Here is a 135,931-nt window from a genome sequence, read left to right as displayed (position 1 = left end):
TATATATAAATTCCGAGCCGTATAGCTGACGATCTAAATAGTCTAGACGAAACCCAAATCGGCAGATATTGAATTTCTGCACATCTACATTAGCCAACGCTTAGCGTGGTTGAGATAAAAGTAACTAACCTATTGTATATATTTTCTTCATTCTACTTTGACCCGATGAGTATTTACCCATCTAGATTCAACTGCATGGTTACCTTACACCGCACACACACTTTTATGACACAAGTCTCCAACGTACATATTTTTGAGGACAGGCAATTTGAAGTGCGGGATCATGGCTAGCTTTTTCATAAGCGTAACCCTTACTTTCAATCAAAATGTGCGCCATTGTAATCCATGACCTTCTGCCATTTGTATGCTATTCAAGCCTATGAAGTCTCGAAACGCAATTCAGAGATTGTTAGAATATTTGTATAAGTATTTCAGTATGACATAATAAAGGTGCACAGGTCGAAAAAGCGAGGTAAACATAGGTCCCATAATTGTGTGCGGCTACGAAACGTAATCGACGGAGTAACGAATAGCAGCAAAATGGATCTTGAACTCTACTCTGAAGCTATGCAGCCTGTCTTGAATCAGGTTACGTAACAGACGTAGAGCAACCTACAAGCCGTACTAATACGACAGTGAAAATTAGCGCGATACCATTTACTTAGCAGTTAGAAATTTTGCTCATCAAATTGTAGCTACATTACAATTTAGTCTTTAGAAATGATGAGGTCGCGACGATCGCTCTCGTCAACAGGTCACCTTTTGTAATCCAGGTAGTCCTTTTGGTGCATGGTGCCAGCGTTCGATATACTCAACATCAAGGCAGGAAACTTAGATACCCAAGCAAGAGCAGGGTTAGCAGTTTCAAAACAAGAAACCGCAGTCTTTCGAATAGTCAATGTCCATTTGCTTCGACAGGAAGCCTCGGAAACCGATTACGAACAAATAACTGAAACACTGAAATGAGTCTTCGGACATCTATTCACACGTTATCCTAGTGATATCCAATGCCGAAGTAACCGAGGTCAAAACCTGACATTCGATTACTATAGCGCGCAAATTAATTACAGATGTGAGACAGCTGACATTAAGGGTATAGAACTCGACAAATCTAAAATGTCTTCCGTGAGTGCTGTCTGGTCAAACCAAAATGCTGCTGACGTATGAACGCTTGTGATAAGACGTCGGGAAGAAAACTTTGAGATGACTCTTCAGCATCTAGAGCAGCTCACGAAAGCTTTAGAGGACATGGTAAAGGCCTGTACCGAGACCCGAGGTTGACCTTCACCAAAAAATAGGTAACAATGAAAAATCATTCCAAGATACGGTTGTTGGCTTTTAGGCTCAAGCGTATTTTCATGAATCAACACGAAGAACTCCCGGAAGACGCAACAAAGATCAACATAAGCAAACAAATTTGATCACAAATATTATAAACGCTACCATGCTTGCCAGCCTCAGGAACGCGTTGTGGTTTAGGGTCGGATCCAGGCATAGACACTCGTTTCGCGCTAGGAACCAGTCCTCTGATAAATGTTCCACCGTGATACCGGGCCTAAAACTTGAAACATAGACGTAGTATGATCGGGACCGGTAGTGAAAAACATCTAGGTACGATTCTGTCGATAGAACACGACAACTTTATTTTTAAGTTGTCGTGTTCTATCGACAGAATATCCAATCGAATTTGACCATTAAAAGTGAACGAACATGGAAAAAGCTTAGCCCCTCAAAATTACACTTCACTTATTTTGTATGCAGCAAATAGAGTTGCCCTAACACGTCGAACTTCAAACGTAAGTTTCGCACAATTTTTTCACGCAAAAAATTCGGCTCGAGTATCGCAAGACTACCGATTTACATAAAACTGACCTTTCGCCAAACATTACTCAAAAATAAATGGTACAGTGTAATACAGACGTTAACAAAGTACTATTTAAACATATTTCAGCTTTTCCTGTAACGTTAAAAAGCTATGTAACCCTAACTAGCATAGTGATGAAATACTGAATAATATGGATGCACTTTGTCTCGAAGAAAAAATATTCCATTTCCAGGTTTTAGAAACACTTCATAAAGGATAGCTAACTATTGTGAAAATGAAACAATTAGCGCGCTGGTACTTGTACTGGCTGGCTGGCTGGCTGGCTACCAATAACGTCGTAGAATGTGTTTATTATGTGCTAAAACAATAGAGAAGCCTACTGAGGCATAGACCTAAGAAACCGTGTAGGGGCATATCTATCGTTGCCGGTCTATTCAGTAGAATCTATTGCCTGTGGGCTATAGATACGCCCATTTATTAACGATCCGAAAAAGATCCCTGATTTTCAGAATATAGAAACAGACTGATACTTATTTCGATATTCAGTTTACGTCATTCAATTGTATCTGCAACGGCTTCAGCTTAGAGAAAAATACGCATAGACCCTTGTTTCACCTTGGAAGTAACAGCTGAGTCACTCACCTTCGGAAAGATTTTCAGAAAACGTCGTAGTTGAAACTTTCCTTCCTGTGGTGTTCCTGTAGCAATTACAGTGTCTCCACTAGTGTATTCGTAGAGTGCAAGGTTTATGCGAATAAGGAGAATACGGGTTCTCCTTGCCGCTTTAGTTCGAACATAAGACTTATATTAGGGAAATTTTCGGTTTTTCCAGGACTCACTACCACTTACCTGCTGACAGCCTGAGTGGCAATATTCGAGTACACGACATCGGTGTTACAATGCTCCTTGTTGCGATATATTGCATCGTTGTAAAGCAGCGACATACAAGCTTAAGATCTATCTCACTTCATACAGAGCGACTTTAGATCTCTATAATGCGGTTTCTACCTTTGAAGTGCTCTTGTATTTGCCAATAAGGCTATCAGTAGGCTATGAACTAATAGTAATAAAAACGAATAAGGGCCTCGACTAGACCAGTTGTCTATTATACCTCATTCAAAAGCGCAGAGCGCACCTAAATAGGGTACATAGCTTCACCGTGTAGTTTTTTTTCCGATAGCAATCGCTCTTAGTTACAGATGAGCCTAAAAATGAAACGCCTCTACAATGTCAGTATTAATACTGATATTTTTGCCGGGTGCCAAGTATAGTCGTGTGAAGCTCCGAATAAGTTCCGCCTGAGAGTTATTTTGAGGACTCGAGGAAGTTATACTAGCTTCTTCCTCATATGCTAGCGCATTACTGAAGTTAAACGGTGCATGATACACAATATTTAGCCCTTGCCACTCACCTTTATCAGGCAAATGCTTTATGAAATGAATTTGTTACTATACGGTGTTTAGTTCTATTCATATGTCCAGAGTGCAGGTCACTTCTACATACATACATACATACATATCGTAAATATATTAGCTGGTCAAAAGTCAAACAAATATTTTCTATATTTTGAAATAACAATATATTAAAATTATAATATTATAAAATAAACTGATGACTTCTGCCATTTTTCCAGTAATACGAAAACTCCACCACTCTAAAAGACAGCTTCTTGCAAAAATAAGACCATTAAGGAAGTTCTGCAGACACCGAGGCGATGGATTCGCTAAAACTTCATAGCCAGGTTTCCTCAACTAAAAATGAAACACAGTCAGCCATTATCATGGTAAAAAACAATCCTTTTCTATTTACCAGTTTCGGTCGATTGTTTTTAACTAATGGCTTGCTATGATCTTGCTAGTCGTTAACGGTCAAAGTCCGAACTAAGTCGGCCGGTAACAATTACAATGAATCAATACTAATATTCTATGCACGATTTTTTTTTCTAATTCGACCAGTTAAACTGGCGTTTTTGGTGTTAGTCTGGGCTCTGTCCTACCATGTCTCGGACGGATGTAATCATCCGTGATCAATTGCTCTAAAAGCATGGTAATTTTGACTTGATTTCGTTATATTTATGTGAAACTTCGTAGATGGAAATACGGTTCAGTGGGTTTGCGTCAATTTGTCGATTTTTTTTTTAACCAATTTTTCCACAAAGCTTAAAAACTGTCTAGTAGTGATATTTGGGTTTTTTTTTTTGGGGATATCACGGTGAGTCATGCTCAACTTTCTCAATGAATACATCAACTTTTTTCATAGCTGCTAGATAGCTACGGGAAGCATGTTTTACATCGAAAGTTCCAAAGTTTCTGGCTGGTTCTTTCGATAAGGCGTCTTGATTGTAAAGGGCACAAATTTTTTTGATGGGCCTACTTTTTACTTTGTTACTACCTTTATTCGTACTCTTATCATAATAAAATTGTAAAATATTTTTATGCCCGAATAAAGGTATTCGAACAAATACGACGTAACCTTTATGACCTGAGATGGAATCATCCACCTAGAAAAATACCACCCATATATATATATTGTAGGATACAATAGGATATATATCCTATTGTATCCTACGGTACATTATCATAACGTGAAACTAGTGCGCGGCCATTCCTAAATTCATTTACACGATTTGATGAAATTGTATTCACAAGTAGGCTAAAGTCGAGTGTTAGTCAAACGGCGCTCAGTCGAGAAAAAAAAAACTGAATAGAGTTTATCTTATTCATATGGCAGTGTGATGGTTTGGAAGGCCAACTGTATGGAGACACAGCACCGTGCTTTGTTAATGTGGGGCCATCCCACTTCTCCGTAAATAGGTGGGCATTTGGAACGGCCAAAGCAGTTGAAGTTGAGCACCGATCTGTTGCTCAGCTTCCACTTAAACACGGCAGATTAACAGCTCTACAGCTTGAACAAGCAACGACTCTGCATTGATTCCAACTTACAGTTTCTACATATTAGTCAGGTCTATGAGATGCCTATGAATCTGTGAGTTGTTAGGACGACAAGTGACGACCGACAACCGATGAGTCACTGTCGAGTAAACCACTCTTCGTTAACAAGATGGCCTTCAGGTAAATGTGCATATTTGACTAAACCTGTAGTGTTCGTAGTAATCCTCGAATACTGAGAATCAAGGTTATGATGTTTGATAACGGTAGCGTTATCGTGCTATGCATGACGAATAGCACGAACTTACTATATATAGTGCGCAGTATGCCCAGTTGTGGGCCTACTGATACGTGCTGCCCGGCAGGATGCTGGATGGCTTCATTTATTTTCGATCAATACAAACGTTAGTTAGTTTGAGGCCTACCGTTATCTGAATACATTACGATCTGATTTGGTAGAGTGGTCACTCCCTTGTTGATGAGAAAGATGTCTGAGATTTATAAGTTTTTGTTGTTGTTGTTGTTGTTGTTGTTTCCTCCAGAGATGGGGTACTGGTCACAGAAAGCCGAAGGTAGGTAGTAGGAAAAAAAAAAACAAAAAAAAACTGTTTTCTTTTCGCCATACGAGAAATTCAATACAATATCCCTGCCGTTTTGTGTTCTTGTGTGAGATCTGAACATAACATAACGTAAACCGAAGGCCTTTCAGACCCGTTAGCTACAACGGCCAGCTGAAACAACGAGTTATAATCGTTCAGGTGTGAATGTAGCATGACTTGCGGTAAATTGATCGTGATACTTATCCGATCCGATTATGAATCTGCTCGAAATAGTTTGGGTTCATTCATTTCACAGAGCGCTGTCTAGACTAAAAAGATCACAGATTTTTTCTAACTGGCGTACTAAGTCTTTATTTGCTACTCTGATTTGCTATCTATACGTGACGATGATGAAAAATGGTGTTTGTGCAATAGCTGTACATGAGCTACATCATACGTGTCGGTATACCTCAAAAAAAAAAAGATTTCTTCTAACGATTTCCTGAAAATTTCTTTTGACATCTTCAGACCGATTGCACACACACAGTGTACGTAACTAACATGTTTATGACCTTCGATACATCAAATATAGTGTACCCATACGTACTAAATATTTATAGCATGGAAAGCAATAACGATTTTTATATGCTCTCAAGCAATTATAGCTCGGGTGACCCTACTTGTTTAATGTCGTCAACCCGCTAATAAAGGCGTGAATCGAGGCGGTTCTCGTGTAGTAAGCACAAGATGAATGTTACAGGAATTGCTAAATATACGTCTCGCCTATCGTGGTGGTGGTGGTGGTGGTGGTGGTGGTGGTGGTGGTGTTGTTGTTGACGAGAGATGTAGATTTTGTCTTTGTTCCTTCTATGGAAATGCCGGTAGTAAACCAGCATGTCTCGGGGTGCCTTCGCGATCAGTGAGAGGAATACGTATGCGGCTGCAATAACGCTGACGCGTCAAAGGCCTAAAAATAGTTCGGTCATCGGACAAGTGTATTCAACGTAAAGATTCAAAGCGGCAAATTGAAAGAATAATTGATGAGAATTATGTTCCTAACCTAAAATAATGAAGATTTTTTCTGTTTGTAGTTAAACACTTAATCTGATCTCAGTTTTATTTTCGACCAATTTGTCACAATCATTGTGCCGAGCCAATTGGCATTATTGAGCATCACTACCGGCTAGCGATTCGTATGAAAATAGAAATTGCTTCTTAATTTTAATACAGTATATTTTCTCTTATATCTAATATATAAAATAGATTTTCTCATTTGCGAATGTATGACTCAAGATGCCACACGAACGGGGCGTCTTTTCCGCTCACAGACAAAGTATCTGCGTAAATACGTACACATATAGACAATAACTGGTAACTAAACCGCTGTAGATCACCCGACCCGGCTTCATGTACTGTCGAATTCTTTATTGAAAGGGTTCGGTAGCATGTTGCAGTGATGTCTTTGTGATTACGTAGCTAGCTAGCTAGCTAGCTAGCTAGCTGAACCGGCAACATGGCCGGGTCGTAACAGCTTGCAGATGCTCTTAAGCTGGCTCCTCTGTCTGCTTGAACCCTCTGAAGTATCATAGTGACCATTCGTACCGCACAGCCCTTCCACTGATTCGATAAGTGTCAACAACTATGACAACGTCAACATCAGCGACAATTTTCCACGTCCGCACCCAACGCGGGACAGGTAGAAACTGTTGTACGTCTATAGGTTATTCTCGACAGACGCCATGATGCTTGAAGTAGAAGTAGACTATACTGAATCAAGTAAGAGGCCATTATTGATTATAAATATACGCTGTTCAATGATATCAGTGACTTCATTTTACAAGGACTGCTGGAATATCTGCTAAAATCAATGCGGTGATGTAACTTAATAATAAAATCTAAGCCATATTACTGTTATATGATCAAGCGTGGAAATATATATAAGATTAATAGCTGGTAATACAGTTAGTATTAATGTCATCATAAGGTCGAAAGCTATTTTTTGACACGCTAGAGTGCACCTCAATGAAGGTTTAAACATTTCCTGAACGGACTCTGTTATCACTGAGCTGCCCTAAACCCTACGACGAGCGTAATTTTATCACACACGAATGAAATACATACAACTTAAAGAAACGTTAAATACGTTGAATTGTAGTGCATATGGATCGTAAACTCACTAGCTAGGCGGGGTAATTGCTACATCAGAGTTTAGACAAATTGAATTAGCTATCGTAAAATGCGAAACTCCATATAGCGTCATGAGTTCGGTGTCTTGTAGGGAAAAAGCACCAACTTGACATTCGCGTAATGATAACAAAGTCACTGACCTTGCGCCCTTTATAGAACTGTCCAGCGTACCGGAATTGTTCAGATGGCGTACAGCTAAAGATAACTAACTACAAGACCCACTAGAAGAGATATATGGCAAAATATAATCATAGCAGGCGTGAAAGACAACCATGGCGTTTGGTGATTTGTTTCTTTGCGGACACAACGAACCCTATCGTATGCCACTGTTCATCGGTGACAAGCGAGGCCTGTCGTATGAGTTTGTGCGATGATCCTAAATGAATACTTTTTTTTTTTACATACTAGATACGGCTAATACCGAAAGGAACAAATCGATTCCACTTCGAGTCGCGGTATCGTAAATAGGAACGGGCATCATCAGTGTGGAACTGTTCCATGTCGGGGTCGTGAATCGGTGTAAATATCCATTTGCGCACATTGTTGCCTGACGGGAAGCACAACGAAAGTGATGTGCCTAATATTTTAGACGCTATAGATCTATATAAGGTAAACATCCTTTTAGCACTGGGCTGTGACCTCTAAGCACAAATCCCGTCGAGTAAAACAGTATTACGCCACTGCTCAGCTTTTCGAAGCTCTTATGATAAAGTTGTGTAGATAGATAGATAGATATATATATGTCCATACAAATGACAACATTTTTCGCAAGGAAAATTCTTGAACAAATCGAAGTGCATATTGGATAATTCAGTCTATCGACTTCTTTCCTAAGAAACTGCGTACAGCCCAGGGACCCTTGTGCATCGCCGTGGGTTGCACCGTCAATAGTCGAGCCAATCAATAAAAATGAAAACATCATCCCTAGGTAGGTTCATAAAAATAGGACATGAAAAACTGAAAAGGAATATCTGTCTTAATGGAAAAAGTACAGGATTCATTCTGTCTCCACAAGATATCTTAGATCAATATACAGTACTTGTGAAATGCTAGCTGAATCATAATCGATTGATTATGACTTACAAATGGAAGTATGTCGTTGAAGCAGAATTGATAACGACGAAGCTTATCGCCACTTGAGCTATTAAGCGAAAACGTCCATAAGCATTTTTGCTAGGGTATATACCGATACGGACCTTATTGAACCCTTAGGTGTTGACTCAGATCAATGATAGTCAAAAATGTTACGTGCATACAATGATGTTTTAGGACACTATAAATAGAATTTTAAATATCCTCAAGCATTTTTTAAAAATTTTTTTACTTGTGTTGCTCGTACGGTTCACGTTTATGCACATTCTGGGTGTATATGAAGTGTTTATCCTTACAAGCAAGAAAGTAAATGCAAGCTTAGCTGGTGATATAACATAGCGCCAACCTACAAATCAATAGTAGGTGGCTAACTCTTAGGTCTAAATACGAATTGCCCAAGAGCTAACCGAGTCAAGTTTTTTCCTCCGATTCGAGTCCTCTCTCCGTCCTCCGTTTCGACGAATCGATCTCTCCTTTTGCTCTGTTCTGGCACAAAAGCTTCCCGTAAAACACTCACAGCGAAATCGTCCTAGATACCATTGCACCATTTCCCACCGGGAGGTGCAGGCGGAATAACGAAGGCATCCACGTCGCGAATGAATGTTGCTAATAGGTAGCGCCTCAATAACGAATACGCGGAAAAAAGCTGGCGTACAATACACTTGTTACCCGCTATACTGTTTCATAGTGTACTAGCCCTTTCTTTAGTCTTAAAAATATCGAATGGAGTAGTACGTATTTTTCTACGGAAGTGCGCGACAGAGGTAGAAAGGGAAACAGGCTTTCTTTGTCTTTGATATAGACTTGTCCTAGTGTGGTAAAGCGATGACGAAGATTTGCAGCCAATTACACCGGTAACAGTAGCAGTATTTTAGAGGAAAACAAGAATAAAGTTGTTCTATTTTTGTTGTCTTCGGTTGTATGTTTTCCTTGCTCTTCCTTACCCGGCTCTTCGTTTAGAGCAGTTCTTGTTCTTCCCTTTAGTTCGGCTGATCACACCGTTACTGATTAAGACCCAATTTTTAGGGAGACAAGCAGCATGGGAGCGTGCGATGTTAAAATCGTGCGTAATGGGCTGACGAACTGATTGATCCGAAGCTCTACGGTCAACAATTAAGTCATTGCAAAAAGATCAGCCGGAAATAGTGAACAGAAAAGTCTATGTTGTGCACTATGACAGTGACCGACCATACGCGTCTCCTGCTATACGGCAAAGATCGAAAGAACTTCGATAAGAAATTTCAATCTAGCATTATCGGACTATTATGTATGTCAGTGTTTGCAGAACTATGTTCATGATGTTAATTTGGCTTCTATGGAGTATGCAAAAGGTTACCTCTTACAAAAGTTTGTCTCCCACAGACCAGAAAGGTTGTGAGAATTGTGTCGTTATTAGAAAAATAGCCAAAAGTCATCAAAGTGGCGCGTATTGTTTTAAGTAAAATTAAACTATAAAAAAATACATGCTTCAACATTGATTTGCAAAAGGTTGATACTTTTCTAACAATTCATTATATACTATTGGGCCATGCATTGACCGGGTTGAGAAATATAAAGTTAGGTTTTTCGTCTGTACTGTTCACAAGTTGTTCTCTAAAGCTGGCAGTTTCGGTGCGGATTGGTCTATCAGAAAACGTCAGAAAAAAAATGATAGCATTTGGAAACTGGGAAGATTTTTAACAGGCCACGACAAAAGTGCTTTACCGACTGGGTCATTTATAGCATAGTCTTAACTTAGCACATTTTCATGTCTGTATATTAGCACAGTGTCCTATGGATTTCTTTGTTGGGTGTGAATCACGAAGATAAGAGGTGATAGACTTCTTCTTTCCCGAGAGGCGCAAACTGCCTCATTATATGAGATATGTATGACATCAAAACTACAAGGAAAAACACCACTATTATGAGAAACGCGTCTGAGAAACAGATGGGAAGAGAATGCGATATATCTATGTGTGTTGCAGCGGACGCGACACGCTTCGAGATCGGTGACATTGGTGCGTGTACATGCCAGGACGAAACAACTCATTTTAATATCTCGATTCTCGAAGTGACGCGGGTATAGTGAATCAGACAGACATGAATGTCTTAAATGACGTGTATGAGGCTAATGGGGCCGGCGGTTTTTCGTCTTTTGTGTTCTGTTAATATCTAGGGAGCATACCTATTTCGCTTACTGCACCGTAAACAGCACATGGTACCGCCTTAACGACGACATTTTAGCACAATTCCACTAAGTAGAAAGTTTTGGTGCCTAGCTTTGTCATTGAAGCGGCGTGTTATAACTACTGAGTTGGGTCCAGTGGGCGAAATGAGGAGGGATTCTGAAGTAGGTGTACACTCGCGGGAGGTGAGCGTTTGTCGTTTGGTGACGACGTCAAACGAGCAGGCGGTTTCTGTCTATTTATCTTGGATCAATCGTCAAGCTGGAAGTAATGCAAGGAATGTACGGATAAGCATTTGTTTTTGCGTGTGGCTTTGTTTGTACGTATAAGGCGAATGATAGAGGTCCTGCAAGAGACCGATCTAGAAGAGTAGGGCAAAGAGCAATTATCAAAATTGAACAGAGATTCAGATTAGCTATTCTGGTATTTGAATTCTTGAGGTATTGTCTTGTTTACGCTGTTTATCTCGGGTAAGAAGGCCTTTCGCGATCGTCTTTTTGGATAGGGTACATATATCTTGTTTTGGCTGAATAGTCGCGCTCGTTCTTGCGACACGTTAGTAACCATATGATATCAAACATATGTCACTCTTATAAGCATTGTGCAGAAAGGGGCATGTTCCTCCAGATCGGGTTCTCTGCAGGACAGCTTATCTCAAAATGTGTGTCGTCCCAGCTGTATATGTTCTCACAATGTAAGAAAGAGGCTCGTTACGAAATGGTTGGCTGACTCATCTTTCTTCGATCACATCCGACGCATGTTCCGGCAGGTTGTTGGTCGACCCAAGTACGACTAAAGAGACGGGCCCAAATACGAATAGCTTATACGATTTTTCCTAGCGGTTGTTGTTTATCCCTTCAGTGGCTAGAATTAGCTGGTTTACTTTGTAAGTCCCTCCATTCAAGTCAATTAGATTTAGGCTGCCTGTTAACTCCTTTGTCTAATAAATTTGCTGTTAATAGATGCGTGCAGGTGTTAACAAAATAAAATATAGGTAAATTTCAATATAATTATTTAGGTGTCCGTTACAGATTATGGCATTGCGAGGACGCTACGAAACGCTTGCGCATATCAATCAGCTTTGCTTAATTTAATATAGATGTTTTCTAAAATATGAACCTTATAATTTATATAGTGAGCTTAAAAATATATAAGCGTAGATAGGTGAGTGAACTAGGCAGTTAGGTGCCATTTGATAAATAAACATTTTTTTACGGGAAAGAAGTAGTTAGATGTTTCATTTTGCTGTTTTCGGTGGTATAGCTTGTGCGGCTTCTCAAGCCTATTGTAACTTGAAACAAAAATTCACCCAACGACAAACTAAATGTATATATATCTATGTAAACAGCATCCATAACGGTTTATCCTCAATAAATTTAAACATATCTTAAAGCACTACGTAGAATCTGTGACAAACTGTGCTTTTTGCAAAATGGAAACATTTTCTCGTACTGGCCCTTTGTATGCTTACGATTTCCACTGACTTGTTAGTCAGCAGGTTAGTTAGCGTTTTCAGTAGACAGCTGCAACCTTTAACACTAATAAATATCTTATTACTAGGTCAATAAGGCTTTCGTGTCCCAAATTTGACCTATCTCAATCTACAGCAGCGAGCATGTGTTATGGTATATGAAAAGCAACTTCGTATGTTAGGTAGATGTCAGCAATAGATGCTCACGTTTTATAAATGTCTCATCTAAAGTTATTTAATCTAGTGTATTATAAATATATATATATACATAAAAAAAAAAAAACAGTAGATCGAATAGTGGCAAATGTTTATCGTCAGATCAATGCCCTCCACGTAACCGAACTATCGTTATTAGCGTCACTGTTCGCTGGCGGACGCGTTTACCACATGAACGTTTCGAATGCCATAAATTAATATGATTGTAATTTTGACAATCAAGCGAAAAATTCTTAATATCACCTTTTGCTCGCCTATGAGTTCTAAGTGCTCTGTCTGCTGGTAGGTTTGCAGGTGGTAGCGGAATCTAAGGATGTATCTTTGGCAGTATTTAGAAATTCCGGTTTAGTACAGTACTTTTAGCTGTAAAGAACCCGCCTTTGAGTATCCCTCAATTTCGAACGATTACTACCTAGAAAAACGTCGATATCTAAATACCAACTTGCTTACAAAATAATCATAAACAGCTCAAATAAAATCTAAATGTTGTTTATCTATATTTACCCTATCAACCTATATTTACTTATTCTTGCTGCTAGTCGTAATAGCTCTAAGCAGCGCCAGTCAACGTAAAGATTAATAGGTATGGTTCACGCATGGTGGCATGCTTTATTAGTAATCCATGAGGGCGCAACTCCGAGACGCCGATCGCCTGCCCACGAGTGGGCGTCTGAGCTTTTCACTCAGAGATATGAGACTGGCCTCACACTTCGTCTAGTTTTCTACGAGCCAAGTTCCTTAGCATCCTACCTCTCTGTAACTATTACCAAAAGTTAGTTTCTCTTGCGAATCATGATCAAGGCTTGGAAAACTAGCGAAATTTATCAAGCGAGTCTGTGGTATTAAAAATAACGATATTTTAAGTTGAGAGCTTGACCGAGTCGAATAAACTGGCTTTTCTAGGAAATGATGTTTCTGATGTCAACAACAAAATGCTTCCGAGTATCATCACTTCGGTGTTACAACCCATTTTCCATCGACGGCTGTTTCCCTTGGAGAGAATAGCTGCATGCACGTATATATATCCAGGTGTCCGAGACGTGCAAATATCAAATTAACCTATGCGTGGTTAGCGAGTTGATGGCAATCCGTTTTTGTAAAAACCGAGATATCTCAGCGTTGATACTCGAGCTATCGGTAAGATCGCCCCCCTGGCACAATGGAAACGAAGCGACTGAGATGAAATCTAAGCGGTGAAACATAACCCAATGGTGATCTGAAATTAGGAACTCAAATTGCTTAGCCGAAATCACCGGGACTTTGCTAAGAAACGCGCCTGAGACTCCATAGTTATGGGCCAGAAGTCCGTCCGTCCGTCCCTCCCTGCCTCCCTGCCATTGCGCCAGTCAAGTAAATCCTAGGGTGGAATCATGTTATAACTGGCCGTGTAGGCGTCGCTTTTGAAGCCACATCTCTCACGACTCTACGAAGCACCTGAACTATAGGTGCTGAAACTGGAAGCCGCGTTTGTTCCGCTCAGGCAAATGTTTGTTGACAGAGAGCAGAAATATCAGCACGAGCTTTCAGTATTCTACCTGCTGTTAAGGACCCTCCCCTAGTCCGTACTGCTTGATTTTAATGCGTTTTTGTCCTAATTAGTCGGAATCTCGGCCAACTAATCACCGCCAGTTGGTTTGCGTTGGTCGTGGCCTTTATTCAGCAAGTAGAATGAAAATACTAACGTAAACCAATGTCCTTCCGAGACGCAAAGGTGGCTACGAGAGAATATGTTGTAGGGCTCAAATCATCGAGAACGATGTTTTGAGAGCTGTATGTGGCATGTGTAGCAGGGCTTTTATTGATGCCTTAAGCACGTTCTACTAATTACTTTTCCTCAAAAAAAAAAGCGTATGTTAAATAGAACCTTGTCCCTCAGATGGCCAGTTTTCATCAGTCATCAGAATCGTATTACGACCACCATGAGAATACTGTTACCTGCTTACTGTTACCTGGATAAACTCTCGCTTGCCGTTTCTCGTCAGGCACAAAATTAGGTTAGGTTCACATAGAACATTCGTTTACTGACAATTAATACCACGCAAATAATCCGAGTATCTGTGTATGTAAAATATAGAAAAAATGCTCATCATTGGACTGTTCTACAATTGAGTACCGTACTAAGGCGCCAATTCTATCGATTCAACTATTATCTTTACGAGTATCTGAACGTTGTCAAAAATATAGCCTGACCAATGTTAAACCACTTCAACCTATCGTATAGTGCCATTTATTTTAGATTTTTGCAGCAAGGGTCTGATTTACAACATTGGGTACAATGACTAGGCCTTGAACACAGAGTCGCTGGCAGAGACTGTACACTGAGATGAATTGACCTAATCGGTAGTACTCGCATTTGAAGGACTGTTCTATTTAATGTAACGCAATCAAATAAAAAAAAAAAGTAATCGTGAAGAATCATGCGTTCTTTCTTCGTTGTTTTTCGGGTAGAACAAGTGTTGTCAATATTGGAAACATATGTGATAATTGATATTATCTAATTATCGCATTGTGTCATCCTAGAGCAATAAGCAAATTGTAGAGTGTTCTAGAGTAATAGCAAACGCACTACAGTTGCAAGGCTGCGTATAGATTCTCGCCTTGTTTAGCCGGTAGGTGGTTATGTATTGACTGAGTTGAGGCGATGTTGAAGAGCGATAATAATAATAATTTATCTAAAATTACGTTAAGATCTCGTCCACTAATAATATTTGACATGAATGATATACCTCGAAAATGATAGAACTAGAGACCGCCGTTAGCTGACCTCTAGCACTTACGTAATGTAACTTACGAACATGGTAAGTCACGCGACGGTACTTCGGAACGCTTTCCCGTTCTGACCTCCTCTATTCTCACACCACTCGTGTAACCATGTTCGCATCTGACTACTTTCCTTATTCGCAATATGTTTTCCCATGTTAGGTCTTACCATCCGCGACGATTTAACGTGATTTAGGATGGGGCATTTGTTCTAAGCAAACGAATAAGGCCACCCGAAAATGGGTCTAGCGGCTAAAATACTGGTTGAACGTAAATACAATTGGTCTCATACAGGTTCATGTTACAGCGCGGTATTTTCACCGGAGAAATCGTGCTAAAATCTCCCAATGGAAGTTACTCTATACACATTCAAACTTTATATATAATGTATGGCCGTTCATCAGCTACTATTTCATATAATGGATTGGATCTTTTAAGTCTAATTTTTATTTTGGCTAATCATACTGCTTGGTCCGTAAATGTCTAAGGCCTAATCATTGATAATGATCGAAAAAAACTGGTTTGTTGAGGCTCTTCAAGTGTCGCGTGTCTGATCAAGCGGTTATTTCACGTAACGACGTTTTATTAAGCCTTTTCTCTGTCAGCAATCTGATCAGCTAGTTTGTATATAGCTGCCAATGGCTAAGTACGGAAACTGTTTTGACTGGCTACATCTGCCCCTACCACCTTGCTATATATAACCTTATAATTGCGGTAAGCCAAATGACATCTCTGTCTCTTTGAGAGAGATGATAAGCCGCCGCCGCCTATCTCACAATACGTAGAGGCGGCGGTGGTCTATCATCGTCAACATGTTAACATTTCTATTCCATCCGGTCATAACTAAAGTTATGGAAACGAAGACGCAGTTTAATAAGATTTTGATCTTCTTTCTGCTTTATTCTTATTATTAGCTGATGAAAGTTGTGCTATTAATGTCTTTTCTTTGTTCTCGTGATTGTTCGAATACCTATTCTCAATATGGCACGTGACAGCCGCGGCATCATCCCAGGTGATATCCTGCTTGATTATTTGGTTGATACAGGCAATTCAAGTGGATGTAACTTGCGTCAAGTTCCCGTCTTAGCTTCTACTGCGGCCTAAAATCCACACGCCGGCATCTTCCCTTAAAATGTAATCACGTGCATATACTGAAGCCATATAGGGCACCCATCACATGTCGTTTATCCACACGCGAGCTGAGAACTAGCTTCTGTGGTAATTTATGGGATGAATGATTAAACATAACTTGCGCATGAACTTTAATTTTTCACATAAATCCTCGCATAGCAGCCTCGATACCATAGCCATAGCCATACCCTTTAAATGTTTTGTTACAGCTTAGCAATAGTGAGTCCTCCAATGGTGTACCCATTAAATTCTTACCTAAAACACATGTGTATCCTTGCTACTTCTTAGAGAAAAATGGTGCACGTTATCTGTGCCAGATAGAAGCCTCTCGGTAGACCGATCTATGTAACGCCTCTCCGGCTTTCGATGAAGAGCCATTTGTGCAACGGGTACAGTTCTTCCTCGGATTTATATCGAGTACCATTCAGAGCGTGATTGTTCGCGTTATTGTCACAATGGACATAATTTAGCAAAGAACTTAAAAGGAAACGCCTAATAGATAAAAACTTGATAAGCAAGTGGCTGTTGGCGTATTAGCCATGATATTTTGCGAGTAAAAAACTATTCGTCAAGAAAACGTTTTTCGGTCGTATCTCGCAGAAGCTGCGCATTAATTCCGGGCACAGCCGACGAATCAGCGCTGTCCATGTAAATTATTTTGATTGAATCCTTCGGATCAGAGAACTGTTCAACATGTTTCAGTCCTGCATGTAGCATTTACTTGATAAATACGTAGGTGGAACTACAAAAGAGATTTCGCCTGCCCTAGGTTATCGAATAGAGCTTCTGGCACGACGAGCGTCGCACTGCTATAGATGATAGTCGATCATCGTCGTTCTGTTATCACTGATCTTAAACTCTTTCAGCCTTTCAACTTGAATGGTTGTTAAAAACAACTGCATTAATAATTATGTAGTTGTTATTACTACTAGTATTTTTATACTAATTTTTTTTATTGTTAATTTCATATTACTACTAACATTTTTATGATAAGAGTTAGTAATCCTCATCATCATAATCTTCTTCGTCGTCGTCGTCGTCGTCGTCTTCCCCTTCGCAGTAGCAGCGTTACCCTAGTCGGGTATGTAAACATGTTATCAAGTAATAACCGTTTTTCATTTTATTTATGTCGCTTGTATCATGCTACATCATTATTCCAATATGGCCGACAATAGTTCAAAACTGAGAACGAATTTTGCAGTAAGTGTAGTTTGATTTGGCTATAGTCATATCTATAGTACACTTGCTTAGTAACAACGTCGCCTGTATATATAGCAAGATACCCGTCGTATATAGCTAGCAATTTGTGTTCAAATATAAAGTAGATCCTGCTGCATGCATTTACCTTATAGGTGTCTAAAAATATAATTGCCTTATATATTTTCGCTGGGGGTTTATATAGGATCATATGTTCATATAGCTAGATATGCTGCAGCTCGACGCTATACTTCTTACCATAATGATACTATTACTGATGCACACTTGACCGTAGCAAAGTGTTGTTTCCTGATTTAGCTAAAATAGGAAAACTTGCGATCCGTCGGAGCTAGTTAATCGTCTTGCTCCTTCTATTAGTTTAGGCACAAAAGAAGAGAATTTAAGCAAACATTGCGTGATTAACGTGGCAGAAAATGGATTTTATCATATGTTCTACTTCTGCTACTACAGCATATATAGGAAATTTCTCAATTTTTGCATATACCGTGCCTTGTTGGACACTGATTAATTTTGCGCCCATGATTATGGAAGCGCCCATGATTGTGGAAGCGCCCCCTATCATTTAATAGTGATATTGCATACACACACATGCTGGCAGAGGGGTCGATGTTCGCTTTTGTTTGCCGGTGTTATCTTGTTTGTGGGAAATTGTTGCCGATACTGCAAGGAATCGTAAATTACGTATAGAAATAAATAGCATCTATGTAGTAAGCACTCACAATGTGTTGTTATTTCGTTCATTGATTTGTGTATTTCACACATCATGAAATGCACACTAATCGACACGTCACCATTGGCTTAGGTCTTCATCTTGGTTCTGCAGCGCTGTGGGCCTCAAGACAGGACGCAACAATTAGCAACTAATTATATGCGACGCACCGATAATGCAACGCTGCATTTGCTTGTGTTTATATTTTCGATGTATGTCACCAGCAAGTAACTATGGCGGGTACGCCAAGCGTGAATTGTGACAGTGAGCGGTTGTAGATTGTCTAGGGCGTGGCGTAGACTGTCGATTTAGACCTTCGTCTGAGATCGAGGTTAGTCGAACTAGAGCTCTTCGACTCTGTCTTTGACCTTGTTGGCGATTTCTTGTTTCTCCATTAACAGCAAGAGGTGCTCAGGTGACTTGCATGGTGAACAGATCTGATACGAGCAATTCCAGAGCGATTGACGGATCCGATTTTCATGCGCTTTCCGAGGCCTGTTGCGCTGAGGACATCTGTTCTTGTCATAGCTTCACAGTCAGCATTGCCTTCTACTCGAGTTCGGTTATTTTTGCTCTGAAAGTGTTACCTTTACCCTCGCCCTCCTTGCTTTTCTCGCATCTCGGAAGCCCGAAATTGAGCTACGAGTAGCATTTTTTCAGGTTACTTGATGGTTCGATTATTATTTATACATGCCTTTAAAACTGATCTATATCGCTGTGATGTCCATAGCGGTTAGTCATATCTTTTTGACGAGTTTGTATCACATTGCCGAATGTTGCATTGTTGAACAAATAGACGGCCGTCTTTTTGGAACAGGCAAAACAAAAGAGAAGTTAGGATGTCAACGATTCTGGGTAACCCTGCTTTATTGACTGGGGCTGCTGGGGTTGGAGGTGCTGTGTGAGCGGTTGGAAGAAATGGTGTCCATTTTGAAGGCCAATTCCCGGGATGAACTGATACTACTGCATCGACCACATCGTCTGGAAGGACGAAACGGTAAAAAATAGCTTTTGAGACACAAGTATTGTTTATCGAGCGAATTTTATCTAAGTAGTCAAGTAGCAGTTGTCCTAAAACTTAAGCATTGAGTGTCGCTCAGAATGCCGTTTATGCACTGCACGAATTCTGAGTGACGCTCAATGTTTATGAACCTATTTACAAAGTCATCTTAAAGGTTCGGCTATACTGAGTTTCTACATTGTCGTCTTCAAATATTTTTTTCCAGTGTTTCACATTTGCTAAGAATATCTCCTTTTTGAAACACGTGCATTTCTCGCGAATTTCCCAATCAAATTTCAACCATAGATGATTTTTTTTTTAGATTTTATTTAGTTAGCAATGCATCCTCTCTTTTCCCTGCGGAATGAGTGTTTTCTACGGATGCCCAAACGTAGTAGACAACAGTGATTTTATTTCTATTTAATCACTACAACGAGCGATACGGCTTTGACGGACTGCTGTATTTTATGCAATAATAAACGTCAGACAACAGATTGGTGCTGGATATCGTGCACTTTACGCACTACCCACAATGTTTAGCTATCCGCTTAAATTGTGCCTTCTAAACTTCTGCCTTTAATTATCTATTAGAAAAGGATAAAAAATATGTATGTTTTGACCAGTGAAGTATCCTCTACAGAACTATTTCTCGGCCTATTGGCTAGGCCTATCGCTTGGACTAGCCACGGAAATCGACAAAACAAAACACTCGTGTTCCAGTCAGCGCAGTGAATATGCTAGACGTTCAAGTTCTTCTTTAAAACTTGTCACTAATACAATAAAATATACTATAGTACTTAATTCTACGTATAAAAAATTCCAAGATTACAGACAGGTCCTCCACTAATACGATTATGCCTAATCATTCTACCCTCATTTTTACCACCACCCTTATTATTGTGCTCACCTCGGAGACGAACTAGAATGAATGGAGTGCGTGCTCCGAGAAGAGCCGCCAGCCTCGTAAGCCAATTGACCGCTGCCTTTCTGAAGGCCAAAGGACCCCTGCTGTTGTTGTTGCAGGTGACGCGAGAGGCAAATCCGGTCGATATCCGGATGTTGTTGCTGTTGCTGTCCCTGGTGAGTGTCGTTGCTGTTGCTGCTGCCTGACGGTGTTGTCTGTATTTGCCCCTGCCCCTGGACTGGGGAGTGCTGCTGAACAACTGCGTTGGCCAGATGGATATGCGGGAGTCCTTCTGGCACCGAGCTGGGCGGCATCGTATTCTGGGTCTGTGTGTGAAACTGATCGGGCAAGTGGTGGATGGGGAGTTCCCCGGGCCCACGATGGTGTACATGGTGGTGATGGAGTCTCTGCAGGCCCTGCAAGCTCATCGGGGTCTGGTGACCGGGCGGAACAAACACGGTTGCCTCCTTCGCTAAATGCCAGGGCAGTCGTGGCGAAAGAGGGGGAGCGCCGCCTACCTCCGATGAGTAACTCGCGCCTGATAAATTGACCAGGACATAAGGGAAAGAGATGCCAAGAAACGCAAAAGAAAATGAGAGAAACTTCCTGTAACAATGATGTTACACGGTAAGGTTCTAACTAACTTGTTTAAAGCACATTGTAAGAAACAGAATGTTGACCAGCGGTGGCCGGATGCTTAGTGTCAAGTCGTTGTGATTTAAACAAATAATGTATTTTTAGGGAAAACAATAACCGAGTTCTCGCAAATCACGTTATCCCACTAAAAATTAAACAAAATCTGAAGTTTTGGAAGTAACTTTCAGCTCATCTTATTTTACTACTTTGCTATGTAAATACGTGCCCAACGTAATAGTGACTTTCATTTGCAAATATAAATAAAAGACGAGGTAATTTTTATTTCCAGACGATGTTTGAAACCCGACCAGTCGATTTTACCGACATGGCCTGATTCGCTCCGAAAGGTTTCCTAACGTTCCCAACGGACTATAATAAATGCACTCTACACAATAGCCCAGTATAATTATATAAGGCTCTCCTGGCACTTGCATGCGGTGTTCACTATGCATGGATATATAGCTCTTGGCCTATTTCTATGCCATTTTGTACAGATAAATGTGTTGATCAAATGCTGCCTGCTTTATGAAAAATACAATGTGTTTTTTGTATTACAGCTCCATTTGTATAATATCGTTGTTATTCTTTAGGATCGTTCTATGTTTTTCCCGGATAAGCGAGTTTTTGAGGTGTAACAAATTAGCTGTCTTTATTTACATGAATTTGCACGTCGCTGACGGCAATATATGATACGGAAGTTTGAAAAACTGGCTCAACCCTTACTTGAGGATACAATTTAGTTACTTAGTGCCTCATAGGCTGCCAAACAAGTGCCCCTGTATGCGTAATACCTATCGTATCAGGCACAGTGTGGCTAACAATGAATACCCGACTCCTTCCTTAACAAAAGCTGTATACAGAACTAGCCAGACTTACGCAATATGTACTCGTGCGAACCGAAAACTAGGAAATCGAAAGAAGTTGTGACCAGTTAGATCCTCCAGTTAGATAGTGTTACATAAAATGATCCATTTCCCATTCGCCAATCGGTGGCCATATTGAGCAGAGGTAATCGTATTATAGCATCGTTAGCCATAATGTACTTGCAATACTAACTGTCTCAAAACTAGACGCTACGTTCATTGTGGTTATGTTCACTTTTATATAAAAACACATAATACAATATTTAGAAACATCGCACGCGTAGACGCGTTCCAGTCACCTTCTTGGAAGGACCATTTTGTCGGATAAGTGTATATAATGCAAGCATACAAGGACAACGCCAGTATCTGGAGTGAATGATCTGGCTACTTCCTTATTTAGAGCCATCGCCATAGTTATGTTATTAGGTATGAAAATGTTATTTTATAAACAATCGGTTTCTGCTACTAGAATTAGATCATTCGTTCTTTAGGGGATCTAAAACTTCGAATAAAAACACAAATAATACGTTGCGGACGTGTCTAAAAAGTTAGCAAGTCCACTCAATATTTGAATGTATTTTAACGTAATAAAAACGCTACAATTTATGAACATGTTTATTATTTAATCGCTATCCAGCTCCTCTGATGACCAAGTGTGGGCTTCTCTGGGTGAGCAGCATAGGTCTACTGTGCGATCAATATACATGTATCTATTGGATGACCTTTTTATTGGCTGGTGCCGACGTATGATCGTATAGAAATCATTGAATTAATACAGCCTAATTAATTAAGAATACTTTTCAACACGTCTAGTAGTTTTCGTATTAATTACGGGCACAACGACTACCCGCCTCTTTATATGGCCCATGCATGAAAATGATCAGCTTTAACCCGGCAATTTCAAAAACAATATAGACCGTCATTTAGAGAGATGAGTAGCAGCATTTGATTCCGCTTGTTTGTATTCAGTGCAAGAGTTTGTGCCCAAATGTATTACATTAGGCGAGAAGGAAATACCTGGTTCCGAAATTTTCCCGTATTGCCCTCACTTTGCCTCGACCCATTTCTAATGCCAATGGTCGATGCCACTTTTCTCCTCGACTTTGCGGTCAAAACACGTCGTCGACAGTGACAACGTTACCGGATTATCCCCTTTCTTGTTGAGTTTTTCTACTCGAGCTCGGATTTTGCAGCATTGAAAACTTTGCCATTGAATATATATAATAGAGATCAATCCTCATGCTTCACAAGTGCTTTTTTTTTTATTTCTACGCCCATATTGAATTGCTAGATTGCTCAAGTTACGAATTTTAAGTAGTGGAAAATTATTTCTTCATGAATCCATTGGGTGGTGTATGTTCTTAAAGGCCTTGGTCACAAACGCGGCACAGCGCACCGACACAACCATAAGAAGCGGTCAAGATTTAGGAATAGCAGAGCTATTCGAATATTCCATTATATGGAGTCGTATATTAGAACTAAATATCTATATATCTGACATTGTTCATATAAGAGGAATCCATGGCGTTATCAAAAAGCAAGCACGGTCAGTAACTATTTCGTTCTTCGCCAGTCCTGAGAAGATCGCATTTTTTCTTCAAGTTGCTCTATAAACTTCACGTTCAAAATACCTATCAGCTCAGGAGCTTGCAGATATTCGCTGCTCCTCGCCGATCGTAAAAATATAATAAATTCAAAGGTCGGTCTACTGAATTATATTGTAAGCAATCATACGTTTAACCTTCTAATACAAACAACTCGTACGTTGGTTATGCTTCGACGGAAATTTAGTATAAAGCGTGGACTGTGCCAATGGGTTAAGCACTAAATTCATTACGGAAGCATAGAATATGATCAGGCTATTGTTTCCGTTAGCCAACAAAGGCCATTTATCTGCTGTAGCCGTGTCCTGCGAATCGGTATTTCAAATTTGGTGCTTAGTAAAATTAATAATATTATTGCAAAATGAACTATATTTATAACACCGATTTTGTTTGCAAATTCCAAGTTAAAACAGCATGTTTCACAACGTAGTTTTCTTCTATATACGTAATCATTACATAATATTTACTATTCGCTCTTCAACATGTCTTCTATGTCAAACAAAGCCCAGAGCTTTATTTGAAAGTAAATTGAAGCCACTATAACGACTCAAGCTCTCTACTGCTTATCTCGACTGCTTAACAATCACACTAGACAACTACTTAAACCTGATGGCACGTCTAGACAATTCACTGGGTTGCTATCAGCAATTTTCACCAAAACGGCGGTGGTCCAGCTTAAAAAAGGTAGCCTTGGTCCCTACTGCCAAACTAAATGGGACGTAAATGCTGTAAAATACAGACAACTTACTATCTGATTTTACCTGAATTTGATCAGCTTTTATGGCAAAAGGGCGAAATGTCCATATTGTGCGTTTAACCAGGCTGATGGACTTTTCGTAAAACCCCCCAACTTACGAGTTACCACCGGTGGGGCATGCTCGCTAGCTGGGACGACTTCTTCACTCACTGTTTCACTGTGGCTACGTATGTCTGGCGTGTAGCATACCATCGGCCAAGAATTCAAACACGCGTCATCTCTGTTGCCAGCGCAGGCATTTGTTGCCCCGATTTAATTCTGCCCGATGTCCTGGCCCTCGATGACCACTTACATTCATTGGGGAACGAACAGCTATTTCGAATAGTTCGCTAGCGGTTGCCCTTGCTCACTCATTTGCAATAGGTCTATAATCGCTGTAAAAGTAATGCCTTCTATTATTTCTTCTTATAGAAGATTTACCCGAGAACATAACGCCTATCTTATGTGAGCCGAGTGTGAGGCTCAACCTTCCCCGTTGGGCTCGTTCCTGTCGAAATCACCATTCACTAGCTCTTAATTAACCTCTCAAGATTCACTCCAAATCAGCCCAGATCAGCCCATTTGACAGTACTACAGGCTAATAGGAGGGAGTGACTAGTGCCAGCGGATTACCTTAACCAGGTTCCCACCTCTACAGATAAGCTAGCTCCCTGAATGAAAGTTTGACCACCCGATGTGTCCTCCAAATTTGATGAAGCATCGTACGCCATGTTGCTCTAATTAAGTCGTAATTTTACAGGCATAAAACCCCTCATGCCGTTTCTTAGGTACAATCTTATCTCCCCCGCGATGTGTCCTTCTTTAATGCGGGTAAGTGCCATACAAGTCGGCAGACTGTAGTGTGGTGTATCTTCTGGGCCCGTAGTGCAGAGTGCATAGATGCCCACTGGGGCTTTACCAGTTTTGTGAAGGTAGCCTTGAAAAGCTTCGTGATCCCAGAGGATCTGCATGAGATAGTAAGCTAGCTTTCACCTGATCGTGCATCCAGACTTTATCTTAGGGATGGTGCCCCCTACTGCCACTCCCGTCATAAAACTAAGTATCAGCTCCCATTCTTCTTGCCATATTCTCGAGACTTTCCCTTCCGCGTCATTAGTCAGATCTCACCCGGGAGCACGCCCCTCTTTAACTCTTAGATCTTAGGAAGCGGCACCTGCCACGGTGAAAGCCGCGTTTGTACTAATTGTGTGGTAGTCTTGGGTAACCCTAACAGCAAGGATTTGCTAGGCACTTTTAAGTGGCTACATAACCGTAACCCCATAAGTTCAGGTAAAGATAGGTGCTCTAAAAAGCGTAATCAACTCGTTACTGTGGTTTACGGCTGTTTAGCAGCATTCTGGCAAGGCAATTTCCATGACGGCTCTGGTCGTCATTGCGACAATTTTACTGATGTAATACATTTCACTTATTGCATGCTTTAAATGGATCCCAAAGTGTCTTGTCGTTTTGACCAGGTGTATTATTTTCCTGCCCGAAGTGAGTCTAAAAAGCCAATATTTTTTCCTGTTCATGATTAATATAACCTCTGACTTCGCAGGAGCCAAATATAGCCCATACAATGTATAGCCCATATATAGTACAGAGGTCACCTGTATAGACAATGGTTTCTACCTCCACAAAAGAAATCATCTAATCCTAGCGTTCCGTCTTATGCCATGAGGATGTCTAGGACAGACCATTGAGGAACTCTTGCTGTTGTAGAAAAAACTTTTTACCTATTGACCACCAATCTATCTCACAAACAGTCAAGCAGACTAGAGAGACTAAACATTAAAAACCTTTTCCTTCTTTCAAGCATGTGAGCACTCTCCACAATGATAGGCTAATTAAAGGTAGGATTATGAAAATAACATCAGTTAGTTTTTAACAATTTAGCTTTCCCTCACCTTTTCAGTTTTTCTGAGAACCCTATCGATTGCTGTCAGCACCGATCTGTGCTTTCGGAAGCCATTCCGATTCTCAGACAGAAGATCCCTTTCTTCAGCAAAGTTTCTGAGCCTTTGCAGTGTCTTCAGCAGACGTCTAGGTCTTACTTTCTTCAACTCTAAAAGAAAATAGCCAGGGTTGACAATCCACGTGGCAACTATGGGAACCATGTCAGGAAAGTCTTTACAAAGAAAGATCCCCTGTAGCAATGGCCAATATAACGTCCGAACCTGGTGTGCTATTCACTTCAATTCGTTTTCCTGCCTATGTTGACGTAAAGCCTGATTCAACGCCTTCAGCACTTTAGCCAGGCTGCAAAGGCACTTTCTGTTTTCCGGCATCGTTGACAGGCCTCGAGTTTAGCCAAAGTCATCGCTATTTTCGGCATACTTAGCAAACTTACTTGATTCAGTGTCGACGACAACAATCTTATCGGTGTCATCCGTGAGTATCTTGCTGGATTTTATTCACTATATTATCCGATATGGTCATTTATCGATGAAGTGCGTGACAGTGGCTTTCACCCGCGAAGCCTTTGTAATCCTCAAGTAGTGTTATCCTCGTGTTTTGTGTTGAGTACCAAGTGTTGCAGAGTGGCTAAGAATCACGACATACAAATAAGTAAGCGTGATCGTGATAGTTAGACAACTAACTGGCTCATAATTGCTAATTTCGACAGCAATAGCGGTAGCTTATAACGAACGCCCCGAGCACTGTTGCGGCGCTGAACGCTTTCTTTATCCTAAATCCCTTCGGACACGGATGATCTTTCCGTCGTAACGAACCTCTTGATGTCCTGCAGTTAACCAGCCTACTGGGACTCCATGCAAAACCTGCTACAGGAAAAACTTGCCAGCTATTCGGCGTCACTTGCTCACTCAGCCGCTCCAGGAAGGACAGTCAGCCCGACGATGGCCCCGGAATAGAAAGGAAGGTGCTCGCCGTATCAGCGCTGTCTACGATAATAATACATGAAAAGGCCACGGCCGACGCAACTGTCAAGAACAATTTGCCAGGCCACCAGTTAAAATATATTCAGTCTCTGGTCAGGTTCTCGGCCTTGAATACGGCACAACTTCCTGCTAGTAAAGACATTAAAATAGACGATGCAAAATACGCGTCCTTGGTGTCCTACTAGCGTAGCTCTCAACGTTTGTCTGCCCGATATTATTGATGTGTGTTATAATAATAAAAATGTTTGACATATCGGAAGCATGTCGTCATTTCCTACTACTGTGCTTGATATAATGAAAAATCACGAAGTTCTCCCGAGTTCGTTGCTCATAACTTGGCAACTTATATATTTAGGCTGAGCCTGACAAGTACCAACCTATAAATTAACACTTGTATCACTTCAACTGCGTCATTCAACGAATTTTATAGATAGCTTTGCGTACGAATATCGGCCCATACATGTTACTTTGATATGATAACAATTTATTACCGCACTAGCTTTCGTCTAAGGTAACTCATCATCGTATTATGAGGGAACGTATATATCAAGCAATCTCCGTGATCTTTTTTCATAATATAATACCTTCGCAGCTTGTTGGCAACCGTGAAGGAAGGCTCCATGGGATCCAAAATATCACACAGCAACATCCGGAAGGTTATGCGACTTCTTAGCATTAAAGCCCGAGATCTTTCGCTAGGTACGTAGATGAATTTTTTCTTCCGAGGTTTGATTGACTAGTAAACGTTGACCGGTGTCGAGAATTCTTATAATTCATCGAAATAGAAACTTAAGAGGTCTGTCCCGATTTGCGGAAGAGATCATGATGTCGTAGGAGGACTCATTACAAAATCAGGGTCTCGTCAAGTCCGACACCCAAGTGGACCACGTTGCAATTTATAAAATGCTACTCCTTAAAAAAACTTAACGGGACAATGGACGCTAAATTTTTTTAGCAGGAAAAGGGCGATTTGTTGTACAACCAAGCTATTTGCCCCAGGAACGTACTGTATCAACTCTAGCTTTTTTAGTTTAGCTTTTACAAAATATTTGATTTATTTGTTGTACATCGACTCCGTACATGTCGTCATCGATATTTTCCATGTCTTTGGTTTTTCGAAAAGAGCCATTTTTACTAGACATACATAGATTGCGCAACGAGACACGTCGTGCAGGCATGTTCTATCATAGCAGGCTCGACAGGACAGCAACGCTGTTCCGTGTGTAACGTACATAGTTGAGCCAATCTGCACATGTGAGCGGATAGTCTGAACGGCGCTCCGCTACACAAAATCTGCCACTATCCAGGCCCATAGTAATGTAGTTCTTACATGTAAGAGAAATTCTTCCAAGCTTGCAGGTGCGAGATGTTAAAAGGCTGTATACATCGATTTAGATAATTGACTTGGCCTCTTTGCCGTTTAGATCAATACAGAAAGATTGCGGCCTCAGACAACGATGCACGCGCCTGAGAACACGTTGATTCGAGGTAGGACCCGTCCTTTAATTCGGCACTGGCAAGCAGACGAATACATTAGATTTATCTTGACTGAAAGGAACGCAGCAACGATGGAATATACTCGTATCAGTGTAAAAAACCAATCAAACATTAGTTATATTTCAGCGAAGACTGGTTTTTGTGTTCATATTGTTTGACTAACGTCAATGTCGTTATACTTCTAGCTGTCTATCTCGATTGGCCCACATGAAATATTGTCACGTTCGCAGATACTGCTACTATACAAAAATAGAACATATTGTCCTCAATCGGTGTCAGTGAGAGTTTTTTCTCATAATTTCTCTCGATACATGAGCAAAGGGTTAGATAAAAATGGCCTTAACCGCAGTGGGACCTGATGATCAAAAATATAGTTGAAACACTGATCAGGTGCATTGGGAGGTTGTGCATTTGCAATTTGGAGCTCTACAAGAGTATCATATCCTGGCAACTGGCTAAAAAGATACATTGTATAAATCCCTCGGTTCACTCTGGCCATTTCGGTATGTTCGTCAGTCGTTCGAAAGTGTCAATTCGTTTGTCCACTGATCTTTAAGTTACTAGCTGCGTCAAGACAAATAGACAAACATGATTCTACTTCAGTAAATGTCAACTAAAAGAACTATAGGTAATTGACAGAAAAACGGTCGCCCATCAGAGGCAGTAAGTAACTGCACGGCTCCGTGGGGCGGATGGCGCAACAGCGGTATTACAATGGAGCATCATCCGGGACCACGTTAGCAAATACCGCACGCGTTAGATCGAGTGCACATAGTCAATTTCTGTAAACAAAAACCCTATTGAATCAGTTTCTAAAAACACGTTCTCTGTGTTGCTATATTTATTTGCGTGACCTCTATATACTTGTAAAAAAACTTAATTACAATATAAACTGCATCGCCGTTTGTACACCCGGTGACGGTTTACTACAGTTATGGTCAAGCAATGCGTTGGCTTCTAGGGATTGGCGGTCTTCTGCTCTCAAATACATTTGAGAACATATGAAACTGGGCCTGTAAATACACACACCGTAGAAGCTTGTATGTTTGCAGCTCAAAGAAAATTGCTTCTGGGCGTTAATTGGTGTTTTGCCGAACGCACGACAAGAGTACAAACATCGCCCTATTTAATGTCTCTACAAAAGTATAATTAACGTGCGACTGTCCAACCTTCACTCGTATGTATGGCTCAAGCCTAATGACTTCCGGATATTAGCGATTTAGGATTAATAACAGTATATACCCTGGACGACGAACGGCGCTGTTTTATATATACATTTACATATACATTATCAACTCGTACTCCATATGAACAGATGTGGCTCTTTTTTTTACATTTATTCTAGGTTAGTATGGCGCCATTATTTAAAGGTTATTTTTATTTTGCACAAACAAGCGGCCTTTTTTCGCTTGAAAAACTGTGTGGCACCTTTATTTCTAAGCTGCAGCGACACATTACGCGTAGTCGACCCGTAGACCGGCGTTTGAACGACACAGTCGACGTTCACTACGAAAGGACTATCTCGATTATAGTTTAATTTAGTGGGCTACCGAGAGGGACCAACACAGTGATCTGCGATCTCTGGCTAGATGACAGTAGAACGTTTGCTGCTATAGCAGACGAACTTAACTTGTTAGTTAGAATCGAATAATGAAACAGGCAAGGGTCACAGTGTTAGGACTAGTTTCTGCTTTTTAAGCCATCTTCCAAGAAAAGAGACAACTTTACAAATGACAGAGTTTCGCTAGCTGGCGGTTGAGTACAGCAGTTTCAAAACGATGTTTCACGGTTTGGCCGGGTTGTTTTTGCGCGTGCCTTTCTCCTCCGTGCTAATTACATTTACGGAACAATTCCGTAAGGATGGCAGTCTTATATCTTTTGAGACAACTCGGGCAGTACTACTATCTACCGATCTATCAGGGCCAACCGAGTCTACCAGGTCTTCTTAGCAGGTTAGAGAACAAAAGGGAGTCCTCATAGGTCTCCAACGAGGAATTTAGGTAAAACAGCACCTTTAAGATCACCTTCCTCAACTCACGTTGCTTCTCATTCGGCAATGCGCAGCCGTGTAGTTAGCTTTGCTTTTCAAAATCGGCAGGATGACAGACACAATTCGAGTCTTGGTCAGTTTAACGCTTTCGGTTTTTTTAGATATTATTGTATCTACGGTCAAACAGTATGGTGCAAGCCAGGAATTACTTATAATAATGATTTGTGGTTTAAAAAAGCGCGCTAAACACGATGGGCTTGACAAAGCCGCGCACGATTACATTTGTAAATAACTAAGATCACACAGCGAGAGCGCGCAACTTCGATTCACCTATCCACGTGCCGTACGTATTTACACGCAGAGGTGTTCCATTAATATAACATTGACTTTTCCTCGTATTCAACTGAAAACTCGGTGTACTCAATAGTTATGTACGGAACGTCAAATACAGAAATGCTTATTTTCTTAGGAAACGGAAAGACACTGAATCGAAATGTACTCTAGCTGATACTAATAATAACCAATCAGATTATATACTGGGCTTCAAAAATGACGCGAAAAATACTTATTACGCGAAATGTATTTCTGGTGATATTGTCTTGGCCTTGCTTGCCTTTATCGGCCTACATCACATTAGCAATATCGATTTAGCTCTTGAGCAACCCACATGTTTCGACAACACTAAATTGCAACTCGTTTGAAAAACATTGCAAACCCCGAAAATAACATAGGTCGTTTAAAAACTGTCTTCCGTGTTTTACGTCCGGTACTTGAGCTACTAGGCATTACATTAGACGGCGGGTTCCCAGTACGAGACGAGGTCTGTCTACGTAGGGATTCAAACATAGATCACCAATGGTCTGTAAGTTTCGCAAATGAAAATGTTATTTCTTAGGTAATTTAAGGACGACTTATAGGTCCTTCGCCATCGCAGTAGTCATACGAATTAAACAAATAACTTGTCTATCTACCGCGGAGAAGTTCATAGGCTTGAATTATGTATACAAATTAGCTGGTTTAGCATATTAGGTCCCCTGGTAAAAGTGTAAAAACTCAACGTCAAGCTCGATTTCGAAGTGACATTTAGGAACTATCCTTATCTAGCCGGTAACCTTGGACCTTCACATAAACCAAGCAGACATATGGTCTAGCAATGCTCAACGGTTGCATGCATCATATCTGATATATGCACGCACACTCGAGTGATTCCGTTATAATCATTAGAGTTCGCCAATTTCTATTGTTGTCAATTAGAAGAAAATCAGAGAATATTCATCGATGCTACGGCGGTAAGGAAACGTTCCATGTAACCATGACAACGTTCTTGTTTGATCAGTAGGCTCGAAGGTTCACTATGTATATAGTATAGCAATCGGGTGCACTTGGGCGAAATGTTATGTACGAGATATCATCAAGGTAGTATGGACATATATAGTAGATGATCTTATCTGGAAAGCGGCAGTATTAACCTGCCAGCTGTGTGGTCGAGTGATCTTCTGTGCCGCTGCTGTTTTGCTGTTGTTGAGCTTGCGGTTGCCTCTTTGGAGAAGAGGGGTTCCTGGTGGAGGTCCCACCGACGTGTGGGATTATGAAGCTGCATTGGATCTGATGGTGCGGTAACTGATGATGGATGCACAGAGAGCTCGTTTCCTATAATAACAGTGGTAATAATAATATATACATACGATATGTAAATTAGAATATATTTTGGCGAGCTATTTTATTGCAACGGACGTGGGTTCATTTGCCACTTTTGAGTTTGGAAAAGTTTTTCCCCCATGGTAAAAAGCAACACGTCCCTTCCGTAATTTAAGCTATTAGTCAATCTCTTCGTATTGGACTAACTCCCAAAACTAGAAAGACCACTTGCCCCGAATGTAGTTTTACGTTATGGCCAGTTTTTATGCGATTTTCGAAAAATTAGCGGGAACTTTTCACTGGGTGTAAACGACTCAGAAAATGACCAAACTTAGTTAAAAGGCCATTTTTAACATAGAAATTAACGGTCTTCTTTGGGGAGGAAAATATCAATTGGGTCGGTTAGATAAGCTCCAACACTTGACAGACTTTTCACGCCTTTTGTATTTTTGGACTATTTTGAGCGCTTGCACTTTGGCGTGCTGCGAGTCCAAACTTTAATTTTGTTGGAATATTTTGTATGCAGTATAGTTACGCTAATCAGTAATGCCTGGCGCATTGTTACTATTAAGAAGTTGTTTGGGAATAATATAAGAGTTTTGGAGTCCACAGGGAAGTTGTAGCCGCACTTAATGATGATTACATCATATGGCCATCAAAAAGGCGACGCCTTTAGCGCACGTTAAAGATTTTGTCAAGGTATCTCCGTTTGCTTGATTTGCTTTAAAGTGGTTCGTACGAGCAAATCCCAATTTAAGTGCCATATATATATATATATGATGCCTCTCCATTACCTTTGAATTGACCAGCGTTAGTTCGAATGTGTTTGTCTAAAGGATAAAGTGAAAAATAGTTGAAAAGATCAATTTTTCTTTTCTCATCGTCATCGATTATTATATATTATAATTTTGTAAATAATAACTGAACGCACAACAATCCTCGTATAGGACAAATGACAAAACTAGCAAATATTGCCTTCAAAGAATGGTACCGGAAAAAGTGTCGCTTCTAGCATTAGCTCAGCGTTACACGACCGCTCCATTAACGATGATATGTGGGCAAAGATTTGAGACAGATATAGGCTATAGGCCAACTAGCTTTTGCGATAGACTCAGACGTATATGTTTCAAATGAGAGAAGCGATCGATTACAGTTGGAGTTGCTCTATGTATCGTGGCAGAACAATAATAGCCATAAGAGTTCCGAGTCTCTTTCAGCGGTTGAAAATACGAACAGTTAACAAACAGCATGGCCCCTTGTTGACTAAAGGCTAAAATTTTAAGATTAGCAAACGTGAAATGAACATTTTGTCAGATATGGTAACACCTTAACACGTACCTTACTGATGGACGTTTCTCGATTTATTAATTAAAGCCAACAAATACACCATACACGATATAGCAACTAATAACTTCCGAGGCTCTCAGAGCTATTTGAAAGTTCGGAATCATGCTGTTCTCTCTTATACGTCACGTGTGATAACAAGATACGCAACTGACAAGAAGGAACTACTCGGGGCCGTAATATGAAGCAATGTGCAAAAAGGTTTTTTGCACAAGGTAGGCGCTACGCCCCTTTTTTAAGCCTGAAATAGCGTTCAGGTACGATTTGGACGCGCATACCCTTACAGGAACCAATGCAACGCTGGCTACACTTGTGATGTTGTTACATGTAAATGACGGCGTGTTCGGGGGTCAGCTCCGCGCTAAATCTACGGCGAGCTAGGCTGTAAATGCGTACTGTTAAAATAGATCGTTGCTTTATGATCGAATCTAGCGTAATACGGTGTCATCTCAGGTTACGCTACGCCTGAAGACCTTCGTTCTTCATTTCATCATCGAAATATTTGGTTGGTCCTATACGAGGGCATCAGAACTACCCGGATAGTTTCCATGCTTAGAACATTGTCGTTGTTGTTTTCTGTTTAGCTTGCTGACATTTGAACCCAGTTGCCTATCGTAGAGGCACCATGCTATTTGTTTGCAAAATTGCCAGTCAGACATGTTTTTCAGCTTGTATATGCGTGCACAGTTCGATATCTACTATGCTTTGAGTCTCCACGCGCTGTCTGTGTCCGAAACTAAATAAATACCTCCTTCTTATACCCTTATACCGTTATTCGTTTGTTTCTGTAAATTTCATCTAAAATCTATCTTGCATGCCTAGGAGGCAACACTGGAGTTATTGCGCTTTAAGATGATCGTTCGAAAGTGCTGCATTTTTCCTTATATCGGTAGGCATATTCTAGACCGCGCTTCTCATATTCTGGGCATAGGCATAGATAATCGCACTAACAAAATCTACTCTGGGGATCCAAACGGAAACCCTGAATTATCTATACAGAGTATGTCTCTCTGATAAAGGAAGCTAGAGGATGTAAAAAGGACTAGAATATGTTCGGGCAAACACCTCTCTCGAGGCTGAGCTTAGACTACTCCATTGCACTATCAATACATAAAGTAGTAATACGACCAAGTAATAAGATTGTGATCAAGACTCAATTTTTAAGCGCAAGATATAACACATAGACGAATGAGTTGGGTCTACTGAACTGTTAGGTTAAAATCAAGCGATGCGTTGCAATTACAGGAAAGCACAAAGTACAAAAGATCGATTATCACAGTACTACTGAAAGCAGTCATAGAATTACTTCTGCATTTTTATTTTCTATTAATCTAGCTCTTTGCGATATCGATCATGACATATATAGTAGAGAATATAAACCAGAAGAAAACGCGCTAGATCTCAAATATCTATGGCGCTAACCTCAGTACCGGTAATGAAACAGATGGATACGGCGCGTATTTAACGTGCATTGTAATATACGATCAACGATACTTTAACCGTACATAGCTATTAGGCTGCTACCTGGGTCAAACTTTGTATGATGTAGCCTATGACGTCTAACACAACATGAGTTCATTAAAATTAGATACTGAACGACTCCTTTGCATAGTAAAAGTTGTGATGGTATTATTTCATTTTTTTCAGTTGAGCTCAATACTTTTTTTGAAATGGGTTGGCCTAATGCTGTGCACGCCCAAGTGGGTCCACGAAGCAGTGTCGATCAGAGTGTGTGAAGCTCGGCCCCAGACTTCATTCCGCCTCGACCACTGCCCACTAATTTTATCATATATGGCTCCAACAGTTGAAAGCTCAACTGACTTAAGGGGATGCAGCAGAACTCACTACGTATTTTCCCTAAACATGATCGATTTTTTCTGTATTTCCGTAAAACGAACGTAGCAGGAAACGCATTCCCGCTTGCTTCGACGTCGCGGAACAAGCTCATTAATGAAATTTCCACTTGAAATTAAACTCATTCATATCTTACGTGATTAATAGATACAAAAATGTTATCTGTTCTATCAAATATTTATTTTAACTTAGTCATAAATGCTTTTTTTTTTTTTTTTTTTAATATCCTCCACCTGCTTCTCTTAGTACCCTTTCCCATGCGGAGTTGTGTCAATCAGAATACTCTTTTCTACACGTTTTCAACCTTCCAATCATGTCCTTTGTTTAGCTATTACATGTAAATTTCAAAATCACTCCTTTTTAGTGTCTTGTTGTCATGTTTTTTTTTTTTTTTTTTTTTTGGCTTTTTCGATAATACCGTGTGATTGCGCCGTAAAGAAACTTTGATTTGTACGACCTAGAAGAAACACAGCTAACTTCAAAATAGCTTTAGTTGACATTAGGCAGAATTTTTTGATATTTAATAAAATTACATCCAGTTTTCATGCGGTTCAACCCCACTTAGGAAAAAATAAGCTTTTCGATCAAGCACCCAGAGGGTTTAAGCTCCCGAGCGTAGACAGACTTCGCCACATAACTCTGAGTCAGCCGTCTGATGGAATCTAAGTTGAGCTTTCAAACAGCTGGATACCTATAAGGAAAACAAAATGTTTTTTTCAAGGACCACAGCACGCTGACTATTATCGATAGTGATAGTTTATACACATGACCTGAATCATAACTGGATGATTTTCTTATCCAATAACTCACCTAGCAATGGGCCGGAGATGCGAATGTCAGGCAAATCCTGACATGATTTAGTTGTTTACAAACAAAAATTATAAACATCGGGGCATCGCATTTAAGCTGATTCTCTACCGCTGACAGAGGGCGTGGATATAAATGGGCTGAATGAAGTTATGTGGATTTTTCGGATGGATCAGGGACGAAGGTAAGTTCACCGGTGAATCGTATGTTAATTGACTCTGTTGGTTCCCCAGCTGGCAGTTTTATTGCATAGTAATTTGGGGTTGCGAAATACTCGTACGTTCTATGGTAATTGCTCTCCCAATGCTAGTGCATAACTGGCTTAACTTCCTTTAGACCGTAGTTGGTTCATTGTTTACGACCTTGAATATTGGATTTATTCTCTATGATCATATTTTTAAAATTAAAAGTGGTTATTCAAACATACGATTTCGAAGATAGACATTTCTACTTTTACTATATTGTTAATATTTATATGACTCTTATATTATGAATCGACTAAAACTCGTCTGTTAGTAACTACCTTCAAGTGTTAAGTTTAACGTCCACTATCGCCGTAAGGTGTCTCGACTGACACGCGACTGACTCTCGGCCTATGCCTGGGTTCGAACCTAGACCACAACGTGTGCTCAACATTAGCAAGCACACACGTTACCTACGGGAACACTATATTACTACTTGTTGGGTTTCGCTTTTTAGGTTGCGTTTATCAGTGACAAGTTATTACTGTGTTTGGTTGAAGAAGTTTTCAAGAACAAGCCAGCATTGTATGTAGGATTATTTTTCTATTTAATTAAGTGGTTATACAGACATACCGTGATATGACTAGGTCTCCGCTGGTGAGCGGCGCCCAGAGCATGCGAGTGCTTATGACTGTAGTCGCCGAAGTGATTGTTTTGTTCCCCTAAGCAAAAGCTCGCTCGATGCTGAAAACTGGGATTGTTACTGTGGGCGCTGCTGCTGCTGCTGCTGGCCTGGGCGCCGCCGTTTGTGACGAGGCTAGCCCCAGATGGTAGCACTAGAGTCGCGCCTGTGGGACGTTCGCCACCATGGTTATAATGATGCTTATGGTTTTGATGACTATGATTGTGACTGTGATGAGGCTCGTGACTCTGTTGGTGATGAAATTTTTTACCCAGACTGCGCCGAAAGCTGCTGCGCCAACGCTGCGACCCTATAAGGACACACACGTTTTATAAATATAGTATTATAATTATCCATATATAACATTATTTTTAGACCGAATTTAATTCAACGCATCATTAATACTGATTAGGCACATGGATGTGCATTGTTATTACTGATGTTGATTTAGTTTGTGAGATCTCACATCAGAGAAAATCCGCTCACTCTTCTCGAACAGGGACGCGTTCAATTCATGCATGTCCATATTTACTTATCACACATACATATCAACAGTTAATGAGCAATACTTTTACGACAATATGTAATTCCGTGTAACGAACTTAATTAGCGCTGTCTAACTTACCTTACACAAATCAGATTAATTGCGCTGAATTTAGTTCACATCTTACCTCGGCATATGTGTACACGTATCACATGAACTGCTTGCTCTAGGTCCTACATCAAATAACCTAGTACTTGCAACTCCCTGCATTTAATGATCGAGGATCCATGGCAGCACTTTTGTATCCTATTTACATCAAAATTGTCATATAGAGACGTATTTAAGCCTGTCAAGGCCCGTCTAAGCTGCCCCATTGGGCTGCTGTATCTCTTGAGCTCCAAGTCCCTTAGCAACGCTTTTGCTGATTTCACAGTGTCCAGTGACGTCCTTGTGCACGCCGTCTCGAGCGAATCTATTCATTTTTAGAGTCTTTCAGATGTCCCAAAGCAGACAGTACACCATTTCGTCGCCTGACCAACTCGAGTTGAAAGGCCGATCAATTGACTGACAGATATTGCTTATCAGAACACAAGCTTCGTGAGTACCAACTGGTTTTTCAGTTTTCTTCAATTGTTGCTGTTTTTGACTTCATCGATTCTATTCAAGCTACCGCAATACACCAGCTCCTGCTTGTGACGTGACAGCGGTTTCTATCAGTGATCGTCGGATCGTTGCTCCTTGCTGTAAATGTCAGCGAGTGCTAGCCTGTATAGCCAATAGATTCGAAGCAATACTGTGGAGCCATTAGCGGCGTTGGCATCCGCCAACGTATCCCCTCTTGTCGATCCATGTAAAATAGCTCGCGCAAGGATAGCTCAATCGTATTTACTTCAAGCAGGTTACAACATCTTGTAGGGCGGTGCGCATTTATACACTTCATTGACGTCTCTCCTTTTCGACGAATTTAATGAAAGCGAAGTAGCCCGTCGAACGAGGTAACATTGACCACGTACAAGAGTTTGTCGAAGCTTCGCAAAACAAACCGCTTAATAGGTGGTTACTGCATGTAAGGCGTATAGAGTGAAATGTGTTGGCGACAAGGTTGTAGCATTGCCTTTAACAATCGGAACCAAAACGGAATGTCATCAAAGAATTCCTAAAATATGTACGTATATCTGGTCACGGTGCTGAATAATACCTGATGTTCACTGGTGATGTTCGGGCCAGGTATCGAGAAAACCTTGAATAGTGCCGTCAAGGTTGCTGGTAACGGAAACAACAGCAGTAATGATGGTTCGCAGGGAAACGATAGTTAGTAAAGGTCGGCCAGCTTCTGTCCAATAGCTGGTTTATTGCTCACTTGCCGAAGAAGATTCTTTAATCTGTTGCACTGGCGCCATGATCATTGTCCTATCAGGCGCGATCAGAATTACGATGATCTCCTTCCAATCGGAACACTTCGAGTGCTCTGGTGCAGTCGTGGCGAATATTTATGTGTCTTTTCTGTATCGGCCGTGCCTGTGATCCTTGCTGATTACTCCACGCAACGAAATCGCACGTTCACGGAGAATCGTTGAATACGCAAAGTTCAATGCGTATACAAACGCACACAATACAATGTTGGCGTCATGATGTGATTTATATTAACGTATGTTTGAACACGTTCCCCGATTCGCGTAAACTTTAGAGCGGAATGATGATCCTCACAAAGTAACCGTTCCTTGAAAAAATTTAAGCGTACATTTCCTAGTTCTACGGTTCTTTGTTACTACTACGCTAAGATTGGCATCAGGTGCAATTAGGACCAAGCATCAGAACCGAGGCTTAACTGGGAACTCGTTCGTTCCCTTACCGGCCCATCAGGTCTATTGTCTTGCATGGGGGCGATTCGTTTGAATGCCATTTGTACAGCCGGGCCACCTATTGTAAACAAATGAAGATAGTGAAGGTGTCCCACGGGGACTTCACTACCCATTTCATTCTTTCAAGGTGAACCAGTAACGGTAAGCAGAGTCTTTGTCCTATAATATACCTTTGCAAACCTTTTTGTCTCTATTTTTTTACCGGACCCAGTTTATTTCGACTGTCAGAGCAACATTTCTGATCTTCCGTCCTGCAGCATTGTTTCAGTAAACTGCAGACATCTGAAAGCGATTTAGGCATCCGTAGATCGTGTAGATAGGGGTAACGTACTGGCTTGCTGAGGTGACCCAGGTTCGATAGAGCATAGAGAGACAGTTGGTTTTGTGCTGAGTGTCAGCTAGCCCTCTGATGGAACTATGTCTAACAGCGATACTAAATGTAAAGCTCGAAACACACAGGCATTCGTAGATCAATATGGTTTAGAAATAGGAAAATAAATCAACAAGCTAGAAATGACGATGTTACCTGAGCGTGGATCAGGGTTTGCTAAGCAGAGATTATCTTGATATGCGAAGGACTTTGTTTATTTTGTAGTAGTTTGTTTGCTACGCAAATACGATTGCAGGTTAAACAAACCGTGTAATCAATGTGACCCAAGCAGTGGTCCAACATAAGCTTAACTCTGTGCACGAGCAGATGTATTGGGTATGTCTAGGAACACTATACGTTCATTTACATTGCAAACTGGGTTTTCTGTTATGGCCATATTTCGACAGAGTAGACATTGTGCATACGGTGTTTTACCGCTATGGTTTTGGTGAAAGCAGACGAAGGTAACCTGGATTGTGTTTCGGTGCATCTAACACGAGCGCGCCATTTACCTTTGTAGCTTTGAAGAAATAACGTGACAGCTTGATAAGCGTGGTACCTTTGGACCTATGAAAACCTATGGCTAAAAGAAAACAAAGTATCATCATCATACATAGCCTGTGCGTAACACGTGTAGCGGAGCAGCAAAGGAGGTCACGTATATTCGTGATATAGTGGCCGCGTGTGCACTCATATATATATATATATATAATCAATAGGCTTTTCGGACGAAAATCGGTTATTATATTGGCAAGTTATTGAAAAAAGAACACGATGTCAACCTGAAACCCGAAGTAACAACAATAAGCTTCTCGATTCATATTTCTTGGAGATTGAAAGTCTGTGAAATTACGGTGCTTGCAACAAGGTCTAGCTCTACATGATTGATTTCCGTTTCGATTGCTTATATAATAAGTCAACGTTTGCATCGTTGCTGGTCTCTCCAAGTATGGTAATGTGTAGGTGCGAAGCTTTTCAATCAATCAAAGTATCGAAGTTGTCAGCAAAACAAACTTCGCTCCATCATTTGATTGCATGTATGTACATAAAAAAAATACGAGGCTACATGAAAACGTATTGTGAAGTCATACTTGTCGCATTCTCAGTAAAGTCTGAGCAGTAAAGGCAGAGCAGCTGTCTATACTTAACTGTATTCCCTTTGTTAAGCTTCTAATAGGCGGTTTCGCACTATCTATCTCTGCGTCTACTGCGTGGTCACGCAGCGCGAACGAAAGCGACGGTTCCTGTACCTGTCTGGTAACGAATCGCCGTGGCCTATCGCCCACATCCGAGCATTACCATCCATTTGAGAGTCCATAGCGTCTGTTGTGCTGTTAGTTATTGAGCCTTTCAGTGTTGAATGGAAAGCAATTCCTAACTGCTTCGTAACCTTCGAGAAATCTAGCGGAAATGTCGATAATAATTTTACCGGCTTGCGAGGACTATGAAGAAGGCGGGACGCTCTGAAAGCTGTTGAACGACGCATGGCCTGCAGCAGTAGTTGTCTGCATCGATGAAGAGAAGTTCGGCGATACGAAAGGCGTTACAATATTTTGCTCTTGAGTCAATTTCGTCTCATTTATGCAGTACTAAGAGACGTTTATCATTTACTGCCAGAATGCTCCACGAAGAGCTATATATGTCCCGGTTATAAGCGGTGTATACAATTAGTCCATGCTAAACAATCTCGTGCTCTCTATAAGGTCATAGATTTTGTGCGATTCACAAGAGAAGATTCTAAATACTAGACTGTCGCCTAGAAGCAGTGCATTATTTATATCGAAAATCTTCTCAGACTATCCCGATCTGACTTTCTAATTTATGATATTCGCTGGATGATTTGTTTCGTCAGTATACATTTAATACGTATGGTTAGTGCGTGGCCCATTACCGCAACGAGTCGTTCCTTAAACGGCTTAAATTCAATAGCAGCTTCATTTGGAAAATGAAACTGTTGTACTAAGGGTACAGCGTAGGTTTGGGAGTAAATATATTAGGGAGATAGAACCTATTGTTTACGCTACAGGCGGAACAATCGCTGACTGCTGCCGATGACTGAGATCTGACCCCTATCACCCAACATGTCTGGTTCTGATTCGATTGAACATCATTAATTGTAGCCTTGTGCTTCTTTGGTACTCTTAGATGTCCAAGTGCATTGACATACAGTTGGCTGGAGGGCACTGGACAGTCAATCATAAAATATAGAACACAATCTACAGTTGAATAATTAATGTAGAGGAAGATCGATTGAGCCGCATGAGATCGCCATAGACCGTGTTATTACTTGACAATGCTTCTGTTCCAGGACGAGTAACTTGTCCAGCCCGTAAATGAGATTATTTGAACGGCTTGCCGATTTCTACCTTTTTAAATAAAAAATTATCTTTATTGTGCTATGATCGTCAATCAAAAAGATTCATTAAGTATAATCATTACCTTCCGATGTTGCTTGCATATACTTTATGTTATTTACTTATTCTTCACAAGTTCTATTATTATTAGTACCTTGTTTGATATTATCTAGTATCGTGGTGATTAGATGCTCAGGTTGAAAGGCCAGCATCTTTCGCCAAATGCTAGCAGTCATTCACGTGTGCATCGCTATAATGATTTTATAGGCGAGTGACCTTCAAACGACCTTTTAACGGTTGCCTTTTTCCTGTTTCAAAAATTAGCACGAACGTATTTAAATAAATACCAATATCCAATCAGTCAAGTCCGGCGTCTTATTGCCAGCACCCTGCATATGCTCTAGCCGATCGTTATGCTGATATTTGTTACCAATGGCTTAGGGGGTAAGTGGTAACGACAATCAGGTGCACATCTAAAAAGCTTTGCTTACTGGACGTCCGAACTCTGTCCTCGATTGACGTTAGTGGACCAAACGTACTTACACACAGTGATGGCGGAACTGGGCTAATACAACAAATGGGAAGCTTCAGGACCCCAGCTCATCGATAAATAATAGACAAGAGAGCGGCTACTCCTTGCGTATGAACACGACTATGGCACCATCGTGCTTTGTCCGTGGTTGCCAGGGAAACAATCGAAAAACGGCATTCAACAAGAGAAGGACGTGACCATGTTACCTAACTGTATGCAATGAATCGCTGCCTAACCCAGGTATGTGTATATCTCAGCACAAAATATTTTCCCAAGTAAGAAATTCACCCAGATGCTGTTACACAGCCAACAGGCACAAGCAACAAGAAACGAACTGCATGAAAAGCTTGTACTGCAACCCGCTTATGGATGTCGCAGTTAACAATTTATTAAACCACCACTATATCTATGACTAAACATAAAGCTTACTGACGCCAGTCCATGGGCTTCACGTGGAAGAAGAACGATTTCTTCGAAGAAGCTGCAAACTCAGAATCCACTACGCGTTATGTCATTTGACCAGTGAAACATATTGGCCAGGAACTGTTTGCGATGTATATGCTGAAATAAAGAACTGCTGACCCGTAGCCCGAAACAAAAATCTACCAGATGCACTGAATTATTGAACCATAGTACATTTACTCAGGCACAGCTCAGTCCCTAGTGGTTCAGAGATTGTCTTCCCCCTATTTTAACGGCACTAAAAACATGAAAGGATTTCGTCGTGCATCTGATTGATAAATTTGACAACAAGCTCGGCTCATCTACCAAAGAAAACAGATATATTTTCTCCGTGAAACTATCCAAAAGCGGCGGACGTTTGACGATCGGCATTTTCACAGTAGCGCCGCAGCATCTGAGTCAGGGTTCGTACTATGCTACCGTTGGATTATCATCGACGTGGTACAGCTACGGCCAGAAATTAATCACCTAGAACAATGGAACTCACATTCGATTGTCGGCTATGACCTGCATCCCTCAGTTGAAGGTGGGTAACCGAAGGTAATTCGACAGTGACTTCCCTTCAATGAACGACTCCAGTTGAGAATTTGCCTGATATATTAAGGAGGCTTACACAGTTAGGATACACGACGTCGTTGTGAAACAGTCGATTATTTCACACGATTGGTCATTGTCCGAATGTCATTGGATTACACTACGTTGAGATAGAAAACTTATAAGCTCTTACGGTAGACATAGGTATACAAGTTATGTAAGCGAGGTAAATTACTTTGCCGGTAACTGACGATCACTATGAACCAACCAATACATAAATAAAAACGGTGTATGCTTATACGAACACGTTGGTTAATCTGCTATTGATGTATCATCATAAAAGCGACCATTTGCTCACGAGCAGTTTTAGTGGCAAAGCGTCGAAGATGAACTTAACGCAGTGACTTCGAACTAGAAGCAACGTGTGAACAGCACGTTGGTCTAAGGTTCTAATAACCTTCGTTGAGGCAAAACACTCCTTCTCAAGCCTCAAATAGAAGTTCTTCCTGGTAGCGCTGTGCTCGCTCCCGACCGTCATTTTCCGAGTCATCATTATTATAGCTGGTGTTTTTTGGGAAGCAACATTATCGTAGTTTCCTTTCAGCATGGTCTTCCGTATGATATCGTTGCCGGCTACGCAAGTCGCCTTCAACCAGCCTAGTGATCCAACGCAATGGCGATGTGATTTCACAGTTCTGGTAAATGCACCAAAAAGTAAGAAATCGCCAATTCTACAAAACAGTGAATCCTAGTGACCCTCATTGAATATGCTATAGGAGAAAAATATTGCGGTTCACATTTTCTCAGCCTACATAGATAGGCTCAATTTTCTAGTGGTTCTAGTGGTCATTAATGGGCTAACCCGCTGAGACGCCACATGCTTATGGGTCCTTAAATGAACAATTCTTTGACCGTATGTTGCCTATACAGCTATACTTACAGTCCTCGCCTAGTTCTAAGTGCATGAATGTATTCGGCCTTTGCCAAAAAAACAGAAAAAGTTTCACCAATTGGGAAATATACAATTGAGCGCATTTTAACTTGTTTCGCTTATATTAATATAAATATTCTAACAATATACGATCTTTTGGCATTTTCAAGTTTATATGACCTACATAACAGTAAAAAGCATCGTTGAGTTTATCGTATGAAATTTATTCCATTCCAACATATATACGTCACCTTGATAAATATAGAGGTACCTAATTATTGAACATAACTACCTATTATCACGCGTACCTACATGTAGAAGTGAACTTCTATGTGAGTACTGAAAATATATGACGTCTCTTACAGGCATATCAAGTTTTAACTATTGTTCATTATTTTAATAGCTATATTTATTAAATGGCACGGATGTAGAGTCTAGTATAGTGTCTCTAAAGAATATTTTAGGCACAAATAAGTGTTTGTATACAGAGATGATTCTGTGGATAGGTGTATGACACCGTTCGGGGTGGATTGGTCTTTCTGCCACTAAAATAGAGAGACTCATTGCTGTCGTTCATGTTGCATAGCCCTTATTTCTAGGGTGAATTTTTTTTTGGTAAAAGCTGGCCTGCTGTCCTGTTTATGAAAAATGTTCAGCCTATCAGTGTTCTTATTTCGCAACACCAAATCTGCTATTCCGTATTATTACTGTGTATATTCCTTGCATTATAACCATTATGATTATAGCGGAAGCTGAAATGGTTCTGCGACGCATAAAATGAACGAAATACACATCTAATCGTTATTCGACATCCGCTACAAAGTCTTTGATTTAGAGTTACTCACCTCTCCGAATGGAGGAGTTGAGCCTGCGCAGTGGGGCGCAGTTGGGGTAGGCCCTTTGCAGGGCGAACACGCTCTCATTCATACCCATTCCGCCCCAGATTGAATCGTCATCATAGTCTTCGTAGTAGCAGAGTGTTTTGCCTAACAAAATACAACACAGTACATATATGTTATCAACATCGAAATATGATATATACTAGCTCGAATAATTTCCGCTTATTTAGAAATATTGTAATTCATTTACTTCTAATAGTTACCTGTTCAACATGTTTCAAGTAACGTGGACGGCGGGAAAGTTCATGTCTTTCGTATTCTGCCTAGCTTGCTTTTTTAAATTGGATAGGAACAAATCAAAACTGTCGAAGAATTGGGAGAGGTTTAATGGAAACCTCTCTTCTATCTGTGCACATCTTAAATATAATTTTATTGTGTTTTAAACTGGAGGGATACTCATAAACGTAGTTTGAAGCAACGGTCTTCTCTTTAGTCAGCCTTTTCCGTTGGCCTTTTGCTGTTAGAAATTTTGACTGTCCGAGTCGTGTGTCCTGTCGACTAGCAACCTCTGCCTAAAGGGGACTTCTCTCGTCGAGCCAAGTACCTCCTCTGTCTGATTATGCGCAGGATATCTATCTATCGAAATCAATATGTCATCTATTCAGCCATCGTTAACTTGGCTCTTTGGTGTCTAAAAGCCGTCCGTTTATTTGAGTTCATTCTCAGATACAACGAAATTGTCTTACCTACACCATCGGTCACAAAAACATTGCCTTCGTTCTGGCGTTATCTTTGCCACTTCGATTCCGTTCGTACCGGTAAGATGTACGAGTGTTGTACGCTGAGATCTACTTTCAGAGCGCTTTACTAGACAGTACGTGGACCTTTCAAGCGACCGAGCCTTGGAAAGGTGCAAAGACAGCCTCATATTCCTTGTCGATAACGGAAGCTGGACGTAAATGTTCTGCCTGTGCGCTTTCTTTACTTCTGCAATGGCCGAACGTTCGTAATCTTCCCCAATGTTTGTCGGCGATGTCGAAGGGAAGTGAATGTTCTCGCAATAAAAAAATTATCACATTTCTAATATACCAACTAATATAATAACTAAGATTACTAAGTGACTGGAAAACGGTAAGAGCGGACGTACTACAGCTGCTAATTTTCTGCACCCGTTATGTCCGCGTAATTCCACCCCGGTCTCTATCTCGACCCAGGTTTGCCGACGTAAGTTTACAAACAGCTGCTTCATGTATATGCTCGTACGTATGTATCCGCTTGGCGGAAACAAACGCGACTGACCATGGACCGAGACATAATCTTCAGAGTTATCCGAGCCGGGTCAGAATGGGCTGTATATAGAAGGTGATGTTCCTTTCGGCTCAGATAGCTTATGGCACGATGGTGGGTTGTTCGCAGTTAAACACTGACTATAACGCTCTCTTTTTACGTTTGAGACGAGCGTTGCAGTATCATATGTTAAGTAGCGTAATTTGATTAATGCCTAAAAGAACGTTATTTATTGTAGGTTTGATGATGCGAAACACATCAGACCTGTTTCTCTCTAATCGTCGTTTAATAAAGGTACATTCACTAATGTAATGGTAAATTGTTTCGCACTTACGTGCTCGCCATCTGTAGTTAAACATGTGTAAGGCGCATATAGATAGCAATCATCCACGGTGTATGATGTAAAAAGTAATGAATATTTAATTTTTAAGAAACTTTAACTTCGAACCTGTCAGTAAATGCACATACGACAAGTCAATGCCGATTCGTTGCATCTATTCGACAACGCACAACTTTTCACTTCAAAGAACTCATTGTGTGTTACTTTACGAAATTGCCTCAACTTAATCTTTTGGTAATTTGGTCTAGCTTTTCATCGCTTCAGTCCGGATAGCAATTTCGCTATGATCGAGATGTGACTTCCGTCAAATCGTACCTTTTTGGTGCTATCAATTCACAAACGTAGTTTCCTGGTGAAAATGAAAGTCAACATTGGGCGGTGTTTAGGTAGCGTTATCCGCGGCGGCTTTTGTCGGAGGGGAGAGGGAGGGTCTTCTTGCGCACTGTTTATTTTACGTGTCCGGTGACGGGCACACGAATAAAAAACCGGAGCTGTCTGACATTTAATAAGTTGATGGTAAGGCAATACAAGTTGTTCCGGATCATGATAGTTGAGCCTATGAAACACCGAAACTTAGAAAGTGTGCATACAGATGGTTAGCCTGATACATCGAAAATGCTCCAGGCCTCTCTTAATCGAAAACAAGACGTTGCTCCCACAGCTTTGCTATCAGTGTTGTAGAGGTGGTAACAAGTTGTTCGGGTTCTGCCTAGTAATGGGGCTCGAAAAAATTTTTCATAAGAGACACACCCCTTCTTAACGATGCGTTGAGGATTCTTTGTTGTGGTATATCTTATTCAGAAATAGAAACATTATATGATTTTCTGATTATATGATGTTTTGATTTTCCATTGTCGTTTGAGCATAATTGCTACCAATGCTCAGGTGCTTCATCAAGCAAGCAAGGCAATTGCGTTGGCTAACCGCGTTTTTGTAACCGAGAATACGTTTTTAAAGTAATTTAATTTAAAGCCAAAACCAAGCAAAAACGACGATGTATATTCTGTGTATTTATTAGTATTAATAGCTTTAACAAATTCCACCATCTTTGACTTAAAAAATGTTTCGAGTTTCACTTCCAGTACTACTACTATTTAGCATTGCTTCAAATGGTTGGCTTCCAGAACGAAACGAGGCATCCGATTTAAAAACCTAGGCCATCCCATATCGTGTCCCCAAATTTAATTAGGCAAAAACGTTACTATTACATTATCTCGGTGACCGCAATCTATGGCTAAAGAGGCGTCACAAATTAGATGAGATTTGTAGCTGAGCTCACCCGTGAATTTGTGGTAGATAAGAGCAAGGATAATGACGACCATCATCAGGAGGCCGACAATGATGAACATGATCCCTAGCGAGCGGGAGAAACCCGATAAGTAGAGGCCCACTCCGCAGCCAACCGCAGCCGACGAGAAGAACAGGTTCAAGATGACCCCGCAACAGTTGCGCGTACACAGATACAACGCAAGTAAACCTGGAACCGCAGTTGCAGTATCATATATAGCTATTATTTCTGCCATACATACCTGCATATGTGTTTAAAAAAAATACATAAGATTTTCATTCGATTTGTACACGAAACAATGCAAAATGAAGTTTGACGACTGATGACGCCCGATCCCCAGTTGAAGATTAAGTGAATAAATTAATTATTAACAGATACTAAATTTAGTAATTTTTAGAATCATCGCTGAATCGACGCATGTATGGTCTTAGTGTGGTCGTTCGTGATTTGTGCACGTATAAGGGACTTCCATATGAAAAATCCTAAGTTTATGTTTATTTAGAATCTAGGATTATCTGAAACTGCTCAGTGCTTAAGCCGATTTCGCAAAATATCTAGGAACATGTCAAAACTGACTGGAGAGAAAGGGACAGTAATGCAAATGATTCAAGTTCATTTCGGCATGTCCTTCTACCGTAGAAGCTACGAATGTAAAATTTGCCAGACCTAGTCTGAAAGTACGACCGACGAAGTTCACGACCACTGGTAGCTCCAGCACGAAGGGAACTAATACCTCAACGATCGTTCCCCTTGCAAAAAAGTGATTTTCCTGATTTTGGCCAATATAGGCTTGAAAGAGTTTATGCAGAAACTTTCATTTACGTATTTTCTCTGTTTAGTTCCTTGGTATCGAGGACACTAGTACCAGTAAAATAATCTTGCAGTGATAAACTTGTATACAGTGGTTGTGCATAGCATAACGAGCGACCTAAAGTCTCTATTCTTTTCTAATCAGGATAATAGCGCACCATATTACGCACCATATTAACCCAATTGCCTTTCAGTTACCATGGGGAACCATCAGAATTTCTACTATTGAGGGTAAATTCTAATCTGACGTCACCGCGGACTCTGTTTCTCGCAATGAGCGGAAGTAAACTTACTTATTTCAATCAATAATCTATACGTGAACCTGTAAGCGTGATGTCAGTCATACAGCGGGTACTAAATCGGCATAAGCGTATTCAAGTCTATTGAAAAGGAACAATGGAACAGCCCGCACCATTCGACGCCTTTCTAGATGTTCTGTTGCTGTAAGCATATTTATATCGACTATCAACAGTAAAATTATTAAGATAAATAAATCTAGCCTAGATAAATCTAGATAAATGATGCATTACTGAGGATTAGAGAACAAATCTCGGAATATTGATGTAATAAACTGTTACCATCGCAAAAGTCTTCCAGGCAGAACTGCATAGGTGGAATAGTACATATGCAGCAATGTACCGAAATACCGGTAGCGTATTATTATGTTTCTTATGAATAAACAATATATTTTGTAGGGCTGCATTGTAAAAATACTTTAGAGTGAGAGCGATAGATCGGTCGATAGACTTCTTCTGTGCATTTCGTAAGACTATTGTATCCGATATTCGCAAGATAATTTCATTTCGGCCTTTTGGCTCTTCAACACAATCCAGTAGATAATTCTCATACGAGAAACACTGAACATACAATAAACCTCTCATTGTTTTCAAAGCTAACGTAGTTCATTGGTAAAGCGATCGCTTGATAAACTCGCACGTTTCGAAAAGGTGTCCTCTATCGCTTGAGCATGAATACACCCTATGTGTCTCACTAACCTCCAACGAACATGATCCCAATCGATACTCCTGGCCATAGCACGTAGAGATTGGCTAAAACGCCCCCCATCGTTGGACAGTCTGCTAGCTGCTTCGCTGCCTGTTAGACGTCCGATGGGTCCTGCTGGGCCGTGCTAACAAAAAACGTAGATGCTGCCGAATAGCGAGGGTAACATGGAACACTTCAAGTAGCCTGAGAAGGAGGCCGTCACTGGACATCGGCTAAGCCGCAAGTGATCTTGAACTTCGTGAGTTCACTATCGGGTCCTTCCTCCTCGTCGATTGTTACACCCAACAGACGCCTTACTCTCTAGGTTAGGGTGACATATGCATCAATAAAAGCCTCAGAGAGTGTACACTCAATGGGGTAACATCTGAGACACGAAGCCCAGCTTCGGTTCAAAAGAAGTACGGAACAAGGTCAGGAATATAAATCCACCCCCTAATTTCTCGTTCTGTGACTAATGGTTAGTTGGAGATGCTTATATGCCTCAAACCGACTAAACTTTGAACGCGTTTGTTTGAACGCGGAAGGTGTTTCTGTCGGCCTTTGCACTGTTACCCTGTGCCCGTCCAAAAGCGGCCGTACCATAAGCCAAGTTCCTACAAAACGAAGCCGAGAGATCAGACTCTTGAGATTAACTGCCTCAGTGATCTCTCACAGTCGCCCTATACGCGTTCCTAAAAAAGGGCAGATGCCCACGAAATGCACGTCACGATAGAGCGCATGGAGGAAAGTAAATGGAGATTATCCAGTAACAGTCGTACAAAGCTGTCGTCATGACAACTGATGGAATCTTACAATCCACTGATCCGTGCGTTTGGTCTGGCCATACAGCAGAAGACTGTTTTGAATTTTCTATGCTGAATTAACAATTAGAGTAAGCACGGAAAAAGACGTTTGAAGGTATTCTGCCTAATTTTAATCACTTATTTTGCCGCTGGTAGCACGTCACATTTTCATTAGGAATCAGTAGGAAGCATGTAGACCACGCAGACATATGGTATAAACATCTTGTGGATCATGTGATAATCGAAGCAGTCTTTGATTCCCCCATGTGCCAGCTTCGAGAGCAACATGTTCACATTAAGGAACAATATATCTCGCAGCCGAATGCGAATGTGATTTGTACTATTACATGCTATACCTGTTCAATCAGGACAAAGCGCTCATGGTGAAACTTACGCGGGGGACGTTAAGATTTCTTAAGGATTCTTTTATTAAATAAAAATTGCCGAACCCCTCTTTACAACAAGTATTTTACAAATGTATATTTTGTTAAAGAAGAAAATCAAGTAGAAAACTGCTTAATTTCAACTAACCTGGAATAATGATTGGGCTTCCTATAAGCAAGACTTCCATGTCTGTCCGGTAAGTGAGGCCAGCCCCCTGGCCGAGATATACGGCCACAGCAAAACATGAGCCCACACCTGTAGAATTACAAGTTGATAGTGATGATAATCTTCTTTATAGTGTAAATATATAACTAATCGTTACTTTGTACCATAGTTTCTCATAGATAATTTTCACGATAGACATTCTAGTTGCTAACAGAATTACAAGAGCTATCCAGATGTGCAAAGTTCAAAAATATAGCAATAGACCTGAGCGAAACCACTGGAAAAGGGCTGTAATTAGCCTGTTACTCCTCTAAAGCATCCCTGTGATAACACTACGATGGGACTAGATTAGAGGTTAGCAAACAAAGTGTATCGCTCCAGACATTTTCGAAAATACTAATATAATAAATAATAATAGTATTTTTTACCGGGCTTAATCTAATTAAGTCTATGCTTTGGTACATGTCAATGTCGAATCATTATATATATATATATATATATATATATATATATATATATGTTTATATACAGTATTTTTAAACTTGCTATATCCTGATGATAGGCGCTGTAATATGCCGGATTGACCGTAGGCAGTTAGAGCCCCAGAGGACATACGAAAAAATGCCTTATAATTAAGTTCGTCTTTTATAGGACATTTAGAAAATTCCGTAACTCTACGCAAGTTTCGAAAATTACTTTAAGCTTCTAGCTTTCTTCTTTCTCTAAATGCATGAAATAAATAAATAAGAGAAATTATAAATAATAAAATGAAAAAAAAAAACAGATAATTGGTAACGAATATTTTTGAATCTCTGAAGTCTCAAAGCAGCGGCATAGTTTCACGTAAATGTGCTTACCAGTGTACAAGAACGCTTTGGCAATTTTCCCTTCGTTAGTTTTTTAAAATACATAGGTCTACCTATCTAGATATGCATTTATAGGAAACAGAAACAGTATTATACTGAAGATTAATATTTTACTTTAAACCTGCCTTAGTTTTTGTAAACGTTATATATCTTCTTAGTTCTAGCCGCTTCAGCAGATGATAAGAACTAGTTATGAAACGTTATTAAACTTGAAATTATCGTAGATTATATAGATGTACTTAGAGTACTTCAATAGGGACAAGGACTATAACGTCCCCATGAAATTTACCTGCCACGCCCAAATAAGCTTAGCAGTGCCTACGCTTAAAATCTCATGTAGAGTGTACAGTTTAACTGTGAAAACATATCGACGGTCAAACAGTACTTCTATGAATGACCTGCTCGTTCCTGGAGTTACATTGTTCGAAGCTGATTTCATTTGATGCAGGGGAATTTCATTGCACTTCGTCAAAGTGAAAAAAGATCCAACTTGCAGCAAATAACGTTAAGTTAAAGAGACATACTATCTGGCAGGTGATGTTGTTTAGCCTCCGTAATGATACATGTAATAACGTGCCTGTCTACTAGATGTAGATACGTTTAGTGGCTTGGAATTAAGACTAAGCTTAATCACGTTCTGGTTTGTGCTGGGAATCAGTCGTTCGGAGCAATTAAGCCCTTAAACATGCCAATGTACACTTCTCCTATCGATAATCAAATCAAGTTAGAAAAAATAGGACCTTACTGTCGCGATTTGCCATAAGATAGTTGGCTTGATAGTGGGCTAGCCTAAAGGAACGGAGGCGACGAATTTCCAAACCACTTGAAATACAAGTAGGCTCTGTATGCTCTAGAATAGGAGTTTCACTTTGGAGATGATCACTTCAAAACTTCGTCATATCTGAAGTCTACTGAATGAGTGCCCGGATGTCTTCAAGCCAACGCACAACCTCTATGCGTATGTTAACTCCGCATCACTTCACTAGTGCACTCCCAGCTGTACACGGCCCTTATGCTTTACTTGTACCTTATTATTGTTGTATTGCCATCGGCAAAGAGAACGACAAAGGAAAGAACACAGGACAGCTAAGATTTCCGTTGCGTATTCGAAAAACTTATAGGCTGTAAACACAATACACGTACTGCGTCAGCTCCTTATTGTCATTTCTAGTTAAATTGAATACAGACAGAAGCAACTTAGCACATAAAACGAAAACAAACAATTTGCAAATTATGTAAACGATAAAATAAAATTATATATATATATATACAAAATAAAAAAAACAACGACTTATTGTGGCCCTATTGAAGTTATAAAGTTTCTAAAAGAAGTTGATGTTGACGCATTTTTAATTAGGGAACTCTATGAATTTATGGCTTCTTTTATACGAAGCACTCAGCACTCTAGCGACCATGGTTTCATCAAGACGCAAATGCAGAAACCTGTATGTCATGAACATACCTAATAAAAGATCCGCGCCTGCCTTAATAAGTTGAGTATGCAATTTACATGGTTACAAGTTAGATTCAAGTTGGTGTATTTAGAAATGGCAGAGTAAGATATCATGAGACCGCTGAAAATGTCGTTTAATTGTATTACTTGCATGTGGATGACTAGTTACTCCATTTCGAATCTTTTTCGAACCCTATTTTATCCTTAGGTTTCAAAAGAGGAAAAGCTACAGTTTGGTAATTATCTTACATGTCAATCGATATCAACCGCGCAATAGCAAAAGTAGCTCACGCTACTCTACTGATTAATAGAGAACCTTATTTTGTAGGTTGTTTAACAGAACCTTAACTGAAGATTTTAAAATAAACGGTGTTACCACACCCTGCAAGCCTCATTTACAATCATATAGCGCCAGTTAGGAGAATGTCCACCTGCCGGTGTGGTAATGGCGCCAATGCGTAAAAAGTTCAATTGCCCTACATTGTTACCACAGCCAACATCACTATACCTCCATCGAGTCCTAAATTTAGATAGATCACCAGACAACGTCCCTGAGGATTCCTTGCGCCTGTAACACAAACATGCGCCTGCCTCGTACCTACCTATCTATCCAAGCATTACCTACTTCGCCTACACCATTTCTGCGAATTCAATTCCCCTGATGACTTCCTTTGAAGAAAAGAAAGGAGCCTGTCTACCTGCCTGTTTGGCCGCCATCGCTTTATAGTATGGCTGTCTCCGCGTACTTAGTAGGCCCAGTAGCAACAACAGCGGTAACACGAATTCAGAGGTTCATCTGACAACATAGCCAACATCCCTGGAGGTTCCGGAAGGCGGACTTGGTATTCACCAGCCACCAGCGTAACTGGTAACAGCACCATCGTCCGTCACCGTCATTTGTTCATACGTACACCGACCTATATGTACATATGTAGCTGTGAGGCAGGTAAACGCTAGTAGCCACTTTCTGGTCTGACTCGAACACAGATGAAAAAAGCTTCGTCTGCGAGAATAAAAATCGGCGTACGGAAATGTGCCCAACATGAGAAGCTTACTATCGCTATGAGCGAAAGTTGTCAATAGGCTTTAGAAATAGGTTCGTGCTATTAGCCATATTAGATTTACACGAATCTCAAGCCGTACTATTGAGTTCCGTTGATTTATTGCAATAGATTGCTTTCGTAGAGTAGAGTGAGTAGCGTGCAAGATGGCTGCAGAGTATAGACCTTTGCATAGCGTATCTATGAATACGATCACAAATATCGTACCTGAAAACGAGATGATACAAAATCTTTTTCGTATTCAACATAGTTATTAAGGATAATCTTCTCAACTCGATATGTAACTGCGAAGTTGTGAGTGCTTTTGTGAGCAGATAGAATTTTTGCAAACAGTTTTCAGAAACTTCACGGTAGCCAAAGATAGCGGTACTCTTAGCAGAGTTGAAAGGCGGGACGTTCAACGGGTCGGCCGCCCAGAATGGTTATTGGGTTGTCTGTTTTTCCGGTTTCATTTGTGTCCGTTTGAGTTATGGGTCAATAATATACAACGAAATAATCATTGATTACTTCTTTTATGTCTGAGCATGTTCGTAAACTATCTCCCCCGATAATTTTCGTAATGATCTAAACAAGACACAAGTTAGAAGTACAGATGCTTCTAAAGACACTGTGGGCAGAAGAAAATGATTACACTAATTGACTTCTGTGAGATTTCCAGTACAGATTGAGGAGCAGCCAGAGTCCCAAAAGGCTCAGAATCGTCAACCGCTTTAAAGTAGGAAATTGTTACTTGAATTAGAATAGAGTAAAATAATCAAGGGGAGTACTACATCCCAAGTAACAAATCGTTTGCATGCAATTTACGAAAGCCAATACCTAATTTTAAATTATTAACGCTTAAATCGACATTTTCAGAACGGTCTGCTTTAGAAACGTCCACCATAGCGCCTGTCAAACTCTTTGATGATCGATCGATGCCTGCCTATAACATTTGTGACAGGGACCTTCTATGTAACGATATTCTGAATAGCATCGGTGTTAACACTGAGAAGCAATGTAACAGCGACGAGACAATTTCCGCGTCTGAATTTTCCATCTTTCATCTGTATCCGCACGCATTATAACCCGTTTGTGACATGGCCCGTGAATACGTAAAGCCATTTTTCGCACGCTATGGAGCGTCGAAACTGCATCGATGTTTTCAAGTCGAGAACCCCCCTTCTGTGACTCGAAATAATGTTCGAATACGGCGGCCTTTTTCGCTTCAGAAGGCCCAGTTCCAGTCCAGTTTCTTTGCGGTTAATCAATATTTACTGTTTGCCTATTTCTCTCCATCATGTAACGGTTTGGTCACCCCCTTTGTTTGGGGACTGATCTTGCTTGGTGCTTCTGTGGAAACAATAATGTTATGCAACGTCCGGGAGCAATCCTAAATAACTTAAATTGGATCATCCGTATGGGGCGCAGGATGCACACTAAATCATAGAGAATTTATCATTAAGGTTATGGAGTGAGGTAGTATGAATATTGGTGGTCCGAAGATAAATAAGGTAGACTTGGGACCGTTTAGCGAACAGTAATACAAGGGCTCGTTAATTATCAAACAAACAGCTAGATTTTTCCATGCTGATATTCGATGTCCCCGTCATAATCCTTTTATTAGTCAGCCACAAAAAACTCCTGTTGACCTTGTATAATGCGATCACTCGTTTCCCTTTATTATTCTCTTTTGGCTTTAATTCACTACTCTAGACGCAACGAATTCAAACCAATTAACTAAATAACAAATGTCAGACATCAGAGGTAAGTACACTCTAATAATCAGCTGTAAGCTTCCAAAGTAAGTTACGAAAGAAGCTCGAAGACTGAAACTGGTATCGAAAGTGCTATTTATAATGATACTGAGGCAATCTTTCGCTAAAGATAATACCGTGTTTCAGAAAAACGTTTTATTAGACGTTCTTGAAGCCACGCCACTTCTTAACAGCGGACCATATACGAAGTTCATGAAAGATTCTACTTCATAACATTCAAGATTTGCAGCTGATGTTTTTTTTTCTCTAGTTTCAAATCAGCTTTACCAGTACCAACCATTCGTTGAACTGTCAGTAGCGTACAAGACTGAGTTGGGACGAAATTTAGTTTTAATACTATAACACACCTGGCTGTATATCATGTAACGTAAAACGTATCTTAATAATTATTTAAGTCATCAATCAATAAACATTTCTGCTATTGCTGGTAAGCTTTCAGCACAAACAAGGGTGTCTATACTTAACTTAGAATCTGAATCCGGTCACGTTGTCTCTAAGTGTAGCGGGTATACACGATGCCACTGGCCAAACAATCCTTAATTAATATCGTAATACACTAGAAAAAATTTGCAGGAGTAGAAAAAAACACTGACTCGCTTTTTGTTTAGTTAATTTACTAAAACTAAACAGAAACAGGTTTCAAGTTTGCGCCTGAATCTCTAGGTGAACAGATTTACGAAAAAAAAACCTTCTTTGACTAATGTTTTAAAAAAGTAATTGGCTAATTTTCTACATCCGAAAAATCAGATGCTCCGCTTTAATTACTGAGTGCGTTGATAAGGTTAAGAAAATGCAAATCTGTATTCGAACGTAACACACATGAGTAAATTCACAGTCTTTACCATATGGCGATTGTTTTAAAATCTAATTGTGTTATATTATCACAAGTTTATTAACTACCTCTATCATCGCAGAAATGAAACGAAAAGGTACCGGAGAGTACAAACGAAAAATTAGAAAAAACACACTTACAAAAATAAATAAAATAATCTTCAATTAAAGACAATATACTTGTTGTCTTCGAAGCGTTGGCTCTAAGGGCCAATGAGCCTACTCACTAAGACCCTCACGTAACTAACGCAAACGTTGATGGACTCACAACGTATGATTCCTGTTACGCCCTATAGACGCAAATTCTATCAAACATTTGACTTACGAAATTTTTTTTTGAATCGTGCAGGCTTTTTCTTTTAGTCAATTTTTTTATGTATAGCAAATTTATTTCTACAATACATCTTCATTATCTTTCCCGAGTAAAAATGAGTTTAGGTCCTTTCCTGCCTACTTACGCCTATCAACGTCACAAACCGCTGAACGAATATTCAATGCAGAAGATCAATTTATTTCTTTGCTAAACACACAAATGCCTTTGCTCTTTCTTCCTGCCAACTCTCAGTAGTGACATTTTTAGCATGCAGTTAGCTCAGTCATTGATATCTCACCAGCGATGCTGAGTGCTAGCAGAACTGACAGATATGCGCAGAGTCTTCTCCATTTCTTGTCCCCCGGGAGCGTCGGAGTGTCGTCTTCGATGAGGCCTGGCGAAAAGCTATCGGTTCCCACGCCCCCACCAACCCCGCTGCCGCTTCCACCGTTCCACATTGCTGCGGATTTTAAGGCAGTCCTTTTTGCTCTTACTACCGAATTCGCCGTCTTCCTAACTGTTGGTGTTATTTTAGTTGACGTCCCCGACGTAATCTGCTTGCCTGATGGTGGCGGTCCAATTAGCAGCGATCGACCGGCGAATTTTCCCTATTGTTGCTAGCTGGATGGTGTTTAGGTCGGCTTGTAAGAATGGACTTGGCCGACTGTGGCCCAGTTTTCTTCAAGGTCTGTAGGCCCTTACAATTAACTAATCAGTTATTTGTTATCGAATGTTTAAACGTCTTCCGGATGATGAACGACAACAGCAATAGTAATAGCGCCGATATCGAAAACATGATTGAGTGACAGTGATGAGTGTGCTAAAATTGCCCGTGGGTGTGACAGACATGATCACTGCCAGTAATCTGTGGGTCGATACAATGGCCTAGGTCATATACTTAATGTCGGCCGGATGGCCCTACGAAGGTCAGATGGGTAATTGGTCAATTGGGAACGTCACTCAGATGCGAAACGAGTTTTGAGGTTCTCTTACCTCTCACTTGTTTTATTTAGTTGTCTACCAGTGTTGCCTGTTGTTTACATTTAGTTTTGCTTTTGGCTTTTGGAATTCAGACCTGAATCGTAGTGTTGAGTGCGAACCTTGAACCACCGTCCGGTAACAAGCGGGATACTAATGATGGTAGGTTATCTAGAAGATTAGCGCTGATAACGGAACTTTTGCGGAACAATAGCCGCGCATTGATTGCTGCTCTTGGTAAACAAGTCGGACCATCAAAACTGCTGGCATCGCCAGACTGCAGGGCAGTCGACAACGACAAACCCTATCCGTTTTGGGTTTGACCCGGTAAACTTTTCCCTACTACCATCGTTAAATGACTATCAGGTTGATTTATGGTAGCGATGTCATCCTTTGCGTATGTTTTATTGTTGATTAATGTCGAACAATATCATTAAATATAAGGCAGAGATAAGATTAGGGCCAGTTGTAGTAGTAGTATTGATCAATAGGTGCCACGGTAAGTAGCCCGCAGCGTGTTTCAAGCGAACAGAACAGAGTATGACCGCTATTTTTGCTTGACGTTTCCGGATATGGATGCCCGTTCAATGATGATTGAATTGGATGTCCACTTCTGGTAGTAAATAACTACTTCGAAGGAATTTGGTTTGAAAGACGACATGTTTACATCTCCTTGTCCCGCTGCTGTAAATGAATAGAGACAGTTGGGAGGCTGTTGACGACGCAGGCAAATGATGCTTGATGATTTATGTCGACATATGGCACATGGACGCTTCAGTTCAGTACACTGCAATTGACAGAGACAGGTAGAAAAATTGCAAAAACGTTATAAATCTATTGTGTCTCTCTACGGCCATGTCCATCGGACACCAAGTCATGGCTTGGATTTCCCTTACCATTTAATCATAAGCTAGCTATTACCAAGGCTATTACCGCGCGACGTCAGACCACTTGTAAAAAGCTTGATAAAAGCTTATTATTCTTGTTGATGATGGAACTAGATAGGATGAAACGTTCGCCCTTGCTGAATATGTGATCTCTAAACGTGTATGTATTGACAGCAATATAAAACGGTTAAACATATAGGTTCTATGAAATACATGCTCACAGGAGAGTATTTGACTGCGTTCTAGGCTTCGGTCTTTCTAAACTGATTTACAGAGAGAACGCGGTACAGAGCTGTAAGAAGTACGAGGATTAAAGAAAGATGATAAAAAGGATTAGGTGCCAAAAGCTATAACATTTTCCTTTAAACATGGTTCACCATGCTATGTTAAAGAATAACATTAACTTGTGAGACACGTCTTTTTTGTATAAAATTGAGCGGTAGAGTCCAGCTGAAAGTAGACTGGTTTCCTTTAAAGGAGTAACAATGTAGTGTTAAAGCTAATCTAAAAACAACTTGAGGCCCACTATACCATGAAAGAAGTCATTCTGCGCCTTAATGTAACGGAATTTCATTTTACCGGAGTTAGTTTGAGATAAGGTAAGCTGGTAATTTTTTTTTTTGTAAAAACAGCGGTCCGCGGTATGGTTTGGTTCTAATAATCGCTTATGCAAGGGAACAAGCTTACGTTAGTCTCGTAGGATAAGTAACGGTACCATTTTGTGTATTGATCCATACTGCTACTGTTTTGGTTAATAAATAGGTTCCCTACTCATTGATTTATCAGGCAGAAAGGCTATATTCACGAAAAACACTGGACAGTTAGTGGGCTTTGCCAGGATTTAATTGATGTCTCTACTTTCGATAAGTCAGTCGCTCAGTAATCGCTAGCGCTGAATGAATATCTTTTGACTGTTGACCGGTGGAGCATCAACGCATTTATTTAGCTTCGTTACGTCATGGCTGAGACTTTGAAATTTTGAAGTTGTCGGAGCTAAACTATAATTGATATTAATTGATCAAACTTCAGGCCTAAGTTTCTAGTGAGCATTAGTTTAAGTTCTCAGGTGGTTATATCATATCGCAGAACCCTAGACAGGATGGCTATAGAATGCTAAATCTTTTCAAGTACATTGAGTTGCTTTCAGAGTCAATCAATTTCTGTGTTAGCGTAATGAGTATGGTATTTGGCTTCTAATATTAGGGACACGGTATGGTCTAGATTGGAGTCCAGGCATAAATGCGTCTTGATCCGGACCAGCCGTCTGACTAAACGCCGAACGTAAAACTCGACACATAGACGTTGACGCGGTACGATTACATCGTCAAAGTGACATTAACATGAAAGCGGCAGTATTTTTCTTATATGGATCTGTTTCTGAGACTCTAACACACCGGCCAGATTAGTTCTTAGGAATAAGCTAGTCTTGTGACAAGCCTGACTGCCCAAAAGTGTCTTTGATAAAAAACACTTAAAATAAAGATGAACACAGATGCAAACGGCTAAAATGAGCCAATGTTATCATTAGTCTTTATGAAACCCATTACGAAACAAGTTCGACCCATTTTTTAAATAGTTGTTTCGGGTTATTTTCTAGACAGCTAGACACGAAACATAAAAGGCTTGATTTTTTTACATACGTCTACCAATAAAACCAAGTTCTAATTAAGAAGTGTGAATTTCGCAACTCGGGTAGACAATAACGTATAGATATATATCGCGTGCATGGCGTCACTCTGTTGGCTAGCGTTGTCATGCATCTCAACATCAATAAAGGTCAAGGCGATTCACATACGATATGTTTCTTTAAACCATTAATTTGTTTGGTACTTTTATTTGTACTCGTTTGTAAAGCGTATATATCATAAATGTGTTTATTTGATCGTGAAAATCTTTTATGTTCGTCAGGGCGATGGGTTAGCGAAAAACACGAGTACATTTTTAGCCAGAACAAATTAACTTATTAAGTTACAAAAAAGTTTCGCTTGTAATCGTCGTCGCTACTGGGGGATGCATTGAGACGATCCGAAGCAGTTTCGCCACGTTAAAGGCGGAAATGCGAATCACTATTTAGGGGGTTCCCCAGTCAGACCAAACATAATTGATGACGACATTATCTATGATTAAGGATTTATCGCATAAAATAGAGAAAGACTGCCCTGGCTGAAAGCGCAAGCTTCCATATGTTCAAAGCTTGTACCACAACGTACTGCCAATAAGTAATACACGTGTACCATTCAGACGTCCACGCAAATTTTTGGGGCGCGCGTTTGCAAGTAAATGGAAAAGGTCGATCTTTAGGTTCACCTTGAGATGATTTTAGATGCGGCACGTAAAGCAAAACGCTAGGCGGTGGGACAGTGTTTTCTGGGTGACTAACACAAATACTCCCAAAAGGCTCATAACGATAGCTATGAGCAACGAATAAGCTAGCCAATACCGGTATAAATCTTAGCGCTGGCCAATGATGGTAAAGGTTTGAGAAAAAGAGACAGACATTAATAACATGTAACAGCTACAAGAGCTGCTACTTTAGTGATTCTGGGATCTTGTAGGTCTACTGAGGAGATTCTGGGTAAATTTATTTAGCATAGTACCTTTTGCCAGTCAGTGAGAAAATCCAAGAGATAATTCGGAAGACATGTTTGCACGGAAGACTGAGAAAATATTTTTTCATGTTGCCTATACCTAGTCAGAATTGGATAGCAAAATCTCACTAAACTTACCGGTTACAAACAAACAAAAATTCTAGTCACGTATTACAATTATTAATTAGTGCCAGTCTCATAATAAAGTCTAGATCTCAAACTCATAAGAAATATGTGACTTTGCAATCGTGGCTTAAGATCTGTGACCTACAGGTACACGTCTGAGGTGCAAGTCAATGCCACTTAGTATCAGGCAGGAGGTGTTCTAAATCATGAAGCAAACAGCTTACCGCTAATGCTATTTAAAATATCCATGCCGCTGAAAGAAGGTGCATGTCCGAAAGTATAAGAGTGTTCTCCAGAAAAGTTCGCTCCGGCGGACGATATTGAACTATTATAACAGGCTACGAATTTTAAAACTTGAAATAGCATTTCAATTACATCTTTAATTTTTACTTTAGAAGTGTTAATAAGTATACACTTTGAACTACTTAACTTCCACGTTGGTGACACTAAGTGTTAGGTCCTACAAGCAACAAATGCAAACGGAAGTCGTTCGAATGCATTTATCATCTTCTAAAGTACCTAGATGGAACTTAAAGGTCAGCTTGCCTCTTGCTGTACAACTAAACCAAGCTGGGTTGAAAGGCTTATAGTGAGCCCCCTACGCGACGGGGTTTTGCTTCCACCTTCCCTTTTTACTCCATTTAAAACGCCTGCAAATACCGACAGGTGCCCCCTTCATTGCTAGTAAAATGCAGACCCGTCTTCTGCGCCAAAGCGGACTCCGTTAGAGAAACATCAACGAAAAGCAGCTATAAGGCTATCAAAGGCTCTGCCTGCACGATTTGAGTGACGGATGGGTTCGGTTTGAGTGGCTATCTGACCTAGGACGATATCTGTCCTAAATGGGTAGATTCGAGATGGAACTTTGAACATAAAGAAGTCGACTGTAGAAGTCAGCGATAACAATTTAAGAGAAATTCTGAGAAAATCAATGGCCGCCTGCGAACTACTATCAACGATAAAAAGAAAGAAAGAGTGAGCGCGCACTCGACTTCACTTGGCTTTGAAAAGACTTAGGCCTTTTTTGCTTGTTTATTTTTTTAACGTGTGCGACTCGTCCAGGTATTGTAGAGTGAGGAAACCGCTGCTGGTAAGTTTTTTCGCCGTGGGAACGGCGCCCAACAGCCTTTTGGTCATGCAATAAACAAAGGAAGATCCGTGTGTGAGGCACCGTTCTAGACGGATGAGAAAAAGACTGCGTATTGGCATGTGCGTATGCTTTATAACGTCGACGAAATAATGCGGTGGCCAACATACAAAACCATTGTCTTTTTCTTCGTTTCAGGGGCAAATCGATCTAAACCGAAATAATCCAAAAATCGTGCTGGATTGGTACCGATCTAGGTGCTCTCGGTTTTTGGCCTAAACAACCACTTTCCTCCTTGGGTTGCTGTTTTAGTCGAAGCGACGAACGAAATAGTAGAACCAGACTTTTATTTCTCTATCATGAAAGCAGCGCAAGTGGAAATGAAGGAAAATGGGGGAGCGCTTGAAATGATCATGCACCAGGGAAATGGGGAAAGGGAGAATCTGGTTCACTGTGTAAGACAAGGGATAGTTCTGTCAGGAGCAAGAGAAGGCCGGATCGCTTTCAGGAGTTAGATGCCGTCCTATCATAGCCACACTCTAGAACCTTTGAAGCCGACTTCTGAGTGCCAGATTCGACAAGCTCTGAGTCACTCTAATCAATACTTCACTACAACAACGGCCGCAGCGATAGCAAGATATACTGCCACTACCTAATCTTCTCGGTTTTTGCTCGCTTCTTTGCGATGACGATTCTTCGAAACAAAATACTTCGATAAAACAGAAGAAACCGTTCGGCAGACTGAAAAGAGGAGAAATTACTTCGGGTTCTTATCTTATTCCTGTTCTACGCTAGTGCTATTCTACTATTATTATAATTGTGAAACTCTGCCTAAGGCTGCGATTCAACGATCTACCTGTGTACATACATGTGTGAATGAGTAGAACAACATATTAACTAAATGCCTTAATAATACAAATTGTAAAAAGCTGCTTCATCTATTTGATCATGGTTGAGCTTGGTTTTACTCGAATCGTATAGGTGATTATGTTTGTGAATCGTTAGTTTTCGTTCTACCACTGGATCTGATCCTTAGTGTCATTTCTATAAAACACCGTAATAGGTGAACGTTATAAGATCATATCTGTATTGCGCTACCGACTTATTGAATATATTATTCAACTGGATGCGCACTCACTTGAAAACCTTTCAAGTTCTACTTTAAATGCACAGTAGAGTATGTCCGCTTAGGTTTACCAGCTTCTTGCTCACCATGCCACAAACTCGATGAAGAGGGTTAGCATTTTTAGGTTTCGTAGCACAAACAAACCTATCATAAAGGCATGTATGTACATGAAATTTTATTAGAAATGGGTTATTCTCAGAATGCTGTGCATATTTCTGTATATAATGTACTTTTTTTTTTGTATGTTGCCTATAAAAATGAGTTTTCCTCTACAATGTTACTTATGGACAATGCGAGTTGGCTGATATAAGTTCTACAATCGAAGTCAATTTCGAGCTGTTTAATCTTGGCCTTGTTTACGTTAGGAGAGATTTTACTATATGTTCTGATATTGAAGCGACCCACTTTCAAGCGATCAGTTGGCCATTTTATGCACCTGAAGAGTAAAAATACAAGGGGTAACGCCCACAGCAAGAACGACAATTCAAGTAATAACAGCCCCTATTCTCAAAGTTAATTTTCCCACATTTACTTAAAAACCGGTCAAAAAATGGCACATACAGACCCCATGTGTATCATCGTAGGCGATCAAGAGGGATGGTGCAATTCAGAGCCATCAGATCGCTGAAAACATTGGAGGAGGATTTGTATAGACACAAAGACTAAAAATCATAGTACTACATTGGCGAGAAGCGGAGCAGGCGTGAATAGCTATGAGAAACTTCAGCAATTGTTATACACTAATTATTCTAACAAAAAAAAAGGTCCGGCACGACACCGCAGAGTCATTCGCAGGGGGTGACAACCGGTGGAAACCTGGCATTGTGGTTTCGCGTAGTCAACAAACGTGTAAATGGGTTACAGGTATAAGGTTTTGCAGCTGAACGTTATTTCAAATGACAACGACGTTTTGTCTTTGATTTTTTTTTTCTTTTTCATGTTAGTACTTTTCTATAACTAAATTTGTTAAATAAGCTAGCCTTTTTTTCATATATATAGACTGTTCAGATAAGTCAGATACTATTTAGAATGCTTATTACAAGGATCTATAATATTTCGAAATTTTTCTATGATAACTCCAAGTCGCTTTGATCTTGCAGTCTGGCGACCTTTTAGCCACCCTGTATCGTTTCAGCATTTTATTGAATTAACGAAATACGGTCTGCCTACACCTGCTTTAATCTAGAGCTTATCCTAGCAATTTCAGCTTAGAAATCTGTGAACGGGGCCTTTCTTTGTTTTACAGTTAAAAACCAAGCCTTTACTTATTCTCCATATTGAAGTGGTCGCCTTTGGTGCGAATGTCTTTTCAACAATCTTGTCGTTGTTAGGTTGAGTCGCTGATTTTATAACTCAGTACCCTGAAAGGCTGACGTTCATCTATCAGTTCATTGAACGGCTGCCTAAACCATCTTATAATCATATACGAACGTTATCACTACAAGAACTAGATGCTGTCGCATGATGCGAATGGCAGCAGAATGTAAAAAATGCTCGACAGAGTTCTGCTGTGGGGATTGGACGCGGAATATTTTCGAAGAACGATCTCTACTATGACCGTAAGCACACGACGAGGTATGTAGTTTTCGTTACGGCTCAAGCCATTTCATAATAAAATAACGTGTGTACCAATCAATTATAACCGTTAATAATACCTCATAATTCTTGAGTTGAGCAAGTAGCAACAATTCGATATGAATTACCTTTCTATTGCTTACTTTCAACAGGTATGCCATCGTTCGTAATTACTGCTGTCTCGTTTTCGCGCAGTTGATTTCTGTGATTGCTTATTTCTATTGCTAAGATATAATAGACTTTTCCTATTAGGGATTTTGTTATAGATAAATGATTTTATCATCTTTGAAGATAAACTGTCTATTTCCAGAAATATTTTTCAAGCTTATGATCGATCATCAGCAATACGATTTATTAGCTGTGTGGAAGCATTTTTAGTTTGCTTTATTTAAGCGATTCCTATATCCATACCGTGTCATTCTTCAGTAGGGAACAAACAAACATGCATCTACTATTCTTAAGACCGCTCCAGCGCGGTGTTCTACTCGACGTTGCTGTTAATGCTTTTTTACGAAGCGAGTTTTTCTCTATGTGTCAACATGCAGTGGCAAAGAATCGCGGAGGAAACATAACACGGTCTATGGACTAACCATATAAACATATTTGCCACCAGGCTGAACAAACTGTCCACGAATGAGGCAGGTGTGAACTGTATGTTTCAATAGATGTTCAGATAGATACGTATTTATTGTATGGTATCTAGCACTTGGCTCAGACGTAAAAGGTCCCTTCATGGCCAAACGTTAACACCGAGTATGCGGCTCGGAGAGTTTTAACGGTCTTGGACGAAAGTTACATTGCAAGACAAAGAGCACCTATCGGTTTATTTTGGTGATCTGAATTTGTTACAGGACGTTCGGAAAAGGGATGATCGAATTTAATGTGTACTGCTGCCATTGCGCAACGCGATTATTCGATCGAGCTGGGACGGCTAATGGAGGTTAACTTCTACAGAAACCGATGGAAAAATTCAATTATTATTGATACTCATGGTCGGCCGCCAATAGAACTGTTGCAAGGATCGTTCGATTTGGCTCCTTTCCAGCTGTCGCCGTGTTTTTTGTTGTTGTCGTCGTAAATGGATTCGTATTATTGACTATGCCCCTTATCGGCATTCCGGCCTTCCAGAAAGGAATATACAATCATCATAGAAGGCTTTAGTCCGTGCGATAGCTTTTACAAGGAACTGGTGTTTTTCGACTGGCCGAAAAGCGCGATGAATTTTTTTTGTACTTTGTCGTGATGAACAGCAGCGCGCAACAGATGGGAGGCACCTACGAGTGTAGCTATCGGTGTTCTCTTACGGAGCCTTTTTGTACGTATACAGGGTTCCCACAGGAAATTCCAGTGAGGGAAACCGAAATCGTGATACTATCGTCCTAACGTATACGTTGGTATTATGTGAATCAAAAATATTTACAATAAAATAACTGTTTTTAATTATTGCGTGGTTAGTACAAAATATTAGTAAAGCCTTACATTTGTAAGTGCTTTCGTCAGCAGTCTCGTGCTCTTCGCCCCGTTTATTAGTTAATCGTTTGCTGGTCGGTGAAATGGTTTGCATCGAACGCACACCCGTGCGCTCGTGACAGATTCAAGTATCTGAGGATTTGTCTCTGTTTTTTGCCGTTTTATTAGCTTAATAAATCAGGTAACTGTGTTTGAATTAAGTCAAATTTCACTGGCATGATTATTGCAGACAAATACAGTCTCTATAATAATAATAATATAATACTCTCCGTCGTGAATTGCTATCATGCGTCTAAACCCGTACTTGAACCCTGCTGCTTTTGATCCAATGAACATAATGATTCTTTTCTCGTTAGCTTTTTTCTTGTAACTTAGCTTAGCGAGCCACTCCTTTTCCCCAGTTGACCAGACGTTTCCTCTTGGTCTATAGATGACTAGCACCTATGGACACAAAGTCAAGCTCGCGCTTATACCCTCGGGATCTGCTGATGATCTCCAAATAGAAGTAAATTGTCAATCCCAGTAAAATGCTGACAACGACACAAAGTAGATGGGCCGTCAGCAAGATTCTGCGCGGCGCCATAAGGCAACTATGCGTTGAGTCCAGCATAACAGTGAGAGGAAAGCGTATTTCAAACTTACCAATTACAACAAAGCTGTCGCCTATGAGAAAGATAATGGTTGTTATCTTACCGGGTTCTCATCTATAAGCGTACTGTGGGAGTTCAATCAACGTGTTCCATAAGTAAAACCCGAAAATGCTCATACTTCTTTCTCTCTAGTCTGATGGCCTGATGGTTTTTAATACTACTTCGAATCGGTTTGAATGGTTTATAAGTCGCGTATAGTAAGGATCATCGCGTATAAGGTAAGGTCATGCAAAACAAGGCTGTTTCTCACTTCTAACAGGAACTGCACTCGATCGACGGATATACGAAGGGAAGCCTATAGCGACATTTCGTTATTCTAATGTTTAACTGTGGCTGATCCATTGAGGAATTCGGAAGATCTATGCTATTCAGGTTTAGAAAAAATTAAAGAACAACGAAAACGATAGGACTGCGTTATACAGTGATCGGTCCATGTCGGGAAACAAAGCTCTACTCTGTGAATTCTGCGGACTGATCAGTGCCGTTACAAAAATTAGAATACTATGTTGGGCAAATGTGTACCCAAGTTTCCTCGACCAAGATCGCCTTGTCAGATTAAAGAACTTGTCGAAAACAAATTCACCGCGGTGAACTTTACGCGATACCAATGCGACAGGGAAAACGCAGTTCCTTAAAAATCTTCATGTTAATCTGTTAACTGAGTATCGCAGTTTTGATCAGAGACGACTGACCCCTTCGTGTCAGGCTACATTACGTACTGCATGCGACCGGCTTCGCAGCAATAAGTTGAAAGGAACTTGGAGTTTTTGAAAACCTATGTTTTTCTGAAAAGTGTTTTGCTTATTTGCTTGATAACCATGCGACGCAGTAAAATTATGTGGCTAACACAATTATTCTGCGGTTTTTTCTTAAGGGGAACGCCATGCTCATCAACGGGATCAAGTGGCGATCGTCGAGTTGGCTCGAAATTTTGCCAGCGTAACGTATACTTGAATATGTGCATCTCAAGTGTTTCGTGTGGCCTTCTTCCAGGAATACATCCAGCTGCCCAAGCATACAAATCACGTCATTGATCGGTGTCAGAACTGAATTGCATTGGGTGCATCTAACGTTAGGCAAACACAAGTAAGTCACGACTTTTACTTTAAGTTCATGTAACTAATATTCAACTGACATGCTTATTGTTTGTATTGTTCGATGTCAACCGTCAGCATCTATTGGTCCTTTAAAAAAAAAAGAGCCAACGTTTATTATATATATGTACGTACAAGATCTTGCAAAACTCGAGCTCAATCCTTAAGGGGTAATGAAGCTTGGTCAGCGAAGTAGTTCTGGATGCGAACCATGGGGGGGGGGGGCTGAAATTAATTTCGCCAGAAGTGAAAAAAGTCAGCTGAGAGACGTCATTTCGCGAAATGCGTAACCGCGTCAGTAATACTGTTTAAACAGGAAAGATGAAGAAGGGGTGTGTGCATGTAGACGACCGCCATATTAGACAGCAAAATTTGCTTTTTTTTCTTTGATTAAGAGACTGTTCAATTATAAAATATTTGAGCCTGTCAAGTAAATAAACTGTAGAAGGTCAAATAGTAAGGTTAAGTTACAATTTATTACGATCAATTTTTCAACTTCAAAATAGTATTGCCTGAGAGCTTCTCAAATTGTCCAGTTTTCAGCCTTGTTCAGAAAACAAATGGTCAAGTAGCAAGTAATCATAACGCACCTAATATCTACAAAAAATAGGTACATACATTTTAGAAGTATTTTTAGCCTATGAAGGCTACTTCATTGAAAAAGGTTTTCATTAAAGAAAATAATCCAGAAGGCTAACCGAATGATACTTAACCCCTCCGTTAGCAAGCTGCACAAGAATAACGAAGTGATAGGAAAGAAGAACGAAAATCGATTTTGTCGATCTTATTTAGTGACTTCGATCGCGACAAAGATCTGGGAACAGCTTGGTTCTTGAAAAACCTATAGCACTTTTTCCATTGTCTGCACGAAACGTAGGTCATGGCTAGCGATGGCTATTCTACCAGCATATTGGGCGAATAATCTTTAAACATGCAATTCAGCTAGAAACTCGGTTACTTCTACAATGGCACTAAAGTCATGTTAAAAAATGTAATCCTACTGCGTCTCACAATTAAATTTATCTTAGCCAACGTCATTGGAGACGAGGTGACATACCCTTAACTTTAAGCTTATTACTCTTAAGTCCAGCTAAACTAGAAAGTCCTAGGGAAAGCAGTTTTATTTGGAAGCTAAAGAGTTACGCATGGTGAGGCAACAGTCTTCGTTATGGGACTAACTACTGCTGGTTGTTTTCCTTTTTTTTATTTACAATGAGTACTATTCCATTGGAAGCAGAATCGTTCGCTTACTGAACTCTAACGCTCCCTAAAGATTTACTTCTAGCTTTAAAACATTTTGCATATTCGTAAAAGTTTAACTAGGACGTAGATTAACTGACATCTTCTCGGCCGTGAATTTCATCAGGAACAGGATTACGTGCAGTTTGCTGCAAGGCCGATGTCGCAGGCCTTCTGAGAGTTGGAGATGTTGTCTGTAAAACTACACAAATATTTTAGCATAACAAAAAATTGTACACCGAAGTTCTTCCACATAAAGAATAATCAAACATTTAGTCTATGTGCTACGACACCCTGTAATAATGTGTTCATCATTCAGCATGTCTAGACTCTCGAGGTCCGCCCCACTTGTCTGATTTCTAGGACTACACATAATAAAAGGTTGAAAATTAAGGATTTCCCTTCTTCATAGGATCAGTGTTAAACTATGAGGTTTCTAGCAATGCATCAAGACACTCCTTAGTGAAGCTTAAGCTTGTTTGGTAAGACTTAAGATCGCATATAGTGTATAAGCTCGGCTTGGCTATAGAGCCGTTGCTTAATAATGCTCCCACTATTGATTGCTTGGCAAATTATTGACCAGCCCAATTCACGCCTTGCTATTCGATGCCGGCCCTTAGTCCATACGTTTGCTCGATCACTTGAGTATAGCTCCTGTAGCGTAAGAAGAGGTTTAGATAGTTAAGTAGCTTAGATAGGGTATGACCTTAAAGGCTGTATCACACTGTCTCCCATAAGAGTTACTTGAAATACCTTACACCACCTTCGTACAACATTTTAGCTATTACGTAAGATGTTACCTAAAAATGTTATCAACACCGATTTTATTATTTGGAACTTGTTTATATATCTGTAAGCTGTTTTTAGCTTGTTTCAAAAAAGATATCTCATTTTGTATTTAATGTGCTCTTTATTTTAATATAAGCTTGATTTTTTTTAATTAGATGCAAAACAGACTGGTGACGTACGACAATATAGCTGTAGCTTCATTTAAATATACGGTAATTAACATTTAAAATATATATATTTTACGTTAACCGAAAACGCTCATACGAATATGGACTACTTTAAAAAAAGTCGAATTCTGCTGATCCGAAGTAACGCCTGCTACTTGTACGTTCTAACCTTGCCTTATTTCTATATTCAGTATATGGTATGAAGCAAATGCGGATGTCTTAAAATGTTTTTATTTCACTATATAACCAAAGAATAGTAATAAATTTCTGCTTTCTAGTTAATCACGAATTGGGAAAGTATAGTAATGCTAAGCCAAAAATAAAGCGTGTACCATCTAACCTAGAAGCTCAGCTAACGAACGCTCCTGAATTAACCGAGACTTCCGAGCTTCTCTTGTATAGAAAGCATCCCCTCAGCGGACGTTACAAAAGCCAGCTTTCGCGGAAAATGCGATTCTCTTGGGAGTCAATAGGAGGATAGATGCAGCAGATCTATCCCCCTATCGACCAAAATTGCACCATTTCGTCGCAAACTTTTCTCGTAAACAAAATTCTAACTGGGTTATAGTTTCTTACAGTTTAAAGTTGGTGCTAGTTACTGGCTAGTTAGTCAATGGCTGTTAACAGGAGGCGTTTTTGGTGCCCTAATATGATACGTTGAATCGGTCATGTTGTACGGTTGGAATAAGAGTTGAACACAACAAGAATAATGGCTTTTTTGATATGGTATCAAAATTGCATTTGTGGTAACATATTACCCAACACGACCCATCAAAAGGGAAAACCTGGGTTATCATTATCTGGGTCGCACCAAACTTTTCTAATAAAGACTGGAAGATTTGTTTAGCGATCACATTTGAAAAAAACCGAGAAAACCTATTCTACCTTTCACTGCCCACCAAGCCTTAACTTATCTATATGCCAGCAAAAGAACCACAATGAATGTTGAAACTCAAGCACGCTGTATATCTGAATTTGTTATTAGTCTTTAAATAGCGCTAAATAGGCAACGGCTATAACTCTCTCTCTCTCTCTCTCTCTATATATATATATCAATTCTATTTACGCACTTGTGTGTACCACATATAAGGGAATTTCTAGGTAGGATCGAGTCCGAACAGCTCCAGGGAATAAGCGAGTAGGATCGCATATCAGATCGATTCGTTTCTAATTCAGACTGCCCTATGGGGCTACGTATGCACAATCGCCCAACTAATATTTCCCACGAAAAAGTTTGCAATGGGTCAACACAAACAAAGCCACGTCCATGGCATCCTACCGAATTGTAGAGTTTGTCATAGTATCCCTGAACTATTAAGCTCGTCACAACATTTCTATCAGATTGTTTTGTTTTCTTCCACACATCATCGCTGACTGCTCCTAAGTTTACAAATTTGGAATTGATCTCGGAGATTCGTAGTTCCAAGTTGCGAGCATGTCGTTGAAGGGGCATCGCAGAATGGCCCAAGCGTTTCCTTGGCTCGTTAATGAATGTGGACGGTAGTAAAGGAGTTTGTTCCGAGCCGTACAATAAAGAGATACAGTTCTTTAGAAACAACACACCTCCAAGCTATTGAAAAACTGGAGGCCTGTCCGATTTTGTCCCGATCAGATTATTTCTATCCTTGAGGCAAGTGTTTTTAGTAGTTGGGAGTGACCGATATATGGGATTTCATTCGTGTAGAAAAGTGGAGAACCGGCACATTTGGTGGAGAAGCCATACTCGGAGGCAATATTATATATATATATATATATATATATATATATATATATATATATATATACAATAAAATAATCACGACTAAACTTCATAGCACACACACACCACAAGAAGCAACGAACAGCTTGATCAAGGATTGCTTTACCTAGAACTGGCTACACCCGTAGATGACTAGATCTGGATAGGATAAGGCCGCGTCTGCCCCGAATCATACCAAGCAGATCCTAAGACTGAGAACAGTAACCAACTAAGTTTATCTCCTCAAGCTAATCGTATGGTTTGGGAGAAGAAGGACAACTCCATCGTCGATCCTGATCCTGTTTCCCTGTAGGATAGATACCAATAAGTTTAGGATATTTGGTGATATACCTACATTTGTCGGTATCCTTAGCCAAGTGATCTAAAGGGCTGAATCGATGGCCGCTTCGCATCCACTAGCGCTGCAAATAATGTTTGCGACGACTTCGTCGAAGTGCGCTTGATGTCGTCTAACAGCGTAAAGCACCCTGTCATGGAGCAGTGGTTCTGTCTAAAGCCGTGTTGTTTTCTTTAATTATAACGTATCGCTTATCAGCGTTACCGTTGCCTTTTGGGGAAAACGAGAAAGATGACCTCAAACTACTATGGAAGAAACGAATCGGTACGAGGGCAGTCGTTGAACGATACCGCCTAGCGAAGAGCCAGTATGAGCTTTTCCTGCAGGTGCTCTGTTTCTGATCAGGTTGCGTTCAGCTGCCTTGTTTGGGGTAGTGTCAGAACAATGCCTTGTTTTGAGAATTCGTTGCTCAGATCTCTTTGCTTGCGAGTACTGGTCTTGACTCCGGAAGAAGGGTCTTTTACAGCTCGAAATAATTCCGACTCTTCAAAGCATAGATTTTCCGACATATGGTCCTAAAATGAACTGAAAGCGGACTTCATCGCTGGACAAGCGGTTAAGCGTTAGCCAAACAGCTTTACAATCTCTGTGCGCCCTTCTGGCCAGACGACAAAGTTTATATAATCACTGTCAGTTATGTTGATTGAATACGTGTAAAGATAACGAATGTGGACGCGCTGTCATGTATAGTTTTTGACGCCAACGAGCCTGGCCGCTAGCGTCACTTTATGGCCATAAGCAAGAAGGGTTTCTCGGAAGAGCCCCCAGGGAACCTTTTCTTCTCGTAGCAAAAAAGGCCAGCCGTTGTTCCAGAATGCTAGTAGCGACTGATGTGCAGCCAATAGGTGCTTCTATATATATGTATATATATATGACAGCAACAAGAAGGCTAAACTGTTGAGTTTTGTCTAATACAACTGTGTGTCCACCATCCCAGAGAACTATTTCAAGAGTGATTCCTGTGGCCGCTTTTTTTTGGTACAGAATAAGCTACTTTTAGACCTTATTAAGCTACATAGCTCTTGATAGCTTTTAATTTCATACAATTCATTTATTCATGTATAAACTGAATGCAAAAAAATATTTTAAAATAAAAAACCAAATAGTCATATTACGATGGTCCGTTTGGATCTCAACACGCCAATGATGTACGCGTAACGGCTAAATCAGCAATTTTTTCATCTTTCCGTGTTTTTCGTACATAAATATACCATCATGTTGGCTAGTATCATGCCTTTCCTGACTGATCGTTCCTCTTCCCGAATCAGTTCATCCGGATCAACCCACGCAATTGTCGAAATACCCCTCGAACTCAATGTTCGTTTGCTATGTTTGAAGCTAACTGGGACAACCCCCATGACAAACAACCGTAATCCAATCACATTAAATTTTTTTACGCGTGTGGACAAACCCCGAGATACAGGCTACTAATCTAGCATGTATCTCGGGGTTTAGTTGCCGTGTCTGTAAGGCCTGTTACACACCGACGAATATTGACGGTCAAATTTAGGTCCGATTCTACAGCTTGCAAATTTACCACTAGCGCCATATCGATTGCGTAAAGAGTACGGGCTACCAGGCTAATGCTATTTTTCTAGCTTCGAAAAGGAAATCTGCAGCTTGTTTCTAACTCGCTGTTATGTGCCAGACGTTCTTTTATACTAGGCGCCATCAACACCTCTTGCCACGTCATTCAGGTCCCAGCCTTCATCTTAGCGTGCACAGGTGTTTCCATGTTTATGGCTTTATGGCAATGTCAATAACAGCGGTAGTGAACCAACCGGGTAGTTTTTGGAAGTCCTAATTAAAGCGCACAACATTTACTCAGTGGCTCTTACCAACGTTTTAGTATTTGTTTTACGATGGTTTTAGTAATCTAATTTACGTGCAATCAGCTCCATCGAGTGTAACCGGGCTTATCTTGTATAGCCCCAGTGTGGCGCTCATCTTTGACGCTTGAGCAAAATAAGTTTATCACTAAACATAATGCTTACTGATGACCAGGCATGGTATTGTGAAAGCGACAGGTCAAACGCGTAAGTGGAGAAATCAAATAAGTTTCTCAAGATTTTGGAAGGTATTGTGCTTAGTTGTGCATGATATTTGAAGGCAATCGTTCGTCACATACTCCTGATAAGTTTAAGTTATTCAACTCTCGTTCTGCATGTTTGACTTCGCATCCACCGATGAAGATTCGGCAACAATCTTACAAACAGACAACTTTAATAGCGTAGTTTCAACACTACAGTCAAGTTATGTATATTTCTCTTTAGTGCTACTCTGCAAACGATCCGCAGCACGTGGTTTTGTTATAATATATATATATATATATATATATATATACGGACCATTTTTTTGATAACACAGTAGCTGGCGTCAATTAGTAGAGTTTACTGTAGGAATCTGTTTTAGCACGCGTTCGGGAAGATTTTAGCACCACGGAAAGTCTTATTTCCAACTGAAAGGGAAACCAGTACATTACCATCATGATGTAAAAACATACCTTGATTAAAGTGTGCCAAACCGACGAGTTAGATGAGAAAATGAATTAATAGCTCATCCATCTCGCAGTCGATATACTCTAGCGTCAAGAACTTTAGATTTCTCTCCCTAGACTTTGGTAGTCACGTGATTTCTTTGTGTACCGGCACGGTGGCATTCCCAAGCCGACTAACATATAGCTCAACCGCTAGTCTTCGGCGCGACCGGGGTATCCTGTATAGGCCCATGGCAATAGACCCAGGTATCCAGACCCACCAACGGTTCGAAGCTTATTGTCGTAACAATATTCGTAGTCATAACGGCCGTTCACCTTGCCCTATAGGGTTAATGCTCACTCCTAGCCAGGATTCGCTGATTTCTGATGAACAAAGTGAAGAGGGACGCGTTTCCGTGGTTCTCCTCCACAAACCAACACGCGTCGCAAACGCTTGCAGGCTCATGTTGCAACACATATTTTCCTGTTGGGAAAAAGCATACTATTAGTCGGCGTTCGGTTCTGCTGATATTCGGGTAGCACCAATGACAACTTAGGAACATCGGAGTCTAGACTGCTTTTGGCAGGACTAGTTGCGATTCCTCTGGACTAGTTTGGTATCTTCATTGAGGGTGAATCCATCGATTCACCATCGTTCCCGCAACATGCATTACCAACCCCCATCGATGACTCGGTGGTTGATGCGCCATGATCGATATACTGAGGGCGATACTTTGACGGAGGGCATACGGTTGGAGGGTTCGCAGTATAGCTTTTCAGTTTCACTGTACGGGTCTTGTCTTCTCAACCTTTACTCTTACGTCGAACTCTATGCCCTCTCGCAGAGCCACGACAGCAACTGATGTTTCGTCTTTTCTCAATGTGTTTCGGAAAACAGCTGTCGGGCTTCTCCGGTGTATCAATTCGGTGCTCAAAACTCAGCACACAAATCGACTCTATCGTTGACATTGACTTTTGGTAATTCAATGTCAACGATAAAGTATGCGATCTCGCTCTTCTTCGGACGGTTGGTAGAACAGAACACGATGAATCCGAGCTTGACTTATAGCTCCTGGATATATATGTATATCTAAATTCATTTCAACTCGGCTTCAATAAGGTCAGATTTGAATGTTTGTATAGCGTAATCTACGCGGAATGGAAGCACGTTTTCGCAGATTAAACATCGATCTCTAATTGATCAGTAGACAAACAGTTACATAACAGGTAGCATTCTGTTTCCATGTGCTCACTTTCCTTAGATGCGCAAGTTTACACCTGTCCCAAGAAAGTTCCCCTATAACCAGACTATGTTGATATAAAAACTACGTAAGAAGAATTTTCTCGTCAACGGGCACGCTCTAAGCGAATAGGTACATCTATGTATAATAACTTCCCTTTCAACCTACGCATTTTAGCGTAGATTTAGAGAAAATCTCGTTCGGAGGGGGCTATACTATGGCGTAATGACAGCATCAATCTTGAGTTACATATGTAAACACAATGTTCGAAGAAATTAGTATTTCTGTCAGGGCATATTTGACGATATAACTATATAGTCAATCTATATCGCGTCAAACTATATCATAAACGAACTGATAGGCTTATTTCGTATCTCCTTTACGATGCGATATGCCTTGTTATGTTATTGATAGCAAGGGCTACGCTTCGAGTTCACCTTCGGCGAAGGAAACACTTTTAAAAATCGAAATAAAGCAATTACCGATAGCTTCCGATTAATGTCAGTGTCTTGCCACACCAATATCGTTTGCATAGACAAAGCTTTAGTTACATACAAAAGCATAAGTTAAAAACGCTACCAGCACAATGTTTTAAAAGTTGCTTGTTTGTAGTATAGACGCGTAAATTAGCAACAAACAGAGAGATATTTCTCTCGCTCTAGCATATGTTATCAGAATGGCAGTGTTCCAACCGGGCGAATGACCGGTTGTTGTTTCGGTCTGAGGATAACTAGTTTTTCGCTTCATTTCCTGTTCGGAAGCTTGTTTACCCGGGGTTTGTTCGTGCTTCACAGCCTGCTAAACAGAACCTCAGATCCATCCCTACTAAGACGAGCCTGTACCTAGCTCCTCGCTGGTTAAAGGAGACCGTGTCGAAACTGCTCGGAAGTCTAGAGCCGAATAATTTTGCCTTGTAAAGACCTGTTCCGTATGCTATAACACACATACATGTAAAGTACAATACATTCGATTAAACCATTGTCAGCTTTACGGCGTTTTGAAATTTCAAATATCTTTATAGTATGTAGTTTATGCCCATTTTATAACATTCTATTTTGCATTCGCAGTATGTTTTTGTCTCTACGCACGCACAATGGTTTTCCCTGACGAAATACAGATTACAGAGAGGCTTTCCATTGCGCAATACGTCTGATAGCGTCGTGTGTTCGGTCAAGCGAGAACTCACTTGCTTGATTCAACTTTATTTTATTGCAGTGGCTGTCATCTCTCCTGGATCTGTATAGTGTGCTTCATTGAACTCGATACGAATCGGTAGCTCCGCGCTATACGGGGAGAGCTTCGAACGTTCGCGCTGCCTACGGCGAATCCGGCTGGGGCCTTCCTTCTCTAAACTATGCGACCTTCAGGTTAGTCTCTAGGTTCATGGCAGGTGCATTTATCAGTACATTTTTAACGATAGAAAATGAATCAAGGTTGGAGAAACTCCTACGAGGTATTTAACAATCGAGGCCTTGCCAAAACGTATCGTAACGAAACAACCAGACTTAAAACAGATTGTCTATACATATGAATGCGACGTAATCACATGTCCTAGATCAGGCTTGGCCAAAGCTCACGGTTAACCTCACCACGAAAAGGCAGTGCTAGTATCGGGACAGCCTAAAATGGTACGGTACGGTGACATTCGTCACCTGCCATGTATTGATGTAGATATTTGGGTATCCGCATTCGACTCTCGGCTAGTTTCGATCGTTTCATTAATTCATTCTATTAACATCAGCCATTAGATACGACGCAATAATTTTTCATAATATTTTTGAGGAGAATGCCACTGTTAAATGAGCCACAATAGGTTCACGTAGGAAAGGCAGCAATGGTTCTAATCTAACCTGTCATTTTTCTACGTCAGTGAAGACTGACGAAACGAAAATCGTGAGCCTGACGCTCGACTCAGCGGGCTCATATTCAGAATTAGCTTTTTTACCCGTATTTGAACCCAGCGAACCGAGTGAAGCGTCCAATACCATTACGATAACAGTTCACAGGCTCGTGTTCGTGACTGGCCTCTAGTCTATTTTTAGAGACCATTTCAAGGCCGTTTAATGCAAAAATGTAAGCGCAAGCACACGTAATTCGCCGGAAGAGGCCAAGAGCTCCAGAAAAAAACAGTGTGCCAAGATTCCTATGACTAGCTTTGTCGGTATATTAATAGCAACGAAAAGATAGTATATATAAGTCAGCTAAAAAACTACTTTTTGCGATACGCGCCAAACTGACGCCTCTAGATGTAGCGTTCAAAAATCTTCTGGTAAGTAAACGTATACGATAACGATAAATAGGCACGACCATTAAGGTTTCGTCCTGACTTTATGAAATATGAAGACGGAATAGTCTGTTCGATCGCAAAGACTCATTCCGGAGATTATATTAGAAAATAGCGATAAAAATGCGAAGACTACTTTATTACTATCGTATAAAACACTAATGGCATCTACTAATTTGACGGTGAGTTCTGCCTAATTTAAGCGATGAGCTAGGTGCAACACAATATGGTTCTGGCGTCGCGTGGAAAAAGGCGTTTCGTGTGCTTACACTCACGCAAGGGATATGTAGATTGCAGCAGAAATTGAATGCTCTGCTGGGGGGTCTTCACCTAGGAAACGGAACCTAGGATGCAAAGTTTGCGAGGAAAACATATATAAATAGGTTGTACATGGAAAGGGAAAGGATCACGTGTCGATCCGCCGGAAGAACTTCGAGCAATAACACGTAGCGCAACGACTGTTCTCAGAAAGCACAAAAACATCCTAACCTTGTTTAAACGTAACAATCAGCCGAAGTCATGTGTCCCGTATGTCTGAACGGGGAGTTGAAACGCGTCCCAATCAGGATTCCTGCTCATTGTTTTAACTACTACATAAATTGAAAAATAGATTATAGAAATCACACGAATGTTATTGCTCGCTGATAATGGTAATCATAATGTGCTAATAATATAGAATAAGCTTCTTTATTGATTATCTATATTTTTGTGGCACTAGCCGTTCAAGCTAAATGAAGCTTGCCCGATATACCACTATCATTTCCTGTGTTCAGGAATTTTCAATGTAGAATCACCTGTTGTTGTTGTGGGTCTGGGTATTCCATTTTTGGACTATTTTAGGATGTAGCTATCAATTCACTTTAAATGCATTAACTCTTATGTAAATAGACTGCTGTTTCTACTCGAGTGTTATGACGCGGACATGTAGTAGTTCACAATATACTGCGTCTTTTCCATTCGTGGAGTGACGTTGCAAGACAGTGATAGTAACTGCGCATCACCGCTGATATGGCCTCACGCAATGCTAGTGCAGTTGAGGGTTGTAAGGCTCGAAATATCTATTTAGGTTACTGCTTATAGTCCTGGTGCAGGCATAGTCGGCTTAGAAGTTCGCCGGGCGTATGCTTTGCATGATCAATCCGATCCTCAGCCTTTTTACCGATCACCACTATAACTGTGGCTGCGCACCCACCTCTCCATTTACGGTATGGCATATTTAATTACGTACCCATACCAACAAGAATCCACTTACGGGCCTTATATTTCTTTAAGAATGAGCTTGTGCTACGGTTGTTACCAAATTACCTTCAATTAAAGGTCAAGAATTATATCGCACAAGCTTATCATTTTAAAAATAAACGGTAACAATAATGGTATTTATGGAGAGGTCGATCTCCATTGTTTGATTGGCGATCGTAAGTTTCATTTTTTTTTATTCTCTATCATTCCCTTTTGAGCTCTACCATGTTGAGCCACGTTCCCTCTGAGAATAGACGCCCTTCCGGCAAGTGGACAATCTTGATCTGCAATTTTATCTCCTTCGTCGTATTAGCTTGAGAATCGACTGAAATGGTTTACAAAAAGGTATGACATTGGTGTCACTTACAACGACTTGTAGGTCTCCTTAGACTGTTTTTTTTTCTCTCTATTTTACCTGCTCACAATATAGTCGTATATCCATATTTGCTGGCTCCAACAACTGTGGAATAACGTTTCTTTGCCTGGCAACGGACGTCGCATCAGAAATTCTCGTTGTCATATTCAAGATGGCTCTTGTACATGGTTGAGCGCCGCGTCGAGCTGTCACAGACTATATATATATATATATATATATATATATATATATATATATATATATATACATCTATATATATGAATACGCCCGCGAATGATGTGATCGAGAGCCTGTTGACGCTTGCGATCGAGGCAGCTTCTTTACAAGTTAAAGTTTTGTGGCAACGAATTTGCTACGTAGAAGCCAGAAAACGGTGATGATTTGTCTATCTTGTTATGATGCAATCTGACTAGCGTGGCGGCGGGTACAAGAAGAGAACTTATGGTTTGGCATGGACGAAGGAAACTTCGCAGCTTTACCAGCTGCTCTCATCACACACAGGACGTCGATAGAAGGTAAAAGGGGTCGTGCACATCTCTTACTTCCTTAAAATGTATAAGCAATAGAGGACGACTTGTATATATAGTAAAGCTATGATAAAAGGAGGTAATGGAATAAATAAAACCGTGCATAAGTTACATATCATAGGCCAATTGAGAAACTGCAACGTGACAATAACGACGACACGCAGCGAGTTAATGGAACAGTACCATAAGATAACAGAGCAGTGGCAACGTTGTTGCCAACGTTGCAAGACAGGTTGAATAGGTTCTACTTTCGGTATTAAACTTGTCTTAAAAGTAAGTAGTAAGTAGTAAGTAGCGTCCGGGTATAGCGTAGGTACATCGGAAAAATGTTTTTGGCTTTGAGTGTTTGCATTTTCGGAACTGACCGACATGTGACGCCGTTTGCTCTCTTACGGGTCGAGTGATTTCCATCGCTTGATTGTATTATTAGTGGATTTATCGCTTTAATCCCTTAAAATTGCCTAAAATATATAAAGTTTAACTTATTAGGCAGTAGAGGGAACTAAATGTGCACGGTAAGTGTATACAGGGCAGAACATTTAAATCTGGACGAAGATTTATTGGGCTGTTTGTTGTAGTGGGCATTTGTTCACTAGCTATTTTGAAAACTGAAACATAGCCAGTTGTTTGTGCAGAAAAAGACTTATTATGGTGGCAAACAGCGCATCGTTTCCGTGTTTTGAGCAATGATCATCTATTATGCAATACATTTATTTCGCTCGAATTCCCACCACGATATTTTTTTACTTGGAATCGACGATCTACGTTATTGCCAATTTTCGTGCAACATCCTGAAAACCTGAGGAGGATTTCTTCAAAAAAAAAAAATGTCACTGTTGATTGGACTTAAATGGCTCGAAAATGTACAAAGTTGCTTAAAACCATTCTTGATACACCTGGATTTCCACATAAAAATTGATCATGCCACTGAAGAACCGAGCATTAACCTCTGATTGGCTTACCCAACTAGGTTACAATAATTAGTTTTCTTAAATCTTCGTGCGCCTTTTGGCCCACAGGCTAATTTCGCTGGAATCTCTATATATTTCAACGATGCTCTACTGACTTGACATCTATCAGTATCGCCTTACACACGATTACTATTAAGTATGAACGAAAGAAAGAATGTTTGAAATTAAACGTGAAGTTCGGGCGGATGGCGACTACATTGAACTAAATATGACCGTCGTAAATGATCTTTCTAGCACATGCAAACAATTATCGTTGACATCTATTTGTGCTTAGCTATAATCTTAGAATGGCTTCCGAAAAAATCCAGATATAACTACCCTGTTCTGTGTTATGACATTATGTACTATGTTCCATACAGCCCTATTATTATTATACATAGACAGCAATGCAAAATACTTATACACAATGCATATACCTAAACAAAGTACCGTAAAATAGAGGACTGCATTAAAGAGGTAAAATGTTAAAGTCAGCATCGAGTGGCTCTCTGACCGATCAAAAAAGATAGCATCAGATATATGAGTGCTAAATTTTCTATTCCACTGCACAGTTCTGTCATCTTTCCAAAACACAGGAATGGTACTGATCTATTTACCTTTACGGTATGTCACACTATATCATTCATTTCTATTGCAGATGTTATTACGGACGGTAGTAGCTATAATGGAACACCTGGAATAAGGCTATTTAGGAGCACACCCTTAAGCTCAGAACGTGTACGCGACTATGGGAACAGAGCAGATTAGTCTGATATGCAATGCGTCAAATTATAGATATTATTGTCCTGAATTTCACTGAAAATAAACATAAAAGCCTACGTTATTGTTCAACTTATGTTAGCTGTTCTATGCCAATTGACTTTTGACAGAGAATCTTGGAGAGGGAGTAGAGAAGTAACGTAATCATTACGCTTACGTGTGGAATGACGTGGTTTAGGTTAAGATCCTTTACTTGCATTAGTTACTTCTTTGCAGGCTACAAAGAGGTAAACTTGCCTTTTCAAAGTGTAATTATTAGACAGTCGGATTCCCTCAGTTCGTGCCAATTCTGAAGTAGTGGATAATTTCCACTCACATCAGCATAAACCGAAATAGCTGACAATGTCCATAAACACAATTTCGGTCATCATCCAGACAGACACGAAGTCCATCCGTCGACAACACAGTGTCATAAATACTTTTACTGTCAATCTAACTGGATCAACCTTCTGAGCCATCCCTTCTCCCAAAGTAAGTAACAGAACTATTTTGCCGACTTCCCTTACCTACATTAATCTAGACACACTAAAGGCTTCGCACCTTGGAGACCTGCCGCGGATATTAGTACGGAGTGCCACCAAGATAATCACCACGCTCAAATTCTCAAGGACCAAGGGAATCAACTAAACTACTCTAATATGAGCAGCTTTATGTCACCCTTACCCATATCTCAAATTTACTTCATTCCGTGGGTAACAGTAACTTAAAAAGAACAGACAACTCTTCCTAGCCTATCTCTTGGTCTTTTTGAGCGTACTTGTGTTGCCACGGTTGCTACCTAAGTAGCGTTCCCAGTGTGCAGGTTCAGGAATATTAGCCTGATACCCTTTCGCTTATGGTGATAACATATTATTATGTACATTCAACACATGTTTCATCATAAGCTTAGGACCGACTGACCCACGATCAACTACTGTTCACCTGGAACCCATCCCCAACTTCAGTACTCAAGGTTTTCAATTGAGTACTTGCTACTACCACCAAGATCTGCACATGTGACAGCTCCAGATTGCTTCACAGCAACATCTTTCGATGCTATCACATTACCTTCCTACTCTCTGAGCGCTCCGGTGCGTCACACGTCAGAGGCTGAGTATAAGTACAATGCTATAGCGCCATCTATTTTTGGGGCTAGTTGCTTTGGCAGGTGAGTTGTTACACGCTCCTTAGCGGATTCCGACTTCCATGGCCACCGTCCTGCTGTCTTCAGCAACTAACACCCTTTATAGATAGACACTGAAGCTACTGACGTTTATTTAAAGGATAAGTATTTTTGCTGATTTTTTTTTACATATAGCCTCTTACAAGAACTTTTCACTCAAAGAATGAATGTTTATTTATTTGGAACAAGCTTGAGTACAATCGCAGGACACTATAATCACCTTTTATCGTATGGCGTAACCGTTCAGGCGCTATGAGGCTTGCTAGTACCATTAGAACTATGCTTACTCTGACACATTCGTCGACCTTCTTAGAGCCCTATCTGTTTATATCCGCACATATGTTTTTACGTTCCTAGCAATGGTCTTCCCAATAACAAGCCCTTTCTAAATCCATTTTCAAGCCAAGTCCTCCTTCTCACTTTCCGCCAGGTTAATACGAATTTGGCGTCTTCATAACTACACGACCAGTTTATTCCTATAGTCTGTCTGAGAATAAAGCAAGTAGCGTTCTCAACTTCACGGGGCTTCGAACTCAGAGACGCAAGCTCCTTTTTCGTTGTTATTGTCTTCCAGATCTGTGCTATGCCACCGGTGACAAGCTCTAAACCCAGCTCCATCTAACTAACAAATAAAATTGCGTTTCCTATTGATCATCGTCCGCCCACTAACTAAGAAATATTAATGTGTCACGTAACAAATCCCATTGCCTTTTCCACCTGTTCAGTTAGGACAAGTAAGGCCTTTTGTAATTTTTTTGAGTCACCTTCTGAAAGGTTCAGGAATATATATATATATATATATATATATATATATATATATATATATATGACGAGGTATATAAGACTGGCTAGTCAAAAAAACGTAATCTGTACGTATTATGTATATGTTCGCATTAACCTATGCACGATTTATAGCTATATCGTAAACTCCTTTGAAGTGTAATATATGCATTCCATTTTTATAAAGATGAAAATGCTTTTCCGTTCAATATATTATCCACATACATCGCTTAAGTAATCCTATATACGCACATATGGAGAATACATAGAAACTGCGTGATCACGAGACCAAATACGTACTTTACAGCCAAAGGGACTACAAAAGTGAAAATTATGACGCCACGAAAAGCATAGGCGCGCATATATTCATGCCTAACGCATGTGCCATTATACCACATACAGCGTACCAACTTCTTTTCGTTGATCATTTTTACCGTCACTTCTTCGACGACGATAGGTACATCCGGTTCGAGCGACCCGTTGTTTTCTAACTTCATAAAATCAGCATTATAGAATATCAAGTAGGAATCAGATATGGCTAGCCACTTGCTATACACTAAACTAACCGACAGAAGTAACCCTTGGCATCAGACCTTATTGGTATCGAAAGCACGTGGAATATTCAGCGAGCCAGTATTCTTGTTGTACTCCGACATAGATAACCTTTGATAAGGTATTGATATTTGATTGCAGCCTTTATCTTTTGATTCTAGAAATAACCAGAGTCGTTCGAGTGAGACAGCATCAACAATAACCGCGAACGATGAGCTAGCCATTGACAAAGAGGCCCGCTATGTTGACGGGTATATTTGATATGATATAGTGTACGGAACCCCAGTAAGGTGAGTTATTATGATACGATACATGGCAAAAACACTCTAAACCGTTAGTATGCTGTCATCAAGGCATGCTGGCTTATGCTCTGCCAAGTTGGAATGAATTGGATCGCTCCAAAGAGTCACTGTATAGCTAGCATACACACCGCCTCTTCATGTACACGTCTTAGGCCATGAACGAAAGCGTTTTTTTGCATTGAGCGGAAGATCGTATTAATACAAAACCACGTTTACAATAAAAACGCGCATAATATATATAGCTGTCACATTAGAAACCATATTGTGAAACGTATTGCATAATGGTTACGTTTATACTGGACGTGTTTATAATGCTACGTGCAAGTTTTTATGTCACAAAGTTTGATCGTGCTGCAGAAAATTAGTTGGTGAAACATTTTTCTCCTTTTAAATGCAGTTTTGCCTGTAAACAAAATCTCCATCAAACATTTGATGGGACATTTTCCGCTTGGTCAGTCGAACCGTTGCAATGACGGTTGTGCTGTCTGACGTTACGGTATTTGGCCTGCAGATGGCGCATGTACATAGAATCAACGCAGAGAAAAATGCGGGTCCCAGATCGATTTAGCCATGTCCTGTAAGTATTTTTTTTACAAAATAATCTTCTAATAGAAAATCATTATTTCCATAATAATAATAGCTTTGCGTTTTTGGAAAAGTAGGCCCACAGTTGATTTTGAAATGTGAAACAAGCAGACTTGAAGTCAAAACTCTGGTAGGAGATAACTGAATAAACACTTAATTACGCATAAAGCAGAACATCTTTTGCATATATTAGTAATGTCGATCTTGAATTCGACAATTGTGTCCCTACAAGTATGATGTTTTGTTCCGTTCTAGACAGCCATCATGATCTACTCAACATGTAGCAGACGTTTGGATTAAGAGCCATTAGTTTAGTTGCGAATAGGACTAGGTTCTTTTATACAAAGGGGATGACATTATGAAGACGATTAGTATAGCAGATGCGCTTCGCCTGAGAAGCCAAAGCTTTAGTTTATATCACTCCATTGGCTGTTGTTTACGAAAATAAAGGTTGCAAAGGTGCAACAGTTGTTCATTGGAGTGTAAGACGCATGTCGAGATGGACCATATCAATAGGCTAACCATCCGCATCGCCTGACCATTCACAATGAGTGTTGTGGCGCAGTCATTTATTATATACGTATAATATTAATAATGGACAAATACATGTTCATCATCTCATACACCGAGCCCACGCTTCATAAAACTGTCAGGCCAGAAGCCCACAAGATTAACCTTTGGATTAACAGTTACTGAATTGTGATCGGTTCAACATTCCGTCTCAACTTAGTTCCCTTTTATCTCGTCATCTCTCTCCACGTCATAAAATAAATGAACCCCCGCGAGTGTCGTGACGTTATCCAACAAAGCCTGTAAATATAACGAAGAATTTTTGTAAATAGCATCTTGCTAGGAAGAGTAGGTTAGGAAGCTACGGTAAGATCGATAGCTGTGATGTGCCAGTCGCTGGCTCTGTGTTTGTTAAAGTGGTTCCTATTTGAGAGGCAAACGCTGGATGCTTTCAATTCCGCCCCCAGCTGAACTCGTAGGCCATCGGCTTCGAAGTTTCAGCCAGTCAATAATTTAGTCTGCAACTGTATGATGTATTTAGTTGGAAAACAGCCAGACAAGACAGACTCTCACATCGAGAATGAGCCCTAAACCATAGCTGTAACCGAACATGAGCCTTGTTGCCATACCATGTTTGCCAGCTTTTGCATGCTACAGATACCGCATCGACGTCTAACTGTATACATGGGGCATATTATGCATAGGCCTAACGCAAACAGGACTACTGTTTTAGTAGGTTATTTCTTTATTTTAAGTTAACGATTTGATACAGAGGAAGCTGAATTACACGAGCGACTAACAAGACAAGGGGTCTATGATATTATATTAACAAAATTCATGTCTATTTATGGACTAATGCCTGCGACGTTAATCCGTAAACCCCTGAAATGAAGCCAAATATCATATACATAGCAATAGTAAGATCATATCAACAGAGTAGTTATTCCTCGCTCTAGTCGAACTTGTCACTTGCAGAAGTTACTCGAATGATTGTACAAGACGGAACGAGAAAAATCATTTCTATATTAAAAGGCCGTAGCCTTTCTTCACCGAAAAGAGACGTATATTATATATTTACATTGGTCTACGAGCCGGGTCGATCGTAAGTGGTTTGGCTTTTAGGTTTACGAGTTGTGACTACCTGGTTCCCTTCCTGTCCTTGGACCGCAAAAGGAATGGGCCAACGTCGACAGAGTATCGGGTCTTGTTGCGGTTAGGTAATGCTTAACGGCAGTAACAAGGTAAAATTCGAACCACCTATTTGTGGATAAGGGCTGGGACAGAACGACAAAGTGGTCTCTCTTTTTTGGTCCTGCCGTACTAGCTCGGGCCTGATCAGAAGCAAATAGAATGACGCTCTTGTATCTTACAATGATACCTGTAAACATATTCTTGCCTACTGCTCATTAGAAATATTCTGTTTTTCACTTTAACCAGAGCAGGAAATACTGTGTCACTTCTGCACTGGTTAAGAGAAGGCTTTAATTGTCAATGAAGCCTGCGAGCTGCCCTCCTTGACAAATATCATGTCTAAAGGTTAGGCAAATAGCAACTGCAGCGAAAATGGGCTGAGAAGCAACGTTAGCAGAATGTTGCCGACACCCACATTGTCCTGATAAAATTTCATGCTAACAAAAATACTTTGTGCCTATATTTATGTGTAGGAAAATGATTTGTTCATCAGGTATACAGAAATAGTTTTATTTTTCTATCGCAAAGCCGTCCAATAGTAACATTCACAATTCGCGCTCATGCAGATCATTGCGTCCTTTTACCCGTCCTCAGAATTGACTTAGGGGGTTTGTTAACCTTACGCTGCGCAAAGTGGCCACCTATATACTGCAATTGCTTAGACGCGTGTACGCTTCGCGCACCCCCTCAAGAATACGTGATGGTGCAATGCTGTGCATTGATTAAAACTGTTCTTTAGAATCGTGAAAGGGGAAGGGTGAGTAAACTGGATTGAATCATATTTAAACTTGGGCGTCTGTATTTCGAACGGATCGGACGTAACGTAGCAAATCCAGTATGTTTTCAAAAGGTCCTTTTTAAGAAGACGGATTTACCAACATCGATGCTGTGCAAATCTGCGTTCATGATCGAGAAGGGCTTAGAATTTTATATAACAGTCATCTAGATATTTCGTGCATGAGAAAGCCAAAGGTCGTTGCAGGACGGGCATTGTGGATGTTTACCTGCCACCGCCTCTGGACTCACTTATACATGAGGCCGCTTTGTGGCATAAATTGCACCACTGGCTATGAACACGTTTTGTCGAAATTCATTGATTTATATAGGAACGTTACATTTCCCTATAGTTAGACAAGGTTTAATTTAGCTATAACAACGCGGCTTGCAAAGGTTACAACTTAGCCAAAGTGTCAAAATCAAAATAAATTTTGCTCACGACTATAAGTTCCGTTGCAGCCTACTAAAAACAAGCAATACAAAGAAGAAAAGTTATTGGACTTTTTAAATTAATTGACGATGCAACATTCAATAAGAAAAGCCGATTTTTTAATATAAACCCATGGTTGAATATCCAATATAGGAGGTCAACATACAACTGCTGACAAATTAGAACAAGAAAAAGATCAGATGATTTGCATAAAAGATACAAGAAATTCACTAACCGTAACAGCGTATATGTCCTTTATTGCTAACGTCCTAATCTTACTCTGTGCGTTCCTTAGCAAGTTGCATTTCCCGAACATGTAATTTTGTCCTTCGCGAAAGAACTTCAATGCCTTGTCGAGCAATTAGTGCGGCCTTCATTTTAGTCAAACAATAAAAAACTAATAGAGAAAATACTCGGAAGTCTAATTGTTCAATAATAACATTACACCTCGCTTATGCGATGTGAGACGACCAATTTATCAACGGAATAGTTTAAAAGGCATATGAAACAAACGCAGAAAAGCATCACCCCTACAGCACTGAGAAAAAGCAACAGACAAACGTTAATATATTGATGCAGAATTGGAATCCAATTTTTTTTATTGGCAAATAGTAGGATATTCTCGCTTTACCATATAATCAGCGTAACCCAATATATTGACGTAGTCGTGCGTCGATAGTTGGAATACATTGCGGCTCCGCTAAATGTTGACGCTAAGTGGTCCGCCGTCTATAAACCAAATAAGACAAGTTTTTAATTAGGTACCTTCACAACGGCTATTGTTGTAATCCTACTAATTCAACTTATTATGAGCGTGGTCCAGCTGAGACACCAACTCTCCGAGCCTGGCTTCTGGGACGTCAGTAACTCGAGCGTTTCTACTTGCTATCGGCAGAAAAACGGACACGACCATTAAAAAATACGACGGTGAAGATTCTCAATGAAATTTTGTTCGTTTTTGATAACACTGTCTAAAACACGCCGCTGATATTGTAAACTTCACATAGATCGTACCCGTCGGTGATAAGCACATTGTCCTCGTCTTTTCTAAGGCACGAGCTCTAATAGGAAAAGGATTAAAAAAAAAAACTCAGAGAAAAAATGCAAGAAATATACCTCAGTGCAATGTTATTTTATATCTTAGCTGATCTTATTATTTGCAGTTAATGCCGGATCAAAGCCCTCGATGGTATTTTGGAATGTCCGATGGCCTAGAAAAAAAAATATTAGCCGAATTTTCAAACCTTGTCGATGTAGCTTATTGATAGAGGAAGCTTGACTTAGGTATTTTTTTCGTTCTATACGATACGTTTCGGGCATGATTTGCGCGGCAGTTCCATCTGGATTCGCTGTACAGCAGGCATAATATTATATGTTTCAAAATAACTGCAAATGCTATCAAACGACTGGTTGAAGCTAAGTTAGGCAGTAGAAAATTATATGTTAAGAAATATTTAGTTTGATTATGTCCATGTTGTTTACAACGATGTCCATCATGATCGTTGTATGCAAAAGGGTCCACAAATCTTCTACTGGCAAGCAACAGACGGTCTTACTTAACAAAAGAAATGACTACAGTCGCCTGCCGAAAAAGTATGTTATGCGGGACAGGGCAAAAGACGTTATTCCATGCCCGCACGGCGACACCAGACTTTGCACTGTCAAAAGAAAAAAGCAGGACTTTATGAAGACATATAGGAGAGACCAACTTGCCCATAACTTGCCGGTTTGCCGTCAACTTCCAGTCTGACCAAGAATAGAACTATGTTTGGCGTAAACAGCGCAAATCGTAAAGCAGCAGGTCTCAGGAAAAGCGACGATCAACAATGCTTCATGGCTCTGTGTATGCGCAAAATTGGATTTGTTTAGGGCAGATGCACCCGGAACTGCTCTGTTGCTCATTAAGCAGACGTCTTATCTCCAGCGTTTTTCATGTTCACTCTGGTAATCTCCATTTTTTTTAGCCTTTCACGCTTCTTCCAACCCGAAACATTTTCCAGTGGTGCTGCGTCTGGCCATCGCAAGGCTTATTACTTGTAAACAGTGTCTACCACACATATTAATACGTATAAGGGTTATCAGTTAATTAACTGTAAGGTTATTTATTTCGAATCGTGGTTCATCAAACTGTTTCTAATTCCTAAATGCTTATCTAGTTGTTATAGCGCTCCACATTGATAATGTCTTGCACAAATTTACTTAAAGTATAAAAAAGATTAATACTTTTAGGTATTTAAGTCACCTAAACAGATAATACGATCTGTTATTGATATTCATATTAAGGAGAACCTATGCACGAAACAAACATTACATAAGTGAATATTCAATAGATAAGCTTCTTTCATATATGAGCCTATTTTTTTTGGTTCTAAAATTGGTATATATATTTCGAAATTATTCAGAGTTCGCATAAACATTTCGGTTTGGCGGCGTTGTTAAGGCGGTCATTTTTAAGGTCACTCAAATTCGCACTGTCGACAATTTTTTTGCGTTGTATGAATCCCTAGAGTAACAAAGATCCTAAAATCCAGCAAAAATTCATAAGTGCTGCCTGGTTAAGTTTTTGACTTACTCAGATTTCTAAGTGCCATTAGCTTCTTATTCTGCAGCAGAAAAAGCGTTGCCTTTTCTAAATACTAAGTTTGTTTTCATTTGCAAGACGACACATCGGATAGAGCCTGTCTTATAGGAAGCTTTTAGAACAAGTATATCCGCAATCGACAATATTTATTCATATATATAAGCATACCAATTCTGGTACAGCACCATCAAAACGTTATGAAAATATGATTTTAGCAATTTTCCCATTGTAAAAAACCGAGGATGTATTATTCAGTTGATAAGTCAAAGTTCGACAATAAGTCACATGCAAAGCCGGCTATACAATACGGTACAATTCAACTTCGATCTGGTTAGCTTAAAAAGCAAATTACATATGAAAATAGGAAAAATAAAGATTGCTTCTCAAAATAGGGCTTAGTTACTAGCTGAGACGAGTCGCTCAATGATGAGCGCACGGATGAGCTTGCAGCTTAAATTAATGTACTGGCCAATTAAGCTTTCATTCGTATGTAGCCAGACGTTTTTTGAGTCCATCTGTGTCCAACACACGAATGTTATACAATGCTCAAATCTCGGTAATTTCACACGATACCGAGTTCAACGACAGTGAGTCTATAGGCTCACTGTAATCATCCCGTAATGACAGTAATAGCGACAAAACAACAAGATGCACATATGAGATTTTCTGTCAGCTCGCCGCATTACAATGGATAATGCAGATAAGGTCTAACGCGTTCGTGGACGAATCCTGAAGATCATTCATCAATTACACAATCAACAGCTAAGGACAAATTATAACAGTGAAATGATTTTGTAGTTATGATCGACTCAAATTATTATTTCATTTACGTTAATTAGTGTGTATTGAAAGCCTGCTTTCGTCATCGTCGCGCTCCGCTAGCCCTAGTTATCGTACAGAGCACCGATAACCTCTGTCCTGAAGCAAGCTAAGAGTGGCCGAATAGTTCTATTACGACCGAGAGGAACGCGGCAGGGGAGCGAGAAGGCCACGTAAACCTTTCCACTCTTTCCTTGCAGCTAACATTGGACCTGGGCCATGTCCGGCATTAGAAGTGGCGGTGAAGATCAACTGTCTTTGTGTTTCATCTTACATCGGTTGAAACTTGCCATCTTACTACCTTACAAATTACCGACAGCAGCGCCACGGTTTCTGTTGCTACTGATCACGGTCCCCTATGGTATAGTGTTAGGGCTTTTCTTTCTGCCTCAGAGAGATCACGGGCGGGTGCGGGCTACAGGTGAAGTTAACTCTAGATCTTTTCGACTGCAGCGTGGCTGTGGCAGTCTTTCTCAACACGTCAGTAGGCGTGAGACGGTGTTTCACTTGCTGACCTTATGTCCACTCTGCACTGCGTGTTTGTACGTCGTTCATGGTGAGGCCCAGAGTACCATGTGGTAATGTGGACATCGGAAGTAGTTCCGGATACAGATGGGACGAAGGCCGCAACGTTCCCATGCAAACGACGGTGATGGTTACCCGCCCAACTAGCAGACGAATAGAAGTGGAGGTGCGAAACAGTAGATGGCAGCGCGGAAAATGGGATCCTTCCTTCCGGTGAAAGCCAATGCAGGCCAGCATTGTCCAGACTTGTGGAAAATCCGACGAAGCAGACCCGCCGCTCGAGTAAATTGTTAGCTTAGCTTAGCTTATGTTAGCTAGGTCTACGATAGACTGCCATAGATCCAACACAAACGACATCCGAAGGACTACGACACAGGATACAAAGGAAGTAGGTCTCCGCAGTGGCTTTCCTGCGCGTAACCTTACACGATAAACCCTAACTCAATTACACTACGTTCATCAGCATGTATATACAATACAACACACAGCAATGCGTAGAACCATTTTGGCGTCGAAACACCAGCGGGTCGCTACGCTTCGAGCCAGCGATCGCTCTTGAAGAGCCGAGAGAGTCTAAACGAGACAGACACAAAATGAGGTCTTTCAAGTAACTAATCATAATTAAATGTCGTCGTGATACTCTTAAGTCACTGCAAATTGTGCAAGCAACGAGATTATTTGGAGCTTTTTGAAGTAGGATAGGAATTGGACCCAGTGAAAGTCCGTCCCAATGTCACTATCGCTGTCTCTGTTAAATTTTCTAGACGATGCCTAGGTAGAGAGAAGTAAAAAATGCGGTCTTGGCCGGCTTAAATATAATGCATGAACTTCGTTCAGATCTTGCCACACGTGTGTCTCATTGGACAGTCTAACTACTCGGTATGTGTATGATTTCTCAATGAAGATGGGGATTCTGGGGTGCTTCATGCACCTGCAAACGGTTCAAATTTTCTGTCAGGGGCCACGTTAGTCCTGTAACGGACAATAAGTTTGCCCTCGATTTCAACCCAAGAGTTACATGTCTTTATGTTTGCTAAGTGAGCCCGTTGCCACTTTATTGTTATTTAGTTTCGATGATTGAGACTCCCGCTTCTGCGAATTGTTTTCTGGCAGATTTACAGACATTTGTTAGGTTGAATTAAGACTCATTTTGGCTGCCTTGAGCAACTGTGTACAATACGTTGTATACATACTCAAATCTGGAGATATCTCATAGCTGCCTCGATTATTATCCTACACTCTTAAATAAAAATAAATGGGTTTGAACATTTCAATGATAATGAGCGCGAATTGGGCGTCACGAACGAAACAATCCAATCACACACTTGTGCGAAAGTCTATTGCATCTTATCAAGCTTATACATCATGCGCGTCTGGATATGATAAAAAATGATTACTACAAAACATTTGTGTAGACGATTGTGAACGTGCTTGTCTGCTAATTGCACGTCGCCTTTTAAGTATCAGGTCTATAATTAATTGGTGGTCCGAACTTAACATCGTAATGCTTTTATAGTCGAAGGGGCTGAAATTTGACTTACTTACTTACTTCACCAGGATCGGTCGAAACCTTCGGGGTCATTTGGTATGGGTTTGCATATCATATTTTGCCAAGGAAAGATACACGTAAATAGAGCTCCGAACGTATTGAGCAAGGCATTGCATTCAGTTTTCATTCGAATATAAACTGACAGCAATTAAGCAATGTAATATATATTCCAACCTCGCTTGAGAACTCGGTGAATTTTCTAATTGTTTGAATACGACATGACAGATTTTGATAAAGCAGACGTCTATTGGGAGCCCATCGTCATCGTGCCCCTTGAAAGCCATCGTCCACCAGCCTAGGGCAACTTCTTTAGGTTATTACTAGAATGGTGAAAACTCATTGACTGAAGTATCGCTTCATGGAGGTAAGAAAATGAGTCGATGCTATCTTTTCTTTTATAAGACGCCCAATTCTCTTGAATCTTCTATAATAATCAACCTGAAAGAGACTTATGCACAGATCCAGTTCAAGTTGTCACAATTGGTCCTAAATAGGAGGCATCGTGTAAGCGTACGACTCATTTCCCTGCTCATCATGATATACATGCCATGCATAGTCTTTTTGAATGTATTATCAGAACAACGTTTTACATATAACACTATACGGGTAGCTCTTGTTTAGCATTCATGAGATCGCAGGTTCTAGTTGGGGTTAGGGTCTACGACTTCATTTCCCGATCGTATGCCCAGTCGTAAACTGCCCTACAACGAGTTAGTATGGCTAACGATGTCTCGATCGAAATTAATTAACAAGGATGTTGGGGTCAACGAGTGAAACGCGGGCGACGACAGTACTATCGTCTTCATCAGTGCCTCGCTATGCCTGAAGAAGTATAATACCGATAAGCATTTGCACAGACGTTAGCATAAGATATGAACGAAGAGGTGGTTCGACTACATACTTACAATCAGTATGATTGCAATTACCTGCTAGGTTGAAGTTAATTTTTTGATGACTGAGGACACGGCTGAATTTAGCCTGACAGCGTTCTTTTAGCTCTTAGGTCAAACAAAATAAGTTGACATGTTTGCAGGTACATTTCCAACGCGCATAGGTTAATTACATTTAAACACGATGTTCAACAAAAAAAAAGATTTGAGAAACCTAACTTGGCTGTATTTTGACTGGAGATACATTTCTAACTATAATTAATACTTACATGAAACCGCATTGGATAGACATAGCAGACTCTGGAACCACTTTTCCATTGAGGAACGAACCTCAACGATGCGATTGCATTACCAAGCTTCGTTTCGGTTAATTATGTAACCTTCAATCATCAAACAAGTTTATGTTACTCAAGTGGTGAAAAACCTAAGGTTTGCCTCTCCCGCTATCGTTCTCCATAGTATGATGCGGTTTCGTGAGGTTTCGACTTGTGTTCTACTGCTGTTTGTTAATAGGTTCAGGCCTCAACAGGGGCTTTTGTGTATTTCCTGACTCTAAAAACGTCAAAGGGTCGTCTAATGAGGAATGTCTAGAACAGGAAAAATTCAAAGGGTAATAAGGAAAATCTCTACGATTTTCCAGGGCAAGTAGCACAGAATTACAGTACGTTATCTTTCAAAAGTCTGTTTAGTTATTTAAGCGTTTCTCAAACTCTTCAAGAAACATGAGCTCACAATTTGGTTTAACTAATATATTTGCAGTTTGCTGGTATTAATTTTTTTATTCTGTCCGATAATAAAAAAATAAGCCATTTTCGAGGAAGTGTTCCATTTTAATAGTAGACTTCCCGGTAGGGATGTGATGTATGTGTATGTCTGTAGAGGTAAGCGGATCAAAATGATGACCACTTGCTCGAGAAATACCGTTAGCCTATAGGGCCGAACGATTGTTCTTGTGACCTTTCGAGTGTGAGCCTTCGGAACATATGCAAAAAAAGAAAAATGACTTCACTGCACGCCGTGTCTTCGTGAGGGGAACGGTTTGTACAAAACAGGAATATTCTCCGCGGTTCTTCCATCTATAAACCAGTGGGCTTTTCTTCAGTGTACGAATTGAACTCTGAGGTTTAGGCCGTCAAGTAATGCTGCGTCAATGAGGTTATGTAAAAATGACAAAATACCGATCGCCCTTCGAATCACTATAGGTTTTTTGCTGAGGTTCATTCCTCAATGGAAAAGTGGTTTAAGAGTCTGCTATGCCTATCCAATGCGGTTTCATCTAAGTATTAATTATAGTTAGGAGTGTATCTCCAGTCAAAATACAGCCAAATTAGTTTTCCAAAATCTTTTTTTTTTTTTTGTTGAACATGGTTTTTTAAATGTAATTAACCTATGCACATTGGAAATATATCTGAAAATATGTCAACTTATTTTGTTTGACCTAAGAGCTAAAAGAATAGATACTTACAAATCCTAGCAATTTTAATGATATCCCATATAATAATATAATATCAAACAACCTATTGTAATAAATAAATCACACCGGTGATTTATTTGTTACAAAAATAAATAAATTAAGATTTCTGCTGAAAGTTGTTGTCAACGCGCGCTTGTCCTGTATATACCTCGTGGAATTCGAAAACTTTCATCTTAATCCTATATTGACATGACGTTTTTTTTTACATACAAAAGAAATTATCCAATACCTGCAGTGCAAAGCTTCTGTATTCGACCTAATTGAATAACCTCTAGCTCCGCTCTGTGAAATAGTTATTATATTGCTTTACATGTAAAAAAACAGTGAATGGGCTTTATATCCATCTTAATCAAGACCTCCTTTAGATCTCTGTCTATAATTCTATTTCTATTTTTTTGAGTCAGTGTTCTCTCTGAGCTCATCTGATTTCATCACAGTATTTAACTGTGTGTGGACCTGTATAAGGATTAACAGGATTTTATTATAAGCTGAAAGCTAAAAATCAGCAGGATTTGGTCGTCAAGGATCCCTGAGAATTTCGCTCTTGGGTCATAAGTATTCCCGCTTCGTCCATAAAATGATATATACATCTCAGCTTGCTTTGGCGTGCGTATGTGCCGATGCAGGTAAAGAGATGGCAAAGAAAGGGAGTCGCACAAAAGTCGAGCATGCCAGAAGCCAAATACTCCAACTTCCTGGCCATCGGGCGAAAATAGATATTACCTATTATTTACATATTTAAAGACTATAAAGATGTACTTTCTGAAAATAAAGGGGTTATATTGTTTGCGCTGCATGGAGTGGGTGCTTGATCATGTGAAAGATATTTATACGTAGAATCCGAAAAAAAGCAATACAAGTGGCGACCAAGCGAAAACCATTACAGCTCTAAGATAATCATTCATAAAAAATATTAAATATTTTGGACCAAATATATTTGGCTATATTTCAGTCAATCGACTGCGTTGCAATGTGTCTGATAGAGATTGCCACTCAGCATTAATAAAGCAAGAAAGATTTTATACCATTTCAATTGAACAAATGGTAAGCTTTTTTATTTTTGTTGTTCACTAATAAAAATGATTATACTACTGCCCGCTAAGGCAGATGCCCTAATGCTTCGTTTTAACTCTAGGAGAGAGCTGTTAGAATGCACAGCATACCTAGAGAAAATGTATTTCAAGAAACAGATATCCAGTAGAAGTCCAAGCACTAGATTGTTACATAACTAGGAAACATCGGCACATCCCTTACCTCTTGTCGTTTCATGCGTTTGCTGAAAGCTTTCATCATAAAAATAGCCTCATCATGAAATATTCCATTTTTATCTCTGTGGTCACCCCCGTAAATCAGACACCCCACCGGCAAATCCCGTACTCGTATACCTATATCACTAAAGATGACTAAGAGAAGACGCCCCCGCCAAAAAGCGCTAGGCATTTTTAAGCACAGATTTTATAAATTCAGTTTCAGAAAATGTGACTGCCTCAAACCTTAACTACAATGAATCAATTTTATTTTTCTTGTTCTATATAAATCTTATTATCGGTGCATCCTCTTTATTACTTTCCTTCGTCATACGTTAATTACTCTAACAAAGCAAGGGTATTTTCATAAAGTTTATAGAGTGTTAAAGCGAATTACCAATTACTTGTGTGTATGTAACTCAACGATCGCACGATCAGCGTATGTGAACGTTTATACGTCTATTGTTTCTAACATTCATAACGTTCCTAACATATTATGATTAACGCTTAAATCTTAATAGCTGCTATAGTTGAACATCATCAAAAGAAACTACGGAAACATCGATAAGATATACATAAATAAATAGATAAGGCTTTGATCCGGCTCATATTTGAGGTCGATAGCAGACGTTTTTTGTAGCACCGCTCCGACGAATTCTATGTTTACATTGAATCGTACATAGGCACAAAAATGACAATGATTTGTTTTCGTCAGGAACTACCTGCTTTGTTACATTAAAGTTAGCTGTTTACCGAAACTATAATGTGTTGTAATATGTTAGGAGCCTATAAATAAGCATAATCATTGATACTGTAAAACGTATGAGCTTCGGCTTGGCTTCCGAAGCTCTTCCGTCATTCCATTCTAAAATATAGCGACAGGTTTAATTATTAAGAATCAACGAATGACTATTGATCATCATATTGAGTAATTCATCATTGTGGAAATAATCGTTAATAACTAATACTTGGCAGCTTCCAAGTTTGCTGGACAGATGCCTTCGCTACGATACAAGCATCCGGTAAAGTATTTTTAGAAAGTTGTCTGAGAAATGAACTGTCAATACATATAATACCTCTGTGTATCTTGCGGTGACGCAAACGCTTGCCAGGCTTCGACGTAGAGATGAATCGATGTAAAATCACTTTATCTATCATAGCATGGCTTAATGATCGCTGACAATCGTTTGCAACAGATCACAAATCAAACAAGCAGTTAAAACATAATAAACCGAACTGTTTTTGGCCAGAGACTTGTTCATTCAGCATCGTTCTTGTTCATAGATGACACCTAACGTATCAAGCGTATTAGCGTTGCAGATCAGAATCTTCGATTAGAGTGGCGTGCAAGTCGACACACTGGGTTTTCTCGAGCTTAATCGTGCACGCGATAGTCTAGTGCACGCTGACTAAACCCTAGCCTAACAACGGTTCCAGAACAAATTACCTGTACAATAGCTACATCTTTATCGCGACGTTGCTACCGTCAGTTAGAAACCATGCAAGACGATGGTTGTTCTAACGTATTGTAAAGGTACGTTGTGCTAACGTGAGGAACTGAATTGGATTGATGTTAGTTATAGTTCGTCGTCAAGCGAAGTTATTGGCCTGCTATTTTCGTTGCCAACTAATCCTACACTTCGATTTAAACTCATAGTGTAGTAATGAGCAGCGATATGAGCATAGCTGTCTTGAAAACGTGCTCATTTTTGTCGCCCGCTTTTAGCTGTCCATCTCAGCGAATACATGCTATTACTGGCTGCCCTTTGAGGATGCTGATGATGTTTTCGCGCGCGAATCGATACATGGACCACCGCACGCCTCTTTCATTTGCTGGTGGGCGGAAGTATAGGGAGCAATGGAAGGTGCGCACAAAAGGATTAGTCACAATGGCAGCTGATGCTAAGTCTTCACTTTATGCCCACAAGCAACTGTCATTTGCTGGCATAAGCGGCTTATCGCGTGTCGTTTTCTTCTGCGGTTTGTACTCTGAAACGGGGCACTATTCTAACAAAAGCAGACATGTTATCATTTGAGGCATGTCCTTTCTCAGTGAGATAACTTATGACGAGATTGACCTTTTCTCCTTCATACACGTCTGCGCGTTTGCCCAGGCTTTTTGGTCTTCTATAGTACGCTTGGTATAACCTATTTCATTGGTGCGCGCCATGCGTCCATTGGAGATTTAAGGACCGTGTCCGCTTATCCAGCCACTAAGCGTCCTAACTCGCTTAACAAATTTATGCAATGTTGCTAATAAATTTACTTCTGAGCCGTAGAAGGGATATCTACATATGTATATATACACACACAGTCAAGCAATATTAAACGTTTCGCTCCCCGGCCTGCTATTTAGGGCACTCTTGTCTACCGCATAACTAATGGAATCGCTAAACTCGCCGATCATACAATATTTGGCCCAAAGAAAGTCTGCACAATGAAAATAGACGTAGTGTATGTTTTTCCTGCTGGGAAAGCTCTATTTGCTCTCCAAACAACCGATGAGTAAAATCAGTGATTATGTCGATATTTTATACGACAAAATGAAGCACTGCATTAAGCGCCTGATTAAGATCAATTTCTAAATAGCGCATCAGGCGATATTCGATATAGTCATGGCTTTTCTAGCACACTGTATAACGAATACCTGCATTGCAATACAAACAGAAGATGGTTTCACTTTAGTTTAAAAGGTCTGGAATAATGTAAGCTGATCAATCGAATTGTACAAAGACATGACTTGGTGAACACAAGCCTACTTTTTACTCAGGGCATTTTGTCGCTAGGCCACACTATTTACTTTTGCCCACTAGAGAATATATTTTGTATTGTTCGACGGCCCTAACTTAGTTTGATAACGACAAACTACACGGAACAAGGTAATTACTGCACTTGATTGCTAGCTGTCAACTTTGGAACACGACCGTTAATAAGTCTGACATGCTGTATGATGTTATAAGCCAAGGAAATGCCCCAAGTAGCCAAACCTAAAAACGAGATTGTAGCAATATGCTTCATGTTTTTCATGACAGCTGCCTGCAACGAAGCGTGCCTATGGCAAAGAGAAACGATACTAGTAGAAAACGATTGCTGGGCAGGGAACGGAAAGAGGAGATTCGATATTTTGTGCCCCCGAACCTCGTTTAGACGCCGACTCATTAGACACCTAGTTCCATGCGAACGCGAGCGCCTCCTCCGCATAGAACACAGATGCATTTAAAACCCTGTGGCTTTGTTCATATCAGACAAAAGACCTTGATGCTACCATGTATATTACCGACCTGAGCTTGAGAGTTTGTTCAATATAACATGCGAAAAATGGGACACTACCCAGAGAGGAAAATGAGAAGGGTGTTCGATCAGGAATCCCAGGTAGCAACAGCAGCTGCAATATTCCCCAGAGCTTCGTCCATTGTGCGAACGCACGTTGCTTCGTTCTGCCCTGTGACCACATCGGAAGAACCGATGAAAGACCGGATAAAAAAGAGGTGATCAGAGACTAGTAACGATAGTTGGTCTATCTTGTGTCGCCTATTACACCAAGTGTTAAATACGACGAGATTTGGAGACGCTTTATTACTGTAACTACAAAAACGGTCTTCGCTCATAGCAAGATAACGTTACACTAAATCTAGCTTATTACTACCGAATAAATATTTAGAAATATCTATTAATTATACGCATAGGCATTATTATCATCTCTAGCTATTCTACAAAGAGAAATACTAATTGGTAAAGAAACAAATAGATTTTTCTGTACACGATACAATTATGATGTCTCGGATCAAGTTCGTAACGTAACAAGATTCAGGTCAGGTTACCTACAAGCTCTAAGAGAAATCAACCTGCGATTTTGTTCTACGATGAAAAACGATGCGGTACAGGGCATGAATCATAATGAAATAATGCATCAACCTAGAGTACATTATATACAACCTACAAATTTGCTTAAATATAACACTACATGTTTCGAAAACAAAGGACACCTCTGTTCTTTCAGTCGAATTGCGGTATGGGTTTTTTCTCTACGTTTTTCCACATTTCGACCTGTAGCCGCATATGTTTTAGGATCCCAATGTTTATTGCGCTTCTGCTGTTTGCTATTTTTATTCAATTTACACAAAATTCGACTTCCCTTCTGGGCGGACTGACAAAAAAACAACGTGAAATTTTCGCCGTCTCGTCATCGAACGATTTACGGATACGGTAACGACAATATACACTTCAAGATTACGTGAAAATTCTGTGAACTTACAAATCGCCAGGAGATTTAACATATACGGTAAAAAAAGATTTCACACGATCGAAGAAAAGTCTCGAACTCCAATACGTTATCCAACAATGAGCAGCCACAAGGGGCAAATTGGGATCGTGGACGATGTTTACCGGTTTCTGCAAAGCTGCACCAGGTTCAGTGGGGTAAAGCGGAAAGGAAACAAACGACAGGCCCGAAACCCAGTTTTGAATAACTGTCAGTCCAGTGCCAACCGGTCGCGTCGAATATCACCAAGGCAAGGTAGGATCGTAATCAGAATGGTGAACGTAAACTGAAAATATGGCCATACTAATACGTCTTCCTTTCCTGATCGTTGATAGTCATTTTTCTTATCCGAGACAATCACTTGCTGACAACAAAAGTCTTCCAGCTACCAGAGGCACCCTCGGTCATAAAATACCAGCGAAAGGGTTCCGATGGGAGTGTGCAGGCACTGCTAATCCACCAGTCTTTGGTAGGATCCCCACAGTATCTGGCATTTTTATTGCGACTTGTCACATCTTTATGCTAATACTATATGAGATGTTTGCACAGTTTCGGCGAAACATGTTGTCCTAGATTAACATTTTAACCGCGTTCATTCAGTCAATGAATGTGCTTCACGTGGCTTCTGCGGGTAAAGAAGGTCGCAATCAAGGCATCAGGCAAATCTGGATGATTCCATCATTTTGCATGTTTGCCTAAAATAGAGTACGAATGCCTCATCCGTTACCGGGCTGAAAATCCCTCATCTTCAATGCTTTCTACAGGTTATGCTTCTGATCAGGAAAAGTACCTTCACACTGTTATAGATCGTCATAGAAGAGTAGTGAGAGGTGCAATGTTTCTACATTTAACTTACGTATGCTACTACATAAACACAATCCATATATATTTAAATAGCTCATTTCGCTAAACATAGCTACTAATACTGGTGCCTTTGCCCGTGCTGTTTACGAACGCAGCATTTCGGAATTGGTCGCAGGAATTTCAAACGAAGTTGAATGGTCACATCTGCAGAAACTAAATATTTTGCCAAAACAAATTCCGCGATGAACTTTGCTTGCGGATCTCTTCAGTAAGAGGATTGTCAATACATCCACTCTTTAATTAGAAAAATGCTGTTAACGAGAAAGGGTTAGACTAATTTTTTTTTTGTTCTTTGTCGTTTCTAGAGGCAATCAATAGCGGTATAATACGACAGTGTTCACGTGTTCTGGTCCGCAAACGATTCGTATCGCTTCCATTGTTTAAGCTGAAACCGTTTATGAATAAACTGTATATAACTTCATATTCCCGTGAAACAGCTGTTAAATATACTTAAACAGCCTATAGACATTCTTTGTTCGTAGATAATATATGGCCACTTCGTTAATATTTGAAGCTCCAACCTATCTATATTTCTTATCTATATTTCTATAGATCCTATCTATATTTCCGTTTTCAGCCGATTAGTTGTGCATTGCGACAGCAATCGATGGAGCAGAACATCTTTTGAATGGTTTCCTTTTTTTGAAATGGGTCTCGGTTCAATTTCTGGGATATTTCTAATTTTAAGACTTTAAGCTTCGAGCAGGCCCTATGTAAGCAGAGGCTTCGTGTAGGTAGAATGGAACATAAGTGAAGACAGATCGTTTTTCTTCTAGTGCTGATCTCCTTTTTTTCGGATAATAAAGCCTCATCACATTCAAAAATATATTGATATTAGCGCATATTTCTACGTTTATTGTAAGCCGTTCTTATAACTAGGGAAGTACCCGAATAAATCCAAAAGACGGAATTGCTAGTGACATAAGCCAGAATTTAGCAATGACAAGCAATGCTAAATACGTACGTTCGCTCATCCCCAAGGGAAACACGGTGCCTAGATATCGAAAAATATGGTAGAAAGCGTTATCAGCATATAGAATCCACGTATTGGTAGGGACGTTCTAGATTGTGGCGTCTCGGGCATTACGCAGCTTTTCTCATTGCAGAAACAGCCTAGCCGCTCCCCACATAATCCTAAGGTACCTCTTTTGGGGATTCAGGTAGCTTCAGTCCACACGAATCCTACTTTTGCTACAGCTATCGTCATTACTAGTACTAGCTCTCCTAAGTTTGTTAGACCTTGATAAACCTTTAGCAGGACTATACACGGCAGAATAGCTTCCTGCTTTGCTTTTGACTAGATACACACAAGCCGTGTCACCAAATATACGGACACTCAGAAAATGCACAAGTACTTGTATTATATGTATTATATATATTATAAATGTATTATACAGCTAGATATATTTCATGGTTAGTTCTTACGCGAGTGAACGAACCGGGGGGTGCAGGGCTCGATATTGTCTGTAGTCTGTCGATTGGAATCGGATTATCTTATTGTATCATCACATGCAATGCTCCCCTAATTCGGTTATACGTAGAGTCAGCCTTATGACCTCTGATTGGCTTTGGCTAGTGGGGTGATGTTGTAATGTAAGAGTAAGCCTACAATGCGATACAAGACGATGTCTGCCGCTAAAAAAGAAGTCAAATTCACCCCCAATATAATTAACTGAACTACATGTCTCTGGCTCCTGGGTCATACTCAGTATGGTGCCAGAGATGCTGTCCTTCGATAAGAATTGCACAACCGTTTGTCTCGGACAGACGAAAGCCGCATTTCCGGCACCGTCACCAAATTACGCTTCGGCTATAACCTTAAGCTACATGTCCTGCTCACGGCGGGTAATAACATTAGGAAATTCTCATCCACATACGTTTCACTTCTGTCAAGAAGGCTCTGCTATCGCGTACGAGCCTTAAGCTGTACTAGTCGAAGTTGCAACGGCCCCTTAATATAATAATAATTCCCTTGAATTATTGTGACAGGCAAACAATATCAATTTCACAAACTCGTTCCCTTGAGCTAGTTCGAGTACTTAGCTCGCACCAGGTATATGGTCCTGATATTATTGAGTGTCTGGACAAAGAAATCGAGGCAATCGTTCTATAGCTTCATATTGTGCTTAATTTTCCACTAATTTCCAAAATGTGAGACATGAACGTGATATAGGCATCCGTAGTTCCAGACTCAAACCTGACGGAGTATGCTAATCTTTCATGTGGCCAGTATTGAATGCAGGAAAAAATCGAGTAAAAAAAGTTTTGATACAATTATCAGTAGAACGATACCTATTTTTTCATATTATTATCCTCCACATTCGCTTCCCTTCATCAACACATACTAATTTAATCCGGAGTTCATGTATTAGGTTCAGTGGTATCGTCAATTTTTACCTTCGTTTCGAGCATTTTTGATTTTTTAATTAGCGTATCTTTTCCTTAATAGAAAAGAGCCATTAAGGCCAATCGAACGAACTCGAAGGTTGAGAGGGTTTAAGGGAAAGCAGACTACTGATATTTCTGGAGAGGAACACTGGCTTGTGCTTTATCATAGTGAAAAACCTGCTTAAAATTCGAGCTTCTCCGTCCGCATATGCTGCCTTTTTTAAATTTCGAGCAAACAATTATAGTAATTGCAGATATAATTCTTTATTTCAGACTGTCATTTTGGAACTTCGTGAATTAAGCTTCACCTATCGTTTGGTATTCTGTCCACAATATTTCATATATTTGACCCTCACTGTATTTAGTGTTATAATAAATAAATAAATAAATAAGGCAAACCCTAATGTTCTGGCAGCGTATTTCAATCAAACTAATGTATTACCTGTTCACCTTAAAGGCGTCCAAATTTCTACAAAGGGAAGGTTAACTGCTCCAGCTCGCCTACGTCACTGACAGTTACCAGATAATTTTTTCAAAATCGAACAGTTTACATAAAATGAACACTGAAATATCAGTCGATACAATATTCCCTTTGCGTTTTAGAAATAAGGGTATTGCTTTTAGAGGACAGATCATGGATAACGAATCTAATCCCTATATTGTCACAGTTTTGAGCAATAGATCTTTTATTATTTAGGGAGTTGAAGCAAACTTAATAGGGTAGTTAGGAGACTATGCGTAATAAAATCGGAGTTGTCCTTTCGAGTTATTTGCGGTTACATCCGAGTTCATTCGAGTTACATCCGGAAAGCCAGTTTAAATACGATTTAAAGTGCTCCAAGTGTCAGTACCCGACACGACGAAAGATATTTTTAGCTACGCTGTACCCCACTGCCTCCAAATGATGCTACAACAAGTTTGTAGTGTCTTATTAAACGCGTCCATTAGGTCAGATTAGAACGCCTGTCCAGAGGCTTATACTTGTATGAAATACATATTTATAGTAGATATTATTACCGATTAGAAAACATATATATACATACACTGATATGGATTTATTTACCCCAAATCGCTGCCTAACCATCCAATGGGAGTTCTCACAGCCATAGTAGCGAACCCACGTATCAGTCACCTAACCTCTCTACCAAAGAGGGCCAAAATAGTGAAGATAGCACCAACATATCAGATCTTTACACATGCTATCTAATGAACTTCGTCTCTGTTATACATATCTAGCTTCAGTCGAAAGTGTCTTGACTATTCATCAGTTCAGTAATAGGCCAAACTGTCATTATTAATAAACCTCGAAGGTCATTGTTGACAGAAACTGGTCATCATTGTACTAATCAGTGTATTTGTGTATATGTATGTGATTCTGGGCGAATACAACTTTTTCCCTAATCAATGCAGTTCAGGCCAAAAGGTATTTACCTTTATATGCAACGGGGAACGACTAATATGTGCACCCACATCGCCATTACAATATATCTAAGGGTCCAGAAACAGACCGACCACCTAAAATACTTCAGCTTACAATGGAATTCTCTTCTCAACAGCTTTACAGACCTTGCATTATTAATTAGCGTTATATGTCAGATAAAAATAACTACATAACTGATATGAATGGCGCAGCAACCGACCAAAGCGTATGCACCCTCCGACCGTTCAACGATGACTTGCGGTAATCGCTCTGTGTTTCAGTCGCTATTATACTAAATTATACTAGCCATTTTAATCTGCTTTTAGTTTATCAGTATAATACGCTTCTGATCAAATAGTATGCCAGTAAATTTCCATCGCGGCAACGCCATAGGCACGAAGCGACAATATATTCTCAGCCTCGACAAGGGCACTTGCCGTTCTATTATGACTTTGCTGGACTTTGATATTCACTAGTGAACGAACGCTAACAAATACTGGTCACGTCTTAACTAGTTCTTAATTTTTGGGCACGTTATAGCCCATTGTATCTGATCGCTTGGACAGATACACCATAGATAGACCTATGAGACGGTCGAACGTGCCATAGCAGTGGCCGTGCACGATGCCCTTCGATTTGCCGGCTTTCTGGATGCGTTCGGAAGGTAGAGACCGTAATGCAAGCAGAGATAGGGTGCTTATTAATAGTACAGCGACCTATTCGTGCAGCAAATATATACATTGCTAAGGGTAAGGCCTACTATTGCATGTGCATCTCGTCCGTATTTGTAGTAATCGGCACCGCCTGATTATATACAGAATGGCGCTTTTTAGATAATAATAATTTTTCTTACGCCCTATTTCTAAGACTGTATCTAAACAAAAGCAGCCACATTTCGGCATGTGCTAGAAGCGTCACTTCCGTTCAAGATGGCCACCGTACAGTGCGGCGTAGAGCTTCGGCTCGGGACCTAAGCCATTCGCTAGTCAGTTTTAAGTATGCCTTTTTTAATCCATAAATAACCATTTAATGGCTACCGTGCATCAAGCAACACAAGTTAACTCATTGAAGCGTCGCTCAAGTACGCTACATACAAAAATTCCAATAGAATTCAATTTTGGGCTGATAGCACGTCAAAGGTCTAAAAAATACGAGGCGTTGGAACGGCAAAAAAAAGGTTTAGAAGGCGCAAAAATCCGTAAAACGTTAGAGCTTGTCTTTCTATTATTATTACAATTAATGTTCTTCTCTCTACGGCCGTCAACTTTTATATTGAAAATTCAGGTTATCAAAACTGGCTTCTCGAGCCTTGTAGATCTAAGCCTCGTTTAGGACGCGCTGTTGTTATAACGAATCGCTATAACGAATTTGTCATTTAGTTTAAGAAAAACTGGCCTTCGTCTGCTGCCAGAAGTAGCGCATAAAAGTATGTTCATTATAACAAACAGCCTGCAAAAGTTTTTCCCATTTGAGTGCACCGTTCAATGAACGATTGTCTCTTGCGCCGCGTTTTGGGCCTTATCGCTAAAAACGCATTTGAACCCTTCCGCAGATCTAACATCTGATCGCGCCTTCGAAAGTAATTGTGTGCGACACAGTGATCCAAATAATCATGCCTTCTTTACAACTGGGTATTAGTCATTTTAACGTCTTGGTGGGGTCCACATATCCCCTACGATGCCTCACCCAAACCAATGGGGCGATTATATGTGGTGCTTTCATAGCCATCTACTCTATAGGTGCTGAGTCGCATATAGTAAATCGACTCGCCTCAAACACTAGAAAAACAATTCATGTTGCATTGACCTGGATGGACCGATGTATGAAAGGGAGAATAGTATTATTGATTAGGTATACGATAATAATAAAAAAATTATTTTTGTTTCCCTATTCATTGGCTAGCTCAACGAAGCGAATCCCAAAGCCTCAATGTGTTGCTAATTAGTAACAAACAGAATGAAGGCTAGAGGTGTCGAACGTATCAGCACCCATTAATTGATCAATTACAATAATATTAAAAGTGAAGAACTAAGACAGTATGTATTAATTTAGAGCTGCTAAAAGTATTGTTACCAGCGAAGTATGAAAATTCACTTAATTAAATGGTATGTGTACATCATCATTCTTAACTCACATTGAATTTTCTATAGATAAGGCTTTTTGTGCGCAACAAATTTTGCCTGTTGTCTTGCAGCTAGCCAAGCGTAGCCAACACACATAGCTGGAATTCATTTTAATTATATTAAATATATATAAGGGCGCACTGATGCGTGCTTTTTTTTTTTATATTTGTGTCGATTAAGAAGAATGTCATGTCTAAGAAAAGGTTCGCCTGCAGCGTTGTGTTCAACTTTACAGGACTGTTCCCTTACAGGTGTTTCCTCGGTACTCCTTTGAAACATCGGCAACGTCGCCATTTCTGTATCAAAGCAAGTCTCCGTTAAAACGAATTAGGGCTTGTTTTTTTATGGGTCATGGTTAGCCGACAGTGCTCTTAGAGGCCGGGTCAAAACGATTCGTTCGGGAAAAAAGTAAGGGTAAAAAAAATTGCACCTTCTCTCTCAAGTCGAATCCTGCGCGGGATAGATCCTTTTCATCCACTCAAGAGATCTGCTCCACTAACGTTATGAGATCACGCCTTCAGCTTTGCAATTACGCGCACCTTCTAAATTCACTGATGACATGTTCCCGTCGCATCACACCATAGCAGAGCTAAAATCGGCTTGTGTCGATTAAGCGTTTTTCAGCGGAAATGTAATTGTTTGCCTTTTCCAATCAGTATCATTGCTTTGTACAGCATTTCCGGTGGAAACTGCGGTGGTCACTCATAATTCTTGTGCCATGCCTGATGTTCCCTAGTGCGCACATTGTTTTTTGTACTGTTACGTACTCTATTGTGGGTATCTAATTCTAGATGCCTTAGTGTGATATTGAAAATATCAAAACGGCAAGCGCTTGATAGTCAAATTTACTTTGTTTTCTAGCAAAGGTGTATGGTTACCCCAAGCCGACTGCTATCAGAGGTCAAGAGGCAAAGTTGTTATGTTGTTCTTGTTCCTTTGATTGTTGGTGTCTTTTCGATGAGGAAAAGAGTAATGTAAAGCAGTGACCTGCCCCGAAACGCAGGTGCTCTAATTAAAGGATATGCAGTATGCTTAAAGGCCATTAACTTTTCCTCATAAGGAAAGAACAGCTCCATGCACACAACATTTCGGTCAATTGGAAATGAAGATACCTTAAATTGGTTAAGCTGATCTGCTCTTCTGCAAAGACGCATGCAGGATATATCGCTGACGGGGCGATGCCGGAGTTATAAAATCAGTATCTATAGTCGAAACCCGTATTTCGAAGAAAATGGCAAGCAAAACACCGGTGTCGGTATTTATCGCAACATTCTATACCATATCCAGAACTACTTCGATCCTCGGCCTATTCGAAAGCTGCAAGCCGGTTCTAAGCTACACCGCGGTTCTCGATCTTTGCCTCTTCGTTGTCATCACTGACTGATCAGCGCATCATAGCCCCTAAGAATACTCTTAGTTTATTTTAGCGGCTTGAAAATTGAAAAGAAAAAACAGCGAAAGTAATGCCGCGCTTATACCACTTAGATTGATTAGTACTGGAATGCATAGTCATCCTGCAACCAGGTATTATGTTGCTGTATTCGGTAGAGGTACACAATAGTAAAAATAGAATAAGCATATTTATAAATGGCTAACAAAATAGATAGCAAAAAATAAGACTGCTAGACAGACATCCGGCCAAAATGATCGATAACTACTTACCTTGAACCCCAGTTGATTTTTTCTTTTTTGTGAAGGCTGCGTGTCAAGCTGAAATCGCTACATCCGTACCCCCTAGCCGGAGACCTATTTGTTGAAGTTCGAAGACCAGCGTATTTTCCGCTACCCTAAATAAACGGATGCACCAAGTGAACGTCGAGAACGGTTACTAAAGATCAATTGGAAGCTCTCGTCTGCTTAGTAGGGTTTTAAGTGCAACTGGTCTGAATAATTGCACATTACTTTCGAAGCCCCCAAACCCCAAACTAAAAGATCAATTTCTTTAACGAAAACGAACTTATGAAACTTGTTCAATAAGAACAAAATTTCTGGAACTTCCTAAGAACCTTTGGAAGTTGAAAATCGCTTAGTTTTTCATCAACTTTATCAATTTACTTTGTACTCGAAAATAACGTTTATTAGTTGTTTTTAAACATGAAATAAGAATATTGATTGTCGTCGCATAAGCTCAATAAAATGAGGGATAAGGATCGTATTTAGTATAGAGCACATTGTAAATTTATTATGTGAAATATCTGAATTTCAGTGTCCCCAGAACAGATCTAGGTAGATTTAATACTACTGGGTATCAGGACTACTTTATATACGCAGGTATCACAGTGCAAGGCCAGATCACAATCGAACCGTCTAGAATATATATCATTCTATGTAGGCCTGACACACTTAGTTATACATAAAACAATTCGTAGATTTAAACAATATAGATTTCTATTTTCGGTCCAAAAAACGTTCCATTAAGCTTCTGGAACGAAGCAAGCTGTTGTTCTTCAAAATGTTATCTTTCAAAGACCTTTTAAAAAGATACAAGACGCATAAAAATTTGTATTACTCGTTTTCTAGTATCAAGTACAATTCAACCATAAGGATTTTGAACTACCATAGACACGTACGTTTTTCCTTAAACCCGTCTTATTGTGCCTGGTTTCCCAGGATTCGGTTTCATTAAGTTAGACACAAACAGTTATATCACTGTGCTAATTGGGTCTTTCCATGAGACCAATATAGGGGTCGTATGTTTTTCAGTGCGAATGATAAAACAAGAGTCTAAATGTCTAAACTGACAATTTATGGGCGAACAACCGCAAAATCTTGTCCTTCTGCCCAAAAAATATCCCGATTAAAATCCCCTTCTAATCATACGTGTGACACAATTGGGCATTTTCAGAAATATTACATCAATAATGCACTAAAAAGAAAGCACTCGATCATACATATTCTGCGAAGCGATGATTCTTAATACTCTTCAGGGCAGCTTTGTATCGGGATGAAAAACTTATATAGAACGCTCTCGACCTAACCTCGAGTATGGCAGTGTGACAGTTATGCGTCGCAAGTGACGTTACGGCCTATGTTTTTTGCCATGGTTCACTGCTATGGTAAATAATGTCTACTTTACAGGCAAGATCTTCCGTGATTAAGCTATTTTCACGTTTACATACTAGAGGCATATTCTTCGTTGGCTCCCATTGTTATACGGACGCTTAGTTTGAGCCCATCCTGCTAGCTTACATTCGTATACCAAAATATATATTTCCCTCCCTTAAGCAGCCCGACGTTCAAGGTTTTGTAAGCACGCTTCCCTAATCAACTAAATTCAGCTAAGTAGGTCCGGCATGTGCTTGTTATCGCAGCACGTTAGCAGCTTACCGTGATTTCTCCCACGGATACAATCAGCCGCATTACATTGTCCGAGGATTCTGATCGGCATATAAAAGTAGCAGGAAGAACCGGAAGCTAATCTAGTCATATCAAGATCAAACAGAACGATTCCTATTGGTTGAACGTAGAGGTCGTTTGCCCGTGATACCAATACTGATTCGGCCAATAATTATCTGCTCGTAGTACGCGGATTTCATTAATAAAAATGCACTCCTTTGGCCAAGCTAAGACTGCCTGTTTAATGAATAGGTCGAATAGGACCACCTTCTTGTCATTCTTATACGAATTCTATTAACGACAGAAATAAACCCATAGAAACAGTCAGCGTAAATTTCAATGTTACAAATGCCGATGGAGTAGGAACGAACCATAATGATTCTTTGCATTGCATAGCTTCGTAATGTATCGTGAATAAACCATTTTTCAGCAAACAGTACACAGTAAAAATAGCGTAAAACTACTATATAAATATGTCTACGCCACCATACAAGTTTAGGCAGCAATAATTCCAAACTTAACTCTTCCGAAAGGTGCTTTAGATATATGTATGTAATCTGCAAACAAACTTAACAGCTTTGACGCTATATATAAAAATGGGTGCAATATATCTCAGATGCCCTTAGTCAACTTTGCCAAATTACAATGAAAAACTCTTTATTGAACGAAAACGGTTAATAAATCCCAAAAGGATAAAATAATTCTTGACTAATACATACATAAGACTGCTCTACCATCGTAAAAGTTCGAATATGCATATATACAAACATTGGAATATTTGATATGGTAGACTGTTGGAACTCTGAAAGATATCCACTGTTTACTAACCAAGATAATTGTGCCTTTTCCATTGTTATTTTTAGTCCAGAAAGCCGAAATGGTTGCGTGTGTCTTCTTCAAATAAAAGCAAATATTTATGGTAATAGGAATTTGATGTCGATCTCGTTCAATAAAACGGGTCGATGTATCTTTGAAGCCGCAAAGGTCCCCATGCAAACGACGCAAGGTCTGCCACTTAAACAATACCTGCGTGCAAGAACTGCGTGCATCATGTAGAGCCTGTATTCTAAAGTGACAGATAAAAGGTAGCCAAAAGAGTAATAAAAGAAATCGGGACACTTTTGCATATTGCGACTTTCAGGTATCCCTGCAAAAGTAACTCTTACTCGAAATCGTTAATGAATGCTTCCACAATAAATATGCCAGAGACCTAATCGCGATTTTGATTAAGTTACTATCATACTTACTAGCGAAAAAAAAGTTCGTATGATATTAGCGCTCTCCTCCCCGACTCGAGCTGGATCGTCTTTGATCCACTTTAAAGACATACGGTCATAGTATTTACGACTTTTAATGCGGAATGCTTCAGTAGTCGACGTCATTCCCTGGAAGGATGATTAGTCTCAGTAAACGAAGTTTTTTTCCAACAAGACCATAAACATCGGTGCTATTTTACTGCTGAAGGTTGGAATTATCTAAAGTACTTATTTTGACCCATGTCACATTGGGAAGTGTGTCATTTTGGAGAAACTACTGATTCGGTTAAAAAAGTGAAGAAATTTACTTCTTCCTTGTGAAGTATACTTCTTACCTTTTTTTTTAATAACTAGCAATTCCTTGGAAAGGCAGAACTTGAGGGCTAAATTAATAAAAAGAAAAAGTTTTATATCAATATCACAATAAGTCCTCCAAATATTGGCCCAAACAAAACCTTACGCTTCCTATAGAACAGAAAAAAATTGACGCATGGTTTAGAAGATATCAGGTATTTTCCAGCGGTAAACACTATCTCACTACAATAAATTCGTACTAAGACATATTTAGACAAGTCAAGAGGAGTTTTATAGACGAGACATATCATTCCTCATTATAAAAAGGCAAATGGCCCGGGGCGATCGCAACTAGGCTGATTGACTGAACCCCAGCTTTATATATCGATGACTTAAACCCTATTTGGTAAATCCAGTTCTAGTTCAACTAACTAGTAATAATAGTTGAATAATAATAATAATAATATTATAAAAACTGATAAGGGTGAAGTGGGTCGAAACAGGGAGCAAGCAGGAGATTTTTTAGATTGATTTTTTGTCAAGCGAGACATTAGTTCTCACCCAATAACGTAACCCTCGAAGCGATATCAGCCAAATGATGTATTCAGTAACCTCAGGTCTTAGCTGTGTAGCAAGTGTCAGCTTCCTGTGCTCTCATCTGCTTCGCCTTATAAAACCCTTAAATGGTGACACTGACTTCCGAAACGCTTGGTAAAACAAGCTAACATGGTCTTGTTTTAAAGTAGGCCTACAGATATACAAGCTTCCAATATAGGCAAAAATGTCAATACGCGATCATATTTCTATTGTTGTAGTTCATAGCGGATTAACATGTGCTATATAGCTACACATGCAGTGATACACTTATACCTTTAACAGTAGAGTCTGAGCATGTAAGGCGGCCCTTGTAGAAGTTAATGCCCTATTGGATCTCTACAGCCTGCTTCTATTGCAGTTCGAGTCTAGAGTGGACTCTGATGCACTTTCAATGTAGGCGATTTTTACCACAGTTCTTCTCCACTAACGATAAGGTTTGCAGTCGTTGATTCAGTTTATCATATCTTCCGCCAGTTGTTGGTGTTACTCTGTTTGAAGAGATGCTGGTTACCGTCATCGCCATCCACGTGCTCCTAGTGGCAAGGGGTCGCATTTTTTAATCCAACAGCACAGTCACCCCAAATGCCCCACAAGACACCGCGATCTCACTGCGACACTTAACGCTTAGGACAAGCACGATCACTCACTCACTCACTCACTCACACTCGAACACAGTCATTTGATCAATGCACTCGCAACTGGAAATTGATTTCCGTAAGCATCCGGGCATGTTTTGACGTGGAAGTTGCCTTTGCCCCATTCACATACGACTATAGCCAATAAAAAAAACACACACAATTTCTCAAGAAAGCATTGAAGAATCGCTGTTCGTTTCCAGCTGACTGACCGTTAAAACGTTTTCCGATTACATAATGTTCCGATACTCGTTATATAGCCAATGCTGCTGTACGCTAATACACTGGCCCTCTACAACCTAGAAGCGATGGTCTCATATGTGTATCTTTTTACAAACTTATAACATATATTCGCTTATACGGCCTTCTTCATCCTGATGCCGTTCCTGTATCTTCGTACTTCAATAACTTTGACACGGTGCTACACCAACATCAATTTTTGCACGATTGGCCACAAAGCATCGCGACGGCGAAATAACAACTCTGCCGTAGCTTTGCAATCTGAAATCCTGTCTTTGCCGGCTTCAGCTTGGCCCAAACCCTTTCGTCCTGCTGAGCTCGCGTCCACCACGCGGACCGCCTAGAGATCTCCGCCGACCGTCCTTTGCATTTGATTCCATGTGCTTCCCTCTCCCTATTTGCCCTCTCCCCTAAATGCCACCCTATTCCGCTCCATCCGCATTCGGCCTACCATTTCTTGTAGGTTTGAGGGGTTCGGTGGCAAGCTTGTCTAGGTTCGTGCTGGCACCGCCGAAAACGAGCGAAAATGGCGTATCGGGAGACACTGTCTCTGTGTGAGGTGGATGGGCGGGAAAAGGAACAAATCGACACTCCATTCTCTATGGCAGAAAATGCATATTAGAAATCGAACGCTTGAACCGTAACTGTGCCGCTGAAGAAGAAGGATGAGAAATAGGAGGCGACAGTCTCAATAATGCTGGTAAGTGACGGTAGCCATGATCGCCAGACTCGACCTGTTGCTACATATCGACTAAGTGGCCACCGCTGGAACCGCTAGTGCTTCTGCGCCCCCAAGGCAAAGATATCTCAGTTTGCAGGTGGGTGGAGGACCCACTTGACGGATGTCAGCAAGGAAGAGGGGTGGATAAATGGGTGTGAATGCATCATTTTGCAGCCGGGATGGAATGGGTGGATAACAATGTCCAATAGCGTCAATCAGCTATTGAATGATATTCCACGAAGTCAGTCGATAGCGCAGAAAGAAGGAACAGTAAATGTCTGAATGACCATCTTTCTTGACATCAATAAATATCGAGAGCAATCCAATGTTTATGCGGAACAGAACAGTCACGTAAAATGAGCGCGCACGTATCTAAATGACCACGGTAATGTACAGGCATATTGTTGCGCACGGCTATGAGTTCTTGTCTTGTATAACCGTCCACATATTCCACTGTATTCAAACCCACTATTACAATGAATTATTAACTAGTTTATATATAAAATAGCAAATCGTTGCAACGCAATCGCAAACCTTTGCAACGTTCAAACGCCGTAAAAGCCCGAAGTTCCTGGAATCCGCCTACATGAAATAATATCATGTTCATTATCTAGGGGTATATGGTATGGGTTGACAATTATTTTCGGTTTTAATAGAATTGAAAAGTATGGCTTAATAGTAGCCAGCCGTTTAACGCGAAGCCGTTGTCTACAACAGTTTAGCATCGCTACCTTATTCGAGATAGTAAGAACAAAAAAAGAACAACTACAGGATCCGTCGTAATTGGCCCGAGTTTACCTATACGCCCATATGTTTACGAAGGAGTGTCAGAGTTAATAACCTGTAATACACAATCGAACTTTTGTATATTTACCCGCTGTGAGACGGGTCATAGCGCACTTACTGCGTTTTGAGTTATACAAACGTGGCACATTGTAAACTAACTTACGTCAATGTCCATTTGTTAAATTGCAATACCTTCCCCTTAATAATAAAATCCTTTGAATTAACGAGCATTTTATTGCACTGGCTAGCGCCTTCATGGATAATTTTCACACACGTGCAATAGTAACTTAAAGACCGATGCATATAGTAACAGTTGAACTAACGAGTCATTAGATGTTAGAAATTATAGGCTAATATCATTCGGTTAGTGGTCTTCGACCACCAAACACGCTAATATTTCTTAGGCATCAGCTCCCTCTTTACCTATAACTAAATAGATATTGATAAATACGTCACTGCTATGATGATGGCATAAAAGGCTTTAATCAGGTTTTTGAGGAAAACCGGTCGATACATTCCAGGCCAATATGGGGCAAGAGCCGGTAAGAACCGACCGATTTGAATGAAGGTAAAATTAAATTTGGTGCAGGACGAAAAATACCATAAAGATTTTTCTGTTAATTGATCTGCTTAATCACGCTACGGGTCTAGATAGGTCGCAACGGTACCCAATCAAGGTGTCTAATAATCCATTGGAACTGTAGCTGGAGCTTGGAAGAAAAATCTACGACTAATCAGAGAGAGATCCGCAAGCATCCTAAGGCTTTAATAACACTATGCATGGAAAGATGTCCATTCTCATATTTTAAGCTACACTGCGTATGTAGACAGGAGAACAGTGGATGGTGGGTGTTCGTCACGGGCCTTGACTTTCGTCTAGGTAAACGGTAAGGAAGCCCAGCTCAACCCAGAGGTTATGAAGTTTATCTGCGTGTCGAGAGTGGAACTGGGGCCTTAGCTAATTAGTACAAAGGCGATGCTTTAAACCATCGATAACTGCCGATAATTTGAACGAACTAGCATACAGCATGGAAAATAGGATAGTAGAGAGGCTGACGAAAAGGACAGATATCAACCTAAGATCATGAATAGCCTTACCTTTTCATTTAGGCGAAATTCTGCTCACACTTCGCAGATCTAAGTTGGACATAGTAACAACGAGTAATGAAATCACGGAGAACTTTCGACTAGCTATTAAAGACGTCATCACAACATTTGACCACACTGTCCAATATGAAGCATCGGGCCACAGTAGAACAGAAAACTATTTGTTAATTGGTGAAAAAGTGGTGAAGTAATCGGGAGTGGGCTTCGTAAACGGCAGAACGCTTCGAGTTTGATAGTACAGTCGAAAGCACAAGCAGCTATTAGGTCCAGGATGCTGCCCGCAGCGCCCACTCCCGATTTCTACCTACAAATCTGATGAATATCGCGGCATCCGATCGATGAAGTTTGAACTCCTAGCAACTTCGAACTTTAAATTATGGAAGTAATGAAATTTGCAAGAACTCTAAAAGAAAAATTAGAAGTACGTGTATCGGTAATATCGACGAGCTTGTTCTTTCCGGGTGAATAGAAGAGGTTTAAAAATGCAAAAGGCGAGAACTTGAAGAGTCCACTTGCATTGGCGTCTGTGGTATTGCGTTGGGTTTTATGGGACGTCTTCGATAAAATGCTGACAACCTCAGTGAAGGTATATCATCAGAATAAGAAGGTCATAATTGCTTCGGGTGCAATGGCGGTTTGATTGTGAACCGAATCATTTGCAAATTGTATTAGTACAGTTCAGCTAAATAAGTATCAAGCACTTCCGTTACTAGGAAAAACCAGAGACGCTAATTCACGAAAAGAGCTAAACCCCTAGTTGTGGCCAACGTCGCTGGGGCTGTACTGTTATTGAAATCCGGCCGAAACAGTTTTATGCTAGGTTCCAATCGCACGATTCTCAAGACAATGTCCTGAATAGAATATTTTTAAAGAAATTAGTAAACGTGGTAGAGGTCAACCACACCGTAACATGAAACATGTCATGCAAGCTCGATCGGCGAAAAACAACCTTTTTGAATTTCACGAGTGATACCTATCAGGCTAACGCTGAAAATAGGATACTTTTTTGGAGTTTTGGTTCGTATCGAAGGTGCATGCAGTCCTCTAAGAAATCCGGACATGAGAACAGCTCTGATGGATTTCAAGACATTTGAAAAACGTACTATATCGTATCGTATATGACTAGAAGCGATATATGCTTGCTGTGCGATAGGGTACAAAATGCAACTCGAACACTAACCATCAAACAGGTTTTTCAGAGGGGAATGTTTTCTTCAATCCTGTTTGTAATGTGTATTTCAGGCATAGGTAGGACGATATTACAAGGCACAAGGTTTTCGCAATAATCTGACAATGGGGCATCTTGAGCAAGACTAAGTGGGGAAACTGCCAATCCAATTACCGTTTTGAAGGTACAGGATACACGCATGTGCATAGCTGAGGAGTTGGCGGAACGCTATCTAAAAAAAACAGTCGTCCAAAATGAAATGTATAGTAACAAGTAAAGCTAGAATGGTATTCCGTTGTAAAAGAGCTCATGAAGTTGTGAAACAGCCGCTAAATTGAGATAAATATTGAAACATAACGTATAAAGGAAAACAACCTATTAAGAAACATGTCAAGCAAGAGCGCAGGCGGATAGTCCATAATTAAAGCGCTATAATGTGTTGAAATGAATTTTGTATAGAAATTTATGAGCATACTTATAAGTAGACAACTCACAACGTTTTCCCTGATAATTCACGAACGCTCCTCCCTTTAATCAGTTCGTGTTGACTAGTAAGGATTCGGACAAATACGGCTGAAATGAATGGTTTCGGTTTAAAGTAAATTGCCGATATGTAAGACAGCCTTAAGTCTCCTGAGTAAAACAGTTAACCTTGAGATCTACATCTCTCAAGACCAACAATTTGATAGAATTTTTGCCGAATGCACAGACAACGACGCTACTGGGCACGGTTGAATCAGCTACGAAGTACGTAGGAAACTTCCAGAATAACAGGAGCATCAAAAGGAACAGCCATCAAAAGACGGTCAGATTGGACACTTCAAACAGCCTTCATTGAGACCATTGCGAATTAGCATATGCGCAACAGCATGCTACTTCATACAAGATGCTTTTAGGTCCGCTATACAAGGAAATAAAGCTTGATGAAAACGACATTTGCTTTCAATATTGTATTTGCGCAGAAATAATAAAAAAAAAAGGCATGTATAGAGGTGCGTGCAACTATGTACAATACGCGAAGCGACATATTGTATAGTGAGTACAAAATATGCCATATAAAATTTCAGAGATTAAATAAGCATTTACTTTGAAGAGAAGCCTTCTGTTCAACAGCCCGTTCGTTCTACTATACTGGATGGCGATTTCAAACACAAACTTTTAAAATTATTGTCCAGGTGTTATCTCACAGAGGAAGATAAAGCCAGATACAGACCACAAGCATTTTGCGTGCCGATTTGCGGCGCAAGTGTTGCCGATGGTTTCATTTTAATACATGTAAGTATAGATTAGATAGGACAGACGAAAATTTTTTTTCAAACGATGACTTTATTTTTTTATTTAAGAAAGAAAATAAAATGCCTGTTCTGTGAGTAGTATAGACCCGAAAGCACCAATTCCAATTAACAGCGTCAGATTGACATCTTCCATAATGTATATGACGAACAATTTATTATGGCTTTCCTACCCGCCAGTAGGGGTATCGATTAGTACCTATCTAATTGACACTGTGGACAAGTGGACGTGGCGGAACCCAGTATTTGACTGCAATTTACTTCAGTAAAAGAGCGTAAACAAATTAGAAAATGTAGGAGCCTAATTTCAGCACCCGGTAACTTTGCAAAGGTCGCAGTTGTATTAGAGCCATTAGAAACGAAAAGCATGCCTTGTCGTATCTAACATTTTCGAGCTCTGCCAATACAACTTCAGCCGGGAAATGGGCTTCATTGTAGTGTGATGCATCATCTGGTTTTTGGGTTGTCCTAGTTGACGTGTAAAGCTGATGTAATTCCTCGTTTTCAAGGCGAGGAAGCTGCCGGAAGAAATGATCGATCTTTCAAACCATTCAAATACAGTAGTGCTTGCTTGATTTATTTACGTTGTACTATAGCAAAAACATAAACTCGTCAAGCGTTCTTACGCTTACCTTATTTATCTCTGTGTGGACTATTCAGGCGGGTTAGTTTTCGCCAATGACCTACGGCTTGAAGCCCCCGGGTGCGGCACTTCCATTTAGTTGATGTACGAATGTGGCGATAGGATGGTCGTGAGCGCTAAATGTAGCGCAAACGTACCATAGCAAATTAGATAAAATCTCATTTTTTTATTTACAAAGAGCTCGTTTTTAATAAAATGTAAGTGTGCTTAGAATTAACACTTATGCTCTATTACTGGTCTATTATTTATATCTATAAAGTTAGAAACAACTATTAAAATATAGGGAACGTCAATGAATGAGAAAATAAACGTTTAAAATAGTAAGTGCCTGTCTCAGTCCTAGTTAGCGAATCCATAGACCTTAATATTGAATTTGCAATTATCTATGAAAACAATTAATGCTGCCTCTTTCTGGTGTACTTATAGGCTTAGGCGGTGTTGTTTCAATGTGTGTAGCATTACGTGTTTGTTAATACAGAGGTATGCTTGCTATACGCACTATAGGACCCCGTCTTACCAGCCAATGCAAAAATACACCTTCAGCCGGATAGTTAGTACTACATAATAGGATATGATGGCGTAACCTAGCTAATCGAAATTAGTTAGCTGTGAGAAAAAGTTTTTAAATATATTTAATAATCAACAAAAAAAAAACATATTCTGAAGAGTGCTCTACGGAGCAATAGAAAAAGCTCTACACAATTTTCAATTTTCTCCTTGGATTTGGATCAATGGACCACCAACAAATGCACATAGCAACTAACAAACGCGGTCATCACGAACACTGAAGTTGTGACAGCAGAGGCGGACTAGCAAAGTGACAACGAAAAATTAGCTTATAATCAAAAGCGTCGCTGAGAGCGATCGAAGTATTAAAAACAACATGACCGCAAGGAGTTTTCAATTAAATTCACTGGTGTCCCAGCTTCGAAGATGGTGAAGGAGGTCGTGGAAAACCGATGCAGGTCTAGTCTTTATTTTTCCTGGGTCTTTCCGAAGCTTTCAAGAGGTGAGAACACCGCTTTTACTGAAGCTAACAGTCCAACACCAGCGGAGCGCCTATCACCTGCAGCACACACAAATGCCTTTAGAAGGCTGCTAGAAACATACGCACAAACACTTTTTAAAAGTAACAACTTTTTCAATAGTTTCTGTAGCGTGTGTCAAGCGGTCGAGAAGTTCTTTTTTTTTTTTTTTTTTTTGTAATTGTCCCGATATAACAAGGTTTTATTATCGCATAAGATCATATCGTTTTTCTCCCTTATGGTTTAGCTATATATATGCAACGCTTTGAAGCAAACGAGGCAAAGTAAAAAGTAATTTTTTAATGTGAAAATTCGTTACGAAATTTGCCGCTTCTGCTGAGTTAAAATAATCTAGTAAAAAAAAAAAAGGTCTCATTAAGTGCTCTAGTTATCGCTGAAATGCTAATAATTTTCAACAGCCAATAGGTATTGTAGCAACGAAGAATGTGTAAACATTAAATGATTCTATAGAGGCGTCTTTTTTGGTCCATAATCATTTACTGAACAAAGAAAGATTCAACAAAAAAAAAACAATCTTTTTTTTTTCTTAAATACGATATGTGTTTTATTAGCCAAACGCAATTCTTGCTTTGTTCTAACATTGGCAATTAATGAGTAATGTGCTGATCTTGAATCGCCTTTCTGAGGTTTCTGATAGACTTCATCGCGCCTTTCATGCAAGTATATTGTATAGATGAACAGAAAGCATAGATAAATGATGAGTTCTGGACTATTAAATATAAGAGCTTTAATTATATCTTCATGGATATAGATAGATAGTTAGTTTTGGAGGTGGATCATTAGATATTACACTACGATCTTCTCAGTGAGCGAAACTCAGACCTCAACTGAAATGCAACACTGATAATTACAAACATGGAATAATTTTATGAAAGGAACAAACTTATATAGTCGAGAATCAAGGCACTGCGTCCAGCCAAAGGTATTTACTTGAAAATAGATAAGTGTATGTAATGTCAATTCCATTGCAAGCTATATTTAAAAAGACGTATCGCTTCAAGGGGATCGAACTAGCGACCATAAATATGGTCTAATGTGACCCTCAAAAGTAAATATTTGTATATCGGAGATAAAATTTGGTTGTGTAACGTGCATTTTGGTGGGCACGCGGTTGCCCTAGTTCTACACTGGCATTCACTAGAGGGAGCCACCGGATTCTGATAGTTTTTCAAGGGCACGATCCTTAAAAAATGTATTTAGTCCGGATATAAAAACGGCTTTTAAAAAAGCAAGGAGCGGCAACTGAGGTGGTAAAATGCATGACGAAAAGGTATTCTCAAAAACGATTAAACTTTAATTATAACTATAATTATAGAATAGTTTGTTGAAATTAAAATGGTTACCCTTGACAAAAATTCGCTATGAGGTGGAAAGAATGAGTATTGAGTGTTACTTGTGCGTAATTAGCACCCTCTTCAGCTTAAGGATCGTTTGTTGCTGACTCCTTTAATAAAGCCAAAGGCCGTGAACGTATATAACACACGTTTGAAAAATCGAATTCAAGTCAGGCACAAACCATCAAAAAATGTAGGCAATTTTTTAATTCGTGAAGCAGGATGCGATGCGCAGAAATATTTATTATGAAACTATGCGATACTTGATAAATAACTGTATACGTAATTATTATGATATAAGTGTAGTGTATGGAGGGTCCTGCACGATGTCGTCTTTAGATCTCGAAAAAATCGCTACGGGTAAAAGACCGGACTTAATTTGCGAGGCCTATAGTGCTCTCCTTATAATAAGTAGTGTCTGCCTGTGAACACTACGGACGGAAGTATCCTAACCATTGCAGCTTTCGTCTTATCAAGTCGTACGTCAGGTCAAGAACACGTAATGCTCGAGGGATGGAATAATATCTAATTTGTCCAGGGAAAAGCAGGGAACTAACATCGAAAGGTGACAGCCTGACGTTTATAATTCTACAATTATGACCCGCTCCCAATTATATTAGAACGTATTACGCCTTGACTTCACAGCAGCTGTACATGTATATCTAGCAGTATACGCCTACGCACAGACGTTGCCAGATGCTTGTTGTGTCAGATTGTTGTTGCCTTCGTACACGGCATACACGGCCTTAGTTGCAGTTCCCTTCCATTAACATAGTCCTCATTGGCGTTTCGCGGCGCAGCTCGTACCGTAAGCCATGCTGACAGCGTGCTGATTGTACTCAAGGAGAGGTAGGCGCTGTAGATTTTCAAATGTTTCGTACTAAAATCATCTTGACTTGAAAACTTTACTGTCATGTTAGCATCCTGTTTGTTCGACCGTTTAATAACATAGCCATAGTGGATTTCGCTTATCCGATCTGAGCAAATCATAAATGTGGCTTGAGTCTTCTGCAGTACACAAAAACTTGCGGTTCCAAACAGAAGCTTCAAAGCATTCGTTCATTTAAGAAATAAAAATATGTATATATGCATTTGAGATAGGTATCTAGCTAGACGCGAATATTGGCGCGGCAGAACAGTAGCGTCTGACGAAAATAGCAATCAAATATGCCACTACGTCTACTGAAAACGCGAGATTTCTTATTTCGCCGTGTGAGGTACGTAGAGTGCGTCAATACGCTCGGCAAGGCCTTAGATTGGTGTTCATCTAATTCATTTTTCAATTTACAGACCCACGCGTCTTCGTTTTGCACCTTAGACACGAAGATATTCTCAGACGGCGCCAATAGAGATTTATTTTGAAAAAAATCTGCGTTCTAAACAACGTTATGACGTTGTTGATTGTCACTAACCATTATTCTGCTTGAGTAGTTATTTAGAAATATCTATTATAGAAATAGGTGATTTAACTCATACGGGCCAAGCTAATTTAGCAGCTCGTTTACTATGAGTCGCGATCAGCAGTCTTGTTCCTGTACCTTAGATGCAAATATGTCAACAACCGCTAGTGATTTCTTTAGCAAAAATCTCTTCGTATGTAAGAAACAAAGGCGGGGTGAGCTTGGATCTTACTGATGTAATGTATTAGATAAGAAGGGAAAACACGGTACACAGTTAGGGGTTGGCAGTTCGTAGCGAAAGCGGATTTCAGCGAAGGGACTGGAACGGATTCAGACATAGAGCGTTTTTTTTTATTGGGAACCAGGTATTTAGGGCAATGCTTTGTGGCGGTACCAGACACAAAATAATGCATTTACATTGTTAGCAGTTTTCGTCAATTTGTCGTTGTATAAGCTATCTCCGATGGGTAATTGAGGTAAAGCGTCCACCCTGGACCAATGCTGTAAAAGATTACAGAGCCCAAATCAACATTCCCTCGCTACAGATACAAGAAATGTCTGGCCGGTTACAAGCGAGCGCCAAATAGGACCGACAGTGAATTCGGACTCGATATGGACAAGAATTGTATCGTACTGCTATCCAGTCCTTTGACTGGGATGCAATGGTACCAGGATCGTTTTCAACTATAATGTTTATAATTCAGATCAGGTAAGCTAGACCAAGAACGCTCCTGCTACGTCTTATCTGAATTTAGTGACGGGCCACGGTCATTTTTGTAACCTTTTTGCCCATCAAATATTGTTATTCGCTTTATAATTTATGTGAGCTGACATTTTCGAGTTCTAAATTCAATAAAATAAAACATCATCCTTATCTTAGAGACTGAAGTTGTATGAATCAAAAATTCGTATGCGCCAACAACCACTGCAATCCGTAACATATATGTTACATATTTTCCTATATTAATATTATACGAGGCTTAGTTTGAAAAAACTGACGTCTTAAAGCTACCAAACGGTCATCCTGCCGTACATGGTATAGTACCTGCCCAAACGACCTTAATAATTTCACATTAGACGTCACGTTTTAATACTACTACGCATGTCCTAAATTTTATCATAGCTGTTACTCGCATTCTGACGGCCCGCTCTGAGACGCCTAATCTTGGAGGTACATCAGAATGAATTATTCCTATTTCACTTTCCTATACAGACCCAGGAAAAATCAAGTTGTGTTGCAGAAGAAATAACCCAGTATATGCCCCAGGATGGCTGCCCTCCATTACCTGCTAATAAGCCATAGCCTGCTTATGTTCCGCTGTTATGCCAAAACAATCTCCAGTTCTGTTTATGATTTTCCGGCGTTACGCAAGATTAGGCCATAGCTCAGCAATACTTATAGCATAAGTTACAAGTTATGCCGTCAGTTGCCGATTTGACAAACGGAAATATGCTCACAACCTATAGTAACCAGTGAACAAAGAACACAGTACAATAAACCTGCCCTAAATGCTCCACCTCCTGGAATAACATATGCGTTGGGTTTTTTTTAATTAAATACAACAGGAAACAAATTAGGGCGACCATCAGCAGGTGCTTTACCCGTATCAATCAATCTCATCGCATCGGTCACGACGATGACAGCAACGCCCTTTGCTCTCATGGATGACACATACTTTATATACTACCTATGAAACTAGCGGCACAGGCGAGGTCACTTTCCAGTAAATCTCAGAGTTCCAGCAGAGTTTGCGCGAAGGTACCGGTTTCGCATGGCAAATATGCTGTAGCTATGGGATAGGCATCCGCTGTATAGAGTTCATTATCCCGGCAGATGCGCGGAGCTGGTAAATCCTTGACAGTGTCCTTTCTTAAAACGCCTCTTCAATTGAGGGTCGTTAACTTTGCTGCTTTTTTTCACTCAAAGTGACCGAGGTTTACGTTAGCGACCAGTTGGAAAATTTATGTCAGTGCTGCGAAGATTGGTAGATTTTTTTCTATTCCACTTGCGTACTCTGCTCAATGAGCCAAATAACCTCAGTTTCCTCTGAAATAATTCATCACCTTACCAGGCGTATTAATTAAACGTTGACTCATACCATCAGTAGTGACAACCATAAATAGCGACTTGAATCTAAATTATTATTCAATAATAGCTGTTTCTACCGAAAAAACAATACGCGTGGAATATATGAGGATATGTTTGCCCCAAATGTGTGCGGCTTTCTTCTATACGTAGGCATAATTTATAAGAAAAAGAAAAACACCCTCATTCTAATAAACGACATGAGGGCGTAAGTTAGAATAGTCGGCGCACAATTTTGTCATAAAAATGAGATTGTAACAATGATCGCTTATCATACAACGCTAGTATCCGCTTTTGAAGTGAGGAAAAGGCGTATATTATACGTGAAATGTTTTTACGCATTAAGAAACAATATTGAAGCATGCACAAGAGACAGAAAGAATAGAGTGATAAAATTAACAGCTGGGACAGAGGGAAAAAATTCGTTTCAATCTTAGTTCAGGCCAATTGCTAAAGCTGTCAAGGCTTCGTCTCCCACTAGGGGAGAGTGAGGTGCTGTTAGGTCCCTTGCAATCATCATTAGGACTGATACTGGCCATATGTAGTAATCGTTTGTACATTGTACTTTTCTACGAATGCCTACAGGGCAAATCATAAAACCACTATAGGGGAATTGAACTGCATTTCTCTTTGCGTCTCGCCCACATCCTTACTAACCAATAGCAAGCAATATATATACATATGTCATAATTAAAAGCCACTTAGTTAATATCCCTCGCGGACGGAAAGGTTTTAGCAAATTGCTTCATCTCAGCCCAACGAGTGATAAGTTTATTTACCCGACTCAGACTTCAATGGGTTTACTACGCTTTTCGATGGAACAAATTACAGTGAAGAGTGAAGCATTCTAAATTTAAGCGGTTTTCTTTTTAGGACCACATGGATCGAATTCCAGCATCGAAGGAAGCTCAGAATATGCTAAATATAGTATCAAAGATAGAAATGGCCTACGGGACCTTAAACTGCACGGTTGGAAGAAACAAAAACCCATTCAAGCTGCTATATTCACGCATTAACATAATCGTCTATCTATAATTTTAGTTTTTTTTTACGCACACATTTCGCTATTTCCAAATTCAATGTTTAAAATTAGTTACCTAAAGTAATTTGGCTACGTTCACCAGACGATTTCTATAGGCAAGTCTCATATGATCCATATTATTTACGTGGAATAAACGGAAATATCGAATCTCACCAAACACGACTTGGTGTTTATTGTTGCTTGACCCTCTACATACGTAGTCGATGAGGACGATGTGTGAGATTTGATTTATAGTGTTATATATATATATATATATATAGCAGCGTATGTCTAGCTTATGTGGTGATGAAGCCATTACTGACAAAGGACCAAATAAGAGTTACTTGTGCACCGTAAGGAAGGACAATACGCACGAAACTTTGTTAATTAGATCTGCATATGTAGGACTATATACATTCCCGCATCCTAATCGTAGATGACAGACGTAGCGTTGTCTGTCAATGGTATTGCTGCTATTTTGTCAATTGAAGTAAACAATTGAATAACGGCATCATATATTGAGTATGGCTTTCGGTAACGAATTTTTAACAGTACCCTTAATTCATTCACACCTTTTTGTAGGCTCAACATCTAAGCGCCTACAAGTGTTTAATATATAATGAAATATAGGCATGCCACTTATATTTGATATGTTTGCATGGTAGGGCTAGTTAGAGCACTATAGGGTCCCCTAAATATTTGCTCTGAACAATAACAGTAAAATTATTGAATAATGAAACTGTGGCATTTAATTTTTGGAGGACTGCTTGTAGCGGCTAAGCGCTCAGTCACTATACTCGGTAGTCATGGTAGGCAAATCGTTTAGATAGTGGTCCCGTGAGCTGTCCAGCATTTATCTCGGTCCTTTGCCTTCTTTTTCTCCATCAAAATTGCTCAGAATAAAGGGTAGCAATAGAGATCTCTTTCATTTAGACTTCAACGATTCCTAATTTCAATCTTACCCATGCTATGGGGGTAGCAGAATCCTCATTGAGAATCCGTGGTCACTTCTATCATGGAGAGGGCTGGTCTGCTACTACTCTGACTGGGTCGCTTGTCCTGCTGTTGAATACTGACAATTGTCCCCAAAGTTCTTACCAGACCTGTTCATTCGAGGACACATTCTGTCCTTGGAAAGATGGCGGCCGGGTGCTCATTCAGAAAAGGACTACGAAGTGAAAATGGGTTCTTTTTTGTCATCCGCACCATGACATCCGTTGTCAGCCTTAAAGTGTGGCGAATGAGAACTTTTGCTTAAGTCAGATCCGAACATACGTATAATTTAAGTCTAAATGTTTAACTCAGGTAGTATTATTAATTTATACAAGCAGTAGAACACGTCAATTTCAAACGTTCTTAGTTATATTTCGAACTATATGAATTCCTTTTCATTTCGATCCACCCTAGCCTTGTTTGTAACCCTGATGTTTCGCGCTTCTAAAGAATTATCGTATTAACTTAAAAGCAATCCCAGCTCATCGACGCCAGCAAATGTATGCGAGTAGCTCTATCTTTATTTATAGAATCAAATTAAATAAATATCATTCTTTACACAAGCACCTTACAGATCTTGTTAATGTTTACATCAATTTACGCAGTGAATTAATATGTAAACTAAAAATAAGACAGAGATTCCTATTAAATAGGGTAAAATAGTGGTCCTAAATTATAGTGGAGTACTTTTATCTTACCGAAATATGTTGCTCAAACCTTTGATTCTTTGCACGCAAAGCTCTGGCTGTTCTAGTCACTCTATCAGCAAGTCACTCTATCTGTCAGTAAAGTAATTTATTTGGTTGTTACCAGCAGCGACATTGTCAACAACATACCTGCATGTGTCACCTACGCGCCTATGGAGAGCCTATATTGCAACAATCCTGACTGTGATAGATTGGCTTTTGAGCGTGACCAGGTTTGCGACCGGTTGCCTACCTCGTGCATTTACGTTATATGCGTCTGTTGAGCACCATAGTCCTTTAACTCAAAACAGAACATCATCTGAAGCCTTTACCATTAGTGTATTCGTGGAATCACGCACAAACGTGTGTTTCCGGCGTTTGTCGCGTTCCAGCGTCCAAGTCGATGTATTTGCGAGCTTAATGCCCACAGTTGTGAACACGGGTAGAGGGTCATTTCAAATGTACCCATAGTAAACAGGACAATTCGTCGACACTGGCGGGCCGAATACAGTGCACCTCGTTCGGACGAAATTATTAACCCGGAAAAGTTGAAAACTCACTCAAGAGAGCCACCCATTATTTTTACCTGTTAATTCGTAGCTAGAATGAGTATAAAGTCAAAGGCAAAGCTGGCAGAAATAGTATTGCAGTTGAGAAAATGGGAAACCCTACTAATGTCTGAAATTTTGTGAAACCTGTAGCGGGTGGCTTATGAGTTTTACAAGCTAGACCTTACCTGACAAAGCTACTCGCGTTGCGACATACATATGGGTCAACCAGATGACAGTTATATCTTGCTTTTCGTCTAACCGAGCTCAGCAATTCGTTTTGTGTTTGCCGAGCAATCGTCTTACCATAACCTCTGTCTGTACGTTTGTTGCGCCGTATGTTGTCAACGCTTAGGGTGTCAAGCTAATATGTCGTACGAGGAAATCGATTGGTTTTTCTTCCATATAGTGGGGAACTTTTAAAATGCATTATAGTGTTCTTAATTTCTCTACCATAATGTGCAGTGAAGAGTAAAGTATATTTTGCTATTTTTATATAGATAAAACCCTTATCCTATTTTTGCACGTCGTTTGAGAACAGATGGCGCCTATATTATCCATTGGCCAGCCATTGAGTATCACGAGTAAAGGTGGTGCTTTATTTAAGCCCCGTACGCAAACAAGGTTACCGTTCTTGAAAGGTTTATAGTTATTGCAGGGGTCACAAAACCAAAACAATACAAAGAGGGAGTTCAGGAGATAGCCAAATCTATGAACAACAACGTCACAAATCGACAGACAAATTTGCCGTTCACTTTCTGTGTACATTATAATCATTACTCAGTCTCGATAATTTCTTAGAAGAAATCGTTTTATTACCACAAGGGAGAGCTTACCTTCTAATTAGAGGGTCCTTTAATTTTCCTAGGCGTCCAACGCTGCTGTTCGCGCAGGTACATACAAAAACCGTGTGAGCCGTTCTTTCAATAGCGAAACATGACGTTTCCCAAATGTAGCTGGAGCTACATCAGGCACCACAATGAAACTTGGCTTGATGTTCATGTCCTTCACTAGGACAGCATAACGGCCAGTATATCATTGTTTGCGTTTTAAGTGTATTATTAATAGTTGTAAACATAATGAATAAACATTTGCGTAATTCCACATATCAGTTTTGGTTGCCAGTAGGAATTGGTTACCCGCAGCCGTCTGTTAATAAAAACTGATATAAGATGGAAGACGGGAAAAAGGGAAAGGCGTGGCGGTATGCCTCCTCTATACAATCTCGTTAATCTCGCCATGATGTTTTCTTGTTTTGTTACGTCTATTTGTGTATAACTTATCTTTAATATGCGAAATGTCATTATCTGCGACCTGTAAGTCTATTTCTAAGAGAACTGTATTTGTTATTACCAAAAATACCGTAATTAGCTAAGAGAAAGGTTCCGTTAAATTAGCGAAAGAAGTCAATACTTTTATTATTGCTACCTAAAGTTATTACCTGTTACGAGGAGAAATATCTAAGACTGCTCAATTTTTTGAAACTCTTATAAAGGCTGCAACTTCACTATGGCACAGAAGTAAGGTATAATTAGGCAGCAGTCCACTAAAGGAGTTCTGGGAGAATCTATGTCGTCAGCAGTACATGGAGCCTTTAAGGATACGTTCACATTAGAGTATTGTCACGGAAACTTTGACTAGGCCAACCTTCTACTCTGCTCGGAAACGCTGTTTGTCGTGTTAATGCACCAAAAAATTGACTATTACGCATTTCTAGTCGAACATGAACTGGCTGTACATTTTAGACGCACAACAATAGCACAACTTGAAAAGTTTATTAAACAAAAGAAACTTACTAAGTAAGCTAGAGCGAAAGCTTCAGACGAAACTGATTCAACAGCGATAACGATTAGTCTATGGAGAAACGGCTTTTGCAAATAAACGGCTGTACAAAAATTGTATCATGACGATAAATCGATATTTTATATAAGCAGCTGCCCTACATAGCGGATTTTTGTGGACGACCACATAGGACGTACAAGAAGTGTACTTGAGAGAATTTTGCATAACTTGAACTTAATTGGCATTTCGATGAGTTACACTTTGGAGGGATCAACTGTATTTCAGTGATGCAATACGTTAATGGGTTTGCCGGGTTCCTCTTAATTTCTCTGCTTTATCTCTCCAAGTGTCATCCATCCCTAAAAATTACTTCATTAGTAGGTAGTTGTTTGCCGTATTAATATGATGTTGTTATTGAATAAAAATATACTACTCGTCTGCTTATGCCGCTAACCATTGATTCAGGTGGAGTATAAGCTAAGAAGCCATAAACGTTTCAGCCTAAATCTTTACACTGCAGTCTAGAATTGGCTATTAAGTACATAACAGTTCAGGATGACCAGTGCAAGTTGTTTCATTCAAAATGTTGAAAGTACGGTCCCGTTTGGTTCGACCAATTGTCGTTCACGAGCTACTTAGCGGTTTCGATGACAGAGGGAAACAAGGTTTTTTTATATAGTTCCATATGGTCAATTTCATATTTGTGGACTTAATAGATAGTGGTAAATACAACGGGTTCTATGTCGATTCCAGCTTGACCTTAAGAAAAGGTGCTGTATTACTTATCTTTTTTGGCCATTTGTGCCGTCTCTACGGCTCATGGTATGCTTTCTAAACAGAGTAAGTAAAAAAAAATCCGAATAATGATAATAAACAGCCCAGACTGTTAGTAGTCTTCCGTAACCATCTCATAAGGGGAATGAGAAGGACGAGAAAATGATGATTGCAATCTTTGTCCTTATCACGTAGCCAGTAGCGTAGTGTCTGGAGTTGCAATGGCCATCTACCTAGACGAGAACTACCGCATCCTCAGTGATGCTTTCCAAAGTACTCTTACCTTCGGCAAAGTTTGTGTGTGCTCGAATAGTGAACGTTTGCTACGGTTTCAGTTGGCGAACCCTAACGTCAACGTATAGTAAGCTAGCGGAAATTCTGAAACGTACGTTACGAAAACTTGCGTGTACATAAAACGTTATCTTTAAATAGCCGCCATTACACGCCACGACAAACTGATAAAATCTTTAATAAATTACACCACATCCGACATTAGGATTAAGCTGTGCGATGTTCTGAGAGTATACAATGTCTATATGCATACGTATGTCGACGTCGCTAACAGACTACATATAAAACGTTTATAAGGCAAAAATGTTTTTGTCCGACTAGCACACGCTCGAGTCCGTTCTGCCTAAGAGCATCGAGCCAGAAAAACGTGTGTATATTAAAGGGGCCGTACTTGGCGTAGATACGACACGTAGATGCTCACATGACGAAGTTCCTAAAGGCAATAGCAAATGTTCAATCTTAAGTGATGCTTTACGGAGTTTGCCTGCTCGGTGCATTTTCTTAGTAATATAATATAAACAAAAATATGCGCTACTTTTGATATTAACTGCATTTAACAGAATCGGCTCTACCACAAATAATTGGATCCATTTGGGGCGAGTATTTTGTTCAGCCTTTTTTTGGAGAAAATAAGGTGTGACACGCGCATGACTCAAGCGTCTTGACATGTGCTCCTCGTGACTTCCAGTTATCACAAATATGTTACCAGAGATATTTGCTTGTAGCGTGCCGACCAATAGATTGCACTAAGCAGTCACGAATGCTACGGGGTTGTGTTTAGTTATAAGCGTATGTCTATCGTGATATTCTGCTGCTATGGCGCTGAATTTAAAAGAAATGAGTCAAAGTTTCGGAAAAATGCCCCGAAACGACACACGAGCTTTCTAGCTTTGTAAGCTAGCTTTAGAGTCCACTGATGCTGATGCATGGGAATACCAATTTCCGCGATACAACTGGATGTGAATCGGTAGTAGTGCCGGATAAATCCGCCTCAAGAAATAACGTTAACCTTCGATAAAAGAAAGTACGGGTAGAGAACGGATTGAATAACTGGAACTTTGTTTAATCGTCGCCATTGCTCAGACGTGCGGCAATGTTTTTCATCTTAAAATACAAACTGAAAAATATATTAACAGACGTACTTAAAAGATGCGCGTGCAGTTGTATTTATGATAGCCATTGATTCGATAGCTAGACGGAAAACATGACCATCCGTATCAAAGATCACATACATTATGTGTATTATATGTTAAGCTAATTAATTATAACAAGATAACCCACTCCACCATAGTTCTTTTTTATTGGTTACAAATTATCATTCAGTGTTACATAGCAACTTTGATAGTGTTTTATTAAAAAAAAAAAAAAAAAACATTAATGATAAAAGAAACTACAGATTAACAATATGATGCACAAAGCGAGGCTTGTTGTAAAGTTGTTATTCAACGTTTATTACATTTAGATTCGAGTCAGCTGTTTCGTTGAGGAGTATGTTACACTTGCTTCTACTGTCTCATTATAGCATATTCCCTCTATGCTGACATAAATGGAAAGTTATTTAGTAATTTAGGCCGCCCTGAAGTGTTGAGGCTGCCAAGCTCGTGGAAGCATTTTTTTGTTGAAGAGTTGAAGTGCAACTGACTATGAAGTCTATGAAGAACCTGCGATTCGATCAAAGGTGTTATCGATTTAGCGTGTAACATCGATCGGGTCATAGGTTTACGTAAGTTTGAATTAAATTTCGTTTCGATTAATTACTGTAGCCTGCCATTTAGGCGGATCTGAATGAAAGGACTGAATATTTATTTGCTATACGAGTATAAGCGAATTAATTTGCTTACAACCATTATTTATTAAAAATAACAGAACATAGTGAATAGTCTGTTATTGACAATAGAGAAGAACACTTGCTTCTTTGGGCCAGCGTCTACAAGCATTACGAATACGCGCGCGAAATTTCAAAAAGAACCTGGCTCTGAATCATCGCATAGTGATAACTTTGTCAACGCCTCTAGTGGTTTTTGTGAATCATATACAATTTCCTTATGAATTTTACCTCGTTCCTGAGTTCTTGCTCAATTTTTGGCTCGCTGCGATATGTTCTTGAATTTGAGTTTTACATCATCTTTTGCGATAATCGCGTATTGAGTTATAATGGAATTACGAAATCTGCAT

General features: G+C 40.0%; 1 protein-coding gene and 3 long non-coding RNA genes across 17 annotated transcripts in view; 2 read left to right on the top strand and 2 right to left on the bottom strand.

The window, feature by feature from the left end:
- LOC111247544 (uncharacterized) overlaps nucleotides 1-2,774 on the top strand; it is an 8,970-nt gene extending 6,196 nt beyond the window's left edge. The window contains exon 3 of the long non-coding RNA XR_002672154.2: nucleotides 2,658-2,774. This is a non-coding gene — a long non-coding RNA (uncharacterized LOC111247544). The remainder of the gene's footprint in view (nucleotides 1-2,657) is intronic.
- Nucleotides 2,775-16,012: 13,238 nt separating this feature from the next.
- LOC111247631 (uncharacterized) lies at nucleotides 16,013-116,405 on the bottom strand. Of its 3 annotated transcripts, XM_022798812.2 has the most exons (11): nucleotides 115,477-116,405; nucleotides 114,304-114,441; nucleotides 111,383-111,507; nucleotides 57,844-59,310; nucleotides 51,250-51,357; nucleotides 48,113-48,310; nucleotides 45,213-45,353; nucleotides 36,790-37,148; nucleotides 31,801-31,981; nucleotides 20,109-20,643; nucleotides 16,013-19,182 (listed from the first exon to the last, which is right to left on the bottom strand). In XM_022798812.2, exons 4-11 carry the CDS (start codon nucleotides 58,001-58,003, stop codon nucleotides 19,068-19,070), a joined length of 1,797 nt encoding a protein of 598 aa, XP_022654547.1. In that variant the 5' UTR covers nucleotides 58,004-59,310; nucleotides 111,383-111,507; nucleotides 114,304-114,441; nucleotides 115,477-116,405; the 3' UTR covers nucleotides 16,013-19,067. The 3 variants fall into 3 exon arrangements, with proteins under 3 accessions (XP_022654547.1, XP_086839939.1, XP_022654548.1); XM_086983813.1 differs by lacking the exon at nucleotides 111,383-111,507; XM_022798813.2 differs by lacking the exons at nucleotides 111,383-111,507; nucleotides 114,304-114,441.
- LOC111247632 (uncharacterized) lies at nucleotides 59,696-83,366 on the top strand. 11 transcript variants are annotated; one of them, XR_015324001.1, is made up of 7 exons: nucleotides 59,720-60,009; nucleotides 63,410-65,201; nucleotides 65,669-65,912; nucleotides 68,907-69,118; nucleotides 78,350-78,501; nucleotides 81,447-81,548; nucleotides 83,169-83,366. It is a non-coding gene; the product is annotated as an uncharacterized LOC111247632 (long non-coding RNA). The 11 variants fall into 11 exon arrangements; XR_015324002.1 differs by adding an exon at nucleotides 66,764-67,227 and having other exon boundaries at nucleotides 63,410-65,912; XR_015324000.1 differs by adding an exon at nucleotides 66,458-67,227 and having other exon boundaries at nucleotides 63,410-65,912.
- Nucleotides 89,848-102,261, bottom strand: LOC147756661 (uncharacterized). Of its 2 annotated transcripts, none has more exons than XR_015324396.1 (3): nucleotides 99,741-102,261; nucleotides 90,211-90,308; nucleotides 89,848-89,928 (listed from the first exon to the last, which is right to left on the bottom strand). It is a non-coding gene; the product is annotated as an uncharacterized LOC147756661 (long non-coding RNA). The 2 variants fall into 2 exon arrangements; XR_015324395.1 differs by lacking the exon at nucleotides 99,741-102,261 and adding an exon at nucleotides 90,696-91,503.
- Nucleotides 116,406-135,931: the final 19,526 nt, after the last annotated feature.

This window comes from Varroa destructor, unplaced genomic scaffold (genome assembly GCF_002443255.2).
Source record: "Varroa destructor unplaced genomic scaffold, Vdes_3.0 BEIS01000003.1, whole genome shotgun sequence".
NCBI classification, from domain to species: Eukaryota; Metazoa; Arthropoda; class Arachnida; order Mesostigmata; family Varroidae; genus Varroa; species Varroa destructor.
Note: the sequence above shows the minus strand (reverse complement) of the source record. Positions and strands in the feature narration are given on the sequence as shown.

Bases quoted from the DNA above. Each gene is read 5' to 3' on its own strand.
- LOC111247631 (XM_022798812.2), bottom strand. From the start codon at position 58,003: ATGTGGAACGGTGGAAGCGGCAGCGGGGTTGGTGGGGGCGTGGGAACC. The intron at 31,982-36,789 runs GTATGTCTGTAT...CTGTTATTATAG, and splicing joins GGAGACCTAGTCATATCACG to GAAACGAGCTCTCTGTGCAT. The intron at 19,183-20,108 runs GTGAGCACAATA...TCGTCCTTCCAG, and splicing joins CATTCTAGTTCGTCTCCGAG to ACGATGTGGTCGATGCAGTA.